At 38.3% G+C, this 144,179-nt stretch overlaps 2 protein-coding genes and 1 long non-coding RNA gene across 5 annotated transcripts; 1 reads left to right on the top strand and 2 right to left on the bottom strand.

The window, feature by feature from the left end:
• Positions 1 to 31,089: 31,089 nt before the first annotated feature.
• On the bottom strand, positions 31,090 to 138,218 carry LOC120767397 (MTOR-associated protein MEAK7). 3 transcript variants are annotated; one of them, XM_040093433.1, is made up of 7 exons: positions 137,909 to 138,218; positions 61,364 to 61,573; positions 60,988 to 61,303; positions 60,682 to 60,936; positions 60,508 to 60,626; positions 31,639 to 31,830; positions 31,090 to 31,485 (listed from the first exon to the last, which is right to left on the bottom strand). In XM_040093433.1, exons 1-7 carry the CDS (start codon positions 138,032 to 138,034, stop codon positions 31,372 to 31,374), a joined length of 1,332 nt encoding a protein of 443 aa, XP_039949367.1. In that variant the 5' UTR covers positions 138,035 to 138,218; the 3' UTR covers positions 31,090 to 31,371. The 3 variants fall into 3 exon arrangements, with proteins under 3 accessions (XP_039949367.1, XP_039949368.1, XP_039949369.1); XM_040093434.1 differs by lacking the exon at positions 137,909 to 138,218 and adding an exon at positions 125,702 to 125,743; XM_040093435.1 differs by lacking the exon at positions 137,909 to 138,218 and adding an exon at positions 113,731 to 113,750.
• LOC120767399 lies at positions 97,864 to 98,502 on the top strand. Its single transcript, XM_040093436.1, has one exon. It carries the CDS (start codon positions 97,864 to 97,866, stop codon positions 98,500 to 98,502), a length of 639 nt encoding a protein of 212 aa, XP_039949370.1.
• Positions 138,219 to 140,463: 2,245 nt separating the features above from the next.
• Positions 140,464 to 140,659, bottom strand: LOC120767213. Its single transcript, XR_005704670.1, has 2 exons — positions 140,615 to 140,659; positions 140,464 to 140,544 (listed from the first exon to the last, which is right to left on the bottom strand). It is a non-coding gene; the product is annotated as an uncharacterized LOC120767213 (long non-coding RNA).
• Positions 140,660 to 144,179: the final 3,520 nt, after the last annotated feature.

The following is a 144,179-nucleotide window of genomic DNA, read 5'->3' as shown; positions in this document are numbered from 1 at the left end:
GTCGCATCAGTGTGTCTGCCCTATCTTGATCCAGCGTTATGTATGCCCTTACCTGCTCTCTTGTGTTAGGAGCTGTTATATTAAATAGTAAGTCTTCAGTGGGGTCCTGTAGCGCTTCTTTGACAGCCACTGCAACTTCCTCTTTTGTGGTGAGCGAGTCGAGGTCTCTGATTTCTATGGTAGCCTTAGTTTTAAGGTCGGCGACAGTTGCAGTCTCTTTAAGAGTGGACTTAAGTGCCTCACAGAAGCTGGCCTTTGTGGACTGTCCCTTCTCTAGCTCAAGTAATAGGGCCCCGGCTCTTGTTTTGCGGATTCCCTTGATATTGACGCTTCCTTAAGATCTACGTTACTACGGCTATTCTTGAGGACTTCGGCGTAGCTATTCCCTTCTGCTGATTTTATTATAACGGCCACTGTTTGCCGTTTAGGCCTATTATTCCCTTTCTGGCTTGCAGCCATGTTGTTGCTTTGTTGCCTTTTGTTTGCGTTTTTGGGCGCTTCTTCGCTCGTTCGCTGTTTCTCGCGGCTCCACAGGGCTTGTTGCACGGCGCTTCGAGGCTGCTGACTCGGGGGTCGTGATGCGTCTGTTTAAATGTGCTCGCCTTTTTTCCTTTTCTGCGGTGAGCCAGTTTCTGCGGAAGCTCTTTATGTCGTCGAAGAGTTCGTCTAGCTGTGCCGTTCCATTCTTGACATCCATTCTGACGTTCTTTTGTTTTGCCATCGCCAATTTTATTTTTTGCACTATACCCTTGCACTTTTCTAGGGATTCCTCTTCTGCCCGTCTCATTTGGGAGATGTTCTCTTGTTTCGGCGAGTTTTGGGTTCCTTCTTTAGCGACGACTGGGGTGCTCTTCCCTTCTCCTTGTTTTGCCGGTGCTGTTTGTATGACCGTCTCGCTTGAGACTGTCTTTTCTCCATTTTTGTCTGCCTGTTTTGGAGTGGCGATGAGTACGGGGGACCTGAGTACCCTACTGCTTCTACGGAAGGCTGGCCCGTATTCCTCTTCTTGGCCATCTTTGTTCTGTTGTTCTTTTTGTTGTTGTTGCGGTGTGTTCATTTTTTTTCTATTCGGTCTCCGCTTCAAGCCGCTATCTCCGCACGTTGTAACAGTCGCCCTTAATGAACCCCGTGGTTATCTATGCAAGCAGGGAGGCCACGCGAGGGTTGACACAAGTTTTTATGGAAGCTTGTGTTCAGAGCCAGGTTCGGGCGCGAATCAGGAGCTCGTCTCAACTGAGCCTGTACGGCCAATGAAATTTTGGCGACGTGCATTGAACGTACTTGAAGACCTGCCATGGTTTTAACGAGACGGAGGTGAGAGCAGTATTAGCCTGCCAGCCATTTCGATAAGATGTCACTCCTATCTACTGAGGTGGCAGAATACTGCCCTCCCCAGCCCTTTGTCAATCTGCTCCATTTCGGTTTTCCAGTACACCATAATCATTTTACTGGTCTCAATTCTGATGGGTTTTTGCCCAGGGTTTTTCGTCGTCTTCTGTTCCCTCGTCGCTTTGTTGCCTCCCTCTCTTCGGTAGGTTCTCCCTCAGTGCAGCCCCGGTGGGGGTTGTGGACGCTTATTTTAAGGCGGCATCTTCTCGCCTCTTCGCGGGAGGTTCATTGGGCGCGTGAGGCGTTTTGAGCCAAGCCCTCCTCTCCTGCAGCTCTTGGTCGGGGGCTGCGTATTACTATTCGCACCTAACCTACTTAGGCCGTCCACTATCCGCCAGCTGTGACCCTGGTAGTAGCCTGAGCTCAGCCCTACCCGATGCACATTAGGTATACGGAAGTGGCTTCGATGGTTGAAAATAATATAAAATAATAATATTCACTATTATTTCCGACCAAAAGTTCAACTTTTACAAAAAAAAATTATAGTCGGCTTCCATTTCCATTTCTCATGAGAGTTAGGGACCTTTCAAGAATCCACCTTATGTATATTTTTGCACAGTAACACGAACAGACATAACTTTTAAAAGATGTCCTAAAAAGCTTCAAAAATTGCACCACATGTCTCATACAATATGGCAGATGGTATTGATTCTTCCGCTATTTTTTATACATATTTTAATAATAGATTGAATATGGATGGAAATGACTTCAGTTAGTTTAGTAAAAGTAGTGGTGTACAAATAGTGGGTTTGTATACTGTATGTATCCGAAATTACACGAGTTACAAGGAATTGCAGTAGCAAGGGGCAACTGTGGGTTAAAAGTTTTGAAAAAATTTCCGTGGCACCGCACTTTAATAGATTCATATATCTAAATCTCTTAAGCTACGATTAAAAAATTCGCTAGGATCGACAGTGCGAAAATGGATGGGATTTGGTAATAATTACTTCTTCTTCCCGTATAACGGTAAATAAATTATATTTTACCCATAAGATGACACAAGAGCGTGTTTTAGTCAACGAAGTCAAAATTGCACGATGGGAGTGGCACCGCTTAAGTTTCGGTGAAATTATACTATATATCTATTCATATCGCATATAACGGCCAATATGAGAGTTATCTCAATGAAAATGAGAGGGCGTGTTTTCTTCACAACAGTGTATCTTTGTGCTTAAAATCGATAAAATTGGATGAAAACTTGACTCATATGTCTAATATCAGGATTTTCGAACTTCCCGCTGACCTTACTCCATATGATTGGTGATTGTATGTGAGGTACCTTAATGAAACCCAGCGAATCCAATCTTATGCCGAATTTATCGGTCAATTGCTTAGATTCCGATCCTGTGGTTGACGTTTTACATCTGAAGGCATTTCCTTGACTTTGATTCTTGCTAGTTGCAAGGGTATAAAATGCTCAGCACCCGAACTTTGTCTTTCCTTACTTGTTTAATTTTATTTTAATACCTTTGGTTCGACATATTCTTTTACAAAGATTCATCTTAATTTTCTTGCTCTTAAATATTTAAAAATTTTCTCTGTTAGATTTTCATATTTTTTGTCATCTATTATTGCATTAATTTAAAAAGTTATTAAGTAAACTCCCGTTACTGTGTGATTATTAACATTGTTTTTTGTAATTATTGTTGGTTCATTTGCTCTCCTTTATCACACAAAATGCATTATTTGATCCTTTCTTGCAAAATATTTTAATATCGCACTAGTTAATTGATATTCTTATGAATAGGTTAAAAAAATATGTCTTCTTTTGCAGAATATGCTCTTTATTCTAGAAATTCACATAGTTAATGAACATGTTTTCGTATTATGCCATGGTTTATATATTATTCGTTAAGCTGATTTAACATGAATATGTTATGTTTTGTGGCTTAGGTCTAAAGTCAAATTTGGTTATTTATTGTAAACAAGTGTTCATCATGCGGCCTATGCATGTCTTGCATTCGGGTGTGGTGTGGTATGAGTTCAAAGTCTAGTGTTTGATACTCTTGTTTATTTGATTAGCGGAACTAGTTTTATCAGCGTTTTTCATACACTTGTGTATAAGTGTCGTTGATACTGGTATTAACTCACCTCTCTCTTATAAAAAATGCCTTCATGTAAAGTTGGCTGTAAGTTGTTGAAGTTCGTGTAGTTTCTTTCTTTCTTGAATAACTTGTCGCAGTTTGATTATTTTGAGTAGTGTCTAAATTATCAGGACTATAATTCCAAATTCATTCATTATCCTTGTTGGTTTTACATATAATTATTTTGTGATTGTTTACATTCTTTTACTCTTGAATAATTATTAATATTACATTGAGCTTTATATTTGTCTAATAGGCCGGGTCGATTTGTGGGGAGGCAAAAAAATCGCCCATTGCTCTATGAAAATCATATTCTAGGGATCAAAATAAGAAACTTTGCCGAAGGAACCATATCTCTGAAACGAATTCTGATGTCCCCCAATTTGGGTCGAACTTTTGGGTAGGTGCAAATTTTGAAATAGAATTGAAATTACCATTTCATTCTTATTACCTCTGAAAGTGAGGAGAACTAAAGCAATAACCACTATGGTATTTCAAAAAAATAATAAGTGAAGTGACCATTCCAAATCAAAAAGTTTACAATGAATCCACCATCCTCTACACCGCAAGATGAAGCAACTACATCAGCAACTATCGAAAACCCAATGAGTCATATACCCAAGCATGATGTTACTGTTTTTAGTGTGTCTACTGATTTGACCGATCTTAATTTACCAATCCATCTGGATATCTTGAGATATTATTTTTACTTAAGCGAACGTGCTAAAACAGAACAAAAAAAGTTTTCCCATAAATCATTCACTATTCAAGTAAAAGATAAGTTGATTGGAATTTGGGAAAAACTTGCTATGGAAATAATGTTGAAAAAAAGTGTATGTAATAAATTGAATAAATTGCTTGACAAGTATCACCGGTTCAAGAAGATATGGATAAAAGCACAAGTTCACAATACACAGAGAGATACGATTGTTTTAACTTTGCCTTGGTATGTGACAGATTTGGTGTGCCTGACAGAGCATCAGCATTGGGAACCGCTCTTTTGCAAGACTTTAAAATTAAAGATAAGCATGGGAAACCTCTCATCATGGATAAATCGAAAGTTCGCCGAGAAAAAAAGAAATTACGACAAGAATTGCTTCGCAAACGGTTAGATGATACCAATTTGTTAGCGTTTTCATTCGATGGCAGAAAAGATGATACTTTAACGATAGATAAAATTGATGAGAAGTATCATACTAGGATGGTAAAAGAACCTCATCTTGTTATTTTGAGAGAATCCAATTCTGAATTGATTGGTTACGTAAGACTGGAAAATGAAACCACTGAATACAAAACAAACAAATTAAATGGTTTTTTCAACGATACAAATATATCACTGGATACATTAATTGGAATATGCACTGACGGTGAGCCAACAAACACTGGCCCACACGTTGGAATTATATGACGATTCGATTTGCTGTTAAAAAGACCATTGCATTGGTTTGTTTGCCTTCTACACTTCAACGAACTTCCTTTTCGGCATTTGTTTGAAGCTTTGGATAAATCAACCAGCACTGGGCCAAGATCGGCAACCGGAAAACTGAGCCGTCAAATCGAAACTTGTGAAATTCTTCCGGTAAGTTATTGCTATCACTCATTTATTATAATTGTCAACCATTTTTAATTATTTTATTATTATATATTTTTAGGTGGTGGACGGCTTCCAGAAAATTGAGTTGCAAAATATGCCCCCTGCTCCAGAAAAAAATGAATTTTCCACCGATTCGAAGTACTTATACGACATAGCCCATGGAATTTCTAGCGGCGTGGTTCCGATGGATCTGGCTAACATCAAACTAGGGAAAATTGTACATTCTGGGTGGCTCACCAAGGCCGCTAGATTATTGCGATTATATGTGACAACGGAAAATCCAATGTACTTCAATATCAAGTATTACAGCTCTGTCGTGTACGGCAGTGCATTATTTTTCAAGTTCATTGGTTGGTCACGATTTCTAGAACCTCGTTTACGCAAAATTGTCAACCAAGTAATTAAAGATAATTCATATTAAGCGCATTCGGAAAATATCTTGTTATCAATGTTGTTTGATGATAGTAAAGAAAAGCGCGACTGTGCCATCAAGAAAATCCTACGCTATCGAACCGATGGTGACGAGCCAATGGAACTTAGAGTTTATAAAAAACCAGATATAAGCTTGAATTGCACAAGTTATACGGAAATGATCAATTTGAATGATATAAATATCGTATTTGAACCACCATTCACGCGAAGCATTCCGTACATTGAAAAAATATTTAAATCAAGATGATCCACCGTTTAATGATCCAAAAATTCCATCACAATTACAAGGAACGGAACAACATGTTCATTTGCTAGCTAGCGTTTCCAAACGGGTTATACCGGAATATGTAGAGGCTGTTATGGCGACGACATTAGAGAGCCGTGCGAAATTGCCAAGACTTGAAAGTAAAAAAGACTTCAAACAATAATTTTTTTTAGTTTCTTTTCTATAACTCACTTAAATTAATTTTTTCATTTACATATGTTCTGACTAAATAAATTTCTTAAGAGAAAAAATAGATATTATTATAAATAAATAAATAAAAATAAAGAACAACATAGCCATTTAGCTGATTTTTTCATGTAAAGGCCAAAAATGGTGATTTTTTGAAATGATTGTATGGGGATCCCCCCAGGGGAGTTCCAGGGGGTGTGCCACTGGCATGGGTGGATCGGCCGTCCAAAGTTAGTGGGGGTCGGGCATACATTTGGACTCGATTGGAGCACTCTAAATGGGTCAAAGTGGGATTTTTCAAAATTTGCCCCTACCCAAAAGTTCGACCCAAATTGGGGGACATCAAAATTCGTTTTAGAGGTATGGTTCCTTCGGCAAAGTTTCTTATTTTGATCCCTAGAATATGGTTTTATAGAGCAATGGGCGATTTTTAAATCGACCCGCCTTATTATCTAATATATATTTGTCATGTAGATAGTTTAAGGATGTTGTTTTAAATAATTTCTGCTTTAATAAAGAAAATTTATAAATTATTACATATGTATCCTTAACTCTAATTATAGTTGTTGTAGAGTATTCCATTACATTTAAAACTAGAATATCTAACTTTTCGTTTTTTATTATTTGCTTTATATCGTTTAAATTTAAGGATATAGACAAGTAATTTCCTGTCTTTTCAGAATTTATAGTTTCAAATAGAGTTTCTAATTCTTTTAAAGTTTCTGTTATGATCAGGCTTGTTGAGGTTGATTGAGAATCAGCCTTTGAGATTAATTGTTCAAAGTGTGAGTTAATGACTCTTTGTTGATTATTATTTTCTATTATTTTCTTTAAATGTATTTGGGAGTCCCTGTTATAAATTTTGTTATAGTCCCTAAAATTTTTATTGATCTCCTTTCTATTAGTATTGTATTGAGTATTGAGTGTGAAATAGTTTGTTCAATTAAATTTGAGATTCTATTCTCGTTTATAATATCCTATTGTGTCCTGCTAAATTAACTATATTATATCTGTTTCTATTTTTTCATTACTGTCGTTAAATTAAATAAATGGTATAAATATTCGGTATCTTCATATAGGTATGCGTCGTCAGTTTCGGCTTTTATGTTTATTATTAAATTCAATAGGAGTATTACGAATATTATCTTTATGTAAGACATGTTATCTTCTTCCTCTCTCTACTCAAACTTTGTCCTCACGGTTTTCTATAACTGTGTATTTTAAATATTTTAGTTCAATTTTTGTACGTCGTTTTGATAATGCGTAAATTCTTTGTTTTGGTTCATAAACTTTTTGTGTTCTTTTTTATTATGATAATCTAAACCTTCGTCTTTGTTCTTTTCAATCAATTGTTTTAATTCCGGATAATTCTTCCTATTGAAAAACCATCCACTGGTTTTTGTTTTGTCACCGAGTGTATTGTCCTATTATACTCGTATACTGCGTTAAATATTTCTGTAACTGGATCTGTATTATTTTGTTTAGCTATTATTGCTGCGATTTCTATGAGCGTACTATGCAAGCGTTCAACTGAACCGTTTGATGTCGAATTGGCGTACGATTATGTGTAACATGTAGTCGTCTGTACATACATATGTACTCATTGTCGGTTTGTAGGTTTCTACAATATGGGTATGGTAGTGTGAGAATTTCTTCTAGTTTGTCTACGGTGTTGACTTTGTCTGCTATTTCTCTCATTAAAAAATATTTTGAGTACCTACACATACTAGTTATATATGTATGTTCTATTTCCTATATGGAATACATCCATACTTATAGATTCTCCTGGTAGATTTGTTGCTGGTGTTCTCCCTATCAGTTGTTTTGTTGGTCTACGTTCGTATTTTTGTTCATAACACTTTGTACAGTTTCATTCAAAGGTTTTAATTTGTTTCGCCATATCGGGCCAAAAATATTGTTGTCTAATTTCCATCGCGTTGTTTTTCTCACTTCTATGCGCTCGGTTATGTGTATTTGTTATAATTTCCGATTGCTTGTTTTTGTTTGTTATGTCTTCAACTAGATTTTGTGCAATAAAGTAGTTTAGTAAATGTTTACTTAGTAGTTATTTTATTGTGAATAGTTCTTGTTCATCAATTTTAATCGCGTTATTGAAGTTAGGTGTAAAAATTTCTTTTAAGGTTTTTGTTAAATAGTCAGTGTTTTAATATTCAATAATGTGTCTGTGATGCTTTGGAAAAGTCGTTTGTGTTTCTATTTTATTTCGTTTAGTTTTCTTTAATATGATTTCATTAATTCCTAAGTTTTCCTATAGCCAATACTATTGCTAATAATTCTGTTTACGTTGTACAATCATTTTCTTCTGTTTTTGTTAATGTTCTTGATATAAAAAATATAAGTTTATTTTCCTGTGATAAAACTCCTTCTATGGCGAAATTACTCGCTTATGTAGTTAAATCAAAAGGTTTTGAGAAATCTGGTTGAAATAGTTCAACTTGTTCTTTTAATCTTGCTTTAATTATTTGTATAGCTTTTATAGCTATACTATTTTCTCCTTGTAGATGTATGGTTAGTGGTTTTGTTATTTTGCTATATCCTTGTATAAAATCCTTTCAGGGTTTGAGGTATTGGATACTTTCTATATATTCTCGTAAAATATCATCAACACATCTTTGAAATATTGAGGGTGCATTTCTTAATCCGAAGAGCATTCGTATGAATTCATATTTTGCTCCATTTATGGAAAATGCTGTTTTTCCCCTATCTTCTTTTTTATCATAATTTAGTGAAATCCAGCTATGCCTAACGCTTGTATTGTCATATTTATGTTTATCCGGAATATGATATCTATCTGTTATAGTTTTTGAATTTAATTTTTGAAAATCCATCACTAATCTTTTCTTGGGTTTTCCATTTTCATCTATTCCTTTTTTTGGAACTGTCCAATAAGGACTTCTACTAGGTTGTATTATATTATTCTTCAATATTTTTTTTATTTCTGAATTGACGAAATCGTTATCTGCATACGTATATTGGTATTGTTTCTTCTGTCCTAATGGTTGCTTCTATTGTTGTAGTAAATGGTAAGTTTTCTGTTTTATTATGTCTCCTAATTATTTCTCTAATCTCCTCTTCATAATCTTCATTATCATTTGTGTAATTTATTTTATAATTTTTGTTTTATTGTTTTTATATTTCAATTGTAGTGACGTGAAATTTATTTCAGCATTAAATTTTTTCAATTCACAAAATCCTATTATCATATCAAAATCTTTAATATCTTCTAGTTCAAAGAATGGTAAATCATGGCTTAACAGATGTATTATTTTTTAATGGTCATGATGGAATATCCTTGCATTGATTTTGCCTTACCTATTCTGTACTTTTTTGATATGTAGTCGTTTGTAGCGCCTTAGGCGATTATGATATTTAATTTTACTATAACCAGCAACTTGAAACCTGAGCGCAGTAGGTAACATACAACGGCGCTTAGGTCTCAAGTTACCTCTTACGGGCTTCACATGCCAATAAGAATGATTTTTGAAACGCAACTTTATAGTATTAAAACAGAGAATCTTTTATTAAAAATAAAACTAAAATAATCGATCCTTAAATAAAAACTAATGTGAAGGATGAATCTGATGCTGTTTAATACGTTTGTTAATATCCGGTTCCAATTTACTCAAGAACAGTCGCAAGTCGCAACGTTCGGTAACAAGCAAACGATTTCTATTTTTAGTAAGCAGTGTTGTCACAGCACTAAATCCACGTTCACACAAATATGACGATGGGAATACTATCAAAAATCGTTGAACGATTGACCACAATCCAGGGTACAATTGCGAGATCGGTTTTTGTAGCCAAAATTTTTGGTAAACATTTTTGAACTTGATTTTTATTTCCTCGTTTGTTGTCAATTCTATAAGTTCTTCTTCCAGCTGAGGTGACATTGCTGTGTTGACATTTGAAAACGGATCCAACACCCAGTCTGGTATTTCCAAGTTCAAAATGTCCTGGTATCGTTCGGTGAAGTCAATGTGGAGGTTTTTCAAATGTTGGCACTAGGCAAAAAATTCGTCGTTACTGCATGATACTGATTAATTCGGAAAATTGTGAAACTCACGTCTGCCTAGATTCTTTTTGTGTAGAAGCAGTTTGGCTGCGAAAGCAGCAACGACGTTTTTTGTTTTAATTAAATTTAGTTTATCGCCTTGCAGTTGGAGATTCATGTCGTTGAACAATTTATACAGGTCTGTCATGTAAGTTATATCATTCTTTGATGATATGAGCTTGTCTTGAAATTCTGTATCTTTAGTTTCCCAAAACTCTGTAACAGAGTCAAACAGGTTGTAGAATCGAGTCAGACAATTGCCTCTTGATAGCCAACGAACTTCTGTATGAAACAACAAACGATTGAAATCCTCGTCATTAGTAACACAAAGCTGATGACATAATCTATCATTCAAAGAGCTGTTGCGAATTTTATTTACTGCTTTGATGACATATTACAGTGATTGAAATAGTTTTTCACTTAAGTTTCTAGCAACTAAATGTTGTCTATGAATAACGCAATGTACACCAGGACATCTGGAATTTTATTTTTTAAGTACGCAATGAAGCCTTTATGGCACCCTGCCATAGCCGGAGCGCCATCCGTAGCAACTGAAATAATATTTTTCAAAGGAATTTCTTTCTCATCGCAAAACTTTTCCAATATATTGAATATGGTTTCGCCTTTTGTATCAGTCTCTAAATTTCTAGCAAATAATAGTTCTTCACAAATTTTCTCATCTTTAATAAACCTCACGTAAGACAACACAATGCATCATTAGTTGGTAAAGTGGACTCATCGAGCTGAATTGAGAATTGGCTTGTCCTCAGGTGATCGCACAATGATTCTTCAATGTTTCAGTCAATTCATCAATTCGTCTTTGCACAGAATTATTACTCAAAGGAATTTTTCGGATAATATCTGCGGCCGGTTTATGAAGCACGGTAGTTATTACTTCATTTATTGCTGGCAATAGTATTAACTCTTCTCCGATGTTATGTGGTTTGCCTTTTTGAGCAATTAAAAAAGAGATATTGTACGAAGCTCGAAGTCCGTCGTCATCTTGCTTAGCAGCCGCCGAAAATAGTTTTGCTACACTTGCTGAGTATTATGCTTCTCCTCTAGGTCTTGAAAATATGCTACATTTTTGTCTTTCTTATCTGGATGCATTTTATTCAAAAGATCTTGCAGTCTTGAAGGCTTCATTGCTTCATTCGAAAATGTTTTTAGACATAGAAGACACAAAGGCGAGGATGGGTTTGTGGGATTTTCAATGAATCCGAATTTAGTGTATTTCGCACAGTTATGCCGTCTCTTCTTTTTTACTTCCGACATTGTTTTGCTTTGAGAAATACGTTTAACTTCGCGAGTAGTGTAAAGGAGACGTAAGTAATGATCATCTATTGCGCGCAAAACCTTAACTGAATATAAAATAAATATTACATTGTTTATATAGGAATGCTTAAGCACAATTATTACATAGTAGTCCAAAAATATGAATTCTTATTTTTCCTAGAAATACGTTTGTAAAAGAAGGATCTTTCTCCTTTTCGTATTATCTTATTTTTCCCAGAAATACATTTGTAAGAAAGGATAAAGATCCTTTTTTTTATTTTCCACATAAAAGATTTAAAGAGTTCAAAAGCTCAAAACGTGCGCTACTTCAGCTACCTACCCGACATCACTTCGCAAGTGATAAAATAAATTATTCAAGAGCTCAAAGCATTCGCTACATCAGCTCGAACCTACCTACCCTACACCTTTGCGCAAATGATAGCAAATGCCCTCATACAGATTTGGCAATGGCAATAGCAATACGTTTGACAGTTAGTATTCTATAAATTCTATCCTGTCGAGATGTCCCGTTATGAAACGGAGCGACCGATTGACATGATTTTCATTTTTTTCATATTCAATAAAATAGGACAGATATATAAACTACGCGGAGAGAAATATAGAACCGAGTTTGAGCAATCTTTTAATTCATATTAGTTGATGTTCACAAGTTATTGTTGCCTCCTAGCTAAATAAAATTTCAAATAACCCCCCAGGCCTCTACACAACGCCCCCATTTTCTTTCTGGGTCTCTTACCGCCCCCCTTGACACCTGCAGCGCCCACAAGGGGGCGTTATCGCCCACTTTGGGAAACACTGGTGTAAGGCAAGGTAGTCCATCCTTTAGCCTAAAAAAAGTACTCGATGTATCGTCAGCTTCTTCCATGTGTCTGAAGGTTTGTTCTGGCTGAGTTTCAGGTTGTTGGTGTGTGTTGATCCTTTGTATCTTTTGCGGAATGATGTTTCTGTTAGAGTGATTTCGTTTGTACCCACTGTTTCTTTGAGGTTCGTCAACATCCATGTGTTCTTGTGGAGGTTGGTATGTATTAAATATGTATTCTTTGAGGTTGTGCATAATCGTAATTATTCCTCATTTGTCGCCTTGGTTGAAATTGATTTTGCCTGAAGTTGTTATTATTAGGTTGATTATATTGGTTTCTTGACCATTAGTTTAAATTATTATTTTGCCATTGTGGTGGATTAAAATTAAAAGGATTTGTCTTTTTGACAAAAGTTATTTAAATTTTATTTTTGGATTTCGATAGATCGTCTTAAATTTTTTTTTCAATAGTTTGTTGTAATCGTATTTCGACTTGTTTAGCACTTGTATAAGTTTGCAATAAGTTTTGATATTGATTAGATGCTAAGGCTGTTGTCAAATTTTTATTTTTTAATTCTTTAATAAATTGTGTTATAGATTCTTGTTCAATATATTTCTGTTCTTAGAAGGTCCACTGTATTTTTAATTAGCTTCCTGTGCAGTGTCAATGTGTATTGGAAATAGGTGTCCAAGTCTTCTGTTGGTTGTTGTGCCAAGTTCTTCATGTGTTCTTGTTTTTGCGTTTGGGTCGTGATATAGTGCGTCCAAAGCTTCCATGATACTGTAGAAGTTGAGAGGTGTGTTGCGTTCATGTAACATATCTGCATGCCCCGTGATTCTTCTTCTGAAGGTTGTAAGGATATTGTATATATATATTGTTGTAATTGATGTGTGTTCTGGAATACTTGGAGCGGTTCCATGACTTTCATTACATGTGACTTCCATATCGTATATTCTTCTTTGTTTCCTTGGAAAGTAGGTAATTCTTTTCTGACTTCAATTTATACATCTATAACATTGTGGTACTGCATCGTGGCTTCTTGGTATATTGTTGGAGTGGAAGTTTCGCCAGTATTAGGATTTGTAGTTTGGAACATCCATAATATTAACTCCTTGTCCTTTCTCCTTTTTTCGTCCAATTTCGGAAACTGATTCTGAATGTAGGACATTATGTAGTTTTCGGGAGTGGTTTGGACTGTAGCCGAAGGATTTATGTCCTCGTTTAGCATTGTCCGTTTTGCTCCTTGACCCAATTTCTGAGTGTTTGTCTTCTTTAAGGAAGATTTAAAGTGTTTGGCTTTCTTTACTAAAGATTTCAGCTTAAGAATTTAGATTTCCTTCTTTATGCGCTTCGAAGATTCTTAAGGATGCCGATGTCCTATTGTGCGATCTCCTCCTCCCCAGCAATGAGCGGTTGAGCCCCCAGTTAATTCATATACGTATGAATAGGTTAAAAAATATATGTTTTCTTTTGCAGAATATGCTCTTTTTTCTAGAAATTCACATAGTTAATGAACATGTTTTCGTATTATGCTATGGTTTATATATTGTTCGTTAAGCTGATAACATATTCATGTTTTGTGGCTTAGGTCTAAAGTCTAATTTGATTATTTATTGTAAACAAGTGTTTATCATGCGGCCTATGCATATCTTGTATTCGGGTGTGGTGTGGTATGAGTTCAAAGTCTAGTGTTTGATACTCTTGTTTATTTGATTAAAGCGGAACTAGCTTTTTCGGCGTTTCTCATATACTTGTGTACAAGTGTTATTATTATTATTATTTAATGAAAAGGATAATACAATTACACCTTAACATAAAAATTTTACAGCATTAGCGACTAAGGCCATCAGCTTTTTAAATATTGGTAAACGAATATACAATGGTTTCGTTATTTAAGAGTATCAAACTTCAAAATAGATATCTAGTGCAACAATGCAATGTCTTCTGGATATGGCTGTAGGGAAGAGAGGCGATCTTCGTCGAGGGTTTATTATTTTGTAATAGTGTTGCCCAATGGCAAGTCGGGCTGCAGTGTGGTATGCTGACGCCATCTTTGACCAGTTTCTTTTTGATGTTTTGCTGAGTATAGGGAACCCACAATCAATTTTTGACAGAATTATTGATTTAACTATGTGAGTGAGTGTGTTGGAATTACTTTCTAATTTTATATTGCTGAGGCACTTGATTACGTTTAATCTATTATGAAGTGATGAACATAATTATGTTATGTGATCATTCCATGTATACTTATGATTAAATATTAAGCCAAAAATTTTAAGTTTATTTACATTTATAATATTACAGTTGTTGATGCTTAATGAGATATTATTACAATTTCGTTTGTTACATATGTGTAGGTGTTTAGATTTACTAGTAGAGATTTTAGTACCACTGATATGACACCAGCTTAAGATATTGTTAAAAAGAGTGTTAATTTGGATAGTAAAAGTATTTGAATTTCGCACGATGTTGAAGATATAAAGATCATCGGCATACAGTAGATGTTTAAAGTATTTGTGTTCATTTATTATACGGCTCAAATGATCGAAGGCTATAAGGAAAAGTGTTACAGACAAAGGAGAGCCTTGTGGAATACCGTTTTCAATTGGACATTGCTCACTTATAACACCATTAACTTTTACTCGAATTTTTCGATTGAGAAGGTAGTGCCGTTATAGTTAATTATTTTTGGACCGAGTTTCCAAGTGGTTAGTTGTGCTATGATAGTATGGAGACCAATTCGGTCGAAAGCTTTTTCCAGGTCAATCGAAATAATTTTAAAATGGTTTTTACTAGAGAGAGAGTTTGATATTTCCTCATCTAAGGTAAGAAGAGCATCAATTGTATCGCGACCAGGCTTAAATGCTGTTTGTCGGTTAGAAAGTAGATTATTATCTAAGAGGTACCACATTAATCTTCTTGCTACCATTTTTTCCATTACTTTCGATAGACATGGAATAAGTGAAATTGGGCGATAACCTTCAGTGGTGTTTTTTGGTTTATTGGGTTTTGGTATGGGGATAGTGAGACTTGTTTTCCAAAATTGAGGTAATACGCTATTTGTAAAAATTATGTTGTATAATTGGCATAGTTTAGTTTTACCAATGGGGGGAAGGTTTTTAATAAGCGGATAGGGGATTTTGTCCAAGCCCGGAGTTTTACCTTTCAGTGTAGAGAGGCAAGAATTAAGTTCAAGTGTAGAGAAAGGAAGATCTATTTGCATTGCTTTTTGACTTAATTGGTAATTAAAATTTCCATGGATGATATTTATTTTGCTCCAGAGAATTTGGGAGCTGGTTTGGTAATTAATATCCCTCGTAAATTCTATAAATGCGGTTCGTTTTGAGATTTTAACTTCTCTTTTAAACTTTGCATTGGCTTTTTTATAATTTAAAACATTTTCATTCGTGGGATTACGCTTGGTAATTTTCCATAAATCCACTTTTTGAATCCTTAGGGAAGTAAGTTGCTCATTCCACCAGTAAGTTGATCGTTTGCAAAACCTGGGCTTGTTAACTGGTATGGACAAGTGAGCAGCTTGTTTTATTTTTCTTAGCATAGCTGCCGCTGCCTGGTTACTATTGTTAATGTTGAAGGTTAAGTCGGCTAAAAGTCTCTCCATAGTTTTTTGATATAATATCCAATCAGCAAATTTTAGATTGTACACCCTTGATGTTCATATTGTGACACCGATTACGCCCAAATAAGGATATGAAAATGGGTAGATGATCGCTGCCATTTGGTTGGTCAGAGGTCTTCCAAGTGGCAGCAATATTGAGAGGCGGATTACATATGCTAAGATCAATGTGTGTTAGTGTTGATCGTGTTGAAAAATGGGTAGGGGATTTGTCGTTAAGTAGTATTAGATTATTGTATTGTATGAAGTTGGAAATGATTTTACCTCTTTTGTTATAATTAGGAGAACCCCATAGAGGACTCCACCCGTTAAAGTCGCCAAGAAGTAAATTAGGATGTGATGAATTGTTAATAAGATTTGATAAGTCGGCTTCTGTTAAATTGTCGGTTGGCGATATATAAGCGTTAATTATTGTGAAAGTAATGTTGGATTTAATATTAGCAGCCACTGAAAGGATATTAGTATTTATGTTAACATTGGAATGTTCAATTGAGTTATGGATTAATAGAGCTACTCCCCTTTTAGCAATTGTATCGCGCTCTATGTCGTTATTTGTGTAAATAGAAAAGTTTGGCGGTATCATACTGTTTGGTGGGTTATTAAATAAATGAGTTTCTTGGAGAGCAACTATGTATATGGAACAGATTTTCTTTTAGAAGTAAAGTGAGCTCATTATAATTGTTATAGTAACCATTAAGATTCCACTGCAGAATCTTAAGTACCATAATGAATTAATTAGTGTTAGGTGAGAGGAAACTTCACTGTTAAAGAAATATTTAATAGTAAGAGTTTTTTATAATACTATATCGTCAACGGTTTCTTAGCTAAGAGAATCTGTTGAGAGAGCTAGAAGAGTATTTTGGATAGCAGTTCTGTCTTCGGTGTTTTGTAGTACTGTATTATTGTTTAAGTATTGTGTGAGAAGAGTGCGTGCGTTTAAAAGGGAGATTGGGTTATTGTTGTTGTTTGGTAAAGAAGGATTGGAAGAGGATATGTTATGTGAGTGGTTATTTGAATCAGTTGTGTAGTTGGATTGTTGAGTGTATTGTTGGTAAGGAGTATTGCTGTTATTGTTGCTATTGTTAATAGTAAGAGAAGTATCAGAGGATGGGAATTGTTTGTTGTTATTGTCTGTTTTTTGTTCTATTGGTTTTCTGATTTTTTTATTTATTGCTTCTTCTAAATTTTCTGTTGGTGAGACGTATTCTTTGGGTTTGTTGTTTATTTTTTCAGTTGCTTCTTTATAACTACATTTATTTAGTGTTTTGTATGTTAAAATGTCTTTCCTTTTAAGTATGGTGGGACATAGTTTGTGGTCCGATCTATGTTGTTGTCTACAGTTAATGCATTCTACTTTACTACATGGAGTGGGGTTATGGGTTGAAGAGGAGCAAACATTACATTTCGGATCGGATTTGCAATGTTTGGCTGTATGGCCCAAAACAAAGCAGTTTTTACACTGCATTGGGGATGGGATATAAGGTTCAACTTTAACTTTAAGCCAAGCGACATTAACTTCTTTGGGTAATTCATATGCGTTAAAGGAAATTATGTGAAGAGGGGTGTTTACAGTTTTACTATCTATGATTTTTGTAATTTTTTTGCACTCTGTTGCACCCTGTTGACGTAGACCGTCCACTATTTCATTTTCAGTAAGACTAGCAAGGCAGCTTGCATATATAACGCCTTTCACCGTGTTTAGTGTTGGGTGTAAGTTAACAGAAATTTCACAAATGTTTGATAGTTTTGTTGCTTTAAGGAATTTGTTGGTTTGTTGGTTGTTTTTGGTGAGAATGAGGAGATCTCCGTCTCTGGTAAATGAGACAGAACTGGGTGGTTCATATGTGATTGATTCTAAGGCTTTTTGAAGAAGGAATATGTTAATGGATTTTAAGGGTTTTTGACAGTCTTTGTTTTTAATTATTAAGAATTTGGGACAAGAGGAAGGGGAGAGGTTCAGGGTTTTGTTGTTTTTCTTTAAATGTGGGAAGTCATGTGGATTATTGAGGTTAGGAGTTTTCCGTTTGAGTGATGGCTCGGCTCCCAAGACTGCAAAGTAGTTTTGGTCACCACCTCCAGGATCGGAGGCCATGATTGATTTACAATGCAAAGTATTTTTTTTTTTTTAATTACAACAAGATCACTATATTTTTGTTTACACTGATTAATTATAAGTTTAATTATTAAGAGAAAGTCACTATCTTTTAAAATTGACACTTGACAACAACAAAATTGTTGAGAGCGAACGAAATATGAGAAAAACAACCACTAAGAACGTGTTTACTGTTCGGTAGTCAATAACTCACTGTGTACAAGTGTTGTTGATACTGGTATTAACTCACTCGCGACTTGGCTCCCACGTCACTGTTGACAGTCATAACCTCATCTATCTTGGAATCAGTATTAACAGCAACAACAATGTCAACCTTAAAATCTATCGCAGAATAATTCTTACAAAAAGAAGAAACGACTGGCGCGCTGTTGTTAACTCGGCTATAATCGCGTAAGCGGTGTCTACACCAGTAAAGAAGAAGTTTTATTAAACTTTTGAACTGTAATTGATTAAAAACTTCTTATTAAACTGTTTTCTTGCTTTGAACAGCGAGAAATTTCTTTTAGAGTTGAATGAAATCTTTCTATTTGACCAATACTAGTACTATGACGTGGTGTGCAATAATACATTTGTATATTTAATCTTTCCATCAAGGAATTGAACTGCATTGTTATTTTGTTAAAAAAAAATTATTTTTCCGATATTGAGTATTCAAAAGTTATTTTTTCTGAAATCCGTTTAAATATTTTGGTTTTGTTGCCAGATTTTCTTTCAGATAGATCTATACTTTTTGTGGAATATCGTAGTTTAGTATTTTATTCCCGGCTATCTTCTCCGGCTGGCGCTCTAGAATTTCCTTGTCCCAACGGGTTTCAAGTAATTAAATAATTTAAAGAATGTATCTTTTTTGTTTTATTTGTGGTATAAATCATCATTTGATATGGAATATCTTTACTTTACTTCTCAATTGCCTACTCAGTCCGAAGTAGCACCTGTTGGCAAGAGTAATCCTGCGTTGGATTTTCAGGCTGACATTGTAAGTGGTGTTTATACTGGTTCTTAAATAGACGAAATTATGTACAACTTCAAAGTTATGACTGTCAACAGTTCTCACGTCACGTCCAAGTCGCGAGTGCGACGACTGTTTGTTTGATGACACTAAACATTTCGTCTTGCCCTCGTTCACTGCAAGACCCATTTGCTTTGCTTCCTTGTCCAGTCTGGAGAAAGCAGAACTAACGGCACGGGTGTTGAGGCCGACGATATCAATATCATCGGCATACGCCAGCAGCTGTACGCTCTTATAAAAGATGGAATATCAATTTTAGCTACGATTTTGTTTAAAAAATTAGTTTCTGTTAGCAGGTTGCTCTCTAAATTTTTAATCTCCAAAAATTATTTTTGAACACCAAATAAATTTATATTATGGAACTATTGGATGGTGGCGAATATTCTCGCCTGTATATAGGAACTAGCTGCACCTATATCTATTAAAATCCCAAAGATTGCATCCGATTTAACGAAATGGGACTAATCAGAATTTAGTCTAAAAATTATTTTTTTTCTTCAATGTTGTTAATTCTTTGAACCTTTTTTGGGGTTGGATACAACTGCCACGCCCACAAACCGCCATTAAAGGTGAACATATAAAGAGCAAAAACTAAATACTTAGTTAAGCTATAGAACTTTAATTTTGTGCAGACAATTCCAGCACCTGTGGTATACAAATTTTGAGAAAGCTCTCTAATAGGTTTAATGTACATATCTCTCAAACAGTTTAAGCCAAAATAACCAAATTCGCTCAAGATAAGCCCTATGAGAACCGCTACCGACAGTGTGAAAATTAATTATATTTGACCATAGCCCCGCTCACTCCCCATAAAATTTACACTCGAGATGGCATGAGAGAGCATAATAGGACCGTTTTTATACGGGAACGATGGATGTGGCACCGTCCACTTTTGGGTGAAATTACATATCTCTGGTCTGCAACCAGAGCTAACATACTTCCTATGTAACTTAGTTTTAAATTCCATCCGATTCTTTCCTTTTGAAGAAAACCTGTTGCTAAATAGGAAAGGTGGCGGAGACCTTTTTCCTTGCTGTCGCAAGAGATGTTTAAATAATTTGTCCTGTGCAAATTTGAACACCTATTAGGGGGTGACGATTACGACCAAATACGAAGTCATTAAATTTCTACTCAATTTACAGCTTCCACAATCGTCCGGGCAAAAGATATCTACTATCATAAATAAAAGAAATATTTTCCTAGATCCTGCACAAAAATATAAATAGCGATAAATTTATTATTTTTATTTTTATTTGTTATATATCCTTTAGGATCAAAACCCGTTTTTATACGAGAAAAGCTCGATCTTGGAAGATTTTGTCTTAACACTGCTATTAGAAAAACACTCAATGTAATTTAAATAGCTAGCACACTGGCCGATATAAGTGGTATAAAGTCAATTGAAATTTCGAAAATATTTATAATATATATCTGTGGGGAAAGGATAGTATTGACCCGACTGAACCTATTTTTATACCCTCAACAGGGTATATTAAGTTTGCAATGAAGTTTCTTTCGGAGACCCTATGAAGTATGTACTATATACATATATATAAATGATCAGCATGCTGAGCTGAGTCGATTTAGCCATGTCCGTCTGTCCGTCTGTATATATACGAACTAGTCCCTCAGTTTTGAACGTCATTTTCTCTTCAAGAAACTGCTCATTTGTCGGAACTGCCGATATCGGACCACTATAACATACCGTTGCCATACAAACTGAACTATCGGAATCAAGTTCTTGTATGCAAAACTCTCACATTTGACGAAATATCTTCACGAAATTTGGTATGAGTTGTTGTTCATAAAAATAATGTAATATCGGAACAAATTGTTCAAATTGGCTCACTATAGCATATAGCTGCCATACAAACCGAACGATCGGAATCAAGGGCTTGTATGGAAAAAAATGTTCAGATCGGATTACTATAGCATATAGCTTCCATATAAACTGAACGCATAGTTAGTAAAAGAAATGCACCTGTGAAGGGTATATTAGCTGCGGTGCAGCCGATGTTAACGTTTTCTCTTGTTTATAGTACTATTATCAATGAAACATGTTTCACACTTGGCACCATATTTTCTTTTTCGTACCCCCTTTTTCCCCCTTTTCCTCCTTATCAATTTCGTCCCAGTATTCCAACCTCTGGGGGTTTTGAAACATATTCATTTGCGAAATCCATCCGTTTCTGAAAAAACTTTAGAACAACTTTGCTGCACTTCCAGTTGCAATTGATGAGTGGTCATCCTTGGATTTAGCTGAGCTAGTTGTACAACACACTTGTTTTCGCGATTTGTTAAGAGAGTTGGCCGACCAGCACGGTGTTTTGATAAAATATATCCAGTTGAAATATAATTTTTGACCACTCCATGTACCGATGAATGCGTTCGGACGACTACTATCCCTATCCCAACATATGTATAGCTTTATGATGATTTTTCTTTCATCGGTATCAATTTCCTTGCCTTTCATTAAAATGACTGATTTAAAGACCTCTTACTTATTTAATTACTTAAAAAAAACTAAAATTGTTATTTTAAAATCGCACAAGTTATCGAAAAAAACTAAACTAAAACTCGCGAATTGCTGTTCTTGTGCAGCTGTACGCAGACTTGACTCATGTCATTTTATCATGTAACTGAATAATTCCCATTAAAACCAAAATTTATGTATTATAACTCTATAAAAGTTTCATAACCTGTTGGCATTTTATCAATTACTTTTTAAATTTTTTCCTGCAAATTTTACTTTTACTTTATTTTTCTCATATATTTTAAGAGTTAGTAAAGGTTTCCTTATCTAGCCAACCCTTAGTAATTTAATAGCATTCTCCAGATCACTGTGAGATATGTCATATGATACTAACTTGTCTGTTTGCCAAAATGGGCGAAAAATTACCTAGACCCCTAACTAATATCAGAATTTTCGAATATCCTGCTGCCTTTTCTCCATATGATTGGTGATTGTATTGGAAGTACCTTAATGAAACCCTTTGTAGCATTTAATGTATTTAGTATTTGCAAAAATAGTAATGAAGATGTTTTTAATATAATTTTTATTGACTTAAACTGAAATATGGCAATGAAACTAAGTCTAAGTTTATTGCCTTCAATATATGTATAGTAAGTAAAGAAGGTTCCAAATTTGTTTGTAATTTATTCCCGATTTCATCGAATAATGGATGTTTAAATCTTTCGCAATATTTTTTAAAGTTCAAAGTTTTGCCAGCATCTGTAAGTGTATAAAATGTTCAGTTACACCCGAACTTGGCCATTCCTTATTTGTATTTATTTATGTTTAAACTCTTTGGGTATAATAAACACGAGCCGAAAACTCAGTGTTGGTAAAATTTAAAGCAATCTAAGTTTGATAAAAAAAATTGGATATTTTATCACGCTTTAAAAATGGAGAAAAAGCTGCAGATATAGCAAGCGCTTTTAATCTGTCTGTAATTGTTAGAACTATTCAAGCTCTAAATAGAATTAAACTCAAAGAGGATGCTAAGTCTGTAACATCGGTGTTTCACAAATTTCCACATGAGCCGGAATTCACCCGATAAATAATATAAATATTGGTAAGTCTTAGTTTAAGCTTGTCATCACTGAAGCACCGCCTTGCAGCAGGGATGCTCCGTAGACTCCTGACTCGTGCTGGCATTGAGTCCAACTCGAGCTCGGAGGAACTATTCTGCTGCGTTTGCGCTAAAAGGCTCCATTCAAACTCCACTTCGGTCGGGTGTAATAAATGCGATGGATGGGATCATCTTAAGACCTTCTCAGACCCTAAGACACACGCGAGTGGACCACGAGTTTCGTGGCCCCATGTTGCCAACGCACTACCGTGATCTTAGCCTCTACGGCTGTGCAATCTACACCTAGTTCGAGCACTGCGCCGCCACTCCACGCGAGTGGACAACAAAGTACCTCCACGGTCCATAGGAGCTCAAATAGGCAACATGACTCCCATTCTGATCTGTCTCTCCAATCTTCATCCTGCTCCAATCCTCGTGCGATTTTGTCACGTGGCGTCCGTGTTCACTAGAACTGTCTCCTAAACTTTAAACGCGTTTTTCTCAAAACTGACTTTCGGAACGATACCCACGATTTCTCAGGTTCTACTAGACCGATTTACTTGAAATTTTTATAGAGTCTTCTTTATAGGCTTGTCTATGGTTGGAACTAGCCCCATCCCCAAATTTTTATTTTTATTATTTTTAAAAAATTCTAAAAAAGAATAAAAGTCAGAAAAAGCTATCCAAAAAAACTTTTTTTTCAGGCAGTCGCCATTTTGTGAAAAAAATTTTTTCCTACTTTTCCATAGTTCCGGCCATTACGACATTATTCTAGATTAACAAATTTTTTTTTTTTGGTTTCAGATAACTAGGAGGGTTGAAATCGTGGGTATGGTCACGTGGATATTTTTAGAGACCCCCCACTTCGTCAGCTCATAATTTTTGAAATTTTTTTACTGTTTTAAGTTTTTAATTTTTTTCTGTACTCTTCTAAAATTAACAAATAACTAATAAAAAAATGGATACTAAAAATATTAATTGCCTTTTTTGTTTGTCAGGTTGTAGACCAGAATACCTCCTTAACCCCCATCGAGACCCTCGGGTTTGGCCAGGCATATTTTGTTTTTAAATGCTATTTAAATATATTTAGAGTGTAGCAAACGACTTGCGCTTCCAAGCAGCTTCCTAGAATTTTATTGTCTATAGAATTCAGAAAAAAAATTCAAGGATATCGTATCGAAAAGGACGAAAAAAGGATATTATAATATTATACCTTAGTGCACCAATGGTGCTTGGCTAGACCCCATATATTTTGTATGATAATATACGAACTTTGGTATGTTTCTATCCCTTCGCACGGTTGATTTATCTGTTTTCATGTTCGTTACATGTCCAAATTGGTTTCTATGTTTATCTAGGTCAAATACTTTAGCCGCTAGAGCGTTTTAAAGGTTAAGAAAAATGTAATTTTCCTCAAAATGTTATATTTTTTGCCACGCCCCTGGTAGAGATAGAGAGGAGGTTGAAGGCTTTCCTGAAAGCCCCAGGGGTGAACTAACTCGCAAAATGGTTTTGATTCCCTCAGGCCCCATACCACCGATGACAGATGTCGCTTGCAGTCTGTCGCGCTCTAAGTGTTCAACACTTCATGCTAAATTTCCGTTGATACATACAACCAATGGCGAAGCTCCCGCTTTGTCAAAAAGTCAATGTGTAAACGGACCGACGCAGCGACAAAGCGTCACAACATTGTATTGTTGGTAGAAAATCCGAGCTGTGCCGAAAATATAAGCGAGCGAGCGCCGACTGTCACCGCTTCCCTTGCCGCTCTAACAGCTGTACCAACAAACTTGTGTAAATATGTATGAGCGCGCATACATATCAACGCAGATTTTTGCCAGCCACGGAAAAATAGTTTAGAATTGACAAATATTATAAATCGACAACAGCTATGTTGCCACTTTTCTCACTTCTTTCTGTGAAGAAACATCAGAAAGTTGTTCAACTTATGATTTCTAGCTTTTGCCACCGTCGCGAAAAGACGCTTGTATAAAAACAACAATACTTCAAATAGTACCACATTTAACATGGATCTATCAGTCCAAAATGCTACAGAAATTCATGTCTCTCAAACACCCATTGGCGTTATGTGTGCTTCACATGTTAAATTAGAAGGTGGAAGTGTATTAATTATGATTGTTGTGTAAATAAAAAAATAAATGATATTATTTCATTTTTACATGAGCGGTTATTTCCGTACGGTCGCATTTCAATAATTTTTAAAACAGATAAAGATAAACTACCATTGGTTTTGGCTGGGGATTTCAATGTTAATTTTGCAAAAATTTCAGTTGGAAATAAACAACAATCCGAGAGAACGTGCTACAAGATATGGAACAACAATAGATCCTGTATTTATTAGATATCTTGATTATGTGATGTCTAATACTTTTGTAACATACTTCAGCTATCATCGACCAATTGTCACAGTAATTCCGTCAGAGACAACTTCGAATGTAACTGTTACGGAAGTCACTGATAAAAATAATTGAGTTGACGTGATTTTAAACAAATATTTGGATAAAATTTTGTATATAAAGAAAATAAATGTTTATTGAATAAACTATCTGTCATCATTTTCTGGAAAAAATGCATAATATTTTTAATAGAATTTTGGGCACCTGTAATAGCTCAACCGATATAACACTTGCTAACGGTGGTCTGATAAATAGCATAACCTGCTAACTCTCGCATCTGCCAATAATTATCTCAATCGAGAAACCTCGCGACTTTATTTCTGTGGACAACCGCAACTTCGTTAACTTTAACAAAGATAACTGGGTCGGCTTCACAGAATTCACTGCGAACACTTTCACTGCTTTACCAATTCCTACGGACGTAATCGTTGGCGAACGTCAATTCCGCAAGGTTATCGCAGCAGCAACTGCTCGCTTCATCCCGGCTCGAAGAATCGCGGAACTCCGCCCTCATTTCCCAGCCGAAGCAGCTGCTTTAGCTAACGAGCGCGATGCCCTACGACATGCCGATCCCTGTGAGCTCCGAATAAGTGATCTCAGTTTTGAAATTCGGCAAATGGTAAACGAATACACGCGGACGAAACAGATAGAGCACTTGGGGTCTTGTAATCTTTCCACCTGTGTGACTAAACTTTGACTACTGTCAACGTTTTGTCTAATCCGAAGAGACATGATGACCGAACTGAAATTCAATTTAATGGCTATGTCTCTTCGGACCCGAAGAAATGCGCGAGCTATTTTAGGGGGCAATTTACAATGCATCCTTCGGTAGACAAAGCCTAACGATGTGTTAAAAACTCCAAAATACTGCGCACCACTTACTTTTATCGATGAAGAGGTTGAAGGTCATCAATATGGTGAAATCGTTTTAATCCATTGGCTCTGTTCCTCAACCTGTCGCTGACCACTCTTCAAATACCCGATTAGTGAAAATCGAAAGAGTGGTCCCACAACAAAAGGGAGGCCTTGCTATTCCCGACCTTTATACACCACTTGAGCCTAGGGAACCAACAGCATGGCTTCCGAAAAATTAACAGTACCACCTCAGTACTTGGCGTCATAAACGCTATCGTGGCCGGCGAGAGAACCCTCCAGGACTAAAGAGGTGCACCATGAACCACGTGAACGGTCGTCAATCATCCGTACTATTTTGGGGTAAAAACTCAAAACTGAGAAAAATTAAATAGGGGTCTCCTCTCCCCGTTATTGTTTAACTACCACAAGTCGAAAGGACAAAGAAACGTTGTTAGCAACTTACAAGGCAATGGGCCGGCCGGTCCTTAACTACGAAACACCAATATGGTCGCCTGCATACAGTGGTACGCAGATGAGGAAACTCCAGACCTGCCAAAATACTGCACTCCGGACCACGACATGCCTTTTGTTGTCTCCTATCGAACACCTTCACAGTGAGACGCTTATGCTACGTCTCGGATGTTTTCGTAGAAATCACCCTTGCAGCCATCTGTTTGGAGAGGAACCGCCTCCTAGCAGCATCAAAAGGTCTTTCCTTGACTACATCAACGACGTCGTACAGTACGACGACCGGACTTCGGACGCAACTAACGTCCGACATTCACTGACCGCCAATCACAGTTTAACCATCAACACCTTCACCGACTCCCTTTCAGTGAATGGCGTAGTTGACGTCAAACCACCACCCAATGCTCCAGTTGCCGCAAGAAACGAGAGTGACCCTTACGCAGCTCCGTTCTGGATACTGTAGCAGGTTAAATTCTTACTTATCCAGAATAGACCCTGACATATTCAATATATGTCCTGTCGCAATGAGCCTCCGCATGACACTGGCCACCTCTTTGCATGCCCCACCAACCCCACTCATCTGACACCACTCTCCCTTTGGCCCGACCCCGTCGAAACAGCACGTTTCTTGGGCCTTCCGTTGGATGACGTCGACGACAACTTAGCCAACCATCCTAATGGGAATTAAGTACAACGGTGTTTCACGTAAATCCTTCTTTAGAAGTTAATGATGATGAAGAAAATACTATTTGTCAATAAATTGCTAACTTGGCCAGAGTCTAATTCTGAAGGGATGGATAAACATACAGGAATTATTGGTTTCTCATAACCAAGGAATGTCTAACGAAGGATTGATGCAACTGGATTTGGAAAGTGTCAAAGTTTAGCTTCACAGTACATCTCTGAAGCAATTGAGATGTTTTCAAAAACGATCCTGATACCCAAAGAATTTTCGCGTGTGGTAGCAAATGAGAAATGTTACAAAGAACTTTACTTCAACATAAAAAAATATGCTATTCAGCACGTATACAGTGACTGAACAATTTTATAACTTATTTAAGTTTTGTATAAATTTTGCTACTTGACTTTACTTTTGTTTTGTTATTTAAATAATATTCTTTTTTTACATTTAACCCTGCTTTTTTTTATACTCTTGCATCCAGTTGCTGCAGAGTATTATAGTTTTGTTCACCTAACGGTTGTACGTATAACTCAAAACTAATCAAGAGGGATATAGGGTTTTATATATTTAAATGATCAGGAGGACGAGAAAAGTTGAAATCCGGTTGAGTGTCTGTCTGTCCGTCCGTCCGTGCAAGCTGCAACTTGAGATATAAGATATAAAACTAATTTGGTACAGGAAGAGTGGACGTGGCCCCGCCCTCCAACAAGTTTAATGTACATATCTCCTAAACCGCTTAAGTTACAATAACCAAATATGTTGAGTACAAATCTTATGTAAACTTTTACCGACAGTGTGAAAATTGATAAAATCGATGGATAACCCCGCTCACGCCCATATAACGCTACTGTTAACCGACGAGATGTTATGAGAGAGCTTAATGGGAGAAGGAGCGAAAATTAGACGACGGGCGCGGCACCACCTACTTTTTGGTGAAATCCCATATCTCGGGACCTGACCAACCGATTTTGATAAAATTGGTATATGTCATTTTTGTTACATTCTTATGTCGTGGAAATCATATTGTGGCAGTAAATGATATACGAGTTTATAAACGAAATGGCTCTTTTAGCAAGCTTTTCACCTAATGGCATCGTTGAAGTTGTTGTTGTCTTGCCCAAATATGGGATAGCATTGAATATATATTTAGTAGCGCCTTCACAAGTCAAAACGGATTTAAATTTACTAGGTAAATACATTTTGAAAGGACAACGCCAACGAAAAACTAACAGCTGTTCGTCTATTGTATTGTAGCTTCCTGGAGTATAATTATCGTTTCACTGTTTTGTTAAGAGGTTCTACACCTTTAAGACAGGTACAAAAGCATCGGTGGGGCGCAAGTCTCAATGCTTTATCATCCGTTCACAGGCTACTAATTAAAAAGTTGAACCTGTCACGACTCATGGCAGCAATATACCTTTCTCCACGATAGGTTGTATTAAATAATTCACTAGCTGACAAATTATTGTAATTCAAAAATACGGTCTAAGTCAGTATGCCAAGAAAAGCAAACATTTTGAGACAATTTGTATCTGCAAACGCCTTGCTAGTCAAATTATATGTTCGTGTTAGAGATATCTCTGCATTCGTCCACTGAACTATTATTATTGATATTATTTTGTCAGTAAAAAAACATTGAAGGACTAAATCGGATCACATAAGGTTTTAAATGCTCTTGTTGGACCTCTTATTCTTCGAACAACATTCATCGATAGAACTCTATCGGCATTTATTCCATTCGAGGTAGTCCAGCATTATTGACTTTTGCTTCTTAATGTTGGCTAAAGTACTCTTACTATCCGGCTGTCTAAGGACGGACTATTATTGTTGGTTTTTTCTCGATTCTCTTGCACATTAAGATCTTCATCTTCCGCGCGTCGTCTAATATTCCATCTTTTTCCATTTTATTTATTTATACTAAAATGTACTAAATTTTAATAAGAAACACAATAACTAATAATCACTCAAAAATTGTAAAAGTAGCACAAAACATAAACATACGTCCCGGAGACATATGGCTTAGCAATTTCTCAGAATATACAAAACTTACCACCAAAAGTCAACTACCACTGGAATGCTGTATGTAACAACTGAGATAAATGCAAATATGCGTTATGAAAAAATTGTAGTAAGGAGAGCAAAAATGTAAGAAGGTCGTACGCCTCTCAGACGTAGGTTATGAAAGCAGGGTTAAAGATGACTCCTTTCCAAAATATACAATAATAACTCGCCATTTCAGGTTTCGTGCAACAGTGCTCTAAAATAAGGAAATATAATTACTAATGAAATCAGAGAGGCATTCGAGCAGAAACAGTACTGTTCAGCAATAATCCTTGATGTAATTTAGGCATTCGATAAGGTGTGGCATAAAAGCCTCTTATATACAATTAACCCTTACATGTCATATATATATTTATATATGTATAAGTATGTATATACATATATAAATATATCAGCGAAAGGCATGATGCTAAATTGTTTACCATTTGAGATTAGACGATTCTTTGGCGTCCTTCTGTATTTGGGAATAACACAAGTTCCAACTATGCTGATGGGTTGGCCACCAAACTTTAGATTGGTGACTGATGCTAAGAGTATACTAAAATTATGGAGGGAACACTTCTCCGACGCTTAATATAGTCGGAAGTATGCTCAAAGATTAAAATTTAAGTGTGCTTTACCCAATCCACAAAAACGGAGACCCTACAAAAGGCGCCAACTACCGTGGAATAAGTCTCCTAAACATCGCATATAAGGTTCTATCGAGTGTTTGTGAAAGATTAAAGCCCACCGTCAGCAAACTGATTGGGCCTCATCAGTGGTTAACAACCGAGCAGATGGAAAATTCCGAGCCGCTCGATACTAAGCGAGATTTCAAACAAGAGGACTCCCTATTGTCTGCTTTCTCCAGAAGGGTTAACTTGGCTTGGCGACTTGGCTCCCACGTCACTGTTGACAGTCATAACCTCGTCAATCTTGGAATCAGTATTAACACCAACAACAATGTCAGCCTCAAAATCCAACGCAAAATAACTCTTGCCAACAGTTGCTACTTTGAACTGATTAGGTAATTGAGAACTAAAGTCATCTCTCGACGAACAAAGACCAAACTCTATAAGTCACTCTGCACCATGTAGCAGGACAATAATGATGATCCTGCTATAATATTTTCGTTACGTCCGGCAACATCACACCCGACAATTTTCTATTTTGACTTCAATGTGTTCGTTGTTGGTTTCTTTAGTGGGTCTAATCAGGTTGAAACCACAAAATAATCCAAATTTGCAAACAGGAATATTAATTTTACGAAGAAATAAAACGGAAAATTTTAACTGAAATTGGCATTAATGCAACTGCCCATCCGATACTTCAAAATCCAAATAAGTTTTTTTTTAACGTCGTGAGCGTGAATTAATAAAACAAAAAATTGTATAGAATTTAATGTTAAAATCATCTCCGTTGTAACTTAATACAATATAAAGCAAATAATACCTAGTAATTTTTATATACTGTTGGTCAGAGGCTAGCGAAAGCTATAATAACGTAATAAACAGTTTTCCAATGTAGACATAAGTAGACAGCGCTGACTTTGGCCTGATTCTGACAAAATTATAAGATATTCAAATGTGTAAATTGTAACCGATTCTTAAATATCTCGCTGTGATTACAAACGAGCTTTTCGAATCTGTAATCGTTACTAATTTACAAACAGGTCGCTATGATTACAACTGAGCTTTTTATACATTTTTTCAATTTCTCGTAGACGTGTTTAGTTTGAAAACATGGTCGAAGAATCCCTTTTTATTTTAAACCGCCACCAATTTATCAAATTTTCAAATATTAAAAAAACTAGTGTTTATACTTAATCCCGATTTCCCTAATTATTGAGGGGTTCAATGGGTTTTCTCGGGTAAAAAACAACCTTATATCACGAATTTTTTTTTCATATAAAAATTAAATATTTTATTATAATTTTCATATTTGCAAACATGCACTATAAAAAAAAATTATTGTAGAGGTGTTGTAGAATTTAACAATACAATAAAAAACTTAAGATTTTTTGAAATTTGTACACCCATGTAACCCCTTAAGATTAAAAAAGGACCATATACTGTTTGATCACTCACTAAACAATTTTTTATAACTATTACATAGAAATTGAACTTTAAAAAATTTAAGGTAGTTGAAAAAAAATAAATTATAAAAATCTGTTAATGAAACTTACATATATGTAAATATATGTATTTTTTATACAACTTATGAATATAGAACACCACAAAATGAATGAAAATATTTCCAAACAGCCCCTAGATTTCAAGCTTCGCAACCAATTTTTCTATATCAATTACTTATATTATTGTTTCATTCGTGGTTTGCCACGCTGGGTTCATTAATATGACAGATTTTATGTAAGGATTTTTAATTGATGTAAAATCCTTACAAAGAATTGTAAAGAAATTAATTTTTGCTTCAGCTTAATCCTAAGACAATATATATTCACAAATCCATGTCCGGTTCACGCAGGCCATCCGAATGCATTTCTTTTCCAGCCAATTGAAGCATAACTTTGTCCTCTAAATTTTTATCCAAAATCGAATTGTTTACACCGCCCTGGAATAATTAATTTATTTATTAGAAACAGCGTTATAGCACATGTGTACTAAATTTTGTATTCTCTTTCTAAATATAAATATATGCATACATACATATATAGAAGAAATATAAGGAAATTAGTAAATCAATGACAAATTCTAATATACTTACATCGCCTTCTTCAGAGTCTTCATCTTTAGGTTCGTCACCAATTCCCCAAACTTCTATATTGCGTATTTTATAATCTTTACGCTTGCTAAGCTGCACGTAGTCACGATAGGTTGTACAAGATTCGCTACTTTGTCCTATTCCATAGTCACTATCAATCCATAATCCCCAATAATTAAACTGACCGCCGATTCCCTGCAGGATTAAAATAAAGAATTTAAATAATTTTCATCTAACCATATTCCTAAATTAGCAATCGGCTCTCTTTTTACTCAGATCCAATTGAAGGTTGCTGTACGTAAATTAAAAAAGCGCTTAAGTGTGCGGAAGAATACAAACCTGTAAATCATATAAAGAAACTGAGGTGAAATTCAACAAACAACTAAAACTCCCTTGGAAAGCCCAAAAATACGTTAAGCCACCAGTACATATCAACATGCCCATACTGAAAATTGAGTGGGAATTATGCTCGAAATAAATTTGCAATTTACTTTGCATACCACCTAGAAATGGTATTTGCGTCTAACTAAATTAACTTTTGAAGTTGAAAAATTCAAGATAATAGTACTGCAAAAATTTTAATGGCGTCATCAAATATTGCTGTTTTCGGACATTATTCTAATTCATGAAAAAATTCGCAGTTCTTTGATAGATAAACCCCGGAAGAATTTAGGTTAGGTTAAGATATCGATCTTAACGGGGATCTCTCTTAGACAACTTAGAACGCTGATCTATTGTGGTACCTAAAGCTCTTAATAATACATCAAATAGACTCTTATATAATAAATTGTTGAAACGGCTAATGCCAGTTTCTGCTATGTCTATTGGTTCGTTGAAAGTAAGCTTACCGAGATGTTTCAACATTAGTCTTGTAAAGGCGGGACAATGGAGGAGAAAGTGCCTTTGACAACTAGTGTTCGAAAGATTTTTAACCTTACCAAATGAGTGCCGATCCGCCAATGTCCTATAAGAACCTCTACAAATTCAGAAAAATGATTTTTTCTAAGGGTAAGTAGTTCAGTAGATCTCTTGTGTTTTACTCTAGACCAAAAGGAACTCGCAATCCCACAGGAACTTAACGGCAACATACTCCTGCTAAACGCAAGCAAGGTCCATTGGTCCATGTGAATGGGGAAAGGTTGTCCTCTCTGGCTAGCTCATCGGCTTTGCAGTTGTCAGCAATTTCGCTATGACCAGGTACTTACTAACGACCTCAACGCTAATATTGCGTTGCTCTGCTCTGCTGTCGAAGCGAATGCCCACCTCCCTGAAGTTATTGCTGGTGTCATTCACGGGGCACCAGAGGTGCCGATGAGAGACGCTCTTTAGAGCCCATTGCGATATCACTTTGAGGTACCCTTTGATTTCATCGTAGACGGAATTTAGAAATTTTCATTTAGCCATAAGAACTATCGTAGATATTCACCCGAAGCCCTCGTTCCTCGAGTTGTTTAAGTAGGTCGTCAACCACCAAGATCCAAAGCAGAATATTTAAAAAAAAGTGTTACTAAATTGCTAAAGACGACTCGTTACCAAAATATAATAACACACAAGTTCGGGTTTCATGCAAAACATGGCACCGTAGAATAACTAAATAGAAATCGGAGAAACACTCGAGCACAGAATACTCATGGGCGTAGTTCAGCTATTCGCTATGGTGTGGCATGTAGGCCATTTATATTAATTTAAAACAATGGGTCCGTCCAAGAAATGCGATGGACGGGAAAAAAACAGAGACGAGTAGGTCCTTGTGGCATTTACTACAGTGGCCATATAAAGGAGTGCAAGTTTGGTGTGGGATTCGTGGTGGGAGAGAGACTCCGTCGCCGAGTACTATCATTCACTCCGGTAAATGAACGTCTAGCTGCAATCCGCATCAAAGCGAGGTTCTTCAACATATCGCTGATTTGCGCCCACGCCCCGACGGAAGAAAAGGACGATGTGACCAAAGATGCCTTCTATTAGCGCTTGGAGCGCTCCTATGAGAGCCGCCCCGCCACGATGTCAAAATCGTGCTTAGCGACTTAAACGCCAGGGTGGGCAAAAAAGGTATCTTTGGCACTACGGTCGGTAAATTCAGCCTCCACGACGAAACATCCCCAAATGGGTTGAGGCTGATCGACTTCGCCGGGGCCCGAAATATGGTTATCTGTAGTACTAGATTCCAGCACAGGAAAATACATCAAGCTACCTGGCTGTCTCCGGATCTAAAAACCACCAACCAGATCGATCATGTTGTGATAAACGTCAGACACGTCTCCAGTGTTTTAGATGTCCGTGCGCTCCGAGGTCCTAACATCGACTCGGACCACTATCTTGTTGCAGCCAAGATTCGCACCCGCCTCTGTGCAGCAAAAAAACGCACGTCAACAAACACAAGAAAGGTTCGACGTCGAGAAGCTGTAATCACAACAGACAACAGAACGATTTTCTACTCGGCCTGCACTCCTGCTCTCTGAGAGCACTCGTCAACAACTCGGCATAAGGGAACTGTGGGACGGCATTTCAAACTCCTTACGTACAGCTGCAACCGAAACTGGTTTTCGGAAAATGCAAAAGAACACCTGGCACGACGAGGAGTGCCGTGTCGCAGCGGAGAGAAAACAGACTGCCTACCTCGCAACGTTACAATCGACCACAACACGTGCGGGATGGGATAGATACCGAGAGTTGAAGAGGGAAGCGAGACGCATTTGTAGACAAAAGAAGAAAGAGGCTGAAATGCGTGAGTATGAAGCTTGATAAGCTGGCCGTCAGGGGTAATGCTCGAAAATTCTATGTAAAAATGCGGCGGCTTACAGAAGGTTTCAAGACCGGAGCATACTCTTGTAGAACCCCCAAAGGTGATCTAGTCACCGATGCCCAAAGCATACTTAAATTATGGACGGAACACTTCTCCCGCCTGCTGAATGGCAGTGAACGTACAACACCAGGAGAACGAACTCGATTCCCCAATCGATGACGATGGAGCAGACATTCCATTGCCCAACCATTCGAATAGCAATTACCCGCCTGAAGAACAACAAAGCGACGAAGACCGATGGATTGCCGGCCGAGCTATTCAAACACGGCGGCGAAGAACTGATAAGGAGCATGCATCAGCTTCTTTGTACAATATGGTCGAATGAAAGGATACCCAACGATTGGAAATTAAGTGTGCTATGCCCAATCCATAAAAAGGGAGACCCCACAATCTGCGCCAACTACCGTGGGATAAGCCTCCTCAACATCGCGTATAAGGTTCTATCGAGCGTATTGTGTGAAAGATTAAATCCCACCGTCAACAAACTGATTGGACCCTATCAATGTGGCTTTAGACCTGGCAAATCAACAACTGGCCAGATATTCCCCATTCGCCAAATCTTGGAAAAGACCCGTGAAAAGAGAACCGACACACACCACCTCTTCGTCGATTTCAAAGCTGCTTTCGACAGCACGAAAAGGAACTGCCTTTATGTCGCGATGTCTGAATTTGGTATCCCCGCAAAACTAATACGGCTGTGCAAACTGACGTTGAGAAACACGAAAAGCTCCGTCAAGAGAGGGACCTCTCCGAACCGTTCGATAGCAAACGAGGTTTCAGACAAGGCGATTCCCTATCGTGCGACTTTTTCAACCTGCTTTTGGAGAAAATAGTTCGAGCCGCAGAACTAAATAGAGAAGGTCTTCTATAAGAGTGTACAGCTGCTGGCGTATGCCGATGATATTGATATCATTGGCCTCAACACCCGCGCCGTTAGTTTCGCTTTCTCCAGACTGGACAAGGAAGCAATGCAAATGGGTCTGGCAGTGAACGAGGGCAAGGCGAAATATCTCCTGTCATCAAATAAACAGTCGTCGCATTCGCGACTTGGCTCTCACGTCACTACTGACAGTCATAACATGAAGTCGTAGATAATTTCGTCTATTTTGGAACCAGCGTAAACACCACCAACAATGTCAGCCTAGAAATCCAACGCAGGATAACTCTTGCCAACAGGTGCTACTTCGGACTGAGTAGGCAATTGAGAAATAAAGTGCTGTCTCGACGAACAAAAACCAAACTCTATAAGTCACTCGGAATTTCCGTCCTGCTATATGGTGCCGAGGCTTGGATAACATCTGATGAGTCGGCGTTGCGAGTTTTCGAGAGAAATGTTCCGCGAAAGATTTATGGTCCTTTGCACGTTGGCCATGGTGAATATCGCATTCGATGGAACGATGAGCTGTATGAGATATACGACGACATTGTCATATATCAGCGAATTAAAAGTCAGCGGCTACGCTGGCTAGGTCAGGTAGAGAAGGACCTGGCTTCGCTTGGAATATCCAATTGGCGCCACGTTGCGAAAAGAAGAAACGACTGGCGCGCTGTTGTTTACTCGGCTATAATCGCGTAAGCGGTGCCTACGCCAGTAAAGAAGTAAAATGCTAGAGATCGGGGTGCGCGTTGCCTAGTACCAAACGGGTTTCACCACGAAGCAGCGACCTATATTCAGTCGATAACATGTAAGTGGGGGCTGTATATATTGAATATTTCGAACTCGACATCGTCTGACCGGATAGCTCTACCCTGGATATTCTAGGGTAGCATCTCTGCGGTCGATATCTTCATCGATTGAACGATATTGCACGGTATTGTGTAGTATGAAGGCTAGGCTTCCAATGTTATCGCGTTCGCGATCCTTACGTACGACGTTGAAACCTGCACAACTCAGAAGATCTGAGATCTTTTTGGACTGCAGCTATCGGTACGCGTTCCCGGCTTATGAAAGCAACATCTTCTCGATCTTGCTCTGCAGTTCGTTGCAATTAAATTATAAGATACGGATTTCTCGCGGGTGTCCGTGGGTGGCGCTGGGGATAAGGGAGTGGCGTGTAGGCGGTGGCTGTTGCAGGTATAAAACTCGCAGGGGCGATTGTCGCTCTGTGGTGTTAGTTGGCGACGCCAGTTGGGTGTTACATACATACATATATACGACACACCCCATCACGTGTAGTGCGCAGGCCGGAACACGTCGGGAAATGACAACAGCCAGTACATGCATTACACTTGGCTGATGTAACATTCCGACGTATAACTGTTTGACACACGGAACAGACTGTGCGAGGAACCAGGAGTTGCTGAGAGGTTCTCGCACAAGGATTGGAGCAGGATGAAGATTGGAGAGACAGATCAGAATGGGAGTCATGTTGCCTATTTGAGCTCCTATGGACCGTGGAGGTACTTTGTTGTCCGCTCGCGTGGAGGTGCGGCGCAGTGCTCGAACTAGTTGTAGATTGTACAGCCGTAGAGGCTAAGATCGCGGTAGTCCGTTGGCAACATGGGGTCACGAAACTCGTGGTCCACTCGCCGTGTGTCTTAGGGTCTGAGAAGGTCTTAAGATGATCCCATCCATCGCATTTATTACACCCGACCGAGGTGGAGTTTGAATGGAGCCTTTTAGCGCAAACGCAGCAGAATAATTCCTCCGAGCTCGGGTTGGACTCAATGCCAGCACGAGTCAGGAGTCTACGGAGCATCCCTGCTGCAAGGCGGTGCTTCAGTGATGACAAGCTTAAACTAAGACTTACCAATATTTATATTATTTATCGCGTAAATTCCGGCTCATGTGGAAATTTGTGAAACACCGATGTTACAGACTTAGCATCCTCTTTGAGTTTAATTCTATTTAGAGCTTGAATAGTTCTAACAGTTACAGACAGATTAAAAGCGCTTGATATATCTGCAGCTTTTTCTCCATTTTTAAAGCGTGATAAAATATCCAATTTTTTTTATCAAACTTAGATTGCTATAAATTTTACCAACACTGAGTTTTCGGCTCGTGTTTATTATACCCAAAGAGTTTAAACATAAATAAATACAAATAAAGAATGGTCAAGTTCGGGTGTAACTGAACATTTTATACACTTACAGATGCTGGCAAAACTTTGAACTTTAAAAAATATTGCGAAAGATTTAAACATCCATTATTCGATGAAATCGGGAATAAATTACAAACAAATTTGGAACCTTCTTACTTAGTATACATATATTGAAGGCAATAAACTTAGACTTAGTTTTATTGCCATATTTCAGTTTAAGTCAATAAAAATTATATTAAAAACATCTTCATTACTATTTTTGCAAATACTAAATACATTAAATGATACAAAGGGTTTCATTAAGGTACTTCCAATACAATCACCAATCATATGGAGAAAAGGCAGCAGGATATTCGAAAATTCTGCTGAAATGAAAAATACATGATGAAATGACATGAGTCAAGTCTGCGTACAGCTGCACAAGAACAGCAATTCGCGAGTTTAAGTTTAGTTTTTTTCGATAACTTGTGCGATTTTAAAATAACAATTTTAGTTTTTTAAGTAATTAAATAAGTAAGAGGTCTTTAAATCAGTCATTTTAATGAAAGGCAAGGAAATTGATACCGATGAAAGAAAAATCATCATAAAGCTATACATATGTTGAGGCCAAACGATTAACAGAAATAGGGATAGTAGTCGTCCGAACGCATTCATCGGTACATAGAGTGGTCAAAAATTATATTTCAACTGGATATATTTTATCAAAACACCGTGCTGGTCGGCCAACTCTCTTAACAAATCGCGAAAACAAGTGTGTTGTACAACTAGCTCAGCTAAATCCAAGGATGACCACTCATCAATTGCAACTGGAAGTGCAGCAAAGTTGTTCTAAAGTTTTTTCAGAAACGGATGGATTTCGCAAATGAATATGTTTCAAAACCCCCAGAGTTTGGAATACTGGGACGAAATTGATAAGGAGGAAAAGGGGGAAAAAGGGGGTACGAAAAAGAAAATATGGTGCCAAGTGTGAAACATGTTTCATTGATAATAGTACTATAAACAAGAGAAAACGTTAACTTCGGCTGCACCGCTAATATACCCTTCACAGGTGCATTTCTTTTACTAACTATGCGTTCAGTTTATATGGGAGAAATATGCTACAGTAATCCGATCTGAACATTTTTTTCCATACAAGCCCTTGATTCCGATCGATCGATTTGTATGGCAGCTATATGCTATAGTGAGCCGATCTGAACAATTTGTTCCGATATTACATTATTTTTATGAACAACAACTCATACCAAATTTCGTGAAGATAGAAGTTCCGACAAATGAGCAGTTTCTTGAAGAGAAAATGACGTTCAAAACTGAGGGACTAGTTCGTATATACACAGCTGAGCATTTATACATATATATGTATACAGTACTTCATAGGGGCTCCGAAAGAAACTACATTGCAAACTTAATATACCCTGTTGAGGGTATAAAAATAGGTTCAGTCGGGTCAATACTTTCCTTGCCCCACAGATATTTATTATAAATATTTTCGAAATTTCAATTGACTTTATACCACTTATATCGGCCAGTGTGCTAGCTATTTAAATGACATTGAGTGTTTTTCTAATAGCAGTGTGACGACAAAATCTTCCAAGCTCGAGCTTTTCTCGTATAAAAACGGTTTTTGTTCCTAAAGGATATATAACAAACAAAAATAAAAACAAAAAAAAACGTTAACTTCGGTTGCACCGAAGCTAAATACCCTCCACAGGTGCATATCTGTTAGTAACTATGTGCTCAGTTTGCATGGAAGCTATATGCTATAGTAATCCGTTCTAAATATATTTTGTTAAATGTGAAAGTGGTCCATACAAGAACTTTATTCCGATCGTTCGGTTTGTATGGCAGCTATATGCTATAGTTAACCGATCTGAACAATTTCTTCGGAGATTACATTGTTACCTTAGAAAATAACATATACCAAATTTCGTGAATATATCTTGTCAAATGTGAAAGTTGTCCATACAAGAACTTGATTCCGATCGTTCAGTTTGTATGGCAGCTATATGCTATAGTGGTCCGATATCGGCCGTTCCGACAAATGAGCAGCTTCTTGAGCAAAATTTCAAAACGATATCTTAAAAACTGAGAGACTAGTTCGTATATATACAGACAGACGGACAGACAGACAGACGGACATGGCTAAATCGACTCAGCTCGACATACTGATCATTTATATATGTATATACTTTATAGGATCTCCGACGATTCCTTCTGGGTGTTACAAATTTCGTGACAAACTTAATATACCCTGTTCAGGGTATAATAATAAATTTACCGCTATTTATATTTTTTTGCAGGATCTAGGAAAATATTTCCTTTATTTCTGATAGTAGATATCTTTTCGAGAATGGAGTCATTTGTAGAAGTTCACGCAAGTGAGGAAAGTTCTCTGATCGCCATTCACTTGGGAGTGGCCAGAAACGATTCTTTTACATATGACTCAAGCAGCTCACGACTTCGGGTCTTTGACCAAGTATCCTCTGGGTAGCGTAAAAACTTCCGTTCGAAGGCGAGCTAAAGTGAGAAGGCGAAACATCCCCATAGGGTTGTGCGCTGGGTTTGGGACCCGCCACGTAAAAAGCTCGCCCCAATGAAAAACTACCAACAGCCTCGGATGAGAAACCTTTTGATGACGACCATGGCAAACGAAATAAGGACTACGAATTGAGGGCATGCACCTGGAATGTCCGGTGCCTTAATTGGGAAGGTGCCGCTGCCCAGCTGGTTGATGTCCTCGGGAAAATAAAGGCTGGCATCACCGCCATCCAAGAAAGGCGATGGACAGGACGAGTAGGTCCTTGTGGCATTTGCTACAGTGGCCATATAAAGGAGCGCAAGTTTGGTGTGGGATTCGTGGTAGGAGAGAGACTATCATTCGCTCCGGTGATTGAGCGTCTAGCCACAATCCGCATCAAAGCGAGGTTCTTCAACATATCGCTGATTTGCGCCCGCACCCCGACGGAAGAGAAGGGCGATGTGACCAAAGATATCTTTTATGAGTGCTTGGAGCGCACTTATGAGGGCTGCCCCCGCCACGATGTCAAAATCGTGCTTGGCGACTCGGACCACTATCTTGTTGCAGCTAAGATTCGCACCCACCTCTGTGCAGCAAAAAACGCAAGCCACCAAACGCAAGAAAGGTTCGACGTCGAGAAGCTGTAATCAAAACAGACAGCCGAACGATTTTCTACTCGGCTTGCACTCCTGCTCTCTGAGAGCACTCGTCAACAACTCGGTATAAGGGAACTGTGGGAAGACATTTCAAACTCCTTACGTACAGCTGCAACTGAAACCATTGGTTTTCGGAAAGTTCAAAAGAACAGCTGGTACGACGAGGAGTGCCGTGTCGCAGCGGAGAGAAAACAGGCTGCCTACCTCGCAACGTTACGATCGACCACTACACGTGCGGGATGGGATAGATACCGAGAGTTGAAGAGGGAAGCGAGACGCATTTGTAGACAGAAGAAGAAAGAGGCCAAAATGCGTGAGTACGAAGAGCTTGATAAGCTGGCCGACAGGGGTAATGCTCGAAAATTCTACGAAAAAATGCGGCGGCTTACAGAAGGTTTCAAGACCGGAGCATACTCTTGTAGAACCCACAAAGGTGATCTAGTCACTGATGCCCAGAGCATACTTAAATTAAGGAGGGAACACTTCTCCAGCCTGCTGAATGGCAGTGAACGCACAACACCAGGAGAAGGAGAACCCGATTCCCCAATCGATGACGATGGAGCAGACGTTCTATTACCCGACCATGAAGAAGTTCAAATAGCAATTGCCCGCCTGAAGAACAACAAAGCGGCAGGGGCCGACGGATTGCCGGCCGAGCTATTCAAACACGGCGGCGAAGAACTGATAAGGAGCATGCATCAGCTTTTTGTAAAATATGGTCTGACGAAAGCATGCCCAACGATTGGAATTTAAGTGTGCTATGCCCAATCCATAAGAAAGGTGACCCCACAATCTGCGCCAACTACCGTGGGATAAGCCTCCTCAACATCGCGTATAAGGTTCTATCGGACGTATTGTGTGAAAGATTAAAGCCCACCGTCAACAAACTGATTGGACCTTATCAGTGTGGCTTCAGACCTGGCAAATCAACAACCGACCAGATATTCACCATGCGCCAAATGTTGGAAAAAAAGATTCTCCTGTGAAAGAAGAATCGACACACCACCTCTTCGTCGATTTCAAAGCTGCTTTCGACAGCACGAAAAGGAGCTGCCTTTATGCAGCGATGTCTGAATTTGATATCCCCGCAAAACTAATACGGCTGTGCAAACTGACGTTGAGCAACACCAAAAGCTCCGTCAAGAGAGGGACCTCTCCGAGCCGTTCGATACCAAACGAGGTTTCAGACAAGGCGATTCCCTATCGTGTGACTCTTTCAACCTGCTTCTGGAGAAAATAGTTCGAGCTGCAGAACTTAATGAAGAAGGTACCATCTTTTATAAGAGTGTACGGCGTATGCCAATGATATTGATATCATGAAGAAGGTACCATCTTTTATAAGAGTGTACGGCGTATGCCGATGATATTGATATCATTGGCCTCAACACCCGCGCCGTTAGTTTCGCTTTCTCCAGACTGGACAAGGAAGCAATGCAAATGGGTCTTGCAGTGAACGAGGGCAAGACGAAATATCTAGTGTCATCAAACAAACAGTCGTCGCACTCGCGACTTGGCTCTCACGTCACTGTTGGCAGTCATAACTTTGAAGTTGTAGATAAGTTCGTCTATTTAGGAACCAGTATAATCACCACCAACAATGTCAGCCTGAAAAGCCAACGCAGGATTACTCTTGCCAACAGGTGCTACTTCGGACTGAGTAGGCAATTGAAAAGTAAAGTCCTCTCTCGACGAACAAAAGCTAAACTCTATAAGTCGCTCATAATTCCCGTCCTGCTGTATGGTGCAGAGGCTTGGGCGATGACAATAACTGATTAGTCGACGTTGCGAATTTTCGAGAGAAAGGTTCTGCGAAAAATTTATGGTCCTTTGCGCATTGGCCACGGCGAATATCGCATTCGATGGAACGATAAGCTCTATGAGATATACGACGACATTGACATAGTTCAGCGAATTAAAAGACAGCGGCTACGCTGGCTAGGTCATGTTGTCCGAATGGACGAAGACACTCCAGCTCTGAAAGTATTCGACGCAGTAGCCACCGGGGAAAGCAGAGGAAGAGAAAGACCTCCACCCCGTTGGAAGGCAATTGGCACCACGTAGCGAAAAGAAGAAACGACTGGCGCGCTGTTGTTAACTCGGCTATAATCGCGTAAGCGGAGTCTACGCCACTAAAGAAGAAAAAGAAATTATAGCACACACATTTCATGCTGATGTCTTAAGCTTTCTTTCAGTATTGATGTCAAATAACTGAAGAAATGTAAAGGAGAAAAAGGCTTGATTTTATCATATTTGGTTTCGATGTTCTTCTTGTAGTAGCAATTCATTTCTATGAACTTTCATATTTTAAAATTTATAAAATCAAATCACTCTAGTGGCAACGCAAGATTCGGAGCTGCAGTTCCAATAAAATCTGGGGTCGAATCGTTATATTCGTGCACGGATCGGCAAACATTCGAAAAAAAATTACGTGATACGTCAATCGTATTCGGTGATTGGCATTATGACATACGATAGCAAACGGATCGTAATGTATTTTCAATTCACAATAGTTTTTAAATTCCACAATGCTTTGGATCGTATTTTTAGGTCACAATAGATGTGGAACTGTCAAAACTTTTGCGAAATTTTCAATAAACTAACAAAAGCTAATTAAATATCAAAATGAATCCAACTTTGTTTTTTCATTTGAGCTCTAGTGAAAGTGATGGGGATACAAAAATAGTGCGGAGATAACTGAGAGATCGTAGCAATAGCGTAGGTATAAACAAAAAATTATGAATCCTCATTAACAAAATTTTCTTTGTAGATGTATCGTTGAACAAAGCATTGGAATTTTAAAAAGACGGTGGAGAATTTTAGGAAATTGGCAAGAGAGAAAGGTATCACCCCACAAAAGTGGAAGATTTGCTAACGTTTGAGGCATTACATAACATCTGCATAAAACTTACAACAAGTTGCGACCCTCAAAATTGCGATTTTTATCACACACAAGAAATGGACACCGGGGTAGCGAACCGCTTCACCGCAATCGACCAAACGATAAGAGATCAAATAAAGTATTCTTTAATAAATTTAATTAAAAAATGTATATGTCCTTAACCTTGTAAATAATTTTATTTTTATTGTCAACTAAAATACAACAATTTTGTTCATATAAATAAATTTTTTTTAATTTTTAATGAGATATTCCATTCATTGGTTTCTTGTTTATGTTCTTTATTACTAAAAATTATAGAACACTTAAAATTTAAAAAAATTTTGCTCACATTTCCATAAATTTGTCTATCACGATTGGTAGTTCGCGCTCGAACGACGATTCAAACGAACGGATACGTTTATACTATACTCGTTCACGTATGTCGTCATGCCAGATTACGATAGAAGCGCTACGATCACGTATGTCATAATACGAAATACAGGCTTTTACGTGACGAGTGATACGTTCACGGATGTAACGATTCGACCCCTGGTATTTCGTACACGGAACTTCAACCTTTATAATGTCTTTGCGTTCAGGTAGCAATGGTAATGTTTCCCAGCCCTCTTGAAAATTTAACGATAGCTGCCATGTATATTCCTCCGCGACACAATCTATCGCAGGACATGTATGAGCAAATTATGAACCAATTTAGTAATAAATTCATTGCTGGTAGTGATTTTAATGCAAAAAACAAGTGGTGGCGTTCATAGCTCACAAATACTGAGAACTTTGGAATTGCAATGGTTTGATGTGTCATTCAACTGGTGAACCAACTTACTGGCCATCTGACCTAACGAAAATTCCAGTTCGGGTCTCCTTTCTGATCACAGCGCAGTTCTGCTCGAAGTAAATACGCCGGTACTCGCAATGAATAAACCCACCAAACAAATTGGCAAACATTTTAAATTATCGTAAACGGCAAGAGGAAAGTGGGGATCCCAACATCGCTATTTCCTCTAAAGTAGATATCGATTATGCTGTGGAAGTCTTGAAGCACACACAATATTGCCCATACAAGTACGCCAGAAGCTAAAATCACACAGAGCGTCCACAATCGGAACAGACATCTCTGGTTCAATAACGAAGCTCAGAAAGAAGAGACGTCTTCGGCATGCATGGCATGTTCTCGAAAAGTGCGCAACAAATCCCTAGAGGCGTTTCGGGTTGCTGTTAAACCAGGAAATTCAGCACACAATCTTTGGAACTCGGCTAGACAAAACAATAAGCTAATATATATTAAACAGCAGAGGCCATTGGTGCAGGACCAATGTTGAGAAGGCAGAAGTGAAAAATTTGAATTCCATAATGCGAAATAAAATTTGATATCTAACTATTCGGTCGTTTATTACAAAGCTCGCCCAGTTTCTATACACCAGTAAGAATAAAATTTGTCATTGACCGTATGTCTGCAGCTCCGCCTCTTGCGTTGCCACTAGAGTGATTTGACTTTTAAGATCGTATCCTGAATGAATTTCTGCTACAAGTAGATCATCGAAGTTGTTAGTTTTAACATAGTGTTCGACTTCGGCGCTGTTTTTGCATAAGCTGTTGGCATTCAAGTCTTACTTGCATAGATCATTTGATGTCATGAGTTGAGTTACCAATTGTGTAAATTCAGCAGTCATCAGCATTACCATTTGCTGAATATGCATTTCCACTTTTTATACTCTTGCAACCAGTTGCTACAGAGTATTTTAGTCTTGTTCCTCTAACGGTTGTACATATCACCTAAGACTAATCAAGATAGATATAGGATAATATATATATATATAAATAATCAGGATGACGAGAAAAGTTGAAATCCGGGTAACTGTCTGTCTGTCCGTCCGTGCAAGCTGTGACTTGAGTAAAAATTGAGATTTCTCGATGAAATTTGATATGTGGGTTTCTTAGTGCAAAAAACAATTTCGAGTTCGTAGATGGGCGTAATCGGACCATCGAGCGTGGCCCGCCCTCTAACAAGTTTAATGAAGATATCTCCTAAACCACTCAAGCTACAACAGCCAAATTTGCTGAGTACAAATCTTATAAGAACGTCTACTGACAGTGTGAAAATGGATGAAATCGGTTGCACCCGAACTTAGCTCTTCCTCACTTGTTTCAATATTGATTTCTCATTAACGACTAACGAGGACATGTGTTGAGAAGGGTTACATGACTGGACTTCAGGGCCGTTCCGAAACAAACGTGTAAAGGTAGTATCAGTTTAGTTTAAAAACCTTTAGAGGATGCAGTGTGGCCTTCTCCACAGTGCACAGAGCAGGCTGCTGTTTCTTTCGATTTTGTGCTATCAGATGTTGGATGATTTTGTGCACATTTAACACACCTAAACGGTTTGTTGTTGTTGTCCGAACTCTTGGTATCTATGACACTGGATTTTCTTGGTGATTTGAAACATACAACTTCTCGACAAAGCCTTTTCACATCGAAAATAAATTTTTTTGTTGACGCTGGTCTCAAGGTCAATAAAAAATGACATTTGTGTTTTATTTATATGCAGTTCCTCAATTTACTGATCGAGTGTGCACAACTTTTTAAATATTTCTTTGCTGATGTTAAATAAAATGTTGTACTGTACTAAGAGTACTGTTAATAGTACCGCTAATATTTCCATTCTTTGTAACTGCATAGCGTGTCGTTGACCTCATTTACTTCGCTGAGTTCATTGGGCGTAACTGTACGCGAAAACTCATTCGATCAATTATTTGAGTATAGAAGCAAATGTTGGATGTGCACATATTTTGTCGGTAGAAACAAAAGAATTATATTACATTTCATTTTTGTTTTACATTAAAACATTATTATTAATTTTTTTTCATAAAGTTCCATTTTGTACGTAAAAAAAATTTTAGGAATCATTGCTCTACGTCCACCATAAAAAATTGTGGCTATGTTTCGCAAAAAAATATAAAAATTTGACAATCAAAGATTGGAAGAAAGTGATCTGGTCTGACGAGCCCAAAATAAATCGCTTTGGATCAGATTGGAGGCAGTGGGTGTTCGTTGATGCTATGGGGTTGTATGAATTGGAATGGGATTGGAAAATGTCATAGGAATATAAACGAATTACTCCAAACGATTATATTCATATTTTAGATCAAAACCTCTTAAGAAGCTTGAGTCAATGGGATCTCAATGTTGAAAATTCAACTTTTCAACAGGATAATGACCCCAAACATACCGCAAGAGTTACGAAAAGTTGGTTCCAAGATAAACAAATTAAAGTTCTCGATTGGCCACCGCGGTCACCGGACTTCAACCCAATAGAACAATTTTGGGGAGAACTCAAAAGGTCCTTGGTGTGGTGATTCAGTTCCTCGAAATCTTGACGAACTTTTGCAACAAGTGACAGCGCACTGGAACAAAATCACAATAGAAGCCTGATAGAAACTAATTAGCAGCATGCCTACCAGAATAAAAGCCGTTCTGCAAGCAAGAGGTGGCTATACGAAATATTGAGGTCAAGCTCAAATTAATGATCGAAACACTTTATCTTTGTTTTGTTTCACTTTTTGAATGAATTATAATTTGTTTTTTTAATAAAAAGTATTCCGATTTAATTTTGGTTTAATTTTTTCTTATATCCTTAAATAAGTTAACAAACCGCAAACATTCGATCATTGAGGAACTGTACATAATTTTTGTCATTAGTGAGGTGAAAAACTAAGTGTTTTTGATTGGCACGGTCACTCTTGATGTACATATTGTAGAGGAGTCGAATAATGAAGACCCTTCAGCACTGCTTTATACGCACGCTCCTCTTGCACTTTTCTATAGCTATCACTATCATTGACATAAGCCTTAATTTGCCATCTCTGACTGACTTGTAGGTAAACGTGACTATACCTGCAGCTTCTTCAGTCGTTTCCATATTATTAACATTCTGTGGTGGAGAACTTTCAGCCAGCGATTCGAGCTACTGGCCGCTTGAGAAGTGGAATTTTCCGAAGTTGTTTTTGCTTTTTGACGCATTTTCCTTTGTTTTTCTGATGAATCAGTGTCAGAATCTTCTATATCTGAGTTCAAGTGAGCCCCACATTTTAACTGCTGCCTTCGGAAATATCCCTTTGCGCTTAGAGGGTGCTGTCAGCCATTTTGTTGGTAACTGCCAGCAGACCAGCTCAGGATCTGACATCAGTAGACACTACAAACACTATAACACCAATCAACAAATGGAATTTATTTAATTTTTTATGATTGGTTCCTGATAATTTGTTTGGAAAAGAAATATTTTTTTTCCAAACTAATTTTAAATAAAGTTTATTTTTTTTCCGCTCTGACAAACACTCAAAACGTTTGAAATACAGGTTTTTTTTACGACACAAACACGTTTATGGCATCGTGAAAGACGATGAATAGTAGATTTACGCATATGGGTCCGAACGTAAACAACAATCAATTGTATGGGTGTTTCAAGATGAGTCGACTCCAACAATAGTTTTTCGCGCACGGAGCACTTCCAAGCTAATGTTACCCTGGTTTTTTTGGAAAAACTGCACATGTCGCAACTATACCGCCTAAGACAAATCTATCTTCACCACAACAATGCGAGCTCTCACACATCGAGTGAAAAAACTGTAATTTTAAGCACTGATTAATCGATTTGATGAGTCATCCTCCGTATAGTTCTGACTTGGTACCGAATAACTCCTTATATGCCCATACGTAGAAAATAATTTAAGAGGTCAAGGTTTTTTGACACCTGAAGATGGGGATAATGCATTTAGAACGTATGTTTTGGGGACACTTCAATCAGAGTGGCAAAAGTGCTTGGAAAATTGGTTCAAACGTTTGACGTAATGAAGGATATTTTGAAAAACAATAAAGCGATTTTCGATAATTAATATATGTTTATGTCCTATAATCACAAAATTTAAAAAGCAACCTGTGTACATATGTACTTTGTAGTTGAATATGTATATTCAATCATAGAATCCATTGACCCTCTTATGCATGGGTTATTGTCCGACAATGTATTTTTTGTATAGAATACTTCATTGTTTTCGTTAATTTTCATAGCGGCTTGGCAATATTATGCATTATTTTGAAAGAATGTAGGGTTTTGAGGAGCTCTTGACGTAACTTCTCCCTCCTTTAAGATTCTTTCGAGTCGTTCAATCAAAGCCAGGGAAATACCTTAAGGTGTACAGTACCCCGCCAACCCATTAGAAACATGGTAACTATGTGTAAAAATTTCCGAACAACGTTTTGTGAAAGTTTTTTTTTGCATTAAATAGACTGTGCACATGTTACTACGTGTCAAATATAAAAAAAAAATGTACCGTGGCAATTAGCGGGACTTAAATACGAAATCATATTGAAATGTTTACTTCACTTGGAGTTAGCATTTGTGATTTCTAACTCATCAAAGATAAATTGAGTGGCGTAGTGGAAGAAACCGAATTTTGTATAAGTGTTTAACTATTATTTTAGAGATTTCATAGTTTTATTTTTAGATAAGTATTTTTTTTTTTTGAAGTTTTCTGAAGCTTTATAATATAAGCAATGAAAAATATACTTTTTAGGAAATGGGGCATTTCTAACAAAAAAAAGTACATCCTATAGAGAAAAAAAAACAAATAGAAATGGTGCCGTTGCCCACACAAGAAAGCGGCAAAGTGCTGCCCAAATTAGGAAAATGTCTGGACGCATTCGGCGTAAAGTAGTGAGGCTCGCTCTAAAAACGCACACAAACCAGCTAGAAAAATTACAAAGGAGCTAAATGATGCCCAGGTAAAAATATCGCAAGAGATAGTTCAACGCATCTTTTCAGAAAAAAAACTTGAAATTAAACCAAAATTGAGATTAGAACAAGGTAAACATAAAAAGTTATGAACGACCCCCGAAAGGGGGTTACACTGCTAAATAACATGATTTTCTTCTTAACAAAGATTATCTTTAGCGACGAATGCCGACTAGAAGCAGTAACAGAAACTATTCAATTTATGCAACGTAGGCCGTGTGAACGTTATGCAGAGAACTGCATTTAAAAAATGATAAAACATCCCCCCAGTGTAATGATTTGGAGCTGCATATCGGATGAAGGCCCAGGACCAATTTATTTTGTTGAGAGAACGATAAATAGTGAGCAGGACATCAGTGTACTTCAACATGTTTTTGTACCATATTTGGCAACACTGAACCTTCCAGCAGCCCTATACACATATGTACATATATACACGATGAGGCGCCCTGCCATACCTCCCCACGAACGACTGATTTTCTTAACAACTAGGATGTCAATATATTACCTTGGGCGACTACACCCGACCTAAACCCCATCGAAAACTGTTGGGTGTTCCTTAAATAAAAGGTCTATTCCCGAAGAAATTCCAAAGCAGCTACACTTAAAGACAACATAAAGAACGTGTGGGTAAATGATACAGACTTAAAATAATGATAACAAATTGCTTAATATTATGCCTCAAAGAGTGAAGGCTGTTATTAAAAATAAAGGTTGTCAACCAAACGCAAAACTATATAAGTATTATATATGTACATATTTATAACTCATACAATCACCGACATATTCGGCATAAGATTTGTTAGAAAAACGGATTTCATTAAGACACAATACAACCAAGATTGCAGTGCAATCCTCATCTATCTATCATTAGGGTACTTTACATACAATCAACAATCACATGGAGTAAAGTGAGCCGGATGTTCGAAAATCCTGATACTAGGTAGGTCAAGCTTCCGCCCAATCTTATTTACCGTTACATTGACCGATATTTTCGGTCAAAAGTCAACAAAGGATACTTGATTCCAGATTTCCGGTATTTGGGGGCTTAAACAGTTCTGGTTTGGATTTGGGAAATTTTTGGTCATAAGGCCATACTTTAAAAGAATTAATATTGCCCATTTTTATTCCGTTATATTAAATACTTCTTGATTTGTACACTGAAATGTAAAAAAATTAAATGGAATTTTAAATTGTTATATGGGAAGTAGGCGTGGTTGTAATCCGATTTCGCACTATGACATAAGAATATGAGAAGAATGCCACGTACTACGTTTAGTCTAAACGGTCGGTCGGATATGTGATTTCACCAAAAAGTGGACGGTGTCACGCCCGTTGTCAAATTTTCACCCCGGCTCCCACAAAGCCTTCTCATACCATCTCGGAGGTAAATTTTAACGTCTCTGGCGTATTTACTTATTGATTTATCGCGCTGTTACTAGTTTATAACCATACCGTTTTACGAGGAGTGAGCGGAATTGTCATTTGATTTCATCCTTTTTCATACTGTCAGTAGGAGTTCCTATTATATTTAAGTCGGGTAAATTTGGTTGTTGTGACTTTTGAGGTTTATGATAAGTACATTAAACTTATTAGAGGGCTGGATCACGCCAACTTTTTCAAAATGTTTCGCCCTCAGGTGCGAAATTACAGTTTTATATCTTAAGTTAGTGCTTAGTTATGACACTTTATATGTTTTCGGGTAATGGCGTGAGTGTGGTCCGATTACACCCATCCACAAAGTCGTAATGTTTTTTGTGGTAATGAACCCTCATACCGAGTTTCATCAGAATATCTTAAATTATAGTCAAGTTACAGCTTGCATGGACGGACGGACAAACAGAAAATCACCCGCATTTCAACATTTCTGTTCATCCTGATCATTTATATATACAAGAAGCGTTCCAAAGTAAACAGGATTAAAAAAAAACAGAACAAATGGGTTTTTCGGCAAAATCAATTTATTTTATTCAAAATAGTCTCTTTCTGCTTCAATACAAAAAATTCAATATCTTTGGAATGGTATGGTCTTTTACAGATTATTAAAGGTGAATATTTTCTGCGTTGTGTCATATACTTTTCGATTTTTTTAGCGCGAAGAACACTTTAAAAATATCAATTGTTATATAAAAAAGTATGTAAAATTTTATTATTTAAACAAATGGATCGTGAAAAAATATCTATAATGTAACATCTATAATATAGCATTTTTCTTTGACTTCACAAAATTTCATCGATTTATCTTTAGTAGTTTATAAGAAAAAAATTTTACAATTTCATCATGCTCTAAATTTCAATCTTCAATAACTTTAACAAAAAAAATAATTTTGAGGAAATACCACGGGATATGCTTCTGGTCCCCTTCCTAATGAACTACTAATTTTCAAAGTCGGAGATTTTTCGAAATTTTCATGGATCACTTGACGCGGTTTGACAAACCTGGTAGTCGTTACGCAGCGAAGAAGAAAATCACGCATCACAAATAAAGTTAATGCTTTTTGACATGACATAATGCTGGCAAGAATATTAAAATGGAAATTATTTATTATGAAACTATTTGATTACTGCGAAAGTAAACTTTCAGTAAGCCCTTTTATGTCAAATTATACAACGCATCGCATAAGTCTTCGAAGGCAGCCGTTCTTCCGCTTTCTGTCTGTACTCATCATACACTATCATCACCATTCCTAATTTCCTATCAGATTTTTTTTGTGTTTAAGTTATCATTTTTATAACTTCCAAGTTCTCTGAGCGCCATTCACTTGAAAGTAGCTCAAGCAGCTGACGACTTCTAGTTTTAGACCTAGTATCCTCTGGGTAGCCAACAAACATCTGTTTACAAGCAAGATAAAGTGAGAAACATCTCTTCCAAGGGTTGTGCGCTGGGTTTGAGACGGTAAATTCAACCTCTACGATGAAACATCCCCAAATGGGTTGAGGCTGATCGACTTCGCCAGGGCCCGAAATATGGTTATCTGTGGTACTAGATTTCAGCGTAAGAAAATTCATAAGATAAGATTGGTTTTCGGAAAATGCAAAATAACAGCTGGTAAGATGATGAGTGCCGTGTCGAAGTGCAGAGAAAACAGACTGTCTATTTCGCAACGTTACAATCGATCACACCAGGTGCGGGATGGGGTAGATACCGAGAGCTGAAGAGAGAAGCGAGACGCATTTGCAGACAAAAAAAAAGAGCCTGAAATGCGTGAGTATGAAGAACTTGACAAGCTAGCCGATAGGAGTAATGCTCGAAAATTCTACAAGATGCGGCGACTAACAGAAGGTTTCAAGACCGGAGCAAATTATGGAGGGTATACCTCTCCATCCTGCTGAAAGGTAGTGAAAGCCTAAACCCAGGATATGGGGAACCAAATTCCTCAATCGATGACGATGGAGCAGACGTTCCATTGCCCGACCATGAAGAAGTTCGAATAGCAATTACCCGTCTGGAGATTAACAAAGCGGCTGGGGCCCATGGATTGCCGGCCAAGCTATTCAAAACTGATAAGGAACATACATCTTTTTTGTAGAATATGGCCTGACTTAAGCCTGCCCGACGATTGCAATTTAAGTGTGCTCTGCCCAATTCACACAAAGGGAGACCCCACAATCTGCACTAACTACCGTGGGAAAAGCCTCCCAACATCGCAAATAAAGTTCAATCGGGTGTATTGTGTGGAAAATTAAAGCCTACCGTTGGAGAGATTTGGTAGAGAAAGACCTGGCTGCACTTGGTATCTCGTATTGGCGCCAAATTGCGAAAAGAAGAAATCTCTACACGTCCATAAGTTTTTGCTACCGTTATTAATAGGTTAGCAAAAATCCCACGCAAAACACTCCCCGAGGGCGCCGACTATCACCAGTCCACCACAGTATCCTAACGAATACGATACGGTTCAATTGGAAGGTTTCCTGCAAAGATCTGATTTTTTATCTGGGTGTTCGTTACTCCTCATTAACACTAGATAGTTACTATGGTTGGGGTATGAAAAAGGGCTAGATCAAGGTGTCATGCGACCTGTGCCGAAGATCAACATGGGCCGGGGATTTTAAATAGCCGAGTCTCGAACGGAACTTACGGTTACGTTGCGCACTCCGTAATAAGACAGCTTCGTAGCTCGGCCTATGCGCAAGTGGACATACATTCCACTACACTTATGGGTCGAAAACTTTAACAAGGGCAAGGGTCTCGATCCCGGTTACACCAATGCAGTTCATTTAAGCCTTTAATTTGAATCTGTCTATAGAGGGGTTCAAATTCATTAAGTCTTTCGAGATCCCCGTAGCAGAATCTGGAATAGAGCAGACTCTGTTATTGCTAAAAAAGAAATCGATTGAACCGCTGCAAAAAAAGTGGCGGGGAGATCAATTACGGAGGTGAGAATCACTGCCTATGAGACTAATGGTGCAGATCGCCTAGCATCGGAAAACGAGATGGGAGGAGTCTAGAAAGATCCTATGGAGAGCTCGAGGGATGTTGAAAGTATAGAGCAAGGTGAGTTTTCTTCGGGTCTGAGCTTGCGGACAGACTCCCAAAACTTTATACTGAATAATAAATAATAATAGGTTGTCAAAAAAGTTTTGCGGTATTTTCGCTAGTTGGCGCTGAAAGCGCGTAGTTCTAGTTTTATTCGTCGCATCGGGTCATGCTACACCTTTTTGGAAAGCTCATTTCACGCGCTAACACGTGTTTAATTGTCGCTTCTTTTAAGTCGTTCGTGAGTTATAGCGTCGCAAACATGGAGCAAATAAAGAGAAAATACGGCATATTTAACAGTACTACTACGATAAAGGCAAAAATGCATCTCAAGCCGCCAATAAAATTTGTGCAGTTTATGGACCCGATACAGTTTCCATTTCCACCGCACAACGATGGTTTCAACGTTTTGTTCTGGTGTAGAGGTGGTCGAAGATGCGCCACGCTCCATAAGGCCTGTCGTCGAAAATTGCGATAAAATCGCAGAATTGGTCGAAAGAGACCGGCATAGTAGCAGCCGTAGCATCGGTAGCTGGGCATGAGTCATCAAAAATTCATTTCAATTTCAATAAAAAAAAAAATCAATAAAAATACCGCAAGACTTTTTTGACAACCCAATATAAATCACAGCAAGCTATTTATAATCCGCTCATCGCAGTTTTAAAATTTTTTTATTAAGGAAGTCTGGTATTTTATTATCCTTCTCGTGGATTTATTATATGTCCATTTCGTAATATCCTAATGTTAATAACCATCTCTTTGACATAGGATTTACGTCTTTGAAATGCGATTTTGCATATAACATTTAAGTAGTTTTGTGATCAGTTTACAAATTGAACTGTGTGCCATGAAGATAAGGTCGAAAATATGATACTACCCAAAAATTAGCCAAAAGCTTCTTTTCGGTGGTTTTTCTCATAATTATTTTATCTATGTTTCTATTTTATTTTAGCACTGTCTCTTTGTGGTATGGTTTTTAAATTAAAAGTATATACTTATATTTGGGGACCATCGGTGGTCCACGTCGCCAGATAAGCGCAGTGCCCGTGGACCATCAGTGGTCCACGCGGGGTAGAACACGTTAATGTCCTACTAGCATCTGTTGTCTGTCTGTTGTTTCTTTTGAAATCTGATCATTTTAAAATTTGGGTTTCAATAAGCGACCCGTTTAATTTCTAAAATGAATTAATATTATTGCACCCTCAAATAGGAAAGTTGTATCATTAATATTTACAGTGTTGTTGCCAATATTTATTTTTCCCTATTCCTTTTTCGTCTCAAAATATTTTGTCCACCAGATTTGACAAGTTTCAAGTCATATCAGCGTCTTTGTTAAGTTTTTGAGGAAGAAGTAAGAATCTCCTTTGTTACTGAACTATTTTCATTCATTAGTGATAAAAAGTGCCTGTTCCTATTACGCATTTTACTTTTTCATAATTGTATGCTAACTGAAAAAGTATCTGTAATTGTTGTATAGGCTCAGGTTGGCTTTTTTCTTGGCTAAAATTTAATCGCTTTGAGACTTGTTTAAAAGTATTAGTTACGTTAGTTATAATAACTAAAGCTAAGTTAGCGGTTATATTTGTAATTAAGGTTTTCGAGACATCCTTTTTATTACATAATGTTTTAAGGTCAACCGGTTTTAATACATGATATTCATATTTTTCAATAATTTCCGACAATAGCTATAAAAACTTATATACATATATAAATAGCATGTGACTCCCTCGCTGCCAGTCCTTGCTAATTAAAGTCCTGCCCTCTGTAATTGTAATTCTTAATTATCGGCCTCCTAAAACATGGGGGAATACTGGGGTATAGTTATGGTTGTGAGGTTATGCAGTTACAGGTTTAGGACTATACCCAATTCTTACTCTTGCGTCCTCGCCGCGGGTCCTGGAGACGTGAGTAATCCTTGTGTAAGATGCGGTAGCCAAAGATATGACTGTGCTTGGCAATTTTAACGCCAGGGTGGGCATAGAAGGCGCCTTTGGTGCAACAGTCGGAAAATTCAGCCCCCATAGCCAAACCTCTCAAAATGGGTTAAGGCTGATCGACTTCACAGGACGGACGGACAGGGACGGAAATATAGTTGTCTCTAGAACTAGATTCCAGCGCAAGAAAATCCATCAAGCTACTTAGTTCGTAACCAGACCAATCATGTTGTAATACATGTACGACACGTCTCGCCGATTTCGAGAAACTTCTTTCACAACCGACAACGAAACGGTTTTCTATTCGACTTGCACTCCTGCTCAGAAATGCAAGCGAAACCAATTGTTTTTTTGTAAATGTCGAAAAATAGCTGTTACGAGAGGACTGCCGTGTTGCAGTGGGGAGAAAGCAAACAGCCTACCTCGCAAAGTAGCGATCGACCACACCACCAGCGGGGAGGGATAGATACCCAGAGTTGAAGAGGGAAACGAGACGCATATGCAGTCAAAAAAAGTAAGAGGCACTCCTGCTCTCTGACTCGCAACTCGCTATAAGGGAACTGATGCCGTCCCACGTCAAGTTCCTTACGTCAGATGCAAGCGAAACTTTTTGTTTTTGAAAATGTGAAAAAAAAACAGATGTTACGATGAAGACTGTTGCAGTGGAGAGAAAACAGACAGCGTACCTCACAAAGTTTCGATCGAACACACCACGGGCGGGGAGGGATAGATACCCAGAGTTGGAGAGGGAAACGAGACTCGTGTGCAGACAAAAAAGGAAAAAGGCCGAAATGTCTAAATATGAAAAGCTTGAAAAGTTGATCGACAGGGGTAATGCTCGAAAATTCTACGAAAACGAAAAATGTACAGCTGCTAACAATGGAATTGATATCAGGCCTCAACAACCACGCCGCTTTCCCATGCTAGATAAGGAAGCGAAGCGTATGGGTATGGTTGTGAAAGAGAACAAAAGAAATATTTCCTGTCATCAGTCATTGCATTCGCGACTTGGCTCGAACGTCACTGTTGACAGTCATAACTTTGAAGTCGTGGATAATTTCGTCTATCTTGGAACCAACATCAACACCAACAACAATATCAGCCCCGAAATTCAACACATAATCATTTTGCCGACAGAGGTTACTTTGGACTGAGTAGGCAAATGAAAAGTAAAGTCCTCTCTCGACGAACAAAGACCAAAGTCAACAAGTCTCTAATCATTCCCGTCATACTTTATGGTGCGGAGGCATGGACAAGGACGTCATCTGATGATCCTTGTTCAAGAGAAAGATTATGCAGAAGATTTATTTACCTTTGCGTATTGTAAAAATTACTTTTCACTGAGCTCGTACAGTTAAGCCTTGATGGAAGGTAAAACACCTCTTATTACTAATTATGCGTAAGCTGCTGAGTTTACAGTACCGTCTACTATAATTATTTTGCCAACATCATAACTCGTGAATGCTCCGCAGCAATTTCTGAAGTTTTCTTCTTTCTTCGATTTGTTTCAAAATCTCCTCACTTAAGATTCGCTACATTCAACTTTTCGAGAAATAGGCACCATTTGTCATCTGTGGCTTTTTAGACACAATAATGTCTATCTTTCGCATTGTAATTAAAACCATTGTTTTCACATCAACTTACTTCACCAATTACTCGTAACATAATATTAATTTCAATTAAATTTTTGTACTTTAACCACAATAAATATTGAAACATCAAAATACTTGTCATTTGATAACGGGCTTTTCCAGAAATACCAACAAAATCACTCAAATGCTTTTTTTTGTTTTTTTTGTTTTTTTTTAATGAGCCGGAGTGTATGTTTCACTTATACCTGAGACAGACATGTAGTAACAATACCATATGTGTGTCACCAAATACTGACAAAATACCATATGAGCAATGTAGTATTTTGCTGCAATACTATGATGTTTCATTGTGGTATTTGTATAAACACAGCTAAAAAACAAAGGTTAAAAACTTTGCTAAAAGCTTTTACACAAAAGCTTTTCAAAATATTCTGTCAAAATGACTTAAAAAATGAATTAATGAAATGGAAAACAAAAAATGTTTAACAATTTTTCTTCCGAAAAAGCAGGAAATTCCTCATTTCATGTGAGGATTTTAGGGAGACTTTAACCAAATGGCTTTTTTGCAATGAAAATACATTAACTTTAGAGTATTTAAAAAAATTGCACTTATTTTTTCAATAACACACAACTACATATTTATTGTTTACAATTTTTTTGGGTAGCCTTAGAACAACTGTTTGAAGGCGAGCTAAAGTGAGAGGGCGAAACATCCCCTCCACAGGGTTGTGACCCGCCACGTAAAAAACGCCTCAATGAAAAAGTATAAACAGCCTCGAATTAGAGACCCTCCTTTTGATGACGATCATGGCAAGCGAACTAAGTATTACGATTTTAGGGCATGCACCTGGAATGTCCGATCCCCTAATTGGAAAGATGCCGCTGCTTAGCTGGTTGATGTCCGCCGTGCAAGAAATGCGATGGACAGGACAAGGACAGAGACGAGTAAGTCCTTGTGACATTTACTACAGTGGCCATATAAAGGAGCGCAAAGTTTTGTGTTGGATTCGTGGTGGGAGAGAGACTCCGTCGCCGAGTACTGCCATTCACTCCGGTGGATAAAAGTCTAGCCATAATCCACATCAAAGCGAAGTCCTTCAACATATCACTGATTTACGCCCACGCCCCGACGGAAGAGAAGGACGATGTGACCAAAGTTGCCTTCTATGAGCGCTTGGAGCGCGCTTATGAGAGCTGCCCCCGCCACGATGTCAAAATCGTGCTTGGCGACTTTAACGCCAGGATGGGCCAAAAAGGTATTTTTGGTACAACAGTCGGTAAATTCAGCCTCCAGGAGGAAACATCCTCAAATGGGTTGAGTCCGATCGACTTCGCCGGGGCACGAAATATGGTTATCTGTGGTACTAGATTTCAGCCTAAGAAAATTCATCAAGCTAACTGGCTGTCTCTGGATCGAAAATCTACCAAACAAAGACGGAAGACACGTTCCCAGTGTTTTAGAGTATGGAGTCCTAACATCGACTCGGACCACTATCTTGTTGAAGCCAAGATGCGCACCCGCCTCTGTGGAAGGAAGGTTTGACGTCGAGAAGTTGCAATGACAATAGACAGCCGAACGAATTTCGACTCGACTTGCACGCGTGCTCTTTGAGAGCACTCGTCAACAACTCGGTTTAAGGGAACTGTGATACGGCATATCAAGCTCCTTACGTACAGCTGCAACCGAAACCATTGGTATTCGGGAAATGCAAAAAAACAGCTGGTACGATGAGGAGTGCCTTGTCGCAGCGGAGAGAAAACAGACTGCCTACTTTGCAACGTTACAATCGACCACAACACGTGCTGGATGGGATAGATACCGAGAGTTTAAAAGCGAAGCGAGACGCATTTGCAGACAAAAAAAAGAGAGAGGCCGAAATGCGTGAGTATGAAGAGCTTGACGAGCTGGCCGACAGTAGTAGCGAACGAAGATTCTACGAAAAGATGCGTCGACTAACAGAAGGAAGAAGTTCGATTAGCAATTACCCGTCTGAAGAACAACAAGGCGGCGGGGGACGATGGATTGCCGGCCGAGCTATTCAAACACAGCGGCGAAGAACTGATAAGGAGTATGCATCAGATTCTTTGTTGAATATGGTCGGACGCAAGGATGCCCAACGATTGGAATTGAAGTGTGCCCTGCCCAGTACACAAAAAGGGAAGAGTGGGATAAGCCTTCTTACCATTGAATATAAGGTGCCATCGAGCGTATTGTGTGAAAGATTAAAGCGCACTGTCAATAAACTGATTGGAACTTATCAGTATGGCTTTGGGACTAGCAAATCAACAACTGACCAGATATTCACCATGCGCCAAACCTTGGAAAATACCCCTGAAAAGGGAATCGACACTCACTACCTTTTCGTCGTTTTCAAAGCTGCTTATGACAACACGAAAAAGAGCTGACTTTATGGCGACTAATATGACTAATACGTCTGTGTAAACTGACGTCGAGCAATACCAAAATTGTCAGGATCGGGATGGACCTCTCCGAGCCTTTCGACAAGGCGACTCCCTTTCGTGTGGCTTCTTCAGCCTACTTTTGGAGAAAATAATTCGAGCTACAGAACTGAATAGAAAAGGTACCATCTTCTACAAGAGTGTACGTATGGTGATGACATTGATATCGAAGGTCTAAACATCCGCGCCATCTCCAGATTGGATAAGGAAGCAAAGCAAATGGGTCTGGTGGTGAACGAGGGCAAGACGAAATATCTCCTTTCATCAAGCAAACAAGGTGGAGAAGAACCTGGCTTCGCTTGGAAGCTCCAATTAGCGCTACTTTGCGAAAAGAAAAAAACAACTGGCGCGCTGTTATTAACTCGACTTTAAGCGCGTAAGCGATTTATACGCCAGTAAAGAATAAGAATATACTAAATGAAACCTAATATCCTTTTTTATAATTAACCCTTTCGTGAGCTGAATTGATTAATTTTGATTTTTCGTTTAAATATTTTCAGCTGTCAAATCATCCGTTTATAGGTTAGCAACATCTATAAAACTTCTACTATTTTCAACGCAATACCTAAAAAGAGGTTGCTTGGCCTGAAGTTGAATTTCTTAATTTCAATTCAACTGAGTAGAGTTGAACGCCGTAGTAGGTGCAATAAGCATTTTCCCTAAGTAGAATATATTGCGTTTTTATATAATTCATAAACATTCTTACTTACTAATCCGTTCGGCATAGTTTGTTGATTTAAATTTAAATATTGGTAATGGTTATTATATCCCGTGCTATTAAAACATCGCATTGCTGGACTCAAGGTATAAAGAAGTGAACTTTCATTACCTTAAAAAAAGGTAAATTATTAGAAATTGATGAAAATTATGTACACATATCATACCAAAAAAATGTGATTTTAACGCCCAAGACTCTGGGCTGTAACCAGCAAACAAATACCGATCTTCGTCTTCGATAACCAAAAGAGTAGGTCCCTGGTTCAAAATCTTTCCTAACATTGTTGAAAAGCTTTCGCCCATTATTTGTGCTGAGAATAAAAAGCGCCATTTGTTTCTATGTTCATTTGGCAAATTACTATTCACAAAAATCACATGTGGAATGTCTAAGATTGGGGTGTAATTTGTGCCAACGGCTAGTCCTAAGGAAAGTAGTAATTAATATATTTTTTAATTTACAATTTAATATTTACCTTCTAATACTGGTAAGATGTTAGGGGAGGGAAAACAGCTTGATTTTAGAGACTTTGTGGAATTTCTGCTATATAAGCCATTAAAAACTTCTCTCCATATAATGAGAAATGTTGGATTTATCTGCAGCCATTCCTCCAGCTGGCTTAAATTAAGGTAATGATCATGGCCTTGACACATACTGCGAATAAGTCCTTTTGAAAATGCAAATATTGTCCGATCTGTCGACTGAAACCCATGTTGCTTCCAATTTTCAAACGCTTCGGTGCAATGATAGGACTCGATTTTTAAATAACTTTTTAGAACAGCTGAAATATACTGGTAAACAAATATTAACAAATAATTTACGTGCACAATAAAAAATCTTCAGAATCTCACATGTTCCAATTCCTTTATTGTGTATTGATTTGTATCAGTTTGCTCCAAAGACAAGGCTAAAAAATTTACTTTATCATCGATTGTTCCACTCTCGACTATATTATACGGTTCGGCATACCGGCCAAGAGTAATTGGAAAGTGTATCCTTTTGAAAATAAAATTTGCAGTGCATTGAGCCAAATGAGGATCTATAATGTTTGACCAATACCCCTAGAAATTTGAAAAAAGTGTAAAATCTATGAACAAAATCAAATCGCAATAGTTTTATTCAACAGATATTTATAATGAAATAAGGCAATTATCAAATATTTTCAAAAAATAAGGAAGAGCTAAGTTCGGAATTCGAGCGATTTGTGTTTCTAGCGCGAAAGGAAGGTAAGTCCAGAAATTTGTTTATTATTAATATATTTTAAATTAATAACTTAATTCCATTACAGCATTTAATATCTAATGCGATCTAATCTAATGCGAAAAAAGGCAAGGAAATTTTTTTAAATATTTGTAAATAAATATAATTAATTCCTATGTATATCTCTCACTTTAGAAATCTGCAATTACATCAACATCAACAGCAGAAGCTGGAGCACAATTTTGTTTGGTGAGTTTTGTCAAATTATATATAATATTATTATTCTATATATAATAGTTAATTAATTAAATGGCCAGTGCGGTTGGTCCAAATTATTGTCGGTTTATAAAAAGAAACTATTATGTTTAACCAGTGCGAGCGGTTGACAAATGTTTATTTTATATATGTGTTTTTTTATATGTTTAAAGCGGCCTGGGCAGTGCTAAAATTACGTTAAAGCAATGCTTGTTTTTTGAAATTGTCGCACTCGTTAATTTTAGTGTTATCTATGCTAATATAAATATAAAGAGGATAGAGAAAAATTTTTTCACAATTGGGAACATCAAAAAAGTTAGGCATCCATACCAATAATGTAACCCAAGGTATGAAAAAATTATCAAAAAATACCAATACCACACTGTTGCGACTCAAATAGTTCTTATAATTTTTCAATTACATTTTTATATATTGTAAGCAAATAATTTAGTACAGTTTAACATAATTTCATTTTAAAATGCACAAAAGATCTAGATCTCAACTTTCTAGAAATAGTTTCCAGGCGAGGGTATCGAAAACGCTTTTTGTTTGTGATGCACCAGCTCGCGCATTTGTAACTGGTGTGAAGTCACACGCCAGGAAGAATAGCTGCCCTAAATGCGTTCAGGAAGGTATTTGTAAAGAATGGATAGTGTATTTCTCACTCGTATGAGAACTTAGGACTGATAGTTCATTTAAAAATAGATTAGATATAAGTCATCATTTAGACCAATTTAGGCAGAAGGAAAATTTGCTAGAATCGGCAAATATTGACATTGTTTTTTAATTTCCGTTAGATCCCATGCACTTAGTTGATTTAAGGTGTTTATACGACTTCATGGCCTCTCGCCCCTCCACACAACATTCATCCCACAACTCACATTCATCACACCACACCACATTCAGCACATATATTGAAGTTTCGCCGGCAAAGGGAAATACATACAAATATAAATTGCAACATTTTTATATATCTTTAATTTAACAAAACCCACAAAGGGATACATAATCAAAGCGTAAGTATTCCCCCCACATAATCAGTGAAACTAAGTGCAACGAACAAATGGTCCTTCGAGCCGCTCAGAAAGGCACCTAAGATAAAACACCACAAAGGAAAAATAGAAAATTAAAAATTAAAAGAAAAAACGAAAAAGTTAAAAAGTGCAAAAAAGTGAAGAAAAACGGGCGCGTTATAACACAAAACAAAGGCCAATAACCTCAACTCTACAAAATACATAAACGGGCGCGATATAATACAAATTAACTAACTAAAGAAACTGTGAAAAGAAATATATAAAAGAATGCTCAATAGCACATAACTAGAGTGCGGTGCAGTACTAAAAGAACAAGGAAAATACGTACATACATACATACGTATTTAAGTGACAAAAACCCCAAAACATACGTCAGAGCAAACGAGGACTAGAAGCAACGTGGGGACAGACTACAAACTCAACACGGAAAACATCAGAGAAGGAATAAAAACCAAAAAGAGAAAAACGACATAGAGAGAACACATAAGTATTGCCCAAAAACCCTTGGCGGAGGAAAAAGTGAGTCCTTTCCAATTAAATTTTTAATAAAATTATCTATGCCCATATATATGTTTAATAGGGTGTGTCATTCTGAGTCAACCTTTTTTTTTCAACTGAAAAACAAGCTAAAAACTTTCGAAAATGTGAAAAAGAAAGTCACTCAAAAGATGAGCTCTTAATATTAATATCTTCAGTATCGAAGTCGATTAAGAATCGATTCTTGACATTCAAAAAATCGATTATTTTGCGAGAAAACTCGATTCTCGAGTAGAATAGAGTTTACAATCCCTACTGGCAGCCATCGCGTGCACATATAATAACCTCCGCACAATAACCACCACAAAAAACATGATTTTTTTTTCCATGTACCTGCGTATTGCTTATTTTATGTTTCCAAGCACACTGTAATTTTTCCAAATCAAAAAAAAAAAATAAAAAAAATTTTCAAGTCAAGTATTATTACTTGCAAGTTTTGGTGACACCCCTTGGGTTAAAAAAGCAACAAGCAGGATCGCATAATAAATAAGCAAAGGCGAACAAAAAAGAAAATGCAAATACATACATATGTACACATATAAGTAAAGGTACTCAATTGTATAAAAGATACATACATATGTGCATATACATAGATACAAAAAATTTATGGGCCATCAAACTTCCCGCGCCAAATTTTATATTCCGTAATTAATATACATACACCCGCGGCCAAGCATAACTGACCACTTGATTTTTTTCACTATTTTCAATTTTTTCGTTCTTTGGGTAACTTTTTTATGGATTTAATAGAATACGGGGAATATATCGATGGGTCGAATATATTTGGTTAACTGTTGACTTTAATCTGGTCCATTTGTAAAATTAAATTAAGACAACTTTTTTTATTTGCACACAAGTCTTTGATTTCATTATTATTAATTCTTGTAATAACTTAACAAAATTTTTTGTTTCAATTGAAAATGGAATTACAACATATTCAAAAAGAATAACGGGAAATCTAATATGGCGTCGGTCCACCTCTAGCGGATATTACAACTTCGATACGAGCAGGCATTGACCCAACAAGTTTCTCCAAAGCACTGCTTGAAATTTCCTCCTCCCAAACACTTTTTAACATTTTTTTTAGTTCTGGTTTACTTTTACTTTTTTGACACAACTTATTTTTTTTCTAATATTTTATATTTGTGTAAGTTAAAGATCACTTCGTTAAAACTTAACGGAAAAATTCCATTACCGCAACAAGTACCGTTACGCTTGGCCGCGGGTGTACATATATTCATAGACATATGGTACATACATAAATCAACTGTATTAAGGAAAATTTTTGAAAAACTGTTGTTAAACTATCTGTCTCCAAGCACACTACAAAAAAAAACAAAATTTTTCAAAGTCAAGTATTCTTACTTGCAAGTTCTGGTGATACCCCTTGGGCTAACAAAGCAACAAGCGGGATCGCTTTAACATAAGGGCAAAGGAAGAAGAAAAAAAACAAAAACAACATAACTGTGGATATTTATGTATGTACATACATATACATATGTATGTATATCGCGATCCAACTATTTCTCTCCTTTATTTATCTTACGTTTTCTCTCTCTCTCTTAAGCCATTTACAACCAAGGAGTCAAAAAATAAGTTTATTTAAAATTTTCAGTTTTTTATTGATTTATACCATCGCAGAGATGAACAAAAAAAAAAACAAAATTTTGCTGTACCCACACGAGTACAATGGTCAAAAGTGTCGCGTTCCACGCACAAAGCAGTACCACATAGCTCGCAAATCCACCTGATTCGTTAATGGCAGACTCTGCATCTAAGAGGCTTGAGGATTCTCTTTGGAAAATGTGATCCTCCAGCTGTAGAAACACTTGGAGTAACGCGCGCTTAGAATATCTTTTCAATGTGTAGTGTCGTAGGGAGTATCGCGTAATGTCACGTTGAAACACAAGCAAATCTTTGGTACTATTATTCACGTCTTTGTACAGCTTCCAAGCGTTTACCATTGTGGAGCACATCATCGAAGTAAACTGCGGCCACCACCATTTTTTGCCTCGAATCCCAATTTTGTATACATTTACGGCCTGATCATGTAGATCAACACCGCCCATACCGTGGTTGTAATTTGAAAGTAAATTTGGCTGAGGTATACTTATCTTTTTTTGTTCCAGTTTTGACCAACGCTTTACGTATTTCAACGGTTTAACCGTATTAAAATTAGTTCCCATAGTTACGACATTATTGTCATTCCACTTGACCAACAATATTTTATTATTGTGGTCGTATTTGATCTCGAAATATCCTCTTGCTTGTTTTTGGAAATATTTTTTTGGATTCAAAGGACATTTTTTAGTTCTATTTTCTCTCGTTGTTCCTACGGCTTTGAAGTTTTTCTCACGCAACATACGTAGAAGTTCATAACTTGTGAAAAAATTGTCAAAATAGATAATATAATCGCTTGGGTTATTTATGGTTTTTATTAGATCGAACACAACTTGAGATCCAAGGGGAAGATGTCTTGTATCACTATCAACATTTTTAGCACCACAGTAAGTATCAAAATGGTACAAGTACCCACAGCTACTTGTGAGCATCCAATTTTTAAATCCGAATCATACGGGCATTCCTTTGCTGAATTGTTTCGCTGAATGGTGGCCAAAATATTTTACCATTGCCTCGTCAAATGAAAGCTTTTCGTGCATAAAACCCCACCTTTGAAACTTTTCGCATAATAGACGGTGGGCGAGTTTTTGCCATTTTCTCAGACTTGTCAATTTCATTATTGTTTGTAAAATGAATGTGGCGTTTTATTTCCAAAAATCTGTTTTTAGAAATGTAATTGCTTGCAAGAGGTGATAACGTGTCTTCATCCAATTGCCAATACATAGATTCTTTTGGCATTGAATGGTATCCAGAGTAAAATAAAATGCCTAAAAAGACTTTTAGATCATCTTCGTCGCATATAAATTTATGCGAATATTTTTGAGAAGCATACAAATGAGTTTGTTCTATGATCAGTTGTACAACATCTTTATCAAACAGTGTATCAAATACCTCAACGGGACTTCTACCATCCAAATCCATTTTCATCTTATTTTCTATATACATATGTATATAGTAGTCGAATCCTTTGTCAAGTTGCATGCTTCGTTGTTCCAAATAGGGCTTACAGAACGTATTTCAGCACCCATTCTTTGTAGCTGGGCAAGCGGTATTTCATCTTCGCTGTCAAAGTTTATGCTGTTATTGAATACAGTACAAATAAGAATTCATATTTTTGGACTACTATATAATAATTGTGCTTAAGCATTCCTATATAAACAATGTAATATTTATTTTATATTCATTTGTGGTTTTGCGCGCAATAGATGAGCATTACTTACGCCTCCTTTACACTACTCGCGAAGTTAAACGTATTTCTCAAAGCAAAACAATGTCGGAAGTAAAAAAGAAGAGACGGCAATACTGTGCGGAATACATTAAATTCGGATTCATTGAAAATCCCACAAGCACATCCTCGCCTTTGTGTCTTCTATGTCTAAAAACATTTTCGAATGAAGCAATGAAGCCTTCACGACTGCAAGATCATTTGAATAAAATGCATCCAGATAAGAGAGACAAGAATGTAGCATATTTTCAAGACCTAGAGAAGAAGCTGCTAAGCAAGATGACGACGGACTTCGAGCTTCGTACAATATCTCTTTGTTAATTGCTCAAAAAGGCAAACCACATAACATCGGAGAAGAGTTAATATTGCCAGCAATAAATGAAGTAATAACTACCGTGCTTCATAAACCGGCCGCAGATATTATCCGAAAAATTCCTTTGAGTAATAATTCTGTGCAAAGACGAATTGATGAAATGGCTGAAAACATTGAAGAATCATTGTACGATCACCTGAGGTCAAGTCAATTTTTAATTCAGCTGGATGAGTCCACTTTACCAACTAATGAAGCATTGTTGTTGTCTTGCGTGAGGTTTATTAAAGATGAGAAAATATGTGAAGAACTATTATTTGTAAGAAATTTAGAGACCGATACAAAAGGCGAAACCATATTCAAAATATTGGAAAAGTTTTGCGATGAGAAAGAAATTCCTTTGAAAAATATTATTTCAGTTGCAACGGATGGCGCTCCGGCTATGACAGGGTGCCATAAAGGCTTCATAACGTACTTAAAAAATAAAATTCCAGATGTCATTGGTGTACATTGCGTTATTCATAGACAACATTTAGTTGCTAGAAACTTAAGTGAAAAACTATTTCAATCACTGCAATATGTCATCAAAGCAGTCAATAAAAACCGCAACAGCTCTTTGAATGATAGATTATGTCATCAGATGTGTTACTAACGACGAGAATTTCAACCGCTTGTTGTTTCATACTGAAGTTCGTTGGCTATCAAGAGGCAATTGTCTGACTCGATTCTACAACCTGTTTGACTCTGTTATAGAGTTCTTGGAAACTAAAGATACAGAATTTCAAGACAAGCTCATAACATCAAAGAATGATATAACTTACATGACAGACCTGTATAAATTGTTCAACGACATGAATCTCCAACTGCAAGGCGATAAACTAAATTTAATTAAAACAAAAAACGTCGTTGCTGCTTTCGCAGCCAAACTGCTTCTACACAAAAAGAATCTGAGCAGACGTGAGTTTCACAATTTTCCGAATTTATCAGTATCATGCAGTAACGACGAATTGTTTGCCTACTGCCAACATTTGGAAAACCTCCACATTGACTTCACCGAACGATACCAGGACATTTTGAACTTGGAAATACCAGACTGGGTGTTGGATCCGTTCTCAAATGTCAACACAGCAATGTCACCTCAGCTGGAAGAAGAACTTATAGAATTGACAACAAACGAGGAAATAAAAATCAAGTTCAAAAATGTTTACCAAGAATTTTGGCTACAAAAACCGATCTCGCAATTGTACCCTGGATTGTGGTGAATCGTTCAACGATTCTTGATAGCATTCCCATCGTCATATTGGCGTGAACGTGGATTTAGTGCTGTGACAACACTGCTTAATAAAAATAGAAATCGTTTGCTTGTTACCGAACGTGGCGACTTGCGACTGTTCTTGAGTAAATTGGAACCTGATATTAACAAAATTATTAAACAGCATCAGATTCATCCTTCACATTAGTTTTTATATATGGATCGATTATTTTAGTTTTATTTTTAAAAAATATTCTCTGTTTTAATATTATAAAGTTGTGTTTCAATAATCATTCTTATTGGCAGGTGGTACCCGTAAGAGTTAACTTGAGACCTAAGCGCCGTTGTATGTTACCTACTGCGCTTAGGTTTCAAGTTGTTGCTTATCATACTTGTTGCAGCTCTCTGATTCAAACTCCATACCGTTAGGAAAAAAAACGAACAAAGGGGAAAAGAAACGAATAAAGGAGAAAAGAAACGAACAAAACAGAGTTGCAATTGTTTTGTCGTGGCGGATTGCCATACATTTTAAATTGTTTTCAAATATAACTGGCAAAATAAAAAAAGATCGCGATAAACATTGCAAAATATGTAACCTCAATGCTGTAAAAAAATCGAGGACTTCGCTCAAGTTGCAAATGTTTGGTCGTTACTGTAAGTACTATGATATAAGAGTCATAGCTCAATTAGATGGTAGGCTTATAATTGACCAGAACAAAATTATTGTAGCAGTAAAATCTTTAATATACACAATTGTAAAACAGAAATTACAAAAACATATTATTCCAAGCGAAGCCAGGTCCTTCTCCACTTGGTCCTTCCAACGGAGTGGAGGTCTTCCTCTTCCTCTGCTTCCCCCGGCGGTTACTGCGTCGAATATTTTCAGAGCTGGAGTGTTTTCGTCCATCCGGACAACATGACCTAGCCAGCGTAGCCGCTGTCTTTTAATTCGCTGAACTATGTCGATGTCGTCGTATATCTCGTACAGCTCATCGTTCCATCGAATGCGGTATTCGCCGTGGCTAACGCGCAAAGGACCATAAATCTTTCGCAGAATTTTTCTCTCGAAAACTCGCAACGTCGACTCATCAGTTGTTGTCATCGTCCAAGACTCTGCACCATATCGCAGGACGCGAATTATGAGTGACTTATGGAGTTTGGTTTTTGTTTGTCGAGAGAAGACTTTGCTTCTCAATTGCCTACTCAGGCCGAAGTAGCACCTGTTGACAAGAGTTATCCTGCGTTGGATTTCTAGGCTGACATTGTTGGTGGTGTTTACGCTGGTTCCAAGATAGACGAAATTATCTACGACTTCAAAGTTATGACTGTCAACAGTGACGTGAGTGCCAAGTTGCGAGTGCGACGACTGTTTGTTTGATGACAGGAGATATTTCGTCTTGCCCTCGTTAACATATTGTATATTAAAAAAAAACATGTTTGTCAGAAATTTAAATAAAAAAAACAAGAAAATGTAAAAAATGAAAAGAAAAAAATTTGCAGATAAAAGAAATAAAAGCAGGAGCAACATTAGTTTCGGAAAAAAACATTGTAGGCAATCACACATTAATTGGAACATATTTAATAACATTTGAAAATAATACAGTAATAAATGATCAAACTTATGAAAATATTGAGACAAAAATTTGGAAATATTTTAAAAATACCATATCAATAATTTTTAAATTTTAGAATATATTGAAACAACTAATAAACTGTTAAAATTAGATAATATACATATTTTAGGAGAATGTAACAAGGACATCACAGTTCATTCATTTTTTTGTACTTTTTATCATTCTTTCATAACTTACATAATATTAAAATAAAAAAATTTCGTGGAATTCCCCAACCAATCGAAAATGTGCAATTGCAAGAAGTCACATATAATGCTCTTTTTGACCAAATATATAAATTAACTCAAAATAATGAATCGAGGACATTAATCTTAGGAACGCGGAAGTTAACGACAGCCTCTTAATAGCAACTTTAAAGTAGCTGGAAATATAATTGAATCTTTGCATTTTGTAATTATACATCCTCATAAATAACAAGTAAGAAAGAGCTAAGTTCAGATGCAACCGAATATTTTATACTCTTGCCCCTTGCAAGAATCAAAGCCAGGGAAATACTTAAGGCGTAAAACGGCAACCAGAGGATCGAAATCCAAGCAATTATATATATATATATATATATATATAAACATTTATATATATATATATATATGTGTGTGTGTGTGTATAACATATATATAATATATCGGAGTTTGAAGAAGTAGTGACCCGATTTTATCTATTTTTCTCAATAACAGATACCAAAAGACCAATCATATATAGTAATGATATTGATATCATCAGCCTTAACACCCGCGCCGTTAGTTCTGCTTTCTCCAGACTGGACAAGGAAGCAAAGAAAATGGGTCTTGCAGTGAACGAGGGCAAGACGAAATATCTAGTGTCATCAAACAAACAATCGTCGCACTCGCGACTTGGCTCTCACGTCACTGTTGTCAACGTCTGTTGTGTTTAACGTGGGATCCTACTGTCGACAGCTTGACTCCACGGTGCTCAAAAGCACAACGGATCAATACAATGCGTCGATCAGCGTCCTGAAAATTGGGTAAGCATTTTCAGTACCAATTGGCAGTGTGGCATGGACACACTAACCACCTTGGTAGGGCTCGAGGCCCATCTAAAACCTCTGCCGTACTTTGGGTCCGGCACCCGGTTGCAATGCAACTCCACATTCAACTGACAGAGTCAGTTCTTCCCGCGATTTGGGTTTTAACCACAGTCACCACGAATCTCCACAAAGGGCCAAGCCCAATAAGCAGATTGGAGTTACCTCCAAGGGCTACTGCTCCCCGTGGTACCAGGTTAAAGTCATTGGTATGACCTTGTAGCCGAAGCTACGACCAGTTTAGCTTCCACACAGCTCTGACTGGTGGCCAGGATCTCAGTCGCCTCTTACGACAGGCATGCCTTACCGCGGGTATATTCGGTTTCCCCTCGAACCCGGAGGGGTCCCCCCGTACCCGCAGGGGGAGTCACAGTTGACAGTCATAACTTTGAAGTTGTAGATAATTTCGTCTATGTAGGAACCAGTATAAACACCACCAGGAGGATGGAGTCATATGTAGAAGTTCACTCAAGTGAGGAAAGTTCTCTGATCGCCATTCACTTGGGAATGGCCAGAAACGATTCTTTTACATATGACTCATGCAGCTCACTACTTCCGGTCTTTGACCAAGTATCCTCTGGGTAGCCTAAGAACATCACAGGGTTGTGCGCTGGGTTTAGGACCCGCCACGTAAAAAATCTTACCAATGAAAATTAGCAATCAGCCTCGGTTGAGAGACCCCCCTTTTGATGACGGTCATGGCAAACGAAATAAGGACTACGAATTGAAGGCATGCACCTGGAATGTCCGGTCCCTTAATTGGGAAGGTGCCGCTGCCCAGCTGGTTGATGTCCTCGTAAAAATAAAGGCTGACATCACCGCCGTCCAAGAAATGCGATGAACGGGGAAAGGACAGAGACGAGTAGGTCCTTGTGACATTTACTACAGTGGCCATATAAAGGAGCGCAAGTTTAGTGTAAGATTCGTGGTGGGAGAGAGACTCCGTCGCCGAGTACTATCATTCACTCCGGTGAATGAACGTCTAGCCACAATCCGCATCAAAGCGAGGTTCTTCAACATATCGCTGATTTGCGCCCACGGCCCGACGGAAGAGAAGGACGATGTGACCAAAGATGCCTTTTATGAGTGCTTGGAGCGCACTTATGAGGGCTGCCCCCGCCACGATGTCAAAATCGTGCTTGGCGACTTTAACGCCAGGGTGGGCAAAGAAGGTATCTTTGGCACTACGGTCGGTAAATCCAGCCTCAACGAGGAAACATCCCCAAATGGGTTGAGGCTTATCGACTTTGCCGGGGCCCGAAATATGGTTATCTGTAGAACTAGATTCCAGCATAAGAAGATTCATCAAGCTACCCGGCTGTCTCCGGATCAAAAAACTGCCAACCAGATCGATCATGTTGTGATAGACGGAAGACACGTTTCCAGTGTTTTAGATGTGCGTGCGCTCCGAGGTCCTAATATCGACTCCGACCACTATCTTGTTGCAGCTAAGATTCGCGAGAAGCTGCAATCACAACAGACAGCCGAACGATTTTCTACGAAAAAATGCGGCGGCTTACAGAGGGTTTCAAGACCGGAGCATACTCTTGTAGAACCCCCAAAGGTGATCTAGTCACTGATGCCCAAAGCATACTTAAATTATGGAGGGAACACCAGAAGAAAGGGAACCCGAATCCCCAATCGATGACGATGGAGCAGACGTTCCATTACCCCACCATGAAGAAGTTCGAATAGCAATTGCCCGCCTGAAGAACAACAAAGCGGCAGGGGCCGACGGATTGCCGGCCGAGCTATTCAAACACGGCGGCGAAGAACTGATAGGGAGCATGCATCAGCTTCTTTGTAAAATATGGTCGGACGAAAGCATGCCCAACGATTGGAATTTAAGTGTGCTATGCCCAATCCATAAAAAAGGAGACCCCACAATCTGCGCCAACTACCGTGGGATTAGCCTCCTCAACATCGCAATTAAGGTTCTATCGAGCGTATTGTGTGAAAGATTAAAGCCCACCGTTAACAAACTGATTGGACCTTATCAGTATGGCTTCAGACCTGGAAAATCAACAACCGACCAGATATTTATCATGCGCCAAATCTTGGAAAAGATCCGTGAAAGGAGAATCGACACACACCACCTCTTCGTCGATTTCAAAGCTGCTTTCGACAGCACGAAAAGGAGCTGCCTTTATGCCGCGATGTCTGAATTTGGTATCACCGCAAAACTAATACGGCTGTGTAAGCTGACGTTGAGCAACACCAAAAGCTCCGTCAGAATCGGGAAGGACCTCTCCGAGCCGTTTGATACCAAACGAGGTTTCAGACAACGCGATTCCCTATCGTGCGACTTTTTCAACCTGCTTCTGGAGAAAATAGTTCGAGCCGCCGAACCAAATAGAGAAGGTACCATCTTCTATAAGAGTGTACAGCTGCTGGCGTATGCCGATGATATTGATATCATCGGCCTTAACACCCGCGTCGTTAGTTTTGCTTTCTCCAGACTGGACAAGGAAGCAAAACAAATGGGTCTGGCAGTGAACGAGGGCAAGACGAAATATCTCCTGTCATCAAACAAACAGTCGTCGCGCTCGCGATTTTGCACTCACGTCACTGTTGACAGTCATAACTTTGAAGTTGTAGATAATTTCGTCTATCTTGGAACCAGCGTAAACACCACCAACAATGTCAGCCTAGAAATCCAACGCAGGATAACTCTTGTCAACAGGTGCTACTTCGGACTGAGTAGGCAATTGAGAAGCAAAGTCTTCTCTCGACAAACAAAAACCAAACTCCATAAGTCACTCATAATTCGCGTCCTGCGATATGGTGCAGAGTCTTGGCCGATGACAACAACTGATGAGTCGACGTTGCGAGTTTTCGAGAGAAAAGTTCTGCGAAAGATTTATGGTCCTTTGTGCATTGGCCACGGCGAATATCGCATTCGATGGAACGATGAGCTGTATGAGATATATGACGACATTGACATAGCTCAGCGAATTAAAAGACAGCGGCTACGCTGGCTAGGTCATGTTGTCCGAATGGACGGAAACACTCCAGCTCTGAAAGTATTCGACGCTGTACCCGCCGGGGGAAGCAGAGGAAGAGGAAGACCTCCACTCCGTTGGAAGGACCAGGTGGAGAAGGACCTGGCTACGCTTGGAATATCCAATTGGCGCCACGTAGCAAAAAGAAGAAACGGCTGGCGCGCTGTTGTTAACTCGGCTATAATCGCGTAAGCGGTGTCTACGCCAGTAGAGTAGAAAGGAGAAGAAGTTATATTGGGACCATGTTAAGTTTTTGCCCAATTTTATCTAGTTTTGGCAAAGTCAACAGGAAGTTCGAAAATCTTTATATTATTTTCGGTAACAATGTAGCATTATTCGTGCTAAGTTTTATCCCGTTATATTAGTTGCTTCTTGAAGTGTGTACTGGAAAGTGAAAGAAGCAAATTAGCAATTTTAAATTGAGCTATATGGGAGGTAGACGTGGTTGTAGTCCAATTTCGCCAATTGTCGCACCGTAAAATAGGAAGAAGAATGCCACGAAATAAATTAATTCGAAATCGGTGGGGCGGGTACCAAGATAAAAGGTTTTACCATTTTCACACGTCGGAAGAAGTTCTTAAAATATTTGCGCTAAGCAAATTTGGTCGTTGTAGCTTCAGTGGTTTAGGGGATATGTGCGTTAAACTTATTAGAGGACCTACGGGGCCAAGCCTACCTTTTCAAAATTTTTACCCATAAGTGCCCCTTACTACTGCGATCCCCTGTTAATTTAGTGTTATTTTATGGCATTTTATAGGTTTTCGGTTAATATCGTTTTATGGGCGTGGCAGTGGTCCGATTAGGCCCATCTACGAACTCGTAATCTTTTTTACTAAGGAATGCACATACCAAGCTTCATCAAGATATCTCAACTTTTACTCAAGTTACAGCCTGCACGGACGGCCGACAGTCACCCGGATTTTAACTCGCCTCGTCATCCTGATCATTTATATTTGTACACTATATCTATCTCGGTTAGTTTTAGGTGATACGTAGAACGTGAGGTGAACAAAACTATTACCCACTTTGAGCAACATGTTGCTAGAGTATAAAAATGTTGAGAAAGATTATTCGATGGCGTCCAATCAATTTTGGGATCTTCTTGACTTATATTAAAAAAAAAAATCGAATGACATATGTAATAGGTGTGATATGTGATATTAGCTCGACAGTAAAAGCTAAATTTAATATATTAGGGGTTGGTAAACTGAGCCTTAGTCGCCTGCCCCAAAACACACCTACACCCATCGCTAACACGCTACACTCACCACACTCACCTCGACCTCACCACAATCCACATCAACACCACCCACACGCGAGCCCAGGATCCACACATGTAAACACATACCACACTTGGTTCCACTCCACATAAAAAGGGTCAGCATATCCACATGCCAGTTCTGAATCGTCCGCTTTTGAACTTACACGTCGCTTTTTTGGTACCGCCAAAACAAAGAGACAAATTTTATCCTCAATGGCAAAACTTTTCGACCCCGCAGGATGGCTTTCGCAAATTATGATACAAGTGAAAATCTTGATTCAAGAATTTTGGCTAGACGGAACAGGCAGGGACGAACAAGTGAAACCTCTTCGCTTAGAAAAGTGGTCCCAGTTTGCTAATAATTTGAAAAACATCTCGCAGATACAAATTCCACGGTAAGTAAACTAATCCTCCGAATACAAAGTGGAACTACACGGCTTCTGCGATTCCTCTGAAAAGGCATATTGTGTCACTATATATGTGCGCACCCAAAGCGACACCACAACGACAAGCCACCTCCTAGCGGCAAAAACAAAAGTCGGACCTCTAAAAACGTCTACCACGACTTGAACGCTACTACTTAGTAAAGCTGGTTTCCATGGTGCAGACCCTCTTGAACATGGCAAAATACAAATTATATCTATGGTCCGATTCCGAAATCGTTCTAGCCTGGTTAGAAAAGTCACCACACTCGTGGAAAACATACATATATTTCTAATCGAACCTCTCAAATCCTTGACCTAGTAGGAGCAGCCACATGGCGACACGTAGCCAGTGCCGACAATCCTGCTGATCTAGGTACAAGAGGGTGCAAGCCCCTGGATCTTGCCACCACCACGCTCTGTTGGAATGGCCCCCGATGGTTAACCGAATCCACAGATTCTTGGCCACCATCGGCAATGCGCAACATGATTGCCCCAGAAAGTCGAAAATTCGACACCTATCATACAATATTGGATGATAATGAAATCCTTGAACGATTTTCATCGTACCCCCAAGCCCTCAGTGTAGTCGCATATATGCTCAACTTCATAGAGCAACTTAAACTTAAAGTTAAAGGAGTAACTTACCCCCATTGCGATACATCAACCCAAACGCGATACATCAACCCAAACCCAAACTACTTCAGTCGCGACATATCATTACTCAGAGAGTCGAAGCCGATTGATAATAAGAGCTCACTCTTAGTTCTAAGCCCATTTCTAGACACGAAAAGTCTACTTCGTGTCAATGGTCGGCTTGCTAATTCAAGCTGATTTACAACGAACGCCACCCCATAATAATATCTGAGAAGTCTCCATTTGCCACATTATTCCTGAATTACATCCATATTATTACGCCAAGAGTATTATATTACCCGTCTTAAGCCCCAAATCAAGAAGTGCATATTCCTGTGCAAGATCGGCATTATGCACCAGCAGAAACGCACGCTGCAATTTCGCTCTGCTTTTCACCACCACCGGTGTCGATTTTGCCGGGCCTTTTCAGATAAAGGCGTCCATGCTAAGATCTCCCACTTTCATGAAAGGCTAAGTGGCTGTATTTGTATGTTTCACAACAAAGGCAGTACACCTTAAGCTATGTACTAATCTGACGACGGAGAATTTTCTCGCGGCATTTGCTCGCTTCGTCGCTCGACGTGGCTTCCAAAATCTTGAGCGACAATGGCAAAACATTCATAGCAGCCCAACGAGCCACAGAAAAACAGTTTGTGGATTTCTTTCTTTCCTGATATCATACAAAAGTACGCCCCCCAAGGTATCTGTACAGATGAGCATCCTCCCCAAGGCATCCACACACACACCACACGATCACACCACATCAACTTCACAACATTGACACGCACCTTCATCATACCCACGTCACAAACCACCAAAGCTTACATTCCACCCTACACACCAACCAACCACATCACACCAGCTGATTCCACACACAAGAGAAAAGAAAAGGGGACCAAAAGGACAACTGCAACTCACTTCGCTTTCGACTTTAACCGCGACTTGCACGCGTGGGCAAATACCTCGAACGAGCGTTTTCTTCAATATCCAGTTTTTCGCAAGTTAAATCCCCAGTTTTTTCGGCAATCCATATCCAGTTTCTCGGCAGTTAAATCTCCAGTTCTTCATCCAGTTTCTTCGGCAGTTAAATCTACAGTTTTCCGGCAATTAATATCCAGTTTTTTCGGCAGTTAAATCTACAGTTTTTTCGGCAATCAATATCAAGTTCTTCGGCAGTTAAATCTCCAGCTCTTCATCCAGTTTCTTCGGCAGTAAAATCTACAGTTTTCCGGCAATTAATATCCAGTTTCTCGGCAGTTAAATCGCCAGGTTTTTCGGCAATCAATATCAAGTTCTTCGGCAGTTAAATCTCCAGTTCTTCATCCAGTTTCTTCGGCAGTTAATCTCCAGGTTTTCGGCAGTGCATAGTGTTATAAGCATTTTTCTTACTCATTACTTTTTATAACGTTAACATTCAAATTGTGAAGATCCTGATAAAATACCTACAATATACCTATACACGCGTATACCCATTTTAAAACCAATTCGTCAATTCGCCAATTTCATTTTGTTTGTTTTTACAAAACAGTGAGAAAATAGAAAAGCATTTGCAGTGCACAGTAAAAACGGTGAGTTAGTGAAAAATACAGTATCAATTGGCAATTTATACCCCCAAGCACTCCTCATATGTGTGGTTTATGGGAATCAGCTGTAAAGAGCTTCAAATCTCATTTAAAGAAGCTAGCCGGCAGCTACAAACTTAATTATGAACAACATTATTAGCTAAAATCGAAACCGTTCTCAACTCACGGCCACTCACGGCACCCTCGCAAGATCCCTCCGACTTCACAGCCCTAACTCCAATTTAACTAATTTTCTAAAAGGAGCACCCATTCTGGCCACACCTGAGCCAGGCGTTGAGTCGCTATCCTTATTAAATAGATGGGAAAGAATTCAAATTCTCCATCATAATATCAGCAGCCGATGGAAAGAAGACTATATTGCAATTGCAAATATGCAAGACCATTTGCACGATTGTGAATTGCCCTAATATAAAGACCTCCACAAGAGGTACCGATGGAAAAGTACAGAAAATGCGCCAGAAGTTGGAGATTGGGTCCTGAATCATGACGATTGTCTGCCACCTACCGAATGGCGGCTGGGCCGCATAGAGAAGCTTTACCCAGGCTCCGACGGTCATATTCGCGTAGCCGATCTACGTACGTAATACGGAAAGCTAACAAAACCGCTCGTCAAACTATGCTTCTTACGTGGTCGATTAACTTAACGACCCACTCATGCCGCATAACGTGTCAGCAATGTTCATATGCCCATATTTAACAAAATTCTAATTCAAAGAAAACTCTTCCATACAGATCAATATGGATGCAGACATGCCATGCTCGACACCAACCACTCGTTCGGATGTCAATGTGCCACGCCAAACGGCTGCCCCAGTTGCAGCGCCCCGAACCACCACACCAACGGCTCCTCGTAGTGAAACGGTAGCATTGCGTCAACACCCACACTAGTAGCATACCCATAGCGCCTTCGATGCCCTATATATCGTCGACCCCACCGCTTGCCACAATGCGCCATCTTTAAGGGATGCCACCTCAGCAACGCCAGCTGGTCGTCCAAGCGCACAGCCATTGTCTTAATTGCCTGACGCCTACCCACCACACACAGGATTGTACCTCGGTTAACCTGTGCCAGATTTCTATGCGACCGCATCACACCATGTTGCACCGAACCACTAGGAACGACATCAGTCAACATCCTGCCGGCCGCAACCGCGGCGCAGTACAACGACCGCCATAAAGCCAGGATGCACGGTCCCGTCGAACAATAGGGTGCACGAATTGCAGAATTTTCCACTTGGTGCAACGGCACAACAAACACGCGCAGAAAATTATTTACAAATATGTCAGACCAAAACCCATGTTTATTTTCGTGCAATGACACGTAAAAATATAATTGCAACCCTGTTTTAGCTGTCATTTTACATAAAGACATATTACGTCGTTAAATTGTTGGCGAAGGTAAGTTTAAAATAGATTTTATACTTTCTACTTAAATTATACAGATTTGTTTCAGTTTTTTGTTAAGAACTGATACAGAATGTGTGCCAATTCATAATAGTCATGCACAACAGTCATTCTCAATAAATCACTACATTCTGTAATGGGTGCTCTCTTGGCCTTGCATATTTCGGTATAGGATTTTTGCATTCTTACAAGAGCAAGAGAATCCTCATATTGAGTTGTTGTTATTAGGGATATGAGGCTTAGGCCAAAGTCTTGACCAAGTCCATTCTAATTCAGCTCTAAACCACCATAATTTAAAAAAAAAACTTGTCCATCGAAATCGAAGGTGGGATACTTCAAGCAAAGTTTAATCTCGTTATATTGATACATATATGTACAAAAAGTGAAATAACCAAATGGAATTTAAAACTGTGTTATACGATATGTGGTTGTAATCTGATTTCGTTCATTTTTGCACAGTAAGATAAAACTAACAGTAAAATGACATACACCAAATTTGTCACTCTGTGTCACGCCCATTTTCCCTTTTTGACTCGGGCTCCTATAAAGCCCTCGCCCAACTCGGGTGTAAAGTCTTGTTTCTGGCGTATTTAGTTATTAATTTATCGCACTTTATGGAGAGGGCCGAGTTTATCATTCGATTTCATTTCATTTTTACACTGTGTGTAGTAGTATTCATGGAATTAGTTCGGAGAGAATTTGGTTTTGGAGATATCTACATTAAACCTTTTAGAGAGCGCAGCCACGCTCATTTTTTTGTTTTAATTTTTAGCCTACAGGTGCCACTTGCCAAAGCGAACCGCTGTGTCATATAACAGATCTATACCTTATTTAAGTGCTTAATTAAGACATTTTATAAGTTTTCGGTTAATGATGTTTTGTGGGCGTGCCTGTGGTTCAGTTACACCCATCGACGAACGCATCCCTAAAAAATCCTCATTTTTTATTTTTATAAGTAAAAAGTAAACATATAAGAATAGAAGGATGAGTGCATTGGGAGGCTGTTGGTTGCCTCTCAATGCACCTGATAGCAGTTAGTGTAGAGAATGAAGTGTAATGACAGACTGTATCAACATGTACTTATGCTGCTAAGAGAAATAATCACTTCTCTCCCAAAGTAATAAAGAAACAAATACAAGTACTAAACATCGGTGCGAGCATCAAACGTCAATAACTTTGCTGGATTAGAGGCTGTGAGTAATAAGCAAGATGAATGTGATGAAACAATTTTCACAACAGCCGATTCTACGCAACGGAATTGACCCGAATTTTGTCCGGCCAAGGGCTGTTATTACATAAATCTAACCCGATAAATAATATAAATATCGGTAAGTCTTAGTTTAAACTTGTTGTCACTGGAACAATGCTTGCAGCAGTTGCTCCGTATCCGCCTGACTCGTGCTGGCATTGAGTCCAACCCGAACCCGGAGGAATTCTTCTGCTGCGTTTGCGCCAAAAGGCTCCATCTAAACTTCGCCTCGTTCAGGCGCCTAGGCGACTTTAATGCGCACCACGATCTTGGATCATTCTTGCCTGTCAAATGATCGTAGGGGAATGGAGCTGACGGAACAGGTAGATGATTCGACGTTCCACACAATGAATGACGAAGCCAGAACAGAACCACCAAAATTAAGGCAACCTGTAATAGCTCGCCCAATATTACGATGGATAAAGCACCACCGGTATGAGTAAGCTTTGGACTACTGTCAAGGCTGTCTAATCCGAAGAGATATGATGACCGACTTGAAAGACAGAGCCAAATGATGCGTTACCCGACGGCTGCGCAAAATTCCAAAAGACTGCGCACCACTTACTTTCACCGGTGAGGAGGTTGAGTGTCATCTCAAGCCGAAATTTTTCAAATCCATTAGCCTTGAAGGAATCAACATGCTGATGCTAATGCATCTAGGCTCGACGAGAGTAAGCTACCTCACCAAGAAAGAGTGGTCCCACTACTGAAAACTGGAAACCCGCCAACAAGTCAAACAGCGAGTCCTATCGTCCGATAACTCTCTTCTCTCCAGCAGTGAAGAAACTTGAGGCCTTGCTAGTCCCAACCTTCACATCACGATCTTATTTCAAAATTATAGGCTATGATCTAATAAGGCGATCATCCTGATGGCAAAGCTCATGAAGGAACAGCCATCTTAATAAAGCGATAAATAAAATATAAAATTGAAAGCGGAAAATTAAGCCCCCAACTTGAAGCGACATGCATCAAAGTTAAATGCGGTTCTTACAATATACATAGTACTTTGTGCAATATATTTTCTGGCACGATTTAGTATAAAAAAACGAATGCCAAGCTATATACAGTTACTCACAAAAATGAGTATACACAGGAGTTCGTAAAATAAATACACATACTATTGAAAATTTAGTGGATAAATATGAATTTTTTTGATGCAAATTTGGAAATAGAAATCTTAGTAACTATAATTTTGCATGAAATAACTTTTTTCTTTAAAATTAACCAAATACTTAATCAAAAAACTAAATGTATTGATAAAATTGGGTCACAAAATTGAGTATACATTTGCATTTTATATGTGGCATCTCTAGTTATTTTTTTACAGTTATGTGATCATGCTCGTATTTAAATACGTTTCAAAGTTTTTGTATTGTATTATCGTTAGATACGCAATTTATTGTATTTTGTGCATTCTTTTCGCCATGGCTGGTACTAGGAAGGAGACAACCATTGAAATAAGGGAATTAGTGATAAAATTGTGCTGTGAAGGTAAATCGTACAGACAAATTGGTCAAATTATTGGTAGACCTCATTGCACAGTCCAAAAAAGTATAAATAAATGGAGATACGAAGAAACATTGCGAAATTCCGGTGGGAGAGGCAGAAAAAAAATTTTGACTGATGTTGATGAGCGTAATATTGTACGTAAAGTGGAATTAAACCTAAAGATAAGTGTTCCCAAATTAACGGTTGAAGTGTCAAAAACAATAAATAAAGAAATATCAACTGAAACAGTTCGTTGTGTTCTTCGAAAAAATAATTTACATGGTCGGATAGCACGTAAAAAGCAATTTATCTCTATCGTAAATAAGAAAAAAAGGCTTGAATTTGCTAAAGCTCATGTTGATAAGCCTTTAAGTTTCTGAGAACGCGTAATGTTCACTGACGAAACAAAAATTAACATTTGGGGATCTGATGGACGACGAATTGTATGGAGAAAGCCAAACACGGAGCTAAGAAGTAAAAATTTAGTTGGGACAGTGAAACATGGCGGTGGTTCAGTTATGCTGTGGGGGTCTATGGGAGCTAATGGAGTGGGCACCATTCAATTTATTGAATGCAACATGACCAAGGAGATTTATTTGAATATCCTGAAGTCAAATTTACGTGCAAGCATGGAGAAAATAAAGCTTCCGTCAGTGTTTTGGTTCCAACAAGACAACGATCCAAAACACACAGCGATGATAGTTAAAGAATGGTTGCTTTATAACGCTCCAAAACAGCTTAAGACTCCCCCACAATCTCCTGATATGAACCCCATAGAGCATTGGCTAAATGAGTAGCGACGTCGCATCACATCTGCATCAATTCACCACACCGAATCAACCATGCACCTCATCACGCGAGAGAAAACCACACATTAACACACATACACGCACATGCACCCAAACGCGATGACATTCCACATTCTAAGTAGAACAAAAGGAAAAGAGAAAGGATCTCGCGCACCTTTTGTCGATACGACGTCGATCAAGTAACAGCTCCGCTTTCGCAGCATCCCGGTTCCGATCCGCTTATCCGAGTGTATATATCTAATATATATTTAACTTAATACCTACGGGTTCCAATATATAATTGATCAGTTTATATTCATATAACATAATTTAACATTGTTAAACTATCCAATACTTCAGCTCAGTTAAACCCATTTTATTATAATAATTGTGAAGTGAATTTCGCAGAAAATAAAAGTTTGTAACGATCTTTGAAATTGGTGCATTTTCTATTAACGAAACGTGTGAGTGGCCTAAAAGGTGAGTTTAATATACATGGTCCTTCGAGCCATAAAGAAAGGCACTGTGGCTAAACAAAGTCAATAAAATTAAAATTTGAAAACAAAAATTAATAAAAATCTTAACGTGAGAAAAAGTGCAGCTATAAAAAACGAAAAGGTAATAAATAACAAGTGACAAAACCAATTAAAAAAGCAAACAACAAAGAACATATATGCCAAAAACCGGTTTTGGCTAGCAGCAAGTGCAGTGACCAAACAAAAGAAAATATAGTATTATACATACATATACACATATATATAATATACTGTGCTACAAAAGTGCATATATAAAAAAGACAAAAATATTAAACAAATAAACAAAAGTGCAGTGCAAAAAGCATAAAAATACGTATATTTAATTAAAAAATAAAAAATTTATAAACATAAATTACTACATCTAGGCCAAAAATGTACGGATAATTTTCTTTTCTGAAAACATAAATAAATAAAATCAAGAAACAAAATTTTACAAACATTTTTAAGAGTTATCCAGTGCGAATAGTTCACATATAAAACAACAAAAATATATAAAAAAAAAACAAGTAGAATACAGTGCTGTGAAAAAAAAAAAATATATATAAATAGAATAATAATAATAATATATATATATAAATAAAAATGAATTGTTGTTCGTTAGTCTGATTAAAACTCGAGAACAGCTGGGCCGATTGAGCTGACTTTGGTTTTAAAATGTTTGTCGTAGTCCAGGGTAGGTCTAAACGGTGAGCAAATAAGGAAAAATTACGAGTAAGATAGAGTAAAACGACAATTCCATTTTCCCATATAAAAGTTGACCACTTACTTGCTGTCAAACATTTGACGGTATTTGTACTCTCAGTTCCACTCGAATTGAAGAACGCATTAAAACAAGACTTTTGAATCGACAACATAATATCAACTTTGCTCATAACATCGTGTATTTAAATTTCAATTTCAAATTTCAAAATATATAAATATAATTAATGTGTTGACATGTTTGATGGTGCCAACCTTACAGTGTTACCAACTCTCAAAAATACTTTTATTATAATAACGGGGCATCTCTGCCTGTGCAGACTCCACATTGCTCATTGCTTACTAGATATAGAATACTACATAGTTTGCCATATATGGTAAGCTAGAAGCTGTCTCTTCAGCAGTTTAACAGCGCAGTTTTCATTTATATGAAAATTTCGAAGAGGCAACATATTCCATTTCCACATATGCCGACGGCATTTTAATTTCGGTAATATGAAAATTAGAAGAGCGAGTTAAGACGGTTGTGTTATATTATAAAAATAAAGTACATTTTCAAAATAACATTTAATATTTAGTATAATATTGTTAATTTATAGAAATATTATGCAAATTGGGTTGGGAAGTCTTAAATTTAATAAACTTATACAAGCATAAATCAAAATATCATTTCTCATTTTAAATTTATTACTTTAATTGGTATATAAAAGTTATGCCACAATTATTATATAATAGTCCAAAAATATAAATTCTTATTTTTCCCAGAAACACATTTGTAAAAAAGGATCTTTATCCTTTGTTATTATCTTATTTTTTCCAAAAATACATTTGTAAACAAAAGGATATTTATCCTTTTTTTATGTTCCACACAAAAGATTTAAGGAGTTCAAGAGCTCAAAACGCGCCCTACATCAGCTACCTACCCGACGGCATTTCCCAAATGATAAAATAAATTTTTCAAGAGCTCAAAGCATACGCTACATCATCTCGAACCTACCTACCCTACGCTTTTGCGCAAATGATTATATCATGATAGCAAATGCCCACATACAGATTTGGCAATGGCAATAACAGTTAGTATTCTATAACTTCTATCTTGTCGAGATGCTCTGTAATAAGTGTATCCGAACGTTCCATTGTTTTGTCATCTCATGTAAAAAGCACGTGTATCCGAACGTTACATTGTTTTGTCCATATAGAGAGAGACTTTTTGCTGCGCTCCTACTTTAACATCCTTGGTTTTGTCATCTCATGTAAAAAAAAGAAACATTTAATTGGAGAAATAAGAAAGTAATAAGTAAGTAATAAGTGTATCCGAACGTTCCATTGTTTTGTCATCTCATGTAAAAAGCACGTGTATCCGAACGTTACATTGTTTTGTCCATATAGAGAGAGACTTTTTGCTGCGCTCCTACTTTAACATCCTTGGTTTTGTCATCTCATGTAAAAAAAAAAGAAACATTTAATTGGAGAAATATTGAAATACTGCTAAAAGTGATTTTCTTCTCGCTGCTTACAATGCCGAGGAAAAGAAAACGACCTGACATAGGTCGTCGAAGTCGTGTAAATGTGCAACGAGCTACTTTACGCTCCAACCGCACTAATGACCAGCGAGATGCTGATAATGATAACAGTCGTACACGTATGGGAGAATTACGTTCAAGAGTAAATAACTATCAATTGGATAGGGGGAGAATGGAACGAGTTCGTGCACATCGATCATAACAGCAGCGAGCACTGGATAACGAATTTAATCGATTCCGCAGACGCAATGCTCCTGTAAACCTCGATCGAGGAGCATTTTCCTACGATCCGGAATTTGATTATAGTGCCAACAAATCTGTGACGATTGGAGAAATGTCAATCATTTGTCAACATTGTAAAGCATTAAAGTACAAGATTATGTTGTGCTGGTGGCAATGTACAAATGCCTCAATTGGTTCCACCACCTGAACCGTTACACTCATTAGTTAATGGGATGGAAAGTGAGTCTAAACACTTATTGGCTAACATCCAAAAATATAATAATTGCTTCCAAATGACATCGTTTGGTGCAACGCATATAGTACAAGACGGGTTCATGCCTACTTTCAAGGTAGTATACCATAATTGTTTTAGTGAAATTCTAATTTATATTTGTATCACAATTAATTTAACTTGTTCTTAAACAATTACAGATACAAGGACAAATTCATCACCTACGGGGGGCAATGCTGCCAGTGCCAGATGCAGATCATAAATTTTTGCAAATTTATTTTATGGGCAATCAAGATGTGGAAGTTGATACACGTTGTGGTCATAATCCAACCGTCAAGCGAATCATTGTCCAACAACTGCAAACATTTCTTCACGAGAATAATGAATTAGTGAAGATGTTCAAAATGGCACTGGATCGGATGCCATCAGACAGCCATAATATTGTAATAAGAGCCGACAAAACACCTGCTGGAGAGCATGCAAGGAGGTTTAATTCACCGACAATAGATGAAGTGGCTATTGTCGTTGTTGGAGAGAATTTGCAATCAAGAGATATTGTACTTCATCGCCGGAACAATGAATTGAAACGTGTATATGAAACGCATAGAGCTTATGATGCTTTACAATACCCATTAATTTTCTGGCAGGGAGAAGATGGGTACCATTTTAATATCAAAATGGTTAATCCAACAACAGGTAATTAGATTATACAAAATAAAATATTTTATATGTTCAATATATAAATGTATTTTTTTATCATATGTACTTCCAGGTGCTGATACACACAAAAAGTCAGTGCCATGAATTATTATGCATACAGACTCATGATCCGTGAAGGTGAAGTAAATCACATTTTGATGTGTCAACGGCTCTTTCATCAGTATGCAGTGGACATGTACGTCAAAATTGAGACTGAAAGATTGACATACATCCGTCTTAACCAACAGCAGCTTCGATCTGAAGAGTACATTCATCTTCGCGATGCGATCAATGCTGACGGCAATGAAAATAATGTAGGAAGAATGACAATTTTACCGGCCACTTACATCGGAAGCCCGCGCCACATGCACGAGTACGCTCAAGATGCGATGTCTTATGTTCGAAAGTATGGCCGTCCAGACCTATTTATTACATTCACCTGTAGCCCACAATGGATTGAAATAAAAAAGAACTGCTACACAACCAAACACCACTTGATAGGCATGACATCACAGCCAGAGTTTACAAGCAAAAATTAAAATCTTTAATGAATTTCATTACAAAGCATTGTGTGTATGGCCATGTACGTTGTTGGATGTACTCTGTTGAGTGGCAAAAGCGTGGTTTGCCACATGCTCATATATTAGTCTGGTTGGTTGACAAAATAAGGCCAGAAGAAATTGATTCCATTATTTCAGCCGAAATTCCTGATGAAACGGTTGACCCAAAATTGCATACGATAGTAACTAAACACATGATACATGGACCTTGCGGAGTTTTCAACAACAGCTCACCCTGTATGATCGACGGCAAGTGCTCCAAACGGTACCCGAGAAACTTGCTTGCTGAAACCATCTCGGGAATCGATGGTTACCCATTATATCGTCGGCGATCAGTTGAGGACGGTGGACGATCTGTAGATGTCAAGATAAAAGGACAAGATTTTCACGTAGACAATCGTTTGATTGTGCCGTTCTCGTCCATATTGTCCAAAACTTTTGAAGCTCACATCAACGTGGAATTTTGTAACTCTGTGAAATCCATAAAGTACATATGTAAATATGTTAACAAAGGCAGCGACATGGCCATGTTCGCAGTAACAAACACAAATGATGAAGTGTCTCACTATCAGATGGGTCGCTATGTAAGCAGCAATGAGGCTATTTGGCGCATATTTTCGTTTGCAATTCATGAAAGACATCCCACTGTATTGCATTTGCGCAGTTCATTTAGAAAATTTACAACGAGTGTATTTCAACCCAAACAACGCTGTGGATAGAGCGGCACGTCCACCTGTGACCACATTGACAGGTTTCTTCTCAATTTGTGCAACTGATCAATTCGCTCCCACTTTGCTGTATGCTGATATGCGCGCTACTACACATGGAACGCATCATCAAAGTCTTTTCAGCGTCGTAAACAAAGAACACCACTTGAAGGATATGAAAATGTATTTGCCACAGATGCTATAGGCCGTATATATACAGTACATCCTAATAACGATGAATGTTATTATCTTAGATTGTTATTGGTGAATGTTCCTGGTCCGACATCTTTTCAACAATTGCGAACAGTTGATGGACATCTGTGTGCGACTTGCCGTGAGGCGTGCCAATTATTACGGTTGCTTGAAAACGATTCGCATTGGGATGATACGCTCAAGGATTCCGTGATATCTTCATCGCCGCATCAAATTCGCACACTGTTTGCGATTATAATATCGACTTGTTTCCCCTCAAATCCGAATGATATGTGGATGAAATATAGGGATGACATGTCTGAGGATGTGTTGCATCGCGCGCGTTGTGAAACTTTGAATCCTACATTGGAAATTACGGCAGAGATTTACAATTACACATTGATCATAATAGAAGATATGTATTTGTTGATGGCAAATAAAGTATTGTCGTGTTTGGGCCTGACAGCACCCAATCGTGCTATGCAAGATGCATTAAGGGGCTATACCAGTGTGACACTTTCAAAAAAAAAATTTTTTTTTTTGCTTTTTTCGATAGCTTATATATTCAAAAATATCCTGTGAAATCGGCGAGGTCGTATTTTAAATAGTTTTTGAATGGCAGCGTTCTAAATAGCGACCGCTCAGAGGTGCAAACATATATATAAGTGAAACTTTAAACGCGTTTTCTCGAAACGACATTTTTCAAATTTGCTGACATTATAACTCAACGAGAAATTAACCGATCACGGACTTCAAATTAAAACTGGATATAGTTGAATACATTTGCTATACAATAGACTACGATCGATTTTTTTGATTGGTTGAAAATTGTCAATTTGGCATTGAAAAAAAAAAAACAATTTTTTTCGTAAAAAAACGATTTTTTTTTTCAAAATGGCGCCATTTTCTTAATTTTTGATATTTTTCAAAGATCGTAGTCCATTGTATAGAAAATATATTTAAGTTTAATAAACATTTTGAATATTTTTGTTCAATCGACCGGAATCATGCCAGCAGTTGAGGCACTTTTTTTTGGCACTTCCGCAGACAGCACACTACTCCGTTATTTTCCAATATTTTTGTAAATTTTTTTTTTTTTAATATAGCTAAAAATATACTTTATTACGTCCATAGAACGTCGAAACATTCAATCTAGTACTTTCTTTTAAAAAAATTCACGAAAATCGCCTAATTTTTCATGCGTCACACTGGTATAGCCCCTTAAACCATGAGTTGCAAAGAGAACTCGAGTAAGATACTCAAGCTATGACCGAAGCAGTTCGCACAACTGTTCCGCAATTGAACGAAGAACAAAGGATTGCGTACGATCGTTTAACACAAGCTGTAAACAGTGGGTCTGGGGGGATTTACTTTCTTGATTCTCTTGGGGGTACTGGGAAAACGTTCCTAATTTCATTGCTATTAGCAAAGACCCGATCGCAAAATGAGGTAGCCCTAGCGTTGGCTTCATCTGGAATAGCAGCAACTTTATTAGAAGGCCGACGAACTGCACATTCAGCCTTAAAATTACCATTAAACATGTATATCAACGAAACGCCAGTTTGCAACATTGCTGAAAATAGTGCTATGGCGAAGACTCTCCAAGTATGCAAATTGATAATTTGGGACGAATGCACAATGGCCCATAAGAGGTCGCTGGAGGCACTAGATAGGACGTTAAAAGATTTACGTGATAACCAAAACATTTTTGGTGGAGCTATGATACTGTTGTCAGGTGATTTTCGTCAGACTCTTCCAGTAATTCCTCGATCGACTGTTGCTGACGAAATAAACGCATGTCTAAAATAATCAAATTTGTGGCGGCACGTAAAGACACTACAATTAACTACTAACATGCGAGTGTTTTTGCAACAAGATCAAACTGCGACTGTGTTTTCGAAGCAGTTGCTGGATATTGGCAATGGTAAGGTCGCAGTTGACTGCTCGACCGGATTAATGACTTTTCCCACAGATTTCTGTCACTTCACAGAATCGAAAAAGGAGCTTATTCAGCGTGTTTTTCCGGACATTAAACAACAATATAATAACCATGATTGGCTAAGTGAACGAGCAATATTGGCAGCAAAAAACAAAGATGTCGATGATCTCAATGCTACCATTCAGAATTTCCTTCCAGGAGAGTTGTTTACGTACAAATCAGTTGACACGGCCACAAACCAGGATGACGTAGTCAACTATCCTACAGAATTTTTAAATTCATTGGACTTGCCTGGACTACCACCATATAATTTGAAATTAAAAGTAGGGTCAGTTGTCATCATGCTGCGTAATATTAATCAACCTCGACTTTGCAATGGAACGAGATTGGTTGTGAAGAAACTCATGAATAACATCATCGAAGCTAAAATAATCAAAGGAAAATACAAAGGAGAGGATGTCTTAATCCCACGAATACCTATGATTCCAACGGATTTGCCATTTGATTTTAAGAGGTTGCAATTTCCCGTGCGTCTGGCGTTTGCGATGACCATAAATAAATCGCAAGGCCAATCGTTGCAAGTTTGCGGAATAAACTTAAGAGTTTCCCTGTTTCGCTCATGGACAATTATACGTTGCGTGTTCGCGTGTCGGAAATACAACATCCGTATTTATTTACGCACCGCAAAAAAAAAATAAAAATATTGTCTACCAGAAAGCACTATATTAATTAACTGTATATGATCATAACTGTGTTGTATTTAATTTAAGCAAAGATTTGTTTATCATGTTCACAGTCCAGAAACGAGCACATCCAAGAAAATTTTAAATTTTTGTATATGAAGTGCATAAATATAAATAAATGACTTAATATGTATATAATATGTGCATTTGGATCCTTAATGTCAACGTGTATTAGTAACTCCTTATTTACATCAACTTGGCTCCATCTACTTGGGAACCACTTGGCTCGCCAGGACATGATAATATGGGGGAAGTACTAGGCGACTCGGACAAATCTGATTCGATCAGAACATTATCAATGTTAAGCTGCTGGCTGTCTTCAATAACATCAATATCTACCAGAACATTCTTGATGTTGGGCTTTTGGCTGTCTTCAATAACTTGAATGTCCTGTATGTCTTCGGCCGATAAATCTAATTCACAGAATGTCTCCTCAGATGATGAAGATGGCATTGTAGAAACGTGTTTTGGATTAGATAGCAGCTTTTGCTTTAATATATTTTTTTGTACTTTTTCCCTGTTCACGCGTATTATTCGTTCTACATTCTTACCAGACTTGGTACAAAATCTGAAGTTATTATTTTTTTCTGCCGTTCCATCCACTTTTTACAAAACGGACAATGCATTTTAAGGAGTTGAGGGATATATAGCTTCACTATAACTATATTATAGTTGCTTGAATTCTTTATTTTCTCGATGACAGATGTAGTTCTTCTTCTTTTCCTAACCATGGCCATCGTCAAAAAAAAAAAAACGACAGATGTAGTTTGATAGTTATAGTGTAAATATTTGTCAGTATTCACTCAAAAAAAATTTTCTATGGTAAAATGTCACTTGAAATGTTAACGTCTCTTTGCTGTGCATCTATACTATAATTCTTTAATATTCCTAAAAATCTAAAAGCAGCAAATTTCAATAAAATTAAAAAAGTATTGTGTAGTGTGTTTCTGACTTACTAAATATGCCTCCAATAATTAGGCGGTGCGAAGTTCGCCGGGTCAGCTAGTTATATAAATATATGTACTGTATTCTCCCAAAATTCCCTTGAGGCGAGACAAAGTAAGTCATTTCAATTTTTTATGAACATACATATGTAAATATGTATGATATCATACGGTTTTATCAAATATAAAACCTATGTATATAATCCGCTTGATCATTTTCTAAACGGGAACAAAATACAGTTGAAAAAATATATCATCCATATATTTTTATAAATACAAAAGGAAATCATTTACTGCCTTCTAAGCTTACCCTTGTGTATACAAACACACCCACTACAACAGAGAAAAAACAAATTATATTTAAGTATTTACTTGCAAATCTTCCCAGCAATACCTCTTCTGTTTCTTCAAACAGTAAGCAGGATTGCATAAAATAGGTAAGCAAAAGGCATAAAAAGCAAAATTTCCAATGCGAGAATAAATACAAACATACATATTTACATATGCACTCACCCAAATCTTACTTATAAAATACATACATACATACAAACATTCAAATATTAATATATTGAAGCATATACTTGTTAATCCGCAAGTGCAGAGGCTTATGAAGCTACACGCTCTAAACACGGTACAAACAAAAGAGATCAAAAGATCATATAATATCGAAATTTATCACTGAAAGTGATAGCTTTATAAGATATTGCACACGGTTCCAAGCTTCCCTTATTACTGATATCACGGAATCAGTTTTAAATATAAAATTAGAAAGTGTTAACAATCTATGGGCACGTCTTCTGGCAGCGTACGATACAGTACTAGATACTGACGACGCAGAACTCCCAGAAAACACAAAAGCTTCGGCGACAGCCAAGTGTGATAACTGCCGTGATCAGTACGAGTTGACAAAGGGAATGATACCTGAACAAATAAGTTTAGTAAGGCCAAGTAGAGCCACTACTCCCCCTCCCAGAGTAGTTACAACACAAAAAGAAGACCAAGATAAAGGCATGTACCTAAAGGTACCAGCTTCTGATACTGAAGTTTTCAATGGATGTTATGACCAGTGGCCGTCCTTCCGGGACATGTTCACTGCTGTTTATATAAACCATCCTAAACTTTCACAAGCACAAAAGCTATACCATCTCAGGTATAAAACAAAAGGGGAATCAGGCAGTATCGTCAAGCAATTCGCTTTAAATGACGAAAATTTTAAACTGGCTTGGGAAGCACTTGTTGAAAGGCACGAAAATGAAAGGGTTATGATAGAAAACCCAATAAAAACTTTATTGCATTTGCCAAAAATCCAACAAGAAACTAGCCAGGAATTTCAAAACTTACACTCCACAGTGACAAATTGTCTATCAGTGTTAAAAACACAAAATGTATCCACAGAATCGTGGGACCCTATTATAGTAACCATTTGCGCAGAAACACTGCCTGATGCTGCGTTACTACGATGGGAACAATCACTAGTGGAAAGAAAAATAATGCCCACCTGGCAACAGATGAAAACATTCCTCACTGCTCAATTCGAGATAGCTGAGCGAATAGACAAAAAAACTATAAAGCCAAAAAGTCATCAAAATGACTCAAATAAAAACTTGTTCAAACCCCAAGCCAGTAATAACATACAATATAATAGACACGTCAATAAAAGTCACACATTCGTGTCAAATCAAAGTAGTCAATGGCAATCATTGTGTGAACCCTGTAAGGCAGGTCATAAATTAAGATCTTGCGAGAGGTTCAAAAAATTATCCGTTTCAGATAGAAACAATCTGGTCCGTCAACACAAACTTTGCATAAACTGTCTGTCGAATTCTCATATGACAAAAGGCTGTGAAAGCAAATTCAATTGTGTATACTGTCAACGAAGACACCACTCAATGCTTCATGTTACCAATTTTCAAAATGTGAAGAAAAATCCATTTCAAAAAACCACGGGGTTAGTCGCTACAACTGCATCAAGTAATCCCGAAACCTCAAATCCCGGAAAAAGGGAAGAACAACCATGTTGCTCTAAAGCAGCAAAAATTCAAGCGCTTCATTCAGAAAATGAAAGCAAAATTCTTTTACCCACTGCGGTCATCACCATTGAACATAAAGGTGATTTATTCAAACTAAGAGCGTTAATAGATCAAGGCTCTCAAAGATCCTTTATATCATCAAAGGTTCAAAATCGGCTAAAATTGCCAATAAAACATTCCAATTTTCAAATTTCGGGAATGGGCGGAAGAATTATTCAAAATTCTAATAAAATATGCCCAATCACCATAGTTTCTCCAAATGCGGATGTACGAATAGATGCACAAGCCATCGTTCTACCGCAACTTACAAATTTGCTTCCAAGCTATGAAGTAAATAAAATACACTGGGAAAAATGCTCACATCTCAAATTAGCAGATCCCAACTGTCATACCCCATCACAAATCGACATATTATTAGGCAGTGACTTAATACCTCAAATAATTCTTGAAGGTATAGAGAAAATCTGCAATAAATTGTTAGCCCAAAATACAATCTTTGGGTGGATATTAAGTGGCCAAGTCACAGAAAAAATTAATTCTTTTACAACTGAAGTTGAAAATATTTCAAACGAATATTTAAATAATGAACTCAAAAAATTCTGGGAAGTGGAAGAAGTACCCCAGATTACCAAATTTTCAGAAGAAGACCAGGCATGCGAAGCCTATTACCAGTCCACAACAACAAGAAACGAACATGGTCGTTATGTTGTGCGACTGCCATTCAAATCCACCTTTCCAGAAACTATAGCTCTAGGCCATTCTAGAATCTCAGCAGTCCAGCAATTCCTAAGCATGGAAAAAAGCCTGACGAAAAAAATGAGCTAAAATCAGCATATGATAATGTGATGGAGGAATATCTTGACCTCAATCATATGGAAGAAACTGTACCATATGAAAAAATATCCAAAGGTAGATATTTATCTTTTTACCTTCCACATCATGGGGTAATAAGACCAGATAAAATCACAACGAAATTACGAGTGGTGTTCAATGCCTCAAACTGTACGAGCTCAGACAAATCACTCAATGATGTATAATACACAGGGCCAACATTACAACCTGATCTCATGTTGCTAATACTAAATTGGCGCATGTTTAAATACGTTTTTAACGGGGATGTTGAGAAAATGTATAGGCAAATTCAGGTGCATGAAGATGACCAAGATTTCCAACGCATACTCTTCCGCAATTCAATTAATAGTCCAATTAGCGACTACAAACTTAAAACAGTTACCTTTGGCATCAACTGCGCACCCTATTTAGCCATTAGGACATTACATGAAGTTGCAAAAACTTGTGAAACAAATTTACCTTTAGCAACTTCCGTGTTGCAAACTCAAACATAAAGAAAATAACCTCAAATCATCCCGAAATAATCAAAGATATAAGAAAGGAAGACTTATTAGATACTGACTTCCTTAAATTCGAAAAAGCTAGTACAACAAAAACACTAGGGATTCAATGGAATGCGATAACAGATCAATTATCATATACAATTGAGTCAATATCTGCAATGTCCGCCATTACAAAACGACAAATCCTTTCCTCGGTGGCAAAACTTTTCGACCCCGCAGGATGGCTTTCGCCAATAATGATTCAAGCTAAAATTCTCATTCAAGAATTGTGGCAAGATGGCACTGAATGGGATGAACAGGTAAAACCTGTACGTTTAACAAAATGGGTTCAATTTGCTAACAACCTACATACTACATCAGAAATTCGAATCCCTCGATGGGTAAATTTCACCCCTAACATTAACGCAGAATTACACGGTTTCTGTGATGCCTCTGAAAAGGCTTATTGGGCAACAGTCTACACACGCACTCAGTATTCATCTTTTGGTAGCCAAAGCCAAAGTTGCGCCTTTGAAGACACTAAGCCTGCCACGGCTTGAACTAAATGGTGCTCTTCTGTTAGCAAAATTAATTTCAATAGTTCAAACCCATCTCAAATTAAACGATCACAAAATGTATCTCTGGTCAGACTCAGAAATAGTTCTAGCATGGTTGGAAAAACCACCCTATACTTGGAAGACATATGTATCGAATCGCATATCACAAATCTTAGACTTAGTTGGCTCAGCAAAATGGCAACATGTTGAAGTGCAGATAACTCAGCGGATCTGGGGACAAGAGGTTGAAAACCACTTCACCCCACCAGCACTACACTCTGGTGGAATGGTCCCACATGGCTAACAGAATCACAAGAATTCTGGACAAAGTCTCCTGCTCGGAATATCATACCTCCGGAAAGTCGGAAAATAGAAAATTTTCATACCACTCCAGAAGAGGATGATATTCTCCAAAGATTTTCATCATTTCCTCGAGCACTAAGGGTAGTCGCTTATATGCACAAATTCATTCATAAACTTAAACAAAGGGCGAAAAGAATATCAAACAATTCTTACATACAACTAACATATTCCGACTTGCAACATGCCAAGGTCAGTCTAATTTTGTATACACAAACTCGATATTTCAGCAAAGAGAAATCAAAGTTGCTTGAAAAGCGACCTCTCGAAAAGGGAAGCTCACTTCTCGAGTTAAACCCATTCCTGAACGCTAAAGGATTACTACGGGCAAATGGAAGACTAGCCAACTCCAGCCTTAGTTACAATGAACGACATCCCATCATTATCCCAGAGAAATCCCGTTTTACCTACTTATTTCTAATACATCTCCACCAGCTTACACTGCATGGTGAGCATCGCTTGATGCAACAAATGGTCCGACAAGAGTTCTATATACCGCGACTACAGCCACAAATTAAAAGAACCATTTTCATGTGTAAACAGTGTACTATGTACAAGCACAAGATGCGTACGCAGATCATGGCAGCCCTACCACCTGAACGCTGCAACTATGCTTTACCCTTTACCATCACTGGGGTTGATTTTGCTGGACCTTTCCAGATAAAGGCCTCGATGCTAAGGTCTTCCTCATTTAGAAAAGGTTATGTGGCTGTCTTTGTATGTTTTACAACAAAGGCAGTACACCTCGAGCTATGTTGGGATCTGACTACTGCGGCTTTTCTTGCAGCATTTGCCCGCTTTGTCGGACGACGCAGATTTCCTTTAAAAATTATGAGCGACAATGGAAAAAACTTTGGCGGACTCTGGGAATCAGCAGTAAAGAGCTTTAAGTCCCATTTAAAGAAAACCGCTGGTAACCATAAATTCAATTATGAGGAGTTTACTACATTACTCGCTCGTATCGAATCCGTACTAAACTCTAGACCTATCTCACCACTCTCGCAAAATCCCTCCGACTTCACAGCCTTAACCCCAGGGCATTTTCTAAAAGGAGCACCCATTCTGGCCATACCTGAACCAGGCGTGGAGTCGCTATCCTTATTAAACAGATGGGAGCGAATTAAAATCCTCCATCATGATTTCAGCCGCCGATGGAAGGAAGATTACATAAAGGACCTTCACAAGAGATACCGATGGAAAACTCAAGAAAAGGCACCAAAGCTTGGAGACTGCGTCCTTATACAAGATGATTGTCTCCCTCCTACGGAATGGCGACTCGGCCGCATAAAACAACTTCATTACGGTTCCGACGGTTATGTTCGAGTAGTTGATATCCGCACTCAAACCGGAACGCTAACCAGACCGCTCGTCAAATTATGCTTTTTACCAACCGCCGAAGATAAAGAAACATAAAACCGAAACCGCTATGTTAATAAATCAATAAATCGATAAACATATAAACCGCTTACCAAATCGAAACCTCGAATAACATAAATGACACAAAAGACTTAACATAAATGTCTGATAAAAAAATGACATCCTATTCATGCCACATATCGTGGCACAAAAGTCCATATTATTGTAAATTTCACAATATATTACTAATATCATCATTCCTCTCACAGAGAAATATGGACGTGGATATGGCATCATCGTCAACGCCAACCATGCGTTCGGCAGTTTCCGCCCCTCGCTCTGAAGCTGACCCAATAGCAGCACCCCGGGCCAACACTGCACCGGCAGCGCCACGAACAACGACAGGCTCCACCGCGACAACGGCTCCGCGTCAAAGCACGCCTGCATTACCAGCGAACCTGCAACAAATTCTTTGTCCACTCTGCCGCCGCCCGCATCGGCTATCGCACTGCGGTATCTTCAAAGGCATGCCGCCGATGCAACGCCAGCAGGTGGCACAGCCGCACGGGTATTGCCTGAATTGTCTGGCAACTTCCCACGCAACTCAGGAGTGCCCATCACATAATCGTTGCCAAATCTGTGTGCGGGCTCATCATACGCTGCTGCACCGTACTACCAGACGTGACTCCGGGCGCACACCGGCTCCTCGCACCAGTAGTAACGTCAGGCGATCTCAAAGGACTCCTGTGACGACATACCGCCGGCGCGGACCCTCTCCAGCAGAATCCCGTCCCTGGCGCCAAAACCGGGCAACATCAACACGACGCCATCATATTAGGCCGCAATCCCGCCGTTCAAAAGGTCTCAGCAGCGTTGTAGCTACGCTACAGCAGCTACAGCGGCTTCTAGGGTAAATACTCGCCTAGTGGGGCCGGGATGGCTAAATGAGTAGCGACGTCGCATCACATCTGCATGTGTATTTCTTTAACGAATTTCGGTGTATACTCATTTTTGTGAGTAACTGTACATACATAAGAATTATTGGGCAATTGCTTTCTATTTCAGAAAATTTAGATTTGAGCTCGGTTCATTCGCATTCTTGTCACCATAAACCTCACGCTTGGCACTACATAAAAAAAGGCAAAAGTTAATAACTGCGGAAACTGACTTCTTTATTTTCATCTATATTTGCATGCTCCTACCGAATTAAGAGGTTATACACACTTAGAATTTTCAAAAAATCGTTCTTTTATTTTATATTTTTAATGTACATATATTTAAGAAAACACACACACGTTCCGGTGAATACATTTGAAGTTATACCCAAATTTATAAGGCGTTTCATAGGTGCTTGAAATTACATTCCAATAAACGCGTTTTCCTCAAAATTGTTTTTTCGGTAGGTAAGTCGGTGACCAATATTACTCGTAAACGGCTAAACCGATTTTTTTTTTTTTGAGACACCGCAATTTTACCTAATTTCAGAGAATCCAGTTCAGAGATATAGTGGTCACCGTAAAACGTCTTTTTTTTTTGTTAAGAGCCCAAATATCAGCTGTAGATCCTTTTCAAATATTTCTACAAATTCTTCTTTTTTTCTTTACTGTCGAAGACGCCGTTTGCGCGGTTATTACCGAGTTAATAAAGGCACGTCAGTCGTTTCTCCTTTTCACAAAGTGTCGTCAATCGGGAATTCCAAGCGAAGCGAGGTTCTTCTCCACCTTGTTTGCTTGATGACAGGAGATATTTCGTCTTGCCCTTGTTCACCATCAGATCCATTTGCTTTGCTTCCTTATCCAATCTGGAGATGGCGCGGATGTTTAGACCTTTGATATCAATGTCATCACCATACGTACACTCTTGTAGAAGATGGTCCCTTTCCTATTCGGTTCTGTAGCTCGAATTATTTTCTCCAAAAGTAGGTTGAAGAAGCCACACGAAAGGGAGTCGCCTTGTCGAAAGGCTCGGAGAGGTCCATCCCGATCATGACAATTTTGGTATTGCTCAACGTCAGTTTACACAGACGTATTAGTCATATTAGTTGCCATAAAGTCAGCTCTTTTTCGTGCTGTCATAAGCAGCTTTGAAATCGACGAAAAGGTAGTGAGTGTCGATTCTCTTTTCAGAGGTATTTTTCAAGATGTGGCGCATGGTGATTATCTGGTCAGTTGTTGATTTGCCAGCTCTGAAGCCACATTGATAAGGTTCAATCAATTTGTTCACGGTGATGTGGGGTCTCCCTTTTTGTGGATTGGGCAGAGCACACTTAAATTCCAATAGTAGGGCATGCTTTCATTCGACCATATTTTACAAAGAAGCTGATGATGCATGCTCCTTATCAGCTCTTCACCGTCGTGTTTGAATAGATCGGTCGGTAATCCATCGGCTCCCGCCGCTTTGTTGTTCTTCAGACGGGTCAGGCAATGGAACGTCTGTCCCATCTTCATCGATTTGGGAATCTGGTTCCCCATCACCTGGGTTTGGGCTTTCACAACCCTTCAGCAGGATGGAGAGGTATACCCTCCATAATTCCAGTATGCTCTGGTCATCAGTCACTAGATTGCCTTTGAGTGTTCTACAAGAGTATGCTCCGGTTTTGAAACCTTCTATTAGTCGCCGCATCTTTTCTTAGAATTTTCGAACATTACCCCTGTTGGCCAGCTTGGCCTCTCTCTTCATTTGTCTGCAAATGCGTGTCCCCTTCCTTTCCAGCTCTCGGTATCTATTCCATCCCGCACTTGTAGTGGTCGATTGTAACGTTGCGTAATAGTCAGTATGCTTTTTTTTTCTTTTTTTTGCGACACTGCACTCCTCATCGTACCAGTTGTTCTTTTGCATTTTCCGAAAACCAATGGTTACGATTGCAGCTGTACGTACGTAAGGAGCTTGAAATACCGTCTCACAGTTCCCTTATACCAAGTTGTTGACGAGTGCTCACAGAGAGCAGGAGTGCAAGTCGATTAGAAAATCGCTCCACTGTCTGTTGTGATTGCAGCTTCTCTACGGCGAACCTTCCTTGTGTTTGTTGACGTGCGTTATATTTCGGGCCATGGAAGATAATTTTTTTTACCTACTTTGGCTTTGAAGTCACCAAGTAGCACACAACTCTGGAGAGGAGATACTAATTACTAGTTCAAGTCTTAAAATACACAAATACCATAAGCTCTTAAAGTTGAAGCTGCTGACTCCGAATTTCGTAAGTAACTTTTAATCATTTCAACTCGTTATCCGTATATCCTTTCATGATGAAATGGCAGAACTATGTATATACATATTTGCAATGGCTGTAAAATATGTCAGACCAAAACCCAAGTTCATTTTCGTGCCGTCATTATCATTAGATTCTGCAATGGGTGCTCTCTTGACCTTGCATATTTCGGTATAGGATTTGTGCATTTTGTGTCATCGTGCAATCTTGCAAGAGCAAGAGTGAAAACTCATCGAAAACACACATTGCTGGACGACTTAGATTCCACAACCCACAAATGTGTTTTCAATGTCGATCCGAACATAGCATAATTTCTAAAAAATGTTGATGTTGATAAGAACAACGAGTACAGCTTATGGAAAACCACGAAACATGTAAAAAATCCAAGAAGAACAAATGTTGTAATGGTTCATGGTGTAAATCTGGCAGAAACATGCTTGCACCATTTAGCGTAGTTATTCAACACAATCCATCGGCTTTCATATACTATATAATGTATACTGTCAGTGTCAAAAGAAGGTGTACACCTTTTTTTATACATTTCACTCTGTATTTCAGTATAAAAAAATTTAAATTTTTTCAAATCAATTATTATTTATATACATGTAACTAAATATTGTTCTTGCAAGAAATTAACAGCAATCCGAAAAAGTTCTACAAAAACAAAAACAACACAAATAAAAACCACAAATAAAACCATATATACTCAGTATTTCACGCGTCAAAACAAAGTGTACAATTACGATAATATGTCTTGCATATTCATTTTACGCAAAAAAATTTACTGTTATCAATAATTGTTTGGGGGTATATGGCGGCAAGTGGAGTGGGATGGCTGGTGTTTATCGATAGCACAATTAACGAAACAGATTATCTGAACATTTAAGTCAATCCTGAATCTTCCAACAGGATAACGATCCTAAGCATACAGCAAGAACGACGACGTGAAGACGATCACGAGATTGGGGGCCAATAACTTTAGAAGATGCCTCTGTCACCAGTTTGACGGTTCTCTCGACTGCCACGGTGTGAGAGGGGAATTCACTAAATTTCCATACCTCTACAGTGTCTCCCGACAGCCCTTTTATGAGTTCTTCGTTAGAAACTGAACAAAGAACTGGTGGAACAGTCAAGGTCTTCCAGTTAATCAGATCGTAATAATTATTAGCTTTGAAATTCAGCTTTGGCACTTTATTACATCTAACCCTTCCATTTACAGTGTCAGACTCTGCTTCTCTGGCTGCCAGAAGACGGTCAAGGGCCAACTTTCTGACTTCTATCCGTTCGTCAGTCATCATACTAAGGAGAATTTTTTCTGGAAGAGCAAACAAAGCATTCTGTTGAATGGATGAATCGACAACCTTGCGCAGTTTAGCAGGTAAGTATCTCGACCTTTGAATTGCAGCATAGAGATGGCGCGAGCCATCTTTGATTGAACTGTTGAATCTTATTGAGAACCACAAAGGTAAGTAAACTGTTAGTATGTACTTGACCAAAATCTTTATTTCCTTTGTTGGTTTGTCAGTAGATATGTATAATCTCAGAATTCTATTTGCACAGGTGAGTCAGCGAGATTTGCTCATGTTACCTGGATGCATCGACGCTAAATCTGAGGAACATCGCCCGGAAATAACAGCTTCTGATATTTTATAGAGATAAGCTTGGTCTGTGCTAAGTTGGGTCGGATTAATAACCTCAGAAGGTAATTGGCAGGATGGAAAACTTTCAAATTTGACAACAGGCAACTTCTCACAATCAGGGAGCAGTTTACCTACGTCGACAGAGAATGTATTTGGACTCTTTGAGACACCATCTATGTGTTCGAAAAGAGCACGAAATGGAAGTTCGTTGAAATGTAGAAGACAAACAACCCACTGTAAGGGCCTACCTATTCTTTCTTCTAGTTTCCGAATGATTCCACCTTTCCAACCTGTGTTCGTGTTGGTGCCATCAGCACCGACAACTTCTAGATGTTCCACATCAACTGAATTGTCTTGTAAATGTTGCCATATAGCTTGCGTCTCATCCTCAGCTGACCCGGAAGGAGAGGTGGCTTGGCCAAAGTAATGCCAACCAGGTTCCGCTATAAGAGAAATATATTCCTCTTTGACAGTGTCGCGGTAGTACTTTTCACCTTCGCTTGACTTGTGTAAGTGTATTGTCTTTGCGCCCGTCAAAATACAGCCCATATACAGAGTCAATACTTTCGGTGTTTGGGCATCCAGAAAAGCAGATTAAACAATCAAGGCCGCTGCTCTATCACTTACTCCAAATCTTTTGGCAGCTAAAGCAGTGTGTTCTAATGGTTGGTACGCAGCTCTCAAGTAATTGCTCAAGAAATAAAATACATTATTTCTCAAGTAATTTTGACAGCTGGTTACGCATTGTGAATGATCTACATTAGAAGAGCAAGAGAGAATAAACAAAGAAAACAAACTTTGTGCGTAATATGTATGTGTGTATGTGTATGGTAACATATATATTTTCATTGAGATTTAAGAAATGTTGTTGATGATTGGTAGGTTTTATGCAACATTTCAAAATGGAATATACTTCATAATAATGATTTCAACTAATTTAGGACGAATTTGACGATTACTTCGAATTTCCTTCAAGAAACAATTGTTGATTTGATGTTTCTTCGCAAAACAAGGTTTGCCATATTCACATTTTACTGAAAAAAAGTATCAAAAATTAGTACTAGATTTCTTGAGAGCTGCGTACTAGCACAAGTAAGTTTGTCGCAGGAAAGTATCTTGACCGTTTCTTAAGCGTTTTTTTATATGAAGTTTTTACGTTTCTTGAGAGCTGCGTACTAAGCTTAATACTAGTGTGTTTTGTTTGGTTTTAGAGGATGGAAGATAAAATTCATCATCAGCATCGTTTTTGGAAGAATCAATGTGCGACGCACCTACATTGTTGTAGTCTGTATGAGAGTCTGGCTGATCTGAATGGTCACGTGTTCTAGCTGATACTTTTCTGGGAAGTGTTGATGTTGAATGACGTTTTGAAAGCTTTTCTTTACGTTCATTTTTCTTTGTAATCTTTTTTGTTTCAGGTAGATCAACACTTCCAATGCGACCAATTCTTCTGGTTCTCTGGTCCAGAAATGGTTGTTCATTGATAGGAACTTTCCTCTCCTTTGAACAAGTGCAAGAAGAAAAATAAATGCATTTACAAGCAGTGATATCAAATAATTTTCCGGCAGAAGAGACAAAGTCGTTTCTTTTGGAGATCAAACCTGTTGGGTTCCTTAAAAACATTTGTTTAAGTGTCAGAAATTTCTTATGGTATGTGGTGAGCATTTGTACAACTCTGGTGTGTGAAAGTATCGGAACGGACTATCGGATGATTTTTTGAAAGTATTTTCAACCTTTTTTGCAACTATTTCTGTAACCTCTTTACTCCTAGGTTCATAGTTGTCGCCTCGGAGTCGCCCTATACGAAATCTTTCAAACTGATAACACAAAAGAACATCCTGGTAAGTAGGTAACTGGGACTCAGAGAGATTGTACGGATATATGCCAAACACAGGACATTTCTGTCAAAATTTAAATTTAGATACAGACATTTTGAGTTCTGTGTTCTGTTGAGAGAATATAAGTGATAACACTCGGCGAAATGAACGACAAGAGTGAAGGAACTCGATGAAAAAATATTTATGTGGAGACCAGTCCGAACGTGTCGTATGGCGCAGGGAAATGAATGTCAGTGATAGAACCCGGCGAAATCACCGACAAGAGTGAAGGAACTCGATGAAAAAATATTTGTGTGGAGACCTATCCGAACGTGTCCTTTGGCGTAGGTGAATGAATGTGAGTGATAGCACTCGGCGAAATCGACGTCAAGAAGTGTGGCCGCAAGCCGATTTTCACCTTGCACTGTGGCGCGCCGCATTTTCGCTCGTATCTCGGGAACAGTTCGTCCTATGGCCATGATCACATATCGATAGCAAATGACGTGACAAATAACTTTTGTTTTATACATTTTGCCATGAGATGCGTATTTCAGGCGCTAGGTAGACAATTTCACGATTTTAGGCGAATTTCCGAAATTTCAAGGCCGGAGTTGGGGTTAAAGATGCAATCCGATCTCAAAACAAAAAGTTGCATTGGAATCAGGAAGTACTAAGGCAACTTTTCCGCACTATTAGAAATCCCGAATCGAAAAAAGTCCGGAATCGATCCACCCTAATAACCAGTAAGAATTATCTGAAAAATATTTTACTAGAAGCGTGGTCCAGAACTTCCCCGGAAGTAGTGTCCAACTTAGCAGAAACAATGCCATGGATAAAAAATAATTGATTTGAAAAAATCAAATTTTTTTATACTGAAATAAAGAGTAAAATGTATAGGAAAAAGGTGTACACTTCTTTTTGACGCTGACAGTTTACAAAGGGCACTCCAATTCCTCAAAAAAGTTCTTTTAAATACTTTGGTATGTATCTTGACCGACGATTTACGTGGAAAGACCGTATCAAAGCTAAAAGACAGCAACTTAAGATTAAGACAAACAAAATGTATCCGTATTGGCTCCTGCACGAATTCTGAACACAGTCTCGAGAATACAATTAAGCTACATAAAGCGATCTTAGAACCAGTATGGACATATGGTATTCAGGTGTGGGGTACGGCTTCCAAATCAAATATTGATATTTTACAACGCTACCAGTCAAAGACAATAAGAATTATTAATGGTAATTTTGCTATTTTTGGAAAATCAATATAAATTTAACGAAAAAATTCGTTTATTATTAAATACGTTAAAAGATAGAGCAATTAAAAGTAATACTCTGAAGGATGAGATTCCTCCAGATTAACCTCCACCATGCGAAGGCGGCCTCCGCCAATTTCCTGATTTGTCTAAAACAAGACGAAGCCGATGTCGACCTGAACCAGGAACCGTGGCTGACGTGTAATGGCATCTCTAGATTGAGAACGAATAGTCATGAGCTGCCGGCGACCAACGATGCAGATGGAACCAGAGTCTGTATGATAGTCCGAAATAAATTAACGATATTTCTTTTACCTAATTTCAGCAACGCTTTAGGGTCACGAGGAGGAGCCAGAGTCATTGGTTCTGACGCCAACTCACAGGATTCAATCTGGGGCACTGCGGGCACTAATAGCAGAAGTGAGTCGCTCTCTGATTTCATTTTTAGCGAAAACTTGTTTATTTGTAATATCGGAAACACTTCTACATTCGTGACTACAGGCGGCGAGAAATTTCTTGACCTCACCCTCATATTTAACGAATTTTCTCCACTGATCTCAAACTAGGAGGTCCTTGACGATCACGCCTTCTCTGATCATAGGTATATCAGGTTCAGTCTAGTCGAAGAATGTCCACCGACACTGTGAACGAGTGGGTCAAAATCTTTAGCTCGGAATGTAAAACTGCACTGGAGAACTCCTGTCCACTGAAAACACCGAAAGGCAGAGGGAAATTCCTCTATTGGACTATAGAAATCTCGGAAATCAGAGCGTCCTGCAGACGTTTACTCAACAAGGCCCGAAAGAGTGGGTCAACTGACGACTGGGCGTTGTATAAAACGGGACTTGCAATATACAAATTAGAGTTAAAAAAGGCAGAGGACTTTAAGAAAAGCTTCTGCGAAAAAGTGAACGACTGCCATAAGTCCTTTAGATTCAGGCGTATTCTCGCAAAGAACCCCGTCCCCTAGGGTTATCATAAGGACGCAAATGGGTATAGGGTTCATGGAAGCCGAATATCGGAGAGAGAGCAAAACCGGAATCGATTGCCTTGAACTGCCGTAGAGGAGACATTTGCTAAAAATGAGGTCTCTCACAACAAGTGATTCTCTGGCGACACCATACATAATCAAGGCCATTATTTTCTACGGAGTCATTATGTGGCGGATGACTCTTGCAAAGAAACTCGAGAGCGTTCGACGAACGGCGCTCGTCAGCATGTGTGGCGCACTAAAATCCACTCCAACCATGGCACTTAACGCTATCTTGAACATATTGTCCGTAGACATCGTCGAAAGGTGTATGGCTGCGAAAGTTGCTATCAAACTCATAGTGTCTGGGATTCTAAAAGAACACGTGTCTGAACACTCGAAAATCTTTTTCTGTCCATATACCGACGAGGAAGTTGTGGAGATGGGCTGAGAGCTTCTTTACGAATGTGTCAAAGCTTGGGGGCAAGGTTGGTGGAGAAGTTTACTGTCGGAACTCTCTATAAACTCTAACTTCAGCCTTCCTGACTATTGCAGTGTTTTCCAGGCCGAGGTTGCAACCATTAAAGTAGCAGTAGATTTATTGGTCCGGAGTGTAGCCTCCTTCAGAGAAGTGACCATCTACTCAGATAGTAAGGCGGCGATACTAGCCTTGAGCCCAATAACAGTGCGTTCAGGGTTAGTCGAAGAGTGTCTAAAGTCGCTACCTTTAGCAGCGAGTGTCTTTGCGATAAGACTGGTATAGGTGCCGGGCCACAGCGGAATCGCAGGAAATTGTAAAGCAGATGAGCTAGCAAGAAAAGGCACCCTAGAACCGCTATTGGTGGAATGGAAGCGGGTCGGAGCTCCCGTATCCTCTTGTGTTCTACTACTAGATAGCTGGGTTTCGCGAAAGCTTGGCCGATACATCCGATGTCGCAAAAGACTAAGCGAAAGAAATACTTACGTCCGTGCACAGATCGCCAAACATACTAAAGGAGATTTATTGATACGTCAATCGTTTGCAGTGATTGGCATTATGACATCCGATAGCAAACGGATCGTAATTTGTTTTCAATTGACAACTGTTTTTAAATTTCACATTGCTTTTGATCGTATTTTTAGGTCAGAATAAATGTGGAACTGTCAAAACTGTTGCAAGATTTCAATAAACTAACAAAAGGTGATTAAATATCAAAATAGGTCTGACTTTGTTTTTATACTCTCGCAACAATGTTGCTAACGAGAGTATTATAGTTTTGTTCACATAACGGTTGTTTGTAAGTCCTAAAACTAAAAAGGAGTCAGATATAGGGTTATATATACCAAAGTGATCAGGGTGACGAGTAGAGTCGAAATCCGGATGTCTGTCTGTCCGTCCGTCCGTCTGTCCGTCCGTCCGTGCAAGCTGTAACTTGAGTAAAAATTGAGATATCATGATGAAACTTGGTACACGTATTCCTTGGCTCCATAAGAAGGTTAAGTTCGAAGATGGGCAAAATCGGCCCACTGCCACGCCCACAAAATGGCGGAAACCGAAAACCTATAAAGTGCCATAACTAAGCCATAAATAAAGATATTAAAGTGAAATTTGGCACAAAGGATCGCATTAGGGAGGGGCATATGTGGACGCAATTTTTTTGGAAAAGTGGGCGTGACCCCGCCCCCTACTAAGTTTTTTGCACATATCTCGGAAACTACTATAGCTATGTCAACCAAACTTTACCGAGTCGTTTTCTTCAGGTATTTCCATATACAGTTCAAAAATGGAAGAAATCGGATAATAACCACGCCCACCTCCCATACAAAGGTTATGTTGAAAATCACTAAAAGTGCGTTAACCGACTAACAAAAAACGTCAGAAACACTAAATTTTACGGAAGAAGTGGCAGAAGGAAGCTGCACCCAGGCTTTTTTTAAAATTGAAAATGGGCGTGGCGCCGCCCACTTATGGACCAAGAACCATATCTCAGGAGCTACTAGACCGATTTCAATGAAATTCGGTATATAATATTTTCTTAACACCCTGATGACATGTACGAAATATGGGTGAAATCGGTTTACAACCACGCCTTCTTCCAATATAAAGCTATTTTGAATTCCATCTGATGCCTTCTCTGTATAATATATAGTACATTAGGAACCAATGATGATAGCGGAGTAAAAATTTACAAAAATACGGTATTTGAAAAATATGTAAATGACGTATAATGAAATCTCGATTATCACTTTACCATGCGAGAGTATAAAATGTTCGGTGACACCCGAACTTAGCCCTTCCTTACTTGTTTATTTTAGCTTTAATGAAAGTGATAAGGATGAAAAAATAATGCAGAGATAGCTAAGAGATCGTATAAAACCTCATTAACAAAATTTTCTTTGTAAATGTATCGTTGAACGAAGCATTGAAATCTTAAAAACAAAGTACAGAATTTTAGGATATGGCAATATAGAGGAAGGTATAATCCCACAAAAGTTGCAAGATTTACTAACGTTTGTGCGGCATTACATAACATTTGCATAAAATGTAAAATAGGTTATGACCCAAGAAATAGACACAGGGGTCCAGGGTATCGAACCGCCCCACCGCAATCGGCTAAACGATAAGAGACCAAACAAGATATTCCTTATTAAATTTAATTTGAAAATGTATACGTCTTTAACATTGCAATTAATTTATTTCATTGAAGTGATGATCATCAGTTGATGTTGATGGCCGTCCAATCGTGGTTCGTCGTTTGAATAATTTGTACCAATCGAAAATACTTGCTCGCGACAAGCAATTATCACCGAATGCCTTTTCCAATTTCTAAACATTTCGGCAATTTGAAATTTGAATCCGCACACAAAATTTAATGGAACTTCTTTGTTGCGTAATTTCACTCATCGTAAAAATCGCCGAATTTACTTTATGTCTTTCAGAAAGACAAGCGTATACTAAACCCTAACAGTCATACCAACCTAAAAAAAAATCGACAACTGGGTTTTCGCGCAAAATTTAACTCAAAAAGTCTTAGTATTTTTTCCCACAGTTTTAGATGACACAAACAACCGTTAGGTGAACAAAACTTTTATACTCTGTACATGTTCCAAGAGTATAATAACTGCATAGCAGACGCACTATCATCGACCAATAACATTCGAGCAAGTTTGCCACATATTTTCTAAGTACAGTAAAACCTGGATAGTTGGACATTCTTATAACTTAGACACTCGCTCAAATTGGACAAAATTTTCTATACCAAAAAATATGGTACAAATCCATATATTCACTGCTTAATTTAAACACTGTCTATCTTGATAGTTGGACAAAATTTGGGTAAATTTTTTAACAGCAAGCATTAAAATCCCTTTCTATCTACAATGCATTTAATATGTATGCATATTTGCTGCCATTTCCACATCAATGGAATGTTTCAAACGTTGCAATACCACTATTTTTGCGAAGTTAGGTATGCATAAAATTTCCTGGATTAGCTAAGACACAATTGTGCGTATTTTATCAGTTGCTGCAATCATGCCAAAAAGAAAAAACCCAATCGATTTACCTCTGAAAATTAATGGCGAGATATTGAATGAGCCAGCAAATAAAAGCCTATACATACATATACGTATATGTAATAGGGCTCCTAAAATTATTCGAATATCTGGTTTGTAACCGTTTATATGAATAATAACCGGTTAATAATATAGACGCACAATTGACACTTGCACAAATTTAAACAAGCAAAAATCAAAGGATGCTCTAATTCCAAAAATTGTGCAGAGCAACTATTGGAATAGTCGTTTTACTGCGATCTTCCTTGTTGTTGTTTGGCACAAATTTGGAGATTTCAAAGACCTCTCCACCTGGTCTTTCCAATGGAGTGGGGGTTTTCCTCTTTCTCTGGTTCCTTCGGTGAGTACTGTGTCGAATACTTTCAGAGATGCAGTGTTTTCATTCATTCGGGCTACTGCCACTGCAAGAATTGCAATTGACTGATGTGACGTTGAGGCGTATTACAGTCTGACACACGGAACAGACTATGCGAGGAACCAGGAGTTGCTACCGCTACCGCTCGCTTCATCCCAGCTAGCGGCAATCCGCCCCAATTTCCCAGCCGAAGCAGCCGTTTTAGCTAACGAGCGCGACACCTTACGCCATGCCGATCCCGGCTCTCCCCGAATAAGGGATCTCAATTTGGAGATTTGGCGTATGGTAAATCATCATAAGTGGACGAAATGGTTAGAGCACCGGAAGTCCTGCAACCACTCTACCGGTGTGAGTAAGCTTTGGGCTACTATCAAAGCTTTGTCTAACCCGAAGAGACACGACGACCAAGTTGAAGTTCAATTCAGTGGTCATGCCTCTTCGGACCCGAAGAAGTGCGAGAGCTATTTTAGCTGGCAGTTTAAACTGCACCCTTCGGTAGACAAAGCCAAGAGTTGTGTTAACCGACGGCTGCGCGAAATGCCAAACGACTGCGCGCCATTTACTTTCACCGATGAGGAGGTTCAGAATGCCATCAACAAAGAAAAATCCTCTAAATCCATTGGCCCTGATAGAATTAACATGCTAATGCTAAAGCATCTAGGCTCGACGGGAGTAAGTTATCTCACCAAGGTCCTGAACCTGTCGCTGACTACTCTTCAAATACCCGATGTGTGGAAAATCGGAAGAGTGGTCCCACTACTAAAATCTGAGAAACCCGCCAAACAAAGGGGAATCTTATCGTCCGATAACTCTCCTCTCCCCAGTAGTGAAGACACTAGAGGCCTTGCTACTCCCGACCTTCACTCGCCACCTAACCCTAGCCAGCCATCAGCATGGATTCCGAAAAGTGCACCACCACAGCACTTAGCGTCATAAACGCTCAGATAGTTCGTGGCCTCAACCAGAAACCACCCTGTGAGAGAACGATCCTCGTAGCATTGGTCTTGTCAAAAGCTTTTGACAGAGCCAACCACACAACGCTACTGCAGGACATTGAGAAAACTACGCTTTCTCCAGGGTTAAAGAGGTGGACCATGAACTACCTGAACGGTCGTCAATTATCCGTACTATGTCGAGGTGAAACATCTAAACTGAGAACAATTAAACAGGGGTTCCGCAGGGTGGTGTCCTCTCCCCGTTACTATTTAACTTCTACACCTCGAAACTCCCGCAGCCACCAGAGGGAGTTTCCATAACCTCGTACGCAGATGATTGAGCGATATTGACGCCGGGCAATGGAATCGATGGCATGTGTTCGAAAGTAAACCACTACCTCTCCAACCTTTCTCGTTTTCTCACTGCACGGAACCTCACACTTTCCCCCACCAAGTCCACAGCGACCATTTTTACGAACTGGACGAAGGAGTATAGACTTGAACAAATATTGCAGTCGATGGCGTCAAAATTCCGACTGTCAATAACCCTAAGATTTTAGGTTTAACCTTTGATAGTCTATGCTCCTTCACTCCCCATACGAACGCGATTATCGGCAAGGTACAGAGCCGCAACAAAATCCTCAAGTCGCTAGCCGGCAGCACATGGGGAAAAGACAAAGAAACGTTGTTGGCATCATACAAGGCAATCGGCCGGCTGTTCCTCAACTACGAAACACCAATATGGTCGCCTGGATGCAGTGGTACGCAGATGAGGAAACTCCAGACCAGCCAAAATACTGCACTCCGGACCACGACATGCCTTTTGATGTCTCCTATCGAACACCTTCACAGTGAGACGCTTATGCTCCTAGTTAAGGAGCATAATGGACTCCTCTCCAAGCAGTTCCTGCTGGGATGTTTTCGTAGAAATCACCCTTGCAGCCATCTTCTTGGAGAGGAACCGCCTCCTAGGAGCATCAAAAGGTCTTTCCTTGACTGCGTCGACGACGTCGTACAGTACGCCGACCGGACTTCGGACGCAACTGACTTTCGACAGGTACTGACCGCCATTCACAGTGGAGCCATTAACACCTTCACCTACTCCCTTCCCGTGAATGACGCTCTTGGAGTCAACCACCACCCATCGGAGACGAAGACCTTGCCGCGAGAACCCGAGTGACCCTAGCGCAACTTCGTTCTGGATATTGTAGCTGGTTAAACTCCTACTTATCCAGAATAGACCCTGACATACCCAATGTATGTCCTGCATGCAACGAGTCTCAAAACAAACCCCTGCAGCCACCTGCTTGGAGCGGAACCAGAGTCAAGAGTTATTTTGTGTTGGATTTCGTGGCTGACATTGTTGTTGGTGTTAATACTGGTTCCAAAATAGACGTAATTATCTACGAATATTAGTTATGACTGTCGACAGTGACGTGGGAGCCAAGTCGCGAGTGCGACGACTGTCAGGATACCAAATTAAGGAATAGCGGCATAAAGCAGCTTTGTTTCGTGCTGTCAAAAGTAGTTTAGAAATCGACGAAGAGGTGGTGTGTCTATCTTCATTTCACAGGTCTATTCCATAATTTGGCGCATGGTGAATATCTGGTCAGTTATAGATTTTCCAGGTAGTAGTTCTACAGCGATTATTTAAATTAATGAAAATTGTTTGAAATCCAACCAGATTTGATTTTTCGTGCGATCGTTTATAACTATACTTCTCTCTCTTGTTTCTATTTTGTAAAACACGTACTGAAATCCAGTTACGTCGTTACTAACGAATCTTTTAATGCCGCGAAGTTATTTTAGTGCTTCAGTGCATGACTTAATTTGACTCGCATCATGGGGGCATACTTCATTTAGGTCTTCGGTTTTTTTATCAGATAATTTTTGATCAGATAATTTTTGTTTCGAATTATTGTCTTCTGTAGTCACTATTTCGTCGATTAACAAAAGTTCGTCGGAACGCTGCCCTTCTCCATTTTCATTTAAAAGCTTTATCAAAGCCGATAACGTCGATATGGAAATATCGTACTCTGGTTTGAAAACAGAATTTTTTTCAAATTTTTTTGAAAAACAGTTTTTTATTGTTTCTATTGTTACGTTGTTCTATGCAAGACTAATAAAATAAAAACTCTCCAAAATGTCAAATATTTTTAAAAGTTTGTTCATTGAAATGTCATCTACTCCAATCAATATACATAATATATCGTCACCTGAAATGCAAAATAACGTAACATCACTTTTCGTAGGTTTACAGGAGAAGCAAAAAAGCGCATAAAAAGAAAACCACTTGAGATATTGAAACAAAATTTATAAATCTGAATTAACATGAAACTATACATAAGTATATTTTAGAAAAAAAATAAAGAAAAAATTAAGCAAATTTTATAGTAGGTGTCTTACGTTGTTTTGAGTTTCCATTTCTGAAACAAAATAACGTATGATCAATCTTAATTTGTATAAAAATTAAAAATTTGATATTAATACTTTTTTTTAATTTTAAATTTTTATTATCAATATGTACATAAGTACTAGAAAAAATGTAAATATTTCAAGCTAAAAAATGAGGATAATGTTTAATTATTATTTATTAAATAACTAATTATTCAAATGGTATATTATCATAAAAGTAATAACAGTTATGTTATAGTTAGTTATTGTTAAACTTTGCAAAATAATAAGCTGCTGAATTCCTAAAACAGCCGAGTCTGATAACTTGGATCATGGAGTCGCTAAACCAAACTCTGGCGGCTCCTTCTCTACCCATATACCGAGGGAGTTGTGGGTGGGAAGAAGCTGTTGGAAAAAAGGGACAGTGAGCTTCTTCACGGTTGGGTAAAAGGTGGAGGGGTCTACTGTCAGGAGCTCTTTATCAACTCCAGTTTCTCCAACTTCCTAAGTATTGCAATGCCTTCCAGGCCGAGATTGGAGCCATTAAGGTAACAGTAGATTTACTACTCCGGAGTGCAGCCTCCTTCATAGGAGTGATCATCGACTCGGATAGCAGAGCGGCGATTCCAGCCCTGAACTCATTAACAATGAGAGAATTCAGAGCTGATCGAAGACATAACCGTGCTATCAATAGCATCGAGTGTCTTTGTGATAAGAATGATATGAGTGCCAGACCACAGAGAAATTGCAGGAAACATGAGCTAGCAAGAAGGGGCACCCTAGATCCGCTATCGGTAGAATGGGACCGGATCTGTGCTCCCGTTTCCTATTCTATTACTGCTGGGCCACAATTTTTACACACGCTGTCGAAAAAGCCTTTTGTCCCAAGATCGTTCACGGTGATCTCTTTGCCCTCAGTAAGGCAGCCTTTCCCTTTTCCCATTATCCTATGGGCTTCCACGCAGTAAGGCTGGAAATCATACCAGACGCCATCTGCAGAAGCTGCATGGAAGAAGTTTAGGTGGAAACAACTCAACACTTCTTTCTTGGCTGTCTTGCGTTAGGGAGATCAAGACTTAATCACTTGGGGGCGCATACCTTCAGGCATCCCACCGAACTGGCGCGAAGCATTTGTAAATTTATAAGTTCGAACACAGGGGTTCTTCTTTTCTATGGCCTCACAAAGGACTACATATACACTCAGTCCTTTTTTTACGCGATTATTGGTTATGCCACTAATCGCGTAAAAATGGTTAGTTTTCCAATATTAACTGACGAATTGGTTCCGAATATAAAAAATATCGCGTATAACAAAATATACGCGCAAAAAAATATTCAAAAACAATACAATAAGTTTCAAATTTCAGACTTATGATTTATTCATTCATAACAAAATAAAAGATACAAAACAAAAACCATATATAAAAGAGAAGAAAATAGAAAATAGGTAGATTTATTGAAAAAACCGTTCAATGCTGTTTAATCACTGTCATTATCCGTAGTGGAAATTATTCTTAGTCGCTTATTTTGATCGCCGGCACTGATATCACTAGAATTTGTATCAGAATCAATAGTAAGAACTATGGATTGATGTTCTGATTGACTTAGCATCTCCGACTGAGTTTGCACCATAAATTCAGTTCATTTTGTTTGAATGCTTCTTTTTGGACCCAATAAATTCCGATGTAGTTCTTTATATCTTAACATGCAGAGACTCAATTCTTTTTGAAAAGTCGTTTTCTTCCTTTTGTGCTTACCACCGAACCACACTTGACGATAGCAACGCCACGCTGCCGCCCCGCTAAAACGGTACTTCTTGAAGAGACGACATGCAAACAACCAATCACAACACAATCAACGGCTGCTGCAATAATGAGGAACTTAGTCTTTTAACGAAATTCCCGAAACTGTATTCCCAAAAATTATTACGCGTAAAAATATGTATGTAAACAAGCAAAAAACGAAAAAAAAAACAATCGCGTTAAAGTGAGAAATTCGCATAAAAAAGGAATTTGCGCTGCAAAAATAACCGCGTTAAAGTGAAATAGCGTAAAAAGAGATCGCGTAAAAAAGGACTGAGTGTACATATGTATATAGTAGTCCACGTTCGATCAACCATGTAGCCTAAACTAGCCAAAGCGCATTGAACTTAATCACTAAAAATAAACATAAACAATAAATGAAGACTAACTTTGATACAAAAAAAAACAAACACTCTGTTATATTTACATACATGAGTGATTTTTTTTTTAACGAAATCAAGCACTTGATGATACGTTTTTTTGAATTTTTAATATAGCTTGGGTATTTTTGATCGCAGAAGCTTAAAATTTGCGACACATATGTGATATGATGTGGTGAATCGTAATTATTTAAAAACTCAATTTTGAATTTTTTGATGGTACGTTATTTTGCATTTCAGGTGACGATATGTTTTATGATGTTGCATCTGTAGTGACATTTGAAATTCTGTATAATGCACTGATCAAGGGCATGACAAACGGATGTTGTATTAGCAGGTAAAAAGATAAAATGTATTTTATTAAGTTTAATATCTCGAGGCTGAATTGTGGCATAGTTCAAAAATAGTAAAAGTTTTCTCTTCTGATAGCCACTCACACGTAATTTCACTAGAAATCAAAGCTTTCGGATTTGACTGCCATTCAACTGGTAGGCTTCTTACATCTCATTTTTTAAATGCCCGAGTTATGTTAGTATAATATATACAACATTTATTTGTGAAATGAATCCTAAGACTAACTTATAATTCTTTTATTAAGCTTATACCGATAAGACCTTAATACGTACATATGTATTATATATCGTAATGAGGTTAGTGAAGGGATAGTTGCCAGACTATTATGTTAGGCTACGTAACATCCCCTCGTTAAAATTAAAGTTTGCATGAATTGTGATGTAATATTATAAGTAAATCAAATATTTACATATATCCATAACCTATCTAATTTTTTTGTACAATTTGTTTTGTTTTTACATATATGTATATCTATTAAATTATTATTTTTTGTTTGCGTTTGTAATCCTTTTTTGTTCAATTATTCTAGATTTTTATTTAACTTCACAAAATTATTATTTTATAATAGTTCCACCAATTAACTTTATGAACTTTTGGGTATAGGTAAGTTCCTTTATGTGTTTTTGGGGAGCGACTGCGCCAGTTATGTTAGTATAATACAACATTTATTTGTAAATCTTATGGGGTCAGTAGGGTAATCTGGCCTGCTTTTTTGACATTTTTTTTTCATAGAAATTTTTATTATATAAACAAATTTTTTCTGAATTTTTTGATGACATCTGTCGGAGAAATGACCGGGTGAATGAGATGCCAATTTATTCTTAAAAAGTACGTGAATGTTATCGTCCCTACTAGAATCATGAGAAATGTTGATAAATAAACAAGTAATTATTTTTTTTTTTTTAATTTTTAACCATGTTTTTTACATAAATTTTGTCATAACATTGTCAATAAATTATACAAAATTATGAATGAAAATTAAGCAAATCGGTTGAGTAGTTCGACCTAAATCATGTCCGCCAGTTTAAAAATGTGTGTGTTTGAGAAAAACGAGTTTAAACTGCCAAGTGTGCACTCCGAGCGCTCAGAACGTCGAACGGTATCATTATTTTTGGGCCTTTTTCGAAACCTTTCAATGGTAAAGTGGGTTTCAACATTAATTCTAAAAGTATAAGAGAAGAGAAAATGCAAAAAAAAAATAAAATAAAATAAAATTGAAAGAAGATGACCCTACTGACCCCTTAAGACTAACTTATAATATTCTTATTAAGCTTATACGAGACCTTATTATCGTACATATTATATATCGTAGTGAGGTTAGTGGAGGGATAGTTGCCAGACTGTTATGTTAGGCTGCGTAACTCGCGTGGGCATGCTACTTTTCCAATCACTAACGGTTTTTCTTTATCTCCAGCCATATTGGCACATCCATCTTTCTTTCGATAACACTGGCCTACAAAAAAAAAATTTGGTTTGGTGCAGCTCTGTGCGCATCAGTAGTCGGTATAGTAGGTAGGATGAACCACATTCCCGCTACTAGATGTTTTTTTTCTTCTTTCTTATGAACAAGAGCTGATATGGAAAATGTGACTTGTTTTCTCGTATCAACTCACAAAATACATCCAAAATCAGGTATAAAACCTTAGGCACCACAATGATTTACCTCAAACGCATTTTTCGTTCTTCAAGGCAAATCACGGAATAAAAGTCCAGTTTCAACCGCGTTAAATATATCTTCTGCTCTGTAGCCCAATAACATGTCTGGCAGCTTTCGTTTAAATTGATGCACATCCTCGTGATTAACCTCAGCAGATTCCCCACATACTCCTTTCCGCCATTTTTCCAACCATCCATTTGATGGCGAAAAAGTTTGAACTCCTAATTGACTAGCAATTTTTTAGCTTTTTCTTTTATAATAGGGTCCGACACTAGTATATTTTGATTTCTCGCTTTGACAAACCACTCAAAACACAAATTGTCTATTTTTGAACCATCATTATTTAGGAACTTTTTATTTATGTTATCACTACTCATCCATATCCTTTGATCCTTTTTTTTACAATATATGTAGCCTAGGTCTTTCCAATATCGAATCTTTCAAAGCAAACAAATAAAAGTAAAGAAAGAAATTTCTACTTTTAAAAAGCACTAACCTTTTACCGAGTGCAAGTTAACACGTACTCGTAGGAATTGCACTTTTTGTTTGTGAAATGCAAGAATGATGCAATGCACTTTGTTTACATTGCAGCATTCTACTGACCCATAAGTTCGTTGCCCGGCCATTGTGGCCAGCAACGATAATCCGACACTTGCCTATGTCGCAAGCGATTGTGTTGGCGTATGCTGATTCGGCTTGCCGGATATAGTAATGCACACTTAGGTTCAATAACATTTTTAGAGTTCAATATTAAGTTCAGTTTGTATTTTGTATTTGATCTATAATAAACGTACTTACTCCGGCCTCGCCGTTACAACATTGATTAGGAATGTCTCATAATATGTAAGTTCATTACAATTTTTTTTGAATCATACAAAAATTATAACTAAACTGCTGCGTGATATGTTTATATCAAGTTATTCTAAATAAAAGTATATAAAGAATATAACATAAAATATTTACATACATGCTTCATACTTTAACGGTTTATATATATTTCGCGACAATATAAAAATTTCGGCGTAATATAATAGCGCACAGCTTAATGATATGAGCGCAAAAGTTAACAATTTGTGAGTTCAAGCGCCACAAGTAGAAGTTTATCAAAGAATTTCAGTAAATCCAGAAATCAGGTGCGATATTCCTCTCGATATAATTAAGTCAATTCCCGAGTTTAGCGGGGAGTCTGAAAAGTACGAGGCATGGAGGCAATCGGCCGTAGAAGACGCTGTAATCGAAATCGAAGACGATCGCGAATCATGCGACAATGACTCATTGCATTTTTTAGAGAACGCTCACCGGTGGGTAGGAAAAATATAAAAATATTAATTGACACAGGGGCGCCAAAAAATTACATTAAGCTCATAAAGGAGCTACAAGTAATTCCTGTCGAAAGCTCTTTCACCGTACGCTCGATACATGGTTCGAGCAAAGTGCCTTATGAAATGAAAATTATTGGCCAAATTTCCCCATTCTTCATGCTAGACACACGCAAGCAGAAATAGCGTTGAACTTAGTTATCAACACAATTAATTACAATAACAAATCCGAGCAATTGCAGTATCATTACTGAGACAGTGTAAACTTCACAGATGTGGATGACATAATAGTGCCTCCATCCTCAGTTATTGCTACAATCCGCACTATAGACAGCGAGCCCATATACTCCAAACCATACCCTTACCCTATGGGAGTTTCAGATTTTGTAAACAACGAAATCAAACAGTTACTTAAAGATGGTATCATTAGACCATCAAAGTCCCAATACAACAGTCCAGTCTGGGTTGTTGACAAAGAAGGTCATGGCAACAATGGAAACCGAAATAAACGGTTGGTAATCGACTTTAGGAACCTAAATGAACGAACTAGCCAACCGATACCCAATGCCAGGTATCCCAATGATCTTAGCGAAGCTATGAAAGGCGAAATTTTTTACGACTTTAGACTCTCTCCGGTTATCACCAAATTTATCTAGCGAAACAATACCGCAAAAAAACGTCATTCGCAGTGAACGGCGGGAAATATAAATTTTGCCGTCTGCTTTTTGGCTTGAAAAATTCCGGTAGCATTTTTCAAAGAGCCATCGATGTCATCCTGAGGGAGCACATAGGAAAGATATGTTACGGCTATCTAGATGACGTAAAAGGGGCTAAAACTGACCCTGAAAAGGTCAGGGCGATACAAGAGTATGCTGAGCCGAAAAATCTGTACAGCCTGTGGTCGTTTCTTGGTTTAGCTAGTTACTATAGGGGTTTTATTAAGAACTTCGCAGCAATAGCAAGGCCTTAACCAACATTCTCAAAGGAGAAAATGGTTCGGTGAGCAAGCATATGTCCAAAAAGGTCTCTATTGAGTTTGACGAAACTCAACGTAATGCATTGGAAAATACTGAAAATCATTCTGGCATCAGAAGATGTCATACTATGTACCTAGATTTCAGCATTTGATCTAACTACTGACGCCTCCATAGATGACATTGGCGCAGTCCTGTCCCAAGGGGGTAAACCCATTTCCATGGTTTCACGCACGCTAAAGAAAAGCGAGACACACTACGCCACAAATGAGCGAGAATTGGGCTCTAGGTAAATTGCAAAATTACCTCTATGGAGCAGAGAAATAAATATTTTCACTGATCACCAGCCCCTTACCTTTGCCGTCTCAGATAGAAACACGAATGCAAAAATCAAACGATGGAAGGCATTCATTGATGAACACAACGCAAAAGTGTTCTACAAACCAGGCAAAGAAAACTATGTGGCGGATGCCCTATCACGACAAAAATTAAACACCTTACACAACGAGAAGTCAGACGCTGCAATGATTCACAGCGAAAATTCGTTGACCTACACGATCGAAACGACAGAAAAGCCTTAAAATTGTTTCAAAAATCAAATCGTTCTTGAAGAATCAAAACTCCTATTGAAACGAGTTATTATACTCTTTGGCCAAAAAATACGTCACCTTATAAATTTCACAGACAAAAACACCCTATTCGAAACAATAAGGCCACTCATTAACACAGACGTAGTAAACTCAATACACTGCGATCTACAAACACTAGCTAGTTTCTAACTAGTCAACTAGTCACTAAATTTCCCGGCAACCAAATTCCAGGAGTGCAAAAATATTGTTGTCGACATTACAGATAAAAATGAAAAAATGGAAATTGTTATCACCGAACATAACCGCGCGCACGGAGCCGCCCAGAAAAATACTAAACAAATACTTCGCGATTATTATAAAAATGACAAAGATGGCCATTGAAATAATAATATATTGCAAGATATACACTAAAGCAAAGTACGATAGGCACTCCAAAAAACAAATACTTGGGGAGACACCGATTCCATCATACGCTGGAGAAATACTTCACATTGATATATTTTCAACTGACAAAAAAATGTTTCTTACTTGCATTGACAAATTCTCAAAATTCGCCGTGGTACAGCCACTGGCGTCTCGCACAAAACCGCCAACTATTGAGCTGTTGAATTTTAGTAAGGTAATCTGGTCTGTTTTTTGAAATTTTTTTTCATAGAAATTTTTATTCTACAATAGAACTTTTAATTTTTCCATGTTTTTTACATCAATTTTGTCATAACATTGTCAATAAATTATAAAAAATATAGAGACGATAGCCAGGCGTTTTGTGAACCGAAATCGAGCGGTATTATTATTTTTGGGCCTTTTTCGAAACCTTCCATTGGTAACGTGGGTTTCTACATTAATTCTAAGGGTATAAAGGAACAGAAAAGCAAAAAAAAAAAATTTAAATTACCCTACTGACCCATTAATTCAGAAACTATCAGGGCCCTCTTGAAAAACGGCTACGACATTGTGAACGCACCACCACTACACAGTTGCTCAAATGACCAGGTGGAACGTTTTCATAGTACACTCGCAGACATAACCAGAGCATTTCGCCTACAAAAAATGTCTGAGGATGCAATCGAGTTGATACTAAGAATAACAATCGTATACAATTGATCTGTACATAAGGTCACAGACTCATCGACATAATACATGCAGCGTCCAGCGAATGTAGGCAGGCCATTAAAAATAAAATTGCAAAAGCCCAGCACGATAACATTGAAAGATCCAACCCGAATAGACAAAACAAGGTATTTGAGGTAAGCGAAAAAGTTTTCGTAAAAAATAACGGAAGATTAGGAAATAAGTTAACACCCCTTGCACAGAAGAAACAATTCCTACCTTCCTTCCTATAGCTTCTGTTCTCATTAGAGGAGGGTGGTACATAAAGACAACATTAAATAGTGGTTGCTTTCAAGTAAAAACTTTCCAATGTAAAGCAACATTTTCATAGTTTAAGCGTATAACGATTTTCAATCTTCATTTCTTTTACTTTTACCGGATTGGACTTGCAATTCTATTAGTACATAGTCGGAATATCGACTACTCTCACTCCAACTATATCCCGGTAATCGACGGAAAGGTACTGGTATTGGAGCAGCGTGATTATTTAAGACACTCAACCAATTTAACTAACCTTGCTAACATAGCATAGAAAACTGTAAATTTAACCAAATTATTAACTCAGTCGCACATGCGAAAACTGCTAGACATGGATGCAGAACACATTAGAAATTTATTTTCCGTACTAAAAGTGCACCACAGAATGGCAAGAAGCTTAGACTTCTTGGGCTCAGCACTCAAGGTAATAGCATGCACGACTGATGCCTCTGATTTTGAAAAAATATGGTGGTCCGAATCCAATTTAATTGATGCAAACAATAGACAGGTAGTTATTAATACACAGATACAAGCTAATAAACTTACAGATACGGTGAACGAAAAAATTAAAGCTAAAAAAATTAAGGAGGATGGAGTCATGTGTAGAAGTTCGCTCAAGTGAGGAAAGTTCTCTGATCGCCATTCACTTGGGAGTGGCCAGAAACGATTATCTTACATATGACTCAAGCAGCTCACGACTTCCGGTCTTTGACCAAGTATCCTCAAGGTAGCCTAAGAACATCCGTTTAAAAGCGAGTTAAAGTGAGAAGGCGAAACATCCCCTCCGCAGGGTTGTGCGCTGGGTTTGGGACCCGCCACGTAAAAAATCATACCAATGAAAAGGAACAACAAGCCTCGGATGAGTGACCCCCCTTTTGATGACGACCATGGCAAACGAAATAAGGACTACGAATTGAGGGCATGCGCCTGGAATGTCCGGTCCCTTAATTGGAAAGGTGCCGCTGCCCAGCTGGTTGATGTCCTCGTAAAGACAAAGGCTGACATCACCGCCGTCCAAGAAATGCGATGGACGGGACAAGGACAGAGACGAGCGCAAGTTTGGTGTCATATTCGTGGTGGGAGAGAGACTCTGGCGCCGAGTACTATCATTCACTCCGGTGAATGAACGTGCCCCCGCCACGATGTCAAAATCGTGCTTGGGCAATGAAGGTATCTTTGGCACTACAACCGGTAAATTCAGCCTCCACGACGAAGCATCCCCAAATGGATCGAGGCTGATCGACTTCGCCGGGGCCCGAAATATGGTCATCAAGCCTCCTGGCTGTCTCCGGACCGAAAAACCACCAACCAGTTCGATCACGTTGTGATAGACGGAAGACACGTCTCCAATGCTCTAGACGTGCGTACGCTCCGAGGTCCTAACATTGACTCGGACCACTATCTTGTTGCAGCCAAGATTTGCACCCGCCTCTGTGCAGCAAAAAACGCACGTCAACAAACACAATGAAGGTTCGACGTCGAGAAGCTGCAATCAAAACAGACAGCCGAACGATTTTGTGCTCGGCTTGCACTACTGCTCTCTGAGAGCACTCGTCAACAACTCGGTATAAGGGAACTGTGGGACGGCATTTCAAACTCCTTAGGGACAGCTGCAACCGAAACCATTGGTTTTCGGAAAATGCAAAAGAACAGTTGGTACGATGAGGAGTGCCGTGTCGCAGCGGAGAGAATACAGGCTACCTACCTCGCAACGTTACGATCGACCACAACAGGTGCGGGATGGGATAGATACCGAGAGTTGAAGAGGGAAGCGATTTGCAGACAGAAAGGTCGAAATGCGAGAGTATGAAGAGCTTGAGAGACCAATGCCCAGAGCATACTTAAATTATGGAGAGAACACTTCTCCAGCCTGCTGAATGGCACTGAACGCACAACACCAGGAGAAGGAGAACCCGATTCCCCAATCGATGACGATGGAGCAGACGTTCCATTACCCGACCATGAAGAAGTTCGAATAGCAATTGCCCGCCTGAAGAACAACAAAGCGGCAGGGGCCGACGGATTGCCGGCCGAGCTATTCAAACACGGCGGCGAAGAACTGATAAGGTGCATGCATCAGCTTCTTTGTAAAATATGGTCGGACGAAAGCATGCCCAACGATTGGAATTTAAGTGTGCTATGCCCAATCCATAAAAAAGGAGACCCCACAATCTGCGCCAACTACCGTGGTATTAGCCTCCTCAACGTTCTATCGAGCGTATTGTGTAAAAGATTAAAGCCCACCGTCAACAAACTGATTGGACCTTATTAGTGTGGCTTTAGACCTGGCAAATCAACAACCGACCAGATATTCACCATGCGCCAAATCTTGGAAAAGACCCGTGAAAGGAGAATCGACACACACCACCTCTTCGTAGATTTCAAAGCTGCTTTCGACAGCACGGAAAGGAGCTGCCTTTATGCCGCGATGTCTGAATTTGGTATCCCCGCAAAACTAATACGGCTGTGTAAACTGACGTTGAAAGCTCCGTCAGGATCGGGAAGGACCTCTCCGAGCCGTTCGATACCAAACGAGGTTTCAGACAAGGCGATTCCCTATCGTGCGACTTTTTCAACCTGCTTTTGGAGAAAATAGTTCGAGCTGCAGAACTAAATAGAGAAGGTCTTCTATAGGAGTGTACAGCTGCGGGCGTATTCCGATGATATTGATATCATCGGCCTTAACACCCGCGCCGTTAGTTCTGCTTTCTCCAGACTGGACAAGGAAGCAAAGCAAATGGGTCTGGCAGTGAACGAGGGCAAGACGAAATATCTCCTGTCATCAAACCAACAGTCGTCGCACTCGTGACTTGGCTCTCACGTCACTGTTGACAGTCATAACTTTGAAGTCGTAGATAATTTCGTCTATCTTGGAACCAGCGCAAACACCACCAACAATGTCAGCCTGGAAATCCAACGCAGGATAACTCTTGTCAACACGTGCTGCTTCGGACTGAGTAGGCAATTGAGAAGCAAAGTCCTCTCTCGACGAACAAAAGCCAAACTCTATAAGTCACTCATTATTCCCGTTCTGCTATATAGTGCAGAGGCTTGGACGATGACAACAACTGATGAGTCGACATTGCGCATTTCCGAGAGAAAAGTTCTACGAAAGATTTATGGACCTTTGCGCGTTCGCCACGGCGAATATCGCATTCGATGGAACGATGAGCTGTATGAAATATATGACGACATTGACATAGTTCAGCGAATTAAAAGACAGCGGCTATGTCATGTTGTTTGAATGAACGAAGACGCAGTACCCGCCGGGGGAAACAGAAGAAGAGGAAGACCTCCACTCCGTTGGAAGGACCAGGTGGAGAAAGACCTGGCTTCGTTTGGAATATCCAATTGGCGCCAGGTAGCGAAAAGAAGAAACGACTGGCGCGCTGTTGTTAACTCGGTTATAATCGCGAAAGCGGTGTCTACGCCAGTAAAGAAGAAGAAAAAAAATAAATGTTTGACACACCGCATTTGTATGAAACACTATTAGCAAGAAATAGAATATTAATAGATCAAATCTCGAACATGATACTCACCATTACGCTAGCTAAGGCGAATACCATCTTCCCGGTGGCACACCAACACGTCACACTACAGCTGCAAGATGATACCATAGTCGAATGCAACGATGACGTAATATCAGTAAATGCATGCGTAACGACGACCTATGCCGTCGTCTGTAAACTGGCAGCGCAAGACACCTGAGCACGAGCATTGCACACCGGAGACACACTCAGCCAAGCCACCTAAAGCCGATAAAACAAGTCGATGACGGCATTATTATTATCAACGAGAGCACTGCGAAAGTTAGCACAGACGATAGTCCAGAGATTACTACAAACGGGACACACCTCGTCACTTTTCTCTCTTCTGCCACAATCAACGGCACAAGATATGTAAATCGACGCGAAGAACAGAAAGCCACACGTAGCAGTCACCTCTACTAAACATCATCAGCCACGATCCAGTGCTAAGCATGCCCCAACTCCAGAGGATGAATAACCACAATTTGCGCGTCATTCAAAATTTCAAAGAAGACTTGGAGGCCAAATCACATAAGGTTTGGTTTGCAACAGGCATCTTGCTCTGTGTTGTTGGCATTGGCTCTATCATCGTTTTGCAAATCATAAAAGGAAGACGAACGTTGAAGGAAGTACGGAAGGCCATCAACAGCTACAAAACAACCGGGGACGGTCATGAACACTTTTTGTTTGTGAAATGCAAGAATGATGCAATGCACTTTGTTTACATTGCAACATTCTGCTGACGCATAAGTTCGTTGCCCAGCCACTGCGGCCAGCAGCGGTAACCTGACACTTGCCTTTGTCCCAAGCGACTGTGTTGGCGTATGCTGATTGGGCTTGCCGGATATAGTAACGCACACTTATGATTTTAGATTCAGTAATATTTAGAGTTTAGAGTTCAATATTAAGTTCAGTTCGTATTTTGTATTTGATCTATAATAAACGTACTTGCTCTGGCCTCGACGTTACAACATGGCCTTCTTATTTGACTCTGAAGGGACAATAACATAATCGTCAGAGGACACAACATAATTCCGTTACAACATTACATTCTTATTGACCGTGAAAGGGCAATAACATAATCGTCAGAGGAAACAACATAGTTTGCACAAACAGATTTTTTGTGGCATCTTTTCCCGGTTCATTAATTAACAGGACTAAACGTTTTGCGACAAATCGAATGAATCATAATTTTTGATTTTTTCATGTTAATAGCTACAAATTGTTACATATATGTATGTAGATCCCGTGACATCTTAACAATGCTTGTCCTCACAGTTTTACATATGCTATATATATTTTATGTGCCCGTGTATATACATTTAACTCGTATATAGATTTCGGTTTAGTTACTGTACATTTATTTCAATTATTGGTCTTTGTTGTCAGCAAATAAGAGTTTCACGACCGCTTATCACTGTTTTTACTGTTTACTTTACACTTTCGTTCAGTAATTCAAGTTTCTTGTCCGTTTTGGTCCACGTCCGCTTAAGACAGGCAATGAAAATAAAAAGTAGTGAAAAAAAGTGTCCGCGTCCGGTCATTAGAGCGTCCGATTGTTAGAAGGGAATTTGTTCTGAAAACGCAAAGTAAAACTTGGTTCCTGAATTTTTGTCCGGTTAAGAGAAGTATAAGAGTATAATTCCATACCTATCTCGATCAGTTTTAGATGATACAAACAACCGTTAGGTGAACAAAACTTAAACTATGTAGCATCACATTTAGAGCTTCTTAAATTGCGATAATGTTTAATGTTTTGTTACACTCACCCCAACCTTTCCTTACTTATTTTAAATAAGTTATGTAGGCGGCCTTAAAACAAAAAAACCTAGGCTACTACTTTCACTACAACCTACTCTAGCCTGCACACACTATTCGACACCACGACTGTACAATCTACAACCAGTTCGCGCTCAAGAGCACCTGAAACCTTGTGACTTGTTCAAATTGCAAATGCAAATTTTTGAAAGCTGAATATAACACATAACTGAATTCATTTAGACAGATTTGTGTTTTGATCGTTCAGTAAATGGAAGAAAGTGATTTTTGGATGTTTTAAACAATGGTTGGTTTGTGATGGCAAGTAGATTTGATAGGTGTTAGGTATTCAGGTGCAGCACCGAAAAGTTAGTTGTAATAACTCGATCGTCGCGAACGGCTGCCCTACATAGTAGGGAAATAAAAATAATTTAAACCAAACCTCGTGTTTTATTTACTGGCGCCTAACGTGGGGCCACGCGAAAAAAGTCCTTATAAAGGATAAACCATTGCGGCCGTGGGTTCGAACCCATTTTGAACAAAAAAGCTATTTACGTGAAGTTAAAATAAAATTCGCATTTTCAATAAAATATCTGTTTACGTGAAGTTAAAATAAAATTAGTATTTTAAACAAAAAATCTATTTACGTGAAGTTAAAATAAAATTCGCAGTTTGAACAAAAACACTATTTGCGTGAAGTTAAAATAAAACTCACATTTTGAACAAACAACTCTTTACGTGAAGTTAAAATAAAATTCACATTTTGAACAAAAAAGCTATTTATGTGAAACTGAAAGAATAAAAAACAAAACCGTTTATTTGAAATCAAAAAATAAAAATCTATTTATGTGAAACAGAAAGAATAAAAAACAAAATCGTTTATTTAAAATCAAAAATAAAAAACTATTTATGTGAAACTGAAAGAATAAAAAACAAAACCGTTTATTTGAAATCAAAAAAATAAAAAGCTATTTTGTGAAACTTTAATTTCAAAAATATTCATGTGAAGAAAAAACAGTGCAAGCTAGCAGAAACTATTAATCGAATTCAAAGCGATTCCAGTGGAAAGAGAAATACTGCAACCCAGCATCAAGGAGATTTTGTGAAGCAAGAATAGAACTTCAGGGACAACTTATTTGGATATGAAGCTGCTCCTGACCAGAGATCTGCATGCGGTGGCCGCAATTATTGTACACTTAGTCAATACTTCTTGTTTCTGCGACTGAACACTGCATTGACTGATACGTGTGATGCTAAAGAGAAAGAAGTGGATGAAAGAACACCAGCGCAAAGCGAGGAGTGCGCATAACATATTGACTTCGGCAAAGAAGTGTTTCAAGTGTTACGCACGAAACAAGCAGACACTTTGTTTGACTTGTTGCCGAAGGTATAAGACACTGCGTTTAGCTCATTGCCGAAGGCATGACACTTTGAATTGTTCAATTGTTGTTACAGTAAAAAACAGTGAAATAAAGTGTCATGCCTTCGGCAATAAGCTAAACGCAGTGTCTTATGCCTTCGGCAACAAGTGAAACAAAGTGTCTGCTTGTCTCGTGCGTAACACTTGAAACACTTCTTTGCCGAAGTCAATATGTATATGCGAGCTTAAATTGATCGTCACATGCGGTGGTGGTGTGCGCTTGCACTGCATGCTTTGCGCTGGCGTTCAGTCATCCACTTCTTTTAATGTAAGTAGGCTTAAAGTCAGAGAAACAGCAGCGCATGCCGATCTCTGCTCCTGACCCTGATGTTTACTGCATTAGCACGGTTGGAAATTTTAAATTACACTAATTCAATATACGTACCAATATCGGAGGGAGACGTTGCTATCTACCGTCAATACATGCACTTAATTCACCACATAAACTTAACTAATTATGAAAACATTGCCGAACAAACGTATGACCTTCTGGACAACTTTCCAAAATCCCACATACGAAAAACATTGCAACTGGACATAGACCGCATTTTACGATTACTGGACTCACTAAGAATTCACTACCGACACTCTAGTAGTATTAACCTTTTAGGCACCGCTCTCAAATATATAGCGGGAACTCCCGATTTCGATACTTTAACCAACTCCAAACACGGACAGAATCTTTAATTGAAGCGAATGACGAACAGATCTATATCAATAGCCAATTACAAGTAAAGATAAATCAATTAACTGACACTATAAATAAAACAATTAGCTCTACAAAAGTGCATCAACGTGACACTGAAAACTTATTTGAATTGATATCAGCAAGAAATAGAGCATTGATAGACGAAATAGAAATCAGCCATATATTCAATCATTTTGGGTAAGATACAGTTAATAAATCCAATCTTGTTAAATAGCGATGAAGTTAGGAATTTACTAATCAACCAGCACTCTACAAATATAACAGTAAGCGATTTACTAACAGTCTCTAAATTGAAAATTTTACAAGATAATAATAACATTTATTTTATAATTAAATATCCAATAGTTGAACAAAATTATAAGAAAATACGAATCAAGCCAGTTGTAAAAAATTCTAAAATAATTATGGTAGAAAATAATACAATATCAAAATGTAATAGTAAATATCAACAGCTTGTTAACTGTAAAAATTCAATGTCAACCATATTTTGTCAAATGTCAAGTAGAAATAGTTCTTGTATTTTGAATCTACTAAGCCAAAAGCCCACATACTGTCAAACTGTTACAAAAGATCACATCGAACCAAAAGAGGAAATTAACAACGGCCTGATCGTTATAAACGATAAAGTGGTGGAAGTTCATGAAGGAAATTCTGATGCAATAACGTTGAATGGAACGTTTGTTAATAAGTTTACAGAAAATGTGACTATTAATGGTACTACTTACACTAACTGGCGGAAGATGATACATATGTACTTATCCAGAAGCCGCGCCTGCTCAATTTTTAAACCTGACCAATCATACAACATTATTATCGCTTCCGTACTTGCACAATTTTAACCAAAAAAAACCTAAGACACATCGCATCATTGATGAACTTTGTGAAAGCTCAATCGTCTAGATGGCTAATAGCATCTACAACTGCCTTTTTTGTTATTGCCTTACTAGCCCCTAATCAACAAGCGCCGAAAGCGCAACGTTATTATTGCAACATGACATAACAACGGAAACGCTTGCCAGTAGCAAACGACACCAACAGTCTCAAACCATGGGAGTTGCCGAATCAACATTATGGAGTCATGCGGCAGTGAGGTGATGGCAAGTAGATTTGATAGGTGTTAGGTATCCAGTTGCAGCACCGAAAAGTTCGTTGTAGTAACTCGATGTTGTTGTTTTAACGGAAATTCAATCCCCGTTGGGATGGTAAATGTCATTTGTGTTGTCGTCGATGTCATCTAATGGTAGGCCCAAGAAACGTGCTGTTTCGACGGGGTCGGACCAAAGGGAGGAAGGTATTAGATGGGTGGGGTTTGTGGGGCATGCAAAGAGGTGGTCAGTATCATGCGGAGACTCGTTTCATGCAGGACATACGTCGGGTATGTCAGGGTCTATTCTGGATAAGTAGGAGTTTAACCTGCTACAGTATCCAGAACGAAGTTGCGCAAGGGTCACACGCGTTTCTCGCGGCAGCTGGAGCTCTTCGTCTGCGATGGGTGGTGGTTTGACTCCAAGAACGCCATTCACGGGAAGGGAGTCGGTGAAGGTGTTGATGGCTCCGCTGTGAATGGCGGTCAGTGGGAGCATAAGCGTCTCACTGTGTAGGTGTTCAATGGGAGACATCAAAAGACATCCTGTAGTGGTCCGGAGTGCAGTGTTCTGACAGGTCTGTAGTTTCCTCATCTGCGTACCACTGCATCCAGGCGACCATATGGGGGCTGCGTAATTGAGGACCGGCCGGCCGATTGCCTTGTATGTTGCCAACAACGTTTCTTTGTCTTTTTCACATGTGCTGCCGGCTAGCGACTTGAGGATTTTGTTCTCTCCTGAGGAGAGAAGGAGCATAGACTGTCGAATGTTACACCTAAAATCTTAGGATAGTTGACAGTCGCAATTTTGACGCCGTCGACTGCAATGTTAAGCTCAAGTCTATACTCCTTCGTCCAGTTTGTGAATATGGTCGCTGTGGATTTGGTGGGGGAAAGTGTGAGATTTCGTGCAGTGAGGAAACGAGAAAGGTCGGAGAGGTAGCTGTTTACCTTCGAACACATGCCATCGATTCCATTGCCCGACGCCAATATCGTGCAGTCATCAGCGTACGAGGTTATGGAAACTCCTTCTGGTGGTTGTGGGAGTTTCGAGATGTAGAAGTTAAACAGTAGTGGGGAGAGGACACCACCCTGCGGAACCCCCTGTTTAATTCTTCTCAGTTTAGATGTTTTACCTCGAAATAGTACGGATGACTGGCGACCGCTAAGATAGTTCATGGTCCACCTCTTTAGCCCTGGAGGGAGCGTATTTGACCAATTTCGATGTCCTGCAGTAGCGTTGTGTGATTGACCGTGTCAAAAGCTTTTGACAGGTCCAACGCTACGAGGATCGTTCTTTCGCAGGGTGGTTTCTGGTTGAGGCCACGAACTATCTGGGCGTTTATGACGCTAAGTGCTGTGGTGGTGCTGTGCACTTTTCGGAATCCATGCTGGTGGCTGGCTAGGCTCAGGTGGTGAGTGAAAGTCGGGAGTAGCAAGGCCTCAAGTGTCTTCTCTACTGGGGAAAGTTGAGTTATCGGACGATAGGACTCCCCTTTGTTGGCGGGTTTCCCAGGGTTCAGTGTGGGACCACTCTTCCGACTTTCCACACATCGGGTATTTGAAGAGTGGTCAGCGACAGATTGAGGACCTTGGTGAGATATCCTACTTCCGTCGAGCCTAGATGCTTTAGCATTAGCATGTTGATTCCATCAGGGCCAATGGATTTAGATGATTTTGCTTTTTTGCTGTAACACATCGTTTAGCTTTGTCTATCGAAGGGTGCAGTGTAAATTGCCGGCTAAAATAGCTCGCGCACTTCTTCGAGTCCGAAGAGGCATGACCATTGAATTGAACTTCAACTCGGTCGTCATGTCTCTTCGGGTTAGACAGAGCTTTGACAGTAGCCCAAAGCTTACTCACTCCGGTGGAGAGGTTACAGGACTTCAGGTGCTCTATCCATTTCGTCCGCTTATGTTGGTTTACCATTCGCCGAATCTCCAAATTGAGATCCCTTATTCGGGGATCCCCGGGATCGGCATGGCGTAAGGTGTCGCGCTCATTAGCTAAAACGGCTGCTTCGGCTGGGAAATTAGGGCGGATTTCCGCGATTCTTCCAGCCGGGATGAAGCGAGCGGTAGCTGCTGCCATCACCTTGCGGAATTGACGTTCGCCAACGCATACGTCCATAGGAATGGGTAGAGCTTTGAAGGTGCTCTCAGCAAATTCTGTGAAGCCGACCCAATTAGCTTTGTTAAAGTTAAAGTAGGTGCGGTTGTCCACAGAAACAAACTCGGGAGGCTTCTCGATCGAAATAATTATGGGCAGATTATCTGATGCGAGAGTTAGCATAGGTCGCCAGGTTATGCTGTTTATCAGACCACCGCTAGCAATGGTAATATCAGGCGAGCTATTACAGGTGCCCATAACTCTGGTGGGGGCTTCGTCGTTCATTGTGCAGAATGTCGAATCGTCAATCTGTTCCGCCAGCTCCATCCCCCTACGATCATTTGACAGGCAGGAATGTCAAAGATCGTGCTGCGCGTTAAAGTCGCCTAGTACCAAACGGTTTTCACCACGAAGTAGCGCACCTATGTTCGGGTGATATCCTGTTGGGCAACATATAACTGGAGGGATGTATATATTAAATATTTCGAGCTCGACATCGCCTGACCGGATAGCTATACCCTGACATTCTAGGATAGTATCCCTGGGGTCGATGTCTACATCGATTAGACGATACTGCACGGTGTTGTGCAATATGAAAGCTAGGCCACCACCATTATCTCGCTCGTGATCTTTACGTATAACGTTGAAACCTGCACAACTCAGAAGATCTGAGCGGCTGTTTAACTTGGTTTCTTGGACCGCAGCTATCGATAGACGTTCCCGATTCATAAGTGCAACTATCTCCTCGATCTTACTCTGGAGGCGGTTGCAGTTAAATTGAAGTAGTCGAGTTTGTCGCGGGTGTCCGTGGGTGATCCTGGGGGTGAGGGAGTGACGTGTGGGTGGAAGTTGTTGCAGCTGTAGTACCCGCAGGGGCGGTTGTGGCGCTGGGGTGTTAATAGGCGACGCCACTGTTGTGAGTTGCGGGGGCAGACTCCTGCAGCATGAGGCAACGTATGAGTCACTCCACTCACGTGTGGTGCGCAGGCCGGAACACGCCGAAAAGTGACACCAGCCAGTACAAGAGTTGCACTTGACGGATGCCACGTTCCGACGTATGACGGTCTGACACACGGAACAGACAGTGCGAGGGACCAAGAGCTGCTGGTTGGTTCTCGCACGAGGATTGGAGCGGGATGAGGTTTGGGGGGGGGACAAGTCAGAGGGGGAGCTATGTTGCCTGATTGAGCTCCTAGGGACCGTAGAGGTCCTCTGTTGGCCACTCGGATTGGGTAGCGGCGCGGCGCGCGAACTATGTGCGGATTGCACAACCGTGGAGGCTTGGGTCGCAGTATTGCGCAGGCAACATGGGGCCACGTAACGCGTGGTCCACTCCCTATGTGTCTTAAGGCCTGAACAGGTCTTAAGATGGCTCCATCCATTGCATGTGTTGCACCTGACCGAGGTGGAGCTTGGATGGAGCCGTTTTGCGCATACGCAGCAGAAAAATTCCTCCGGGCCCGGGTTGGACTCAATGCCAGCGCGAGTCAGGAGGATACGGAGCAACCCTGCTGCAAGGCATTGCTCTAGTAACGACAAACACAAATTAACACTTACCGATCCACACGGGGTTAGATCGCCGAAAGATGTAATAACTCGATCGTCGCGAACGGCTGCCCTACATAGTTGGGAAATAAAAATAATTTAAACCAAACCTCGTGTTTCATTTATTTGCATGTAGTGAAATTTGTGTAAAAAATAAAATGCTTATTTTAAGCAAATATCTAAATAATAAATATAAAATCAATATGTAGAAATATTTTAGTGAAGTGTAATTGTATAAAAAGTGCATAATATGAAAGAAAAAGTTAGTATAAATTGAGAAATTGCAAAATTAAATTTGCGAAATTTTCAACTTTCAATGCAAATATCTCGAAAACTATAAGTTTTCTTAATCTGGAGCATTAGCCCTATCCAACCATACCGCTTTTAAACCTGAAACCGTGGGACGGTATACTAAACTTTACCCGCTGTCAGAATTGCAAACCAAATCCGATTTTCAATGGTGCCACAGAATCTGTTTGGATTTTCGTCTTTTCGAGCATACGCAAAACCAATATTTGAACCAGCTGTTTACTAATGTGACAACACTAGCTAATGAATACGTTTGAAAGCAATCGAATTAAAGAAAGATTTTAAGAGATAGCATTTATTGAATGAATAAAGACGCATTTGAGTGTTAAATTACGTTTAGCAAATCTAATATTTTAAATATCCGGATTTTTTTCCAAAAACTCAATAATTAAGACATTTCATGTTTTATGCTTATGTTTTCCCCTATAGAAATAAAGATAGATTATTCGAAATAAGAAAATATCTTGCTTTGTTTCTGATAGCAAAACCGATAAAATTTGTTTCCTTATCACCCAAAACCGATACAAATTCTGTTTTGAATATCAAACCAATAATATCTGAATTCATGGCACCTACTCCTTTTTTTGATCGGTTTCAATTCTGTTTCCGACAACTATCAGATTCCACAAAACCCCTGAATAAAACACTTGGGTTACCTCGGGTATTGGTACGTCCGGATTATTTTTTTAAGGAGTACTTCGCAAAAGTACTTCTGCCACCTCGTGTATTGGCTCGTCCAGGGTTATTTTTTTAGAGCGCGGCCGAAGGCCGCCAACAGAGAAAGGAGTTCAACGCGAAAGTGCTTCAGTCAACCCTGGTATTGGCTCGAGAAGAGTTATTTTTTTAGAGCGTTGTTTGGTGTTTAAAATGTGGCCACACCCGTTTTCCTCATAATTATAAACAATCTAAACTTTTCAACGATGAATGTGCCAAGGTGATTTTAAAATTAATTAATTTAGCTAAAAAATAACAAAATAAAAAAATGGGAACTTATTTCAAAGTTTAAAGTGTATATTTATATATACAAAGTGAAAAATTTTAGTGAAATATTGCGACCATGTTATTAATACAAATTTATGAATTTTTAACCGGGAAAATTTTCAAAAAAATAAGTGCTAGCAACATAATTTTTGCATATTGTTCCTCTAAGGAAAACCCGCTATCAGCACATACTTATAAACCGAAATTCATTTGTTTTTACCCGACCGCCGAAGTAATCGAAATCATGACGGGCCAAAGGCCTCCAACGTAAAAATGAGTTCAACGCAAAAGAACTGAAGAAGCTCAGGTGTTGACCCGATCAGAGATATATATTTGAAGCGCGGCCGAAGCGCACCAAAACAGAAAGCAATTCAATACGGGAAAATAATTGTTGTTATTTACTTCCTGTTATTAGGGTTGTTTTATTATTATTTTTTTTTTTGGTTTTTTTGTAAAATATGTACAAAAGGTAAAACTGATTAGTTAAAATGTAATCCTTTTGTTCATGATCATGTCGCTGTCGGAACAAAAATAATTAAACAAAAAATAAATATCGAATTAAAGTTATTTTTGCATTACTTAATTAAAAAAAATGGTTACAGATGAATTAGTGAAATGTTAGTGGATATAAAAGTTAAAAATATCGGGTGATTTTTTAAGAGCTTGATAACTTTTTTTTAAAAAAAACGCATAAAATTTGCAAAATCTCATCGGTTCTTTATTTGAAACGTTAGATTGGTTCATGACATTTACTTTTTGAAGATAATTTCATTTAAATGTTGACCGCGGCTGCGTCTTAGGTGGTCCATTCGGAAAGTCCAATTTTGGGCAACTTTTTCGAGCATTTCGGCCGGAATAGCCCGAATTTCTTCGGAAATGTTGTCTTCCAAAGCTGGAATAGTTGCTGGCTTATTTCTGTAGACTTTAGACTTGACGTAGCCCCACAAAAATAGTCTAAAGGCGTTAAATCGCATGATCTTGGTGGCCAACTTACGGGTCCATTTCTTGAGATGAATTGTTCTCCGAAGTTTTCCCTCAAAATGGCCATAGAATCGCGAGCTGTGTGGCATGTAGCGCCATCTTGTTGAAACCACATGTCAACCAAGTTCAGTTCTTCCATTTTTGGCAACAAAAGTTTGTTAGCATCGAACGATAGCGATCGCCATTCACCGTAACGTTGCGTCCAACAGCATCTTTGAAAAAATACGGTCCAATGATTCCACCAGCGTACAAACCACACCAAACAGTGCATTTTTCGGGATGCATGGGCAGTTGGCCACCAAGATCATGCGATTTAACGCCTTTAGACTATTTTTTGTGGGGCTACGTCAAGTCTAAAGTCTACAGAAATAAGCCAGCAACTATTCCAGCTTTGGAAGACAACATTTCCGAAGAAATTCGGGCTATTCCGGCCGAAATGCTCGAAAAAGTTGCGCAAAATTGGACTTTCCGAATGGACCACCTAAGACGCAGCCGCGGTCAACATTTAAATGAAATTATCTTCAAAAAGTAAATGTCATGAACCAATCTAACGTTTCAAATAAAGAACCGATGAGATTTTGCAAATTTTATGCGATTTTTTTTAAAAAAAAGTTATCAAGCTCTTAAAAAATCACCCGATATATGTAAGTGTAAAATTCATTACAAATCGGAGAAACATGCATCTTAAATGTTTGAATCTTTGAACTATAAATGCAAATACTATCTCAAAAACCACAAGTCAGCGGTAACTTTATATATAAAATTTCCTGGTTCTGAAGGAAAACCTCTATCCGTACAAACCTAAAAAAAAAAAATTTGTTTATAAAAAAAATCGTTAATTATCACATTCATATCTGAGCGAACTTATTTCGTTGCCCGGGGTTTATCAAGAGTTAAATGAAGTTTGTATGCGCATACATACATATGTATATATTCATAAATCCCTACATGTTAATATATACTGTATATTCATGACATTAGTATGATATATTCTTGATGTGGAAGATTATTCACAAATATTCACATTCATAAGTATATACATATGTACTCCGCCGTGGAAACACGCGGGGGGGAAGATGAAGATGAGCCCATGTCTTAAAGTCCATGACCTACTAAAAATCTTTATTATACCTTTCCTCCAATATTTTAATAAACTTCGCCTACAATGATAAATTTAAGTTTGAAACTAAAGGGCTTGGGGTTTCTTACCTCAAGTATAGGCTTTTTTAGAAAGCAATCCCGGTTTTTAGTAGCTTAACCCTTTTATTAATTATGCTTATAAATAATCTGATAATTTATTTATCATCTTATGTTACTCTTTACCAATAACTTCTCTTTTTGTAATTTTTCCGAATGTATTCCACACGCTCGAAAAGAGGCTTCCAATACTTTTATCTGATCGGCTGTAAAGGGCAACTTTTGTTCATTCTTTCCATGCTGATTACCCATTATGATGTAAAATTGTCTTATATTTATATCAAAACGTCTTGTTTCAAATTGAACAACAAAATTAAAACCAGTTCTCACGTGAACCTCCGGCAAACACGAGACTATAATATGCGATAAAACACATTGATAATAAAAAAGCCTAACATTTAAACACGTAAAAATAGTCAAGTCAGTTAGCTATCGATTACTCCTTAAATTCAAAATAGCTTTCACTACTGATTACACGCTAAAAAAGTTTTCATCAGGAAAGAATTATACTTTACCGAAAATTTAATACCTACAATCAAAAATTAACTACTAAAGATTAATAATGTTATTCCTATTGGAACCAAAATTACTGCAAAAAATCTTTTGGTTTCATTATTGAATTGTTAAACAAAGATCACAAAACTATCGTATTTATTATAAAATCACCCTACAATAAGTGACAGTCAGTAATAATTGATTGAAAAATCAACTGTTCTTCGTAACCTCCAATGTCGAATTCATACTGCTCTATGCAGTTTAAATATTTATTATTTTGTACGTACTAATTATGAACGAAAGCAATGCAACAGCTGAATTATAAAAATTGCCACTTTTGTTCTTTTATAATTTAAGATATTGAATATTTTTCGGGTGTAATGGAACATTTGCACAAAGTTGTCATATAATTCCGGAATTACATGTGCAGAATTCTGCGTGCAGAAAAAAAATTTGTACTGATTTGACAGTTCAAATTCTGCACCTCAATGCAGATCTGCACGGCATGTGAAATTTGAATTTCTCTGCACAGAGGCAGTGCTAACAACATTGAAATAATTAATTTTTGAGCAAAGTCCGGCAACATTTTAAATTGCGCTCAGCTGTTCAGTGAAAATAAACAAAAGATATAATAAAGATAAATGTTAGCGAAAACCGGTTCCTATATGACAAACGTCATAGGAATTATAAAAATAGCTACCTGAGGGACGCCAAATTTCAGGAGCTATCGCAGAAATTGCATATTCCAGGTAAATCTTTAATTTTATAACCTAACAGAAAATTTATATTTATTCATGTTTTGAATGTTTTTGGGTGAGAAGCTAAGGGCCCGTTGGCGGACCCTACGAGATAAATTTTACAAAGACTTAAAAAAGAGACCATCAGAAAGCGGCGTGCATTCGCCACACAAAAAGGGGAAGTGTATAGAGAGCCTAAAGTTTTTAAAGGACGTTGAAATGGACAACTTGAAGTAGGTTTTGTATAATCTTGTTTTATTTGTATAATTGTATTATTTATTATATATGCATTTTCAGCACACAAGGCTATTATGGCACCGTAACGACAGAAATCTGAATCTGCCTGCAGCAGTGTCAATTTAAATATCTTTTCTCAATCACCGCAGACGCACACACAGACACAGACTGGACGGAAACGTAAAATTGAGGAATTACTTGAAAGCTCGAATAGAGACTTTCAAAGAGTGACGTCGTTAGCCGAGGAAATATTGGTCGGTGGCACGGAGAGATCCGCAATTCAATTTTTTTTTTTTGAAAGCCTTGCTAATTTCCTAAGCTAATTTAAATAGCCTGGAAATGTCGGAGTTACAACTCCAAATTTCTCAAACATTCCACCAATTTTTTGTGAATCGTAGAAAATAAGTTTTTCATTAACATCTTTTATAATATTTATCATTTCAAATAAAAGCCCATTCATTTCAAATATATAAAAAAGTACAAAGTTATTTATTTATTTTGTAGTTGTTGTTTTTGTTATTTTAGCGCAAACAATTTTGAGGAATACAAATCCATACAGGTTACGTAGAATCGACATATTTATTTTATAATACATTTATTGAATTATTTACTTATTTATTAAAGAAGAGATAATTTTTAAGAAGATCTCGGGTATCAAAATCACTTCGTCTTGCGTTAACGCTTGATAATATCGTACTCTGATGTAATGGCGCTACAAATTGTCTCCACTTGTCTTGAGAACTCGCCATCTAGCCACTAAAATGCCAAACGTATTTTCAATTGTAACCCGCGCTTTGGATAAACATTTATTGAAGTGGTCTTTGTTTGCTTCCAAACACTTTCCCGGACATGGCCTAAACAAATGTTTTGTCAACGGAAAAGCAGCATCTCCCACATAATAAAATGGGAATTTTATCGCACTACGTGGAAGATTTCTGCTTCTGGTAGGTTCATTGCTCCGTTTAATACTCTATTTCCAAAACCACTGATTTTTAACACTCCGCCATCACTTTGGCTTCCGTAAGCTTAAAATACAGTGACCCGGATTTTCGCGGACACTTGATTTGGACATGTTTGCCGTCAACAGCTCCTACAACATGAGGCATTCCTGTCTTGATGTAAAATGAATCGGCTATTTCCCTCCACTCATGTTCATTTGGTTGCGCCAAGTATATTCCTGAAAGTTTATCCCAAATGGCTGCGGGTGTTTCCAATAAAATTTTGCCAATTGTTGATACTCCTACTCGAAAAGCCCAAGCCAACATCTGGCGGCAAACTCCATGGGCCAAATATCTATTGTAAGAGTTGATGAACATATGTATTTATTTATTTATTCTAAAATGTACAAACAAAATGTACTTACACTAATGTTATTGCCAGGCGACATTCTGCTGGTATTGGATGACGTATATGAAACTGTTTTGCTATACGCCTTTCAATTAAGCTTAGAAGAAGCTTAAATTGATCCACTTGCGTCCGAATAGCCTTTTGGAACTGATATGAATCATTGTTTTTTATATAGATGAATAAATTATTGAAAAAACCATGCAGCTCTCTCTCATTTTCCGCATATATAGGAATCGTCCACACCCGTGTTTTTTTATCACTTATCGCGCACAAGCTAAAAATATTAATTAATTTCTTTTTGGCAACTAGAAGTAAAAGCAATTGTTGCAATCTTTTTTTCTTTCCACTTCCATTTTAAAATTTTTAAATTTCAATTTCAATTATTTATTGCAATCAGCTGATTGTCAAAATTTACTGCACATGTGTTTTGGCTGGAAAAAATAGTGCAGATCTGCATGCAGAATATCTGCACATGTAATTCCGGCATAATACGGCAACATTTTTGTCATAGATAACTTGATACGAGACTCTTTGGTTCGAGAGAGAGCTGTCAAAACTCGCATTTTTTATAACATTTGCCAATGATGCCACTGCTGAAAAACTTTGGCCTGGGTAATTAATAAATTATACAAAACACTAAATTAAACACTTTGAAAATGCAAACATATATGAATGCTAAAATGCAAAATCATGAATTAATTTACATAAACATTTATTTTGCAAAAATATGTTCGGAAAGTTCAATGAAATTGCATTTCACACTAATTTCGTTAAGTAATTATAGCGCTGCTCTTCTGGCATCCCGCCTTTTTCACTAACTGCTGATTGACGGCACCCTGATTGTGTTTTCTTGCCAGCTCAGAAAACAGATCAGGGTGCCCTGCCAGCTGACAAGCGAGAGATCAAGAAAAGAGATTCTGATCAAGTTATCTATGTTTTTGTCGCGAAAAGAAAGCGCTATTATACTATGTTCGGACCGACATTGAAAATATTTTGAAAACACATTAGTATGTTGTGGAATCTAAGTCGTTCGGACCGACAATATGTGTTTTCGATGAGTTTTCACTGACAACTATCAATAGCGGCATTCTCTTGCTCTTGCAAGATTTCACGATGACATTAAATGCAAAAATCCTATACCGAAATATGCAAGGCCAAGAGAGCACCCATTGCAGAATCTAGGCACGAAAATAAACGTGGGTTTTGGTCTGACATATTTATAGCCATTGCAAATTTTTTATGCGTGTGTTTGCTGTTGTGCCGTTGCACCAACAGGAAAATTCTGCAATTTCTGCACCGTGCAAGGTTGTGTAAGAGCAAGAGAATCCCCCTAATATGAGAATATCACGCGACAGCTGTTTTTGTATATGGAATGTAAACAAATATCAAGTTACAAATTAGGGCCTGCAAAATATGCCTTCCAAAAACATCGATTAAACTAGAGCAGGCACCGATTATAATGAGTGGAATGTAAGTTTTCAAGTAGTTTTCAGCGAAAACTGTGTTTTCGTTTGACAGATTTTATATGGACGGAAACACAAGTTTTCGTGCGAAAACTAGTTTTTCCCACGAAAACATGTTTTCGTTGTCGGTCCGCCATCTTGTGTAGTCATTTTTCGGAGATTAGTAGAAGACGCATAAAACAGCATTCTGTCAACAATTTCTATGGAAATTATTACATAATAGTTTTATACAAACTCCAGTGGTACACCAGCCCGATTTGCCAAAAATAATAAAAACACTTTTAATTGTAGTTTTGGTTAATAATTTTATTTTTCACAACCGCACGCTTTCGTTGTCTTTTAGTAAGTAAAATAGGGCACGCATGTGCATACAAAAAGAAACAAAAACGTTCTTATGTAGAGAGGGAGAGAACAAAGAGAAGAGAGAACTTTGCCTCTCTCTGAGATCTTCATTGTTCATCCCCTTTCCACACACACACAATGTGTATGTGTACAAGTGTGACTTTTGGTATTTTCAACACGCCACCTCAAAAGTTACACTTTTACAAAATTAAGGAAAAACAAAAGATAATTTTAAAACGAGTGTGTGCATATTCAAATGGTTGTATTATTTTTCTTCTCTGGGGACTCTTTCTTTTTTGATCCAGCATTTGCTGCAAAGAATTGGGGAAACCCAGTAAAACCCAATCAGATCAATAAAAAAACACAAATTAACAAGATTCGTTTATATAAACAGCAATGGTTAGACTAGAAATTATTTTAGTTTGATTATTGTTAAATATATATATATATATGCCAAGAGATCCAGTTTGTCTTGGTTATCAAGGTTCAGGCTGAAGGTCCAATTAAAAAATGATATTTAATATCTATATGCTTAGTTCTCTTGTGGCAAGTAGGATTATTTGCTATACTAATACAACCTTGGTTGTCTTCGAAAATATCTATTGGGCTATTTACTTTTAATTTAATTTCACTTATTAATGACTTTAGCCATAATGCTTCTCTAACACCTTCAAATAAGGCCATATATTCGGCTTCGGTAGATGAAGCAGCAACTGATTTTTGTTTCATAGTACTCCAGGAAATTGAACAATTTCCAAACATTTTAAATATATATCCTGTACTTCTCCTATCAGTCTCATTTCCAGCCCAATCAGAATCGACATACCCTATAAGAATATTATCTACTTTAAGATTCCTTTTGAACGATAACTTTAAGTCAACAGTTCCTTTTAGGTATCTTAAAACTCGCTTAAGACATTGCCATAATTCTTTATTATTATTATTATGCCCGGTTTCACAGTCCATACTTAAGTTGTGCCTAAATAAAATCTTAGCTAAGTATTGTTGCAAACTGAGTGGTCGTTTGCGTTTCACAGTCAATGCTCAATTTCTATAAAATTTTATTATGATATATGGCAACGTTATGGGCAACATATGTTTTACAAATGTCATTCATATGTTTGAAATATTTAAATTATAACAGACAATACATAAATTTGCGAGGAAAATTATATCAAAAATTGATGAAAACAACAAAAGAACCCCAAATTTCATCACTAGCGAGTCGGAGCACCTATGGGAACTGAAGGAAAAGTATTGAGTGCAAACGAACGGACACTTGCCCTACGCTACGAAAGATGTCGCTGAAAATTCAAAGCAAATTCAAAACAAAAATCAGCTGTTATTTAAGCACTGCTTAAGTCTCCCCTTTTCAGTACTTAAGCATTACATAAGTATGAACTGTAAAACAATATTTTCCTGTTTTATCTTAAGTACAACATAAGTATGCACTGTGAAACCGGGCATTAGTATACCGGCTTAAAATACTTATTGATGTACTCAAGTCCGGACGTGTGCACAACATTATATACGTTAAACAGCCAATTAAATTCCTACATGGTGCTTCACATGATTCTTCAGCTTGCAAGTCCTCATAATTTAGTTTGTTTGGAAGAGGGGTACTAACTGGATTACAATCCTCCATTTTGAATTTCTTTAAAACATTTTTAATATATGCAGATTGACTGAGACAAATTTGATCATCTTTTCGATCAATTTTTATTCCAAGGAAATGCCGTATTTCACATAAGTCAGTCATTTGAAACGTACTTGAAA

Source organism: Bactrocera tryoni, chromosome 2, assembly GCF_016617805.1.
Source record: "Bactrocera tryoni isolate S06 chromosome 2, CSIRO_BtryS06_freeze2, whole genome shotgun sequence".
Classification (NCBI taxonomy): Eukaryota; Metazoa; Arthropoda; class Insecta; order Diptera; family Tephritidae; genus Bactrocera; species Bactrocera tryoni.
This window is presented reverse-complemented; position numbering and strand designations above follow the sequence as displayed.

What these genes read in the sequence shown, in the direction of transcription:
- LOC120767399 (XM_040093436.1), top strand. Translation starts at nt 97,864, where the DNA reads ATGGACGTGGATATGGCATCATCGTCAACGCCAACCATGCGTTCGGCA.
- LOC120767397 (XM_040093433.1), bottom strand. Translation starts at nt 138,034, where the DNA reads ATGGGTAATCAGCATGGAAAGAATGAACAAAAGTTGCCCTTTACAGCC. An exon ending in TACAAAAAGAGAAGTTATTG is followed by an intron (nt 61,574 to 137,908) that starts GTAAAGAGTAAC and finishes TCAAATTTCTAG; the next exon opens with GGGTATTGGTCAAACATTAT. An exon ending in GTTAAAATCACATTTTTTTG is followed by an intron (nt 60,627 to 60,681) that starts GTATGATATGTG and finishes CCTTTTTTTAAG; the next exon opens with GTAATGAAAGTTCACTTCTT.